General features: G+C 46.6%; 4 protein-coding genes across 6 annotated transcripts; 2 read left to right on the top strand and 2 right to left on the bottom strand.

Moving 5' to 3' along the window:
• The first annotated feature begins 7,961 nt into the window (after positions 1-7,961).
• On the top strand, positions 7,962-17,907 carry OSGIN1 (oxidative stress induced growth inhibitor 1). The gene is made up of 6 exons (XM_048958541.1): positions 7,962-8,091; positions 11,997-12,099; positions 13,846-13,982; positions 14,297-14,488; positions 14,815-14,906; positions 15,570-17,907. The coding sequence occupies exons 2-6, from the start codon at positions 12,015-12,017 to the stop codon at positions 16,558-16,560; spliced, it is 1,497 nt and encodes a 498-aa protein (XP_048814498.1). The 5' UTR covers positions 7,962-8,091; positions 11,997-12,014; the 3' UTR covers positions 16,561-17,907.
• Positions 17,908-34,481: 16,574 nt separating this feature from the next.
• On the top strand, positions 34,482-87,857 carry NECAB2 (N-terminal EF-hand calcium binding protein 2). 2 transcript variants are annotated; one of them, XM_048958549.1, is made up of 13 exons: positions 34,482-34,712; positions 40,596-40,620; positions 61,602-61,710; positions 75,937-76,034; positions 82,339-82,409; positions 84,388-84,524; positions 85,364-85,482; positions 85,582-85,661; positions 86,238-86,294; positions 86,399-86,511; positions 86,679-86,756; positions 87,067-87,158; positions 87,277-87,857. In XM_048958549.1, exons 1-13 carry the CDS (start codon positions 34,518-34,520, stop codon positions 87,303-87,305), a joined length of 1,203 nt encoding a protein of 400 aa, XP_048814506.1. In that variant the 5' UTR covers positions 34,482-34,517; the 3' UTR covers positions 87,306-87,857. The 2 variants fall into 2 exon arrangements, with proteins under 2 accessions (XP_048814506.1, XP_048814507.1); XM_048958550.1 differs by lacking the exon at positions 82,339-82,409 and adding an exon at positions 73,853-73,878.
• Positions 87,858-87,935: 78 nt separating this feature from the next.
• On the bottom strand, positions 87,936-91,495 carry SLC38A8 (solute carrier family 38 member 8). The gene is made up of 10 exons (XM_048959057.1): positions 91,319-91,495; positions 90,608-90,806; positions 90,395-90,539; positions 90,182-90,286; positions 89,957-90,014; positions 89,718-89,832; positions 89,428-89,575; positions 89,146-89,345; positions 88,990-89,041; positions 87,936-88,032 (listed from the first exon to the last, which is right to left on the bottom strand). Exons 1-10 carry the CDS (start codon positions 91,493-91,495, stop codon positions 87,936-87,938), a joined length of 1,296 nt encoding a protein of 431 aa, XP_048815014.1.
• Positions 91,496-92,673: 1,178 nt separating this feature from the next.
• On the bottom strand, positions 92,674-117,714 carry MBTPS1 (membrane bound transcription factor peptidase, site 1). Of its 2 annotated transcripts, none has more exons than XM_048958505.1 (23): positions 117,635-117,714; positions 116,210-116,699; positions 114,617-114,874; positions 113,994-114,197; positions 113,562-113,672; positions 112,220-112,329; positions 111,724-111,840; positions 110,688-110,755; positions 109,974-110,076; positions 109,064-109,215; positions 108,040-108,201; positions 107,330-107,474; positions 106,148-106,336; positions 105,355-105,527; positions 104,324-104,439; positions 102,577-102,733; positions 101,605-101,729; positions 100,171-100,248; positions 97,486-97,626; positions 95,683-95,814; positions 95,061-95,187; positions 94,254-94,384; positions 92,674-93,489 (listed from the first exon to the last, which is right to left on the bottom strand). In XM_048958505.1, the coding sequence occupies exons 2-23, from the start codon at positions 116,394-116,396 to the stop codon at positions 93,293-93,295; spliced, it is 3,183 nt and encodes a 1,060-aa protein (XP_048814462.1). In that variant the 5' UTR covers positions 116,397-116,699; positions 117,635-117,714; the 3' UTR covers positions 92,674-93,292. The 2 variants fall into 2 exon arrangements, with proteins under 2 accessions (XP_048814462.1, XP_048814463.1); XM_048958506.1 differs by having other exon boundaries at positions 117,576-117,645.
• Between the last annotated feature and the right edge of the window lie 1,443 nt (positions 117,715-119,157).

Here is a 119,157-nt window from a genome sequence, read left to right as displayed (position 1 = left end):
TCCTCCTTGATGTACAAGGTGAGAACACATTTCCTCCCACACACTAGCCCTTCAATTTTACTGAAGTTTCTTTGTGAACAAGAAGCATTCAGAAAGTCTCCAAGGCTTTCCAGTCAGCTTTTTTTCAGGCACGTGGGTGACTGCATTGGTCTGAAAAACAAACTGTGCAGTGCTTCTGCATTATCACATAAGTTCACGCTTTTGCCCAATTCCTGCATGTTGTCTCACACTGTGGCACAAGTCCAGATGAGGAAGCTTAGCCAGAGCCAGCTTGAACTTGAATCTGAGGTCATCTGCGATAGCCCTGTTAAAGCATCAGCTCAGTGCTTGGTAACAGCAAAGAAAACCCAGTGCTACGAAAGGATGGGAGCCAAACCAGAAGGCTGCTGCACAACCCCATAGCTCATCTGTGCATAGAGAACACTATGCTACACTCCTTCTCTCATGCCAGGATATGAAAAAAGGGAGAGGTCTAGAGGTTGATGGAAGGTACAGAACAGTTTACGTCTTGGGAATAAGTCAGAATAGGGCAATATATTACAAACATAAGTATATTTACAATTTTGTGTATTGTAAATATATTATAAATAAGTACATTGCTTGCAGATTTTCAAATGGAATGTATAGAGTTGCAATCAGACATTCAACTCAAAGAAAAATGTGACCATGTCTCCCTACTAGACTTCCATAAGACCAATCTTACCAGAGAGAAACATGCTTTGTTTCACAATCCAGCCTTATTTGCACCATCGCTTTTGGGCAGTATGTACATTTGTGAACAACTCTTTTCAAGGATGAAGCACAGAAAGAGAAAAATTGGATCAATAATGAGCACCTTGAGAACTCACCAGGAATTGCAACCACTTCCATCAAACCAGACTGATGCATTATTTTAACAAAAACATCAAATATCCCACTAGCTTTGTGTTCATGTTGCCTTCTTTTTTTATGTTTTAATTTAAAGGGAAAAAAGTGTTATTATTTATTTGTGTTTATTATATATTTTATATGCAGCCCAAGACAACAACTCTGCATTCAGTGTGGCCCAGGTATTCCAAAGGTTGGATACCCATGCAGTCATCAAGCTCTTTTGGTGGAGGTTTTACTCGACGATTGCAATTTATCATTTTCAATCCAGACAAGTACTGACTTCTGAGAATCAGAAGTATGTCCTCCTTCTCGTGCCTGCAGTTTCTCTATAGACAAGCAGAAAAATTGGGGCATGCTGCAGTCAGTCTGACAGCTGCCGAAAATGCGAGTGATTCATAAATATGTTCCTTCTGTGTGATGATTGTTGGTAAGGGTGTAGGACTAATCCGGAGCCTCTCGTCACTAGCCCAGAAATAGCTGTTTGGTTTATAAAGGCAAGACCCGCAAAAAGCAGACCAAGAGCAAAAAACTGCATGTGAAGCAGGAACAGCAAATTTTAGTGAAATAGCTTTGGAGGAGAACACCTTTGTTGACATTCCTAAGAAAACGATTTAAATGAGATTTTCAGGGCATCATGGCTCTTATTCTGCTCGATGCTGAATGGATAATTCTCACCACAGCAGCACTGCATTATTCCTTTTCATTGACCTATGCTCAGTTTTGAGCTCTGCTGTGAGTGAAAATGGACAACATATAAATGTGGAATTGCACAGACCAATTTCTGACACAAATACATTCATTACTGAATAGCTTTATTCTTGTGCAGTCATCCTGCCTTTTTACTGCAAATTCACTGTGCCAATTCAGAGTTCATAGAAAATATTTCACATCCAACGTGACTCCAGATTACATGTGCTATCTTACAGCAGAGGGCAGCTCCTTTCATGTTCCAGCCTCCTTAAACTAGTTTAGGTGACAGTTACAGACGGGAAGCCTTGACCTATGAAATATTTTTGTTATACTTTAATGCATTACTGTTATACTGTGACTAAGTGATAAGATTTTCTCTGGAAAAGATACCGGTTTGCCCAGGTTTATGCAGAGCAGTTCCAATGGACTTTAACTTTCACACCTAGCAGTCAACACTGCTGCCGGTAGTGCTGTCGTGAGAGGGAAATTGGGCCCTAAGAAACTTATTTTGGAAGTATTACTTGAGCTGATCTTTCAGTTTGCTTTGAGCCCTGTTTAAAGGAAGGGACTTGCTGCTAAAATCTCGTAGAACTTCCTACAAATTTCTAAAGTTACAGGAGAAATAAAACGCTGCAATCAGGTACATCAGAATTAGTGAACTGGATTTGAGCAGCATCCACCTCTCACAGACAGTATCAGCTGCTTTGAGGATGATGAATGTCAGCCCTGCAGCTAAGAAATTCGTGGGTTAACTAGCACAGTCCTTTGCTCATCCCCCACAGACAAAACCGGTGTGTTCTGCTGCAGAAATGCTTGTTTTTCCTTGAGGAAGTCTACCATGTTGTCTATTTCAGCTCCTTGTACTGCTTACTCATTTTCCATTTTAGAACTGTCTGTGTTTGATATTCATTGTTTTTGCCTTGAGAGAAAACGTACAGAAAATACATCCAGTGCTCAGAGGCTCTTGTTTCAAGGGTTCTTTGTCAGTTCTTCTTGTTAGGAAAGCAGGAATGTCACCCTCTGTGGGGTGTTTTGTGCTTTGGGTGTATGCTTTCTAGGCTGCTCAGTCTGGCACATCATAATGTAATGCAGCAGCAATTATACTCCACTATTTATTGCCAAGTACCAGTATAGGTAGAGAGCACATGGCTGAACACTGACTATAGCACAGCAGAAATTAAAAGCCCATTCTCTCATCCTGCACTCTTGTAAATGTTTATGAATATATTGACATTAAGATAAGAGGAAAATTTCCTACCAGCTTCATTTGCAGTTTAATCTTTGACCAGGTCATAGCTGCTGTTTGTTTGGAGTGAAAGTGCATGTGTTTACCTTTTCCCTAAACCTCATCCATCTTGAGATCATCAGAATTCTGAGTGCAGCGCATGGGAGCTGAGCTCTCCTCTGCTTGTTGTACTGAGGAACAGAAGCCTGGTCCCAGCAAGCATGGAAGGCCACATCCCTTAAGCCAAAGCACTGTGCCTCTTCACAGCCTACATTTTTTGAAAGGAAGCCTATGTGCTGGGAGGTCCCAGCATACTGGATTTGGTTGTTGTCACCATACACTGTGATCTGGGGAAAGGACAGTGGCCCTGGCCTCTCTCTAAAGCTTGGCTAGGGGAAACACATGAGTAGCCATCCAGCACATTGCTTCTGTACACGGACTCATTGTATTTCTGTGAACTACTCACTGCTATTTCACAGCACAGTGGGCCACTTTGCATGGGCTAGGAACATCTTCTTCAGGGAGTTTGCACAGTGTAGCTAGATCTCTGCTAACGTTCTCTATTACTGCTTCATTAGTTAGCTTGGGTAAAGAAGGTTGCCTTCAGCAAGCACTAGAGTGCCCAAACAAGGTTTGACTGCAGTTGCTGAAGGTACAGCTGCGTGAATGCAGGCAGTGAAGCTCCGTCGCCCTTCCGGGTGGTTTGATCGATTCTCACTTCCCCAAGTTTATTTCTTAACAGATGTTTCCAAGAGGCATTGGTGGAAGTGGTAGATGCCTCTGGACAGTGAAGACTGGCTTGCCCCCATGGTTTGAGGAAGACCACCCTCTGAGAACAGACATGGAGATAATGACTTCAAGCTGAGGGCGGGGGAAAAAAACATAAAAGTCATTATTTTTAGAACAGTTCCAGCAAAATACAAGGTTTTGATCTTTATTTTCCTCAAACAATTTTCAAGGGCACTAGACAGAACCATGGCAATCCTTTATCTGACTGGGAGGTCAGTGTCCTTTTGAATAACAGGTGAATAGGGTGAACTTTTATTTCTCTCCTCTTGGACTCAGCTGCATAAATACTGCAAAAAAAGCATATATACAGGACAGATACGGCCTTGGCAGGGGCACAGGAAAGTAGGGCACAAGCTCCGGGTCAAATTTTTCTTTAGAGAATGCCACGTGAATGCACAAACACGTGTAGGAAGTCACAAGAAGAACTGGGTCTCCCCTTGCAAAGTTTCCTAAGCTGCTGGTTGTTGTTTTTTTTTTGTCAATCCCAGCAATCCTCTGTCTTCCCCATGGCTTCCTTACCCAAGTCATCCAGCAAAACAGCGCACTTCAGGGATCCAGCTGTTGTCAGAGACGGTATGGCCACAGCCTACCCCTTCTGATAGACTGCCAGGACATCTTCAGGGAACATTCTGCTGGATTATTTTTTTTCCTTGCAAAATGAGGTCCAGATTGTGTTGCTGGTATCAAATGTGGGTTTAGTTTGGCTGAATCTAAAAAAAAAAGGTAAAACGTTTGAGTGTCAATGTGACACCATTTATCATCATTAAATATGTAGGTTTTAGTTTTGGTAATTTAACATAGAGTTTTGTAGGTGAAAACTTTCCACTGTAAAAGTGGAGATCATTTTGGCAGCAGGAGTTAAGCTGGATTTCAGATACTGCCTGGAGATCACAAAGAACTGAAACAATTGGTCAAATGTTGGTCAATTTGTGCAAGGCTTTGCCTCATCTGCAGTGGGGAGGCTGGTGGGAAGTACTGAAGCGCTTAGAAATTCCCCCTAAACAGAAGACATGCAGAATTTAATGTTTTTTTTTTTTTTGCTGTAATTTAGAGAAACACTAAAACATCAAAGCACTGCTGTGACCCAGAGGATCACACTGGGAGTGTTCCTGTGATTATTGAAAACCAGCAGAACATGAAGTTCTAATGTGCAAAACAATGTAGTGTGCTGTGATAATCTGGCACCTTACATCTGGCCAGAGGAGAGGGTGGTGCGAGAGGTTCTGAGACGCATCCTGCCACTAGCTGTCAGGATCAGAGGGACGAGCAACACATTCTGACACTGGGGAAGCATTGTTCCTTCTGCTCCCCCAAAGCAGAAGGCAGCAGAAACAGGGCCATCTGACAGGTTTCACCTGTAGGCTATGGGTGGACACAGCTTCTTGGTGACATGAGATGTTAAGTCACTTGATAACAAGGAAATCCTTTGCAACAGGCGCAAAAAGAACAGCGTTACAGGTCTGCTCATGCTTTTTGGCATGTTCTTTGCATTTTACCTTGGTCTAAGGTGATACTGACTTCTTCTGGGAACTGTATCAAGGCTGCTCAAAAGGAAAACAAACAGACCTTGGCAACAAATGCACCCAGGATTGGCAGTGCTGTGAACTGTATGTATGACTTGAAGGTGAAGTGAGCAGCTCCCAGTGAAAGCTGTCCCTGTGCCAGCAGCCCCAAACCTTCTTTGGCCAGGACCAAAGTGTGATGCAGTGTGTTTTTAATTCCCCTTTGCACAGTGATGACGAATCGTTTGCCTCACTACTGTTGCAATATGTGGAAGGCTTGCTGATGTGGAAGCCAGTGTAGCCCTCTACCTCCATGTTTCTGACTGTACAAATGAAGGTAGAATTGATTCTTTATGTTATCTGAAGGCAGTTTGTAATGCTATGGGTCTTCATTTCAAAAAAAAAACAACTTTCATTTAAGAAACTTTTCACAAACTGTAACATAAACATTATATTGCTTTGGTCAGATCATTTCATGTTTTAATCTGGATTAGTATTTTTTCTGGATTGCTTGTTAGAGGCTACAAGTTACTGTATTATTTTTGGAAGAGGGAGAACAAGAAGCCCATACAAAATCAGCTTTGATCTTCTATTTGCCGGATGTCTACTTGTCCCACATGACACGAAGATGTGGAGTCCTCGGCGCTGAGCCGAGCGCAGTGCCAGGTGCCTCAGTGCAGGCATCTATGGACTGCTGGAAGGCTTTTTTCCTAGAAAAATCTGAAGCCCTCTAAAGAGGCTGCATAGTGTGTTTGTCAGTTTGTGCACAGAAGGGAGCTGGACTGCTTGTTGAATGCATGCTCATAGACAGCTATGAACAGAGGTAATGCAAAGTCATGCTGGAGACCTACGTACGAGCTTACTTCCTGGGCATGTATTAATCTGAATGATACTGCTTGCAATGAGTAAGGAAGAAAATGCAGCATACCTTTGTAGATCAAAGGCTGGCTGCCAGCAGAAGTGCAGATTACACAGACTGACTTTGGAAAGACATCCTGGTCTTTCTAGCAGATGTAATGTTAAAGAGATTGTAGTTTTCGTAAACCTAGTGGGAAACGAAGAGAGCATCTCATCTTGCATGCAGAGGTCAATTTTTATTTCTACAGATGTGCACACATAAGTATTCCTGATTTTACTGCTTATAAAACCTGTCAAGCCATTGAATGGTTTCCTGTTGCATCTATGCTTTGAGCAAGTACTGACTAGAACACGTTTGTTCTGAAACTTTTGACATGCAATACGGCAATATATTGAAGATACCTTTTGAAAACATTAATAACAAGACAGTTGTTAAGTCACCTATCCTAACAAATGCCTTCGTTTCTCTGGCAATTTAATTTGTCTGGACCGATACTGATCACGTTTGTTATCTGCCAGTAAACATATGCCTGGATTGTGTGCATGAAAGCCTTTGCTCATGTAAAAAAATATCAGTACAATGTATTAAGTATATTACTTAATGGTTCTGTGCAAGTGCTACCTTGGGCAAAGGCCCAGACAACTTGAAAGAGACCTTAAGGAAAAAGAAACAAACAAAATCCCCTCAGTTCAGCATACTTATTTATGGAGTTGGATTATGAGTGGAGTCAGCGTTAGCTAAAATTGATGTGGAACAATGGCTTTGTATTTGTCAAAAACGTGATTCTGGTATAATCAAAATATGTTACACAGCATCACACTTTGATCTGGGTCTTAAGAGCGTAGAATTTGCTCAAGACTTGTTTTCATTTTTTATACAACATTGTTGAAAGAAAAAATCTTTGAAGTAAGGAGTTTAATTCAAATGATTACATCAGAAATAAAAACTCAGATCAGGGATCTCTGCATAGAAGAGGTCTAGGAGATGCTCTTCTGTTGAATAAGCTCTCGTATTCTGTACTTGATTAGTACCAAGCTCAATATGTGTTGAATGCAGACTGAATTTTGAATTCAGCAAAGGGATACAGACTTAATACTGTGTAGAGCTAAGCAGTGACTCCTGATTTAAGAGCCACTGATGAGCAGCTGTCTTTCTTCCTCTTGTGGAATTCAGTACAAAAATATAAGACCAACAGCCCTGTGGGAGACTGATGGTTGGCTGGAAACTGATAGTGTCTGGTTTCCCAGAGATGCTAATGAAGATACCTTGGTTGAATACAGGATACTTCCGCCAAAATCTTACAGGGAGGATGGCTGCTACTTAAGAACTGTCTGACAGAGGAAGTGTATTAAAACATTATTACAACGTTAAATACTGGAGGAAAATGGGAAAGTAGAAGAAATAGAGCAAGGCATTTGAATACTGTGTGATTTACTCCTCTTGAACTTGACTCATATGAGTTGGTATTGGTGGCTCTGGGTGACTTCACACTTCCCACATACAGCAGGATCCTGTCTGACAGTGCACTCTGCAGTTCTTGTACACATCTCCATGTGTATGAACTGCTTCTGAACGGAAGGTGAAACTGAAACCACAAATACTGTCCAAAGTAGGGAGAAAGTCATCAAAAGTTCCCTTGCCATTTGTGGCCAAAAAGATCAGCAGTTCTAAAGCATACAATGCTATCCTATAACTCTAATTCCTACAGTTAGCCTTTTTTTTTTTTTTTAATGTTCTTTTTGATACAGAGGAAAAATCTCGTTCTGCCACAAGAAGCATCACATTGTATTAGAATGTCAGATTTTAATTTGCCCTGAGGGTTAAAAATGAGCAGATTTCTGCCATACATGGCTCCTATAAACCTGCCTTTGCTGAGGTCATAGTCAGCTGAACATCACTAAAGAAAGGAAAGTTACTAGAACCATTCATTCACAATCTGGGAAGGGCAATATTCCTGCTGACTCATGCTTATAAGTATTTTCCTCGCTCCTCCTCCATTCATTGCAGCTCCACCTCTCATTTAGTGCCGGTAGCCTACTATATTTAAACAGCTGTCTTAGAGCAGAGGCAGTGTTAAGGCTTGTACTTTGGTTGGCTTTCTAGCTCTACAGGCATTTCCACCTAGAGCTTGCTTCTCACTAGACCTGCAAGTAAAGGTAAGAAGGCTGTAAGTGCCCTGCCTGTTGTACTGCTGCTTTCTGACTGTCACAGGGGTGTTTCTGGGAAAACATGCTATTTTTGTGTGCTATGAATTTGATTCTTTCCAAGGGCTTCCGTTATGTTTGTGAGCTAACTAGCCTTCTGTGCAAGAGTGAGAGTGCAAGTGAGGGAAAGAGCTCCTAAAAGTTGTGGGGAAGTGTATAACTTAAAAGTTACCAGGAAAGTACAAAATGCAAAAAGCAATGGATTTCTGTTTCTTAAAAGCACTGAAGAAGCTTAGACAGCTGTTGATGAAATGCATGAGTTGATGAAGAAATCAAGGTAAAGGAAGCTGTTGTATTTCTTTGGTAGCATTCTTGTTTCAACCTGAGTATCACAGCAGCATTTCTAGTCTCTTCCATTGTTTATATACTGATTGCACTGTTCTTTTAAGCTTTCCCTGTGTTGTATAGGCCATGCTTCATGGTCCTTACTTGAGCAAAAGTCCCACGGATACTCTAAGGAGAACTGCTTGCAGCTGACTGATTTAACTTGACCTTTTATTTCTGCTACAGAGGGCTTAGTTCCATTGCCTTTGCTTTTTCTTTTCCTCACTTATAATCTGTTTCAGTTGTACAGCCTGAGAGCTGCCCTGGAGCTACCAGGGGCTCCACTCAGAGTTCCAGTCCCTGTAGGCTCAAGTCTGTGTCAGGAAGGTATGCAGAATTTGGTCCAGGATGAGCTGGACGCTTTCCCAAGACTGAACAATTATGTAACATCACATCAACGCTGGAATGCGTTGGAAGCAGCAAGGAGATGAACTGTGGAGCTTGCAGCATTCTCCCAAATGGAGAGGAGGAAAAACACTCCTTTAAAGTAAGAAGCCTGCAGCAGGAGCCTGAGTAGTGATGGGTGTCACTAAACTGACTGAGTCTCCCGTGCAGCTCAAGCGTGCATTCAGTTAACTAGCTTTATAGAGTTCACATGAACTTCAGTGTCCTACGTGCTTTCCAATAGTCTCTGCAAGAACAGCTTTTCATCTGTTGCACTGCTGAGGTGGATATGCAGTCCCCTAGCTATGAAATTGTGCATAAAATAATTTAAAAAAAAAAAAAAAGACATTTAACTTTCCATGCCATTACAAGTAACATTTGAACAAAAAACGTCTGTGATACTCTGGGCAGTTTTGCCCCCCAAAGTCAACCACGTAGCCTGTAGGATGAGAGTAGCTGCCAAAAGGTTCAGCGTTTTGCATTAAACAGGAGATTTATTGACTATAAATTATAGAAATAGTAGCTTTAGGATGTGGATGAGACATGTCTAGATGGTAGGATAAACAGAAGCAAATCTGATAGTTAATCCTGTGCTGCTAGAATTGTCCAGCCTAAAAACTTCAGGCAACAGAAGATGTCACACTACAACGGTCACAATAGGGTTTTGTGAACCCTAACAAAGATTTACATCTTGAATAAAACTACAGTTGAAAATGGTCATGCATGTGGGTCGATCTAGGAATTTCATCAGAATAGTAATTGTGCTCATTTAGCCATTAAGGTTTAGTTTGATTCCAGCAAATGCTTCTTTTTCATGTGCCCAAAAGATAGGGAACAGAAGAGGAGGGTGACGTGAGGAGTTATCACCAAGCCCGAGGCTGCTGGCTTCGTGCTGCATTTGGGGTGCGATAGAGTGGCATGGAGCAGTGGCTGGGAGCCAAACAACTTTCCCATACAGCAAACAAGGCTGCCAGACTGACGTCCTGTGCCTTTTTTGTCCTGTTCAGGCTCTCTCTGAAAAGCTCTGGCACAGAGCAGCATGACAAGCTATCGGGCTCCTTCCAGCTCCTGTTGGCACCACTGCTATGCAGTGAGCTGGGTTGGTTCAGCAGCCTTGCTTCCAGCAAATATCTCACAGATGTTGCTGGATTACCACTGGGTGCAGAGTGCACGCAGTCTTCCCATGTGTGCTGCTGTAGACTGCTGAGCAGCAGAAGCCTTCCAGAGCTCTTGCTTCCCACTTTCAGATTCCCAGCAGTTTCACAGAGAGAAGAGATGTTAGGAAAAAATAAGAACTTGTCTTATTTAGTGCAGCCACAGAGAGGTAGTTAGTTCTTACCATGGAGAAGAAACAAACCTCTGCCAGATAAGTGCTGTGATTTAGACTGATTTAAGTGAGCATCTTACTGGCTGCACCACTGTCCTTGTCCTTTGATTCCTCAGGTCATCATGAGGGCTGGCTTCTCCTAGTTTTGACTTTGGAGCTTTGTGGTAGAGAATTATCTGGTGGTGTATTCACAGGTTTTGGTTCATGTGACAAGCACTACCCAAAAGTTTGGGGAAATGCTGGGCCAGTGAGGTGTGCTGCTGGGGTGGGATTAGGTGTGCCTCAGGGGGTGGATGCACCCCATATGGACGCAACATATGGGAAAATTCATCTTCTGTAGTATATACATCTACCTATGGGTCACAGCTAAGCTGAGAACTGGAGTTTCCTACTTTCTTTAAAGCTAGGAATTACTTGAAGGCATGGCTATTATGTCTTTTAAATGGTTCAGACAAAATGCCTAAGAATGTCTTAAATTAATAGTGAGGCAGTAGTAGGCAGTAAGCAGGTGTTATTAAACTGTGATGCTAAACTTTGGACAAAGCTGCTAGTTCTACATTCTTCTCTATACTTGGATGAAGCCAATCCTCTTGCAATAGTTCTCGCTCTCGCCCAGGGATGGTCCTGCTGCTTGCCAGAACTGTCACATCCTTGCAGGTGCATGCACTCGTCTTTTCCTAAAGCCTGGGATTCTTCAAATCCTAAACTTAGCAGTGGCTTCCTGGCTGCTCATTCAGTCACTGGGGCCTTACTGCATTCAAGTAGTTGCTGGTGACGTAAATCTTGGGCTTAAAGGGGAGCATGGCGCTTGTAGGATGGCATCTGCTGCAGTGCTTATGTCAAAGGCAGTGATGTGCCAGACCTTATGGGAGCATGCAGTACACTTGCCAGAAATCTTGCTGTGCTTGGAAAGGGTGTGGAGAGCATACCTGCTGAACAGAGTCCTACCATTCAGTGGATTTTGTCTTAACTTTCCAAATGAGAGTAACGTTTTTAAAGGCTACCCTCTGGAGGATAACACAAAAGCTTTTGCTGAACTTCGAAAGTCTCCATTTTACTGTGGTAAAAGTAACTTCTGTCTTTCCTGGACTAGAGACAGTGTAGTCTAAAAATGGGAAGGAAAAAAAAAAAAAAAAAAAAAAAAAAGGTATGAAAACAAACCTTTGATTCCCTACCCAGTGAGTACTTTCATAACAAAATCAGATGCTTTGCACATTCCACTCTCATGACAACTTAGCCTCCAATATTGCTGCATATTTTGTTTAAACTTCTCAACTTTCTCAAACCTGAAACTCTCCTGGAAAATCAATTAAGAGGGCATCCACAGGTTCAGGAACCAAGTTAGCACTTCTCAGAGAGTTCTCTCTCAATGGAGCAGCTCATGTTTGAAACTGCAGCCAAGGGACTTCCTAGTAAATGCTTGTGCAGCTGTAAGAAGTGAAAAGCACTGGTGATGAATGAGGATCGTGATAATAGTCCTTTTCCACGTAGTAGAATCAGAACTGAAGTTTTCATTGACAGGCTGCAACATGTCAGGTACTGCACTCAGAGCATTACTGACGTTGCCAGCTGTCCTGAAGGAACTGAAAGCCATGTGGGAGAGAGAGATAAGAGTCCTCTCCTCTCTCTAGATATAATCTAGGAATCATCCTTTCCTTTCTAAGAAGGGGAAAAGATAAGCAGGCCTGTCCTGAGAGTGGAAGTGTAGTGCGAGGGTGTGCAGTGCAAGGATAACACTTTGCATCAGCTCTCTGCCATGGTCTAGAGACAGTCACAGTTTTTTGTCAAGCAGAAATGTTTCAGAACTCCTCTTTTTTAACAGGTTGGTTCCTGGGCCTAAATGCTTCCAGACAGGGAGATGTATTCAGCATTGGGCAGGCACCAAAACAAGAGTGGGTCCAAGCCGATTCCTGTGGTGATCATAGGTAAGCTTTCTCTTACGTTCTCCAGTGCCATTACTGCTTTGAACTTGTCTTCAGCTTTTGTTCCGTGTACTGGTTACTCAAACCAGAAATCCCTGGCCATCATTTCTGGCTCTCTTCTCCGACAGCCAAGCTTCCTGCAGAACCAAATCTTAGTGGTAAGAAGTAGGGAACCAGGTATTCAATAGCACTTCTTTATTATTATTTTCCTATAACAAATCTGATAAACTTTTGGACTTGTGTTTATTTTGGCGTGCTGTTCTGTTTGTTAGGTGTTTAGGAGGGTGTGGAACCCTGTTCTACCTGACCCACCGTTAGGTAATTACTTCACAAAAAGTTGATTAGTAGTGCTTGGTTTAGGGGTTGAGTGGGTGGTTTGTATATATGCATATTTTCTTTTTATTTTGTTTCCCATTATTTGTTTAGGAAGTGCTACAAACGCTGTTTTTTTATTATTATTTTTTTTATTATTATTATTATTTATTTTTATATTTATTTTTTATTTATTATTATTATTTTTTAATGCATGATGAATCTCTTGGGATGCATACTGATTTTATACAAAATTCAACAGAATGGTAAAAAGCTGCTGTTTGTCATCAGTTTTTAAAAACAGGCTATGTAGTAACTGTATTGCACCCCTTGTGAGAGGGAAGGTGTGTAGTGCAAGGTGGGCAAGCATAAGTGGTGACACGGACACCTTTTCCTGTGTGAGACACCATGAGCTGTGCTCCAGCACAGGCACTGGGCCCCAAGCTGTGCTTATGACCGTCTATATCCCACTTAGCTATGTTTCAGAGATTAAATTCTAGACGTGCATACTCAAGTGTTGTGTACTTGAGTGCTTAAATTTGTCTCAGGGGCCTCCTAAAGCAAAGGACCAAGCTGAAATGTGTAATGCTTTATCATAGCTGCAGTTTAGTTTGCTTCTAATTTCTGGATAACTTTCCTGGGAGTGGAATATTCCAAACATTGACCTGCAGCAGACTTTGGCCCCAGTTATGGCGGGCATAGCTCTTTGCACAGCTCAGCTTGCTGTTAGCATGAGCCTCCCCATCTTTGGTGCCTGGAGAAGTGGCCTTTGCTCAAGTGGTTCACATGCACAGCGCGGGCGCTGTGTCAACATGACCTGCTGCAGGCTGCTGTGTCACTTCAGCTCCCCTCGCCTCCATCATCAGTGCATTATGTAATGCTGGTTAGTCACTTTGTAGTGAGCAGCTGTGAGCCAGAGAGGCTGACAGCTTGTCATGCAGGCACTGTGAAATATTAAACATGCTGGAGAATGGCCATGTGAAAAGTTTCCACAGGCTGCTCTTGCTGGGCTCTGCAGTTGCAGACTTTCCACTGTCTGCAGGAGGAGGTCAGCTATCCAGCAGTCAGAAGTGCTATATTCTGAGGCATTCTTGGCACGGCAGACTTTTTTCCTTAACACACTGCCTGCAGCACAGACTGGGGCTGATTCCAGTGAGTGACCAGTTTCCAGATCTTTAAAGCTGATGAGCAGTGACTGAGTTTGTCAGCAGGCCAGAGACTTCAAGATTCAGATGGTGCTGGGGAGCAGAAGGGGGTACATGGGGGCAGAAAGACTTCTCAGCCGTGTCCGATAGGTTATTGGTAGCTTGAAAATACCAAGTCTTCTGTGTCTAAAGTGTGTATCTTAACCTTTGGTTTGGTTAAGATACTTCAAGCATTTCTTAAAGGGCTGTACTGTCTGCAGGAGTAAAAAAAATCTCCTTTGTGTCCCATCAGGGAATGGACCTTCTGGAATCTGTCTCTCGTATTTGCTGTCGGGCTACACCCCTTACTTCAAAAGACACTCTCTTCATCCTCATCCCATTCTTCAGAGCAAACTACAGGAGGCAGCGGATGTGTCCATTTTGGACCAGGTTTGTGTAATGACAAATTACTTTCTTAGCAGAAGCCGTTAGTTTATCAACATAATGAAGCGCTCTGGGGGTTTGTTATAAGTGATGAATTCATCTGAATTTTCAGAGTGTGTAGAAAGCACTCGGAATGAGTCTTAAGCAAAGCATTCTAGTTGTCCAAATTTCCCCTGCATGAAGTGCCAGTGCTGCTAAAATCCTTGAGAAAATTCTTGGACAGAAACAGGGGCTGTGTACAGCCTGGGAGTACAGCAGCTATCAACAGCCTGCTGTCTGGCAGGACACGCATTCTGAGCATCTGATCTATCTCTCTTTAGGATTTGGAGTATCTGTCTGAAGGTTTAGAGGGAAGATCCAATAGCCCTGTGGCTCTTCTGTTTGATACCCTTCTGCGACCTGATACAGACTTCGGTGTGAGTGCAGAATCTGTGCTCGCTTGGAGACACGAGGCTGACAGAGCCATCCCCCACCTGGTCCTTGGCAAGAATCTTCCAGGAGGTGCCTGGCATGTATGTGAAGCAAAGCCTAACTGCTTAGATCTGTATGTTATAGAATAGCCAATTGCATTGACTGGAAAGTTGAAGGTGCTCCAATATGCTGCTCACCCATGCTTGATTTTGCATGTACAAAGAAGTGAAAGAGCTTAAAAGGGGTGAACAGGACTGGCATTTATCTTTTCAGTTAATTGCTATTTTTGGAAATGGATGGTTTCATCCATGCCAATGCATCAAATGAATTCATTGGCTTCTCATCTTGTGAGATATACTGAAACTTGAGTTACACTTCACTTCTTACATTAAATAACTGAAAGCCCTTTATTTGTTTCTTGTTCTAGTCTATTGAGGGCTCTATGATTACCCTGAGCAGAGGGGAATGGATGGGACTTCCAGATCTCCTGTTCAAAGACTGGCTAAAGCAAAAGAAAAGGTAAGATACTTGTGGTCTGATTATTATTATTATTTTTTTTTTTTGCAAGCATCCAGAGGCTATTTGGGAACCTGAAGTGGGCTGGACTTCTTGAATGCAGCTGCCTAACTGTAATGGATGATTCTTCTGAGAGAAAGGTCACTGTCCCCATCAAAAGTCCATCCTGCATTAAGTGATTCCAGTTGAAGCTGGAGTGCTGGTTGCAGTATGGCCTTCTAAATACTCACTGGGGCAATATTCAGAGTATGAATTCTTCTGAACCATCTGACTTCTATGGCTACTGCTACTGAGCTTAATAATGAATATAATCATCTGAGCTACTCCACAGTATCTCACATCTCAGATTCTTCTACTCTGTAGCAGTTGAAGCCTTAGAGTCTAGTAATTGAAAGTGGGATAGCAGTGAGATATATCAAAGAAATGCATGAATGAGTAACATGATCTTAGGTCTGGGATTTATATTAAAAATTTTCCATTGCCCAACAGCCTCCAAATCTGATTACTAGCCCTATATAATAGGAATAACTTAGCTGAAGTCAGGGAAAATAGATAAGCCTCCTGTGGTAGTGACAGATTAGATGGCTCTAGGATACATTCAGTGGAAGAAGTGAGAAATTCCAGGCTCTTACTTAATTGCTGCTTGACCTTTGTAATATATTGCAGGGGCCTCAGAAACCATAGAGCCACAGCAGAAGACATTGCTCAATACTACCAACATTATGTGATGAAGAAAGGGCTGCAGAAGAACTTTAGATGTGGGACTGTTGTAACCTCTGTGAGGAAAGTGAGTGCAAAGAGCATCTCCAACCATGCACAAGAAGATCTACAGAAGAGTGACTTGCTCTGGAACTTCAGTGAGGGGAGTATGGAGGTCTTTCAGGTGGATGGATTTGTCAAAACTGTCAGAGGTGACAAGGAGCCCTTCACTGTCTATGCAGAGAATGTAGTCTTAGCTACAGGAACGTATGATAGTCCCACTTGGCTCAGGGTCAAAGGAGAGAACCTTTCCTATGTCCATCACCAGCTCTCTGCCCTAGAGGAAGCAGTGAAAAACAACAGTATTGGTATCACATCAGATCCAGTTTTGATTGTGGGTGCCGGTTTGACAGCCGCTGATGCGATCCTTTTTGCTCACCACTGCAGTATTCCAGTAATTCATGTTTTTCGGAGACGAGTCAGTGATCCAGGTCTTATTTTTAACCAGCTACCCAAAATGATGTACCCCGAATACCACAAAGTCCATCAGATGATGAAAGAACAGTCAGCTGCTTGCGCTGGGCCCTATGAGTGCTATGTTAGCCTACCTGAGCACAATGTACTATCTTTTGGCAAGGACAAGAAGTGTATCCTTCAAGACAAGAATGGCTGCCAGAAAGCTTATAAAATTTCCATGGCTCTTGTTCTAACCGGTTCTAATCCCAACCTCTCCTTTCTGCCAAATAACGGAATTGACTTGGCCATGGACAGTGACCAACCAGTCAGTCCCAAGAGGAATCCCATAGATGTTGACCTGTTCACTTATGAATGTTCTCAGGAGAAAGGGCTTTATGCTCTGGGGCCTCTAGCTGGAGATAACTTTGTACGCTTTGTGCAGGGTGGGGCCCTGGCTGCTGCCAGCTCTCTCTTAAGGAAAGCAAACAAAAATCCTCCATAACAAAAAAGGCCACCTATGCTAACAACATCTGAACGGGTTGCTGCCATTTTCAGAGAATTTGATATGTACGTCCTTAAATGAGAAGCCCACTCTTGCCGTTCTCCAGGATTATGCAGAGTTGCTAAGTTCTTGCTGAGTTATTTGGAAAGGTTACATCACCAAACAGCGTGAGTTTCATTCATGGCAGCAACTTTATTCCCAGGATATTCTGCTCCTTTTCTACATAGCTGTGTATGAGGGCAGCAGGGGCATTGAACCTTCCTCTTGCACAAGTGGAGGGTGAGGTAGCGATCGCTCTTCTGTGTTAACACCTCCCAGGTTTCTGAAAACTGAATTGTGGAAGAATTGATGTCAGTTACTTCCAGACAGCAGGCTGACAACTCTGTGTCTGTCAGTCTTCCAGTGTTTGTGATGAAGCAAAATAAGCCATGGTGGTTTTGATTGCTCCTGTGGGTCAGCTATATGTTCTTATTAGATGAAAACTCACCGGAAGAAGTGCAAATAGACTGGCATAGAAGTACAGCCAAAAATGTATCATCTCAGTGATGACGCCAGCAACATGTAATATATTGTATCTTTTTATTCAAAAGTTCTGTAATGTTTTTTCTTCTTCTGGGAAGTGGTGACACTGATTTTGCAAACATCCGGTTTGCCACTGGCAGCTTTCTGCTAACTCTGCCATGGCCAAGTTCTTGACAGCCGCTGCAGAGACAGCAGAACAAAATGGGAGCTGCTGGTCTGCCTTGAAGCTCTGCCCAGGCACTGAGTGGGGCTTCTGCTGCAGGTGCTTCAGAGAAAAGCAATATGTCATGTACTGTAGTGTGAATTTCTAATGTAACATCATTTAATAATAATATGTATTAAGGGGAAATGGCGCCGTCACATTTTGATTGTTTATGGTAAATATTTTGATTTTTTTTTTATACTGCATTTCTTAAGAAAGTTCTTTTTTAATTGACAAAGCATTTTGCTACATGCTTTCAACCAGAGTTTTGAATGAGCTGGGATGGATGGGAATGATGCCTTGTGTTACCAGCAGCATTCCCAACAGCCCTGCAAGGCCTTCTGTAGCTCTCTTAGGAAAAAAATGAGAGTTATAGCTAATGTAATTAAAACAAAGGCACTCTGCCCCCTGTGCTGTAATGATGCTCACTGATACAGCAGGATGCTTCACAAAGCACTGGAAACCTGTATGCATGGAGACAGTGGCTGCTCTGAAGGGAATGAGCCTCCAGTTGTGCAGGGAGATGTGTAAGGAGCCTGCCTGCAGTGTTACTGTATCACACCTGGGTGCCTTTGCCACTGACTTCTATGGAATATTTTTTCAGTAAAGTTATTTCAGACTTATTCTCTGTTTGTCTGCTTTTAACTCTGACTTTAAATCTCTGACCAAGTGAAGATGATCAGCTTCCTGGGAAAAACTGGGATGTGATTTGATGTGCATGTTGAACCCTGCCTCTGTAGCAGCACAGCACCAGATTTTTCTGTGTGTTTGCATACATTTCACTAAAATACCCTCTTCCTTCTGTGCGGCTGAGCCACAGTACAAAACCAACCATTTGCCAAGCCCTTTGTTCTTGCCTAGGAGGTGTTTGATTTCTCCCCAGCTACCTGCTGTTTCCTCTTATCCAGAGAAATTCCAAATCATGCTGTAAGTTGTAAGATTGTTTATGTTGGAAAGGACACTTAGGGCTCTGTTCCTACCCCACAAAAAGTGTGAAGTTTGAAGCATTGGGCATGTTGGGAATATGGAAGGTAGGAGTGGTGTGGAAGGAAAAGCTGCCCTTCCCATCACTGGAGTCAAAGTCACAGCATTTGCTCTGATCAATTCCTCTATCCCATATCATGTCACCGTGGTCTACTTTGCCCTGCACCAAGAAACTCCTATCTAGGGCAGCTGTCTGCGTCAGGGGATTGTGCTGCAAATAGCCGACTCCTCTGCCCAGGAGGGGTGAGCCAATTGCCTGCCCCGTTCAGGGCTGCAGAGGGGTTTTCATGGCCGGTGCTTCGGAAATACCTGCATTCTGCCCCAAGGGATGTCAGATGGCCTGAGGAGCAAAGCAGTGTTTTGCTCATCAGCAGAGAGAAGCCCTCCGCAGGGCCGCATGGCGCTGACCCAGGCCTCGCTCAGCCCTTTGTATCCAGGGAGACAAATACGAAGTCTTGTTCCAAAACAGCAGCCATGAGGTCAGTAGATGGCTGCTTTGTTACCTGTGGGACTCACCCCACCGTACATGTGACAGCCGCAGGGACAAGGACAGTCCCTCCTGGGCCTCCTGCACACCACACCGCCATGCTGAGATTCTTGGCATTACCCAGGAGCACTGGAAACAGCCACCGCCTATAGGACGACAAGGAGTTAAAGTTCAACATGGTAAGAAAGAGAACCATGTGTTGTTATTTTTGTTTTTTCTTGTGCTGATGAGTCTTGGTAGTCAGGGCTGATGTGTTTTAAACAAACTCGGGTGTGGCTTAATGACTGTACAAGTCTGGACTCAGGTACCTCACCTTGTGCAATTTACTTTGTGCTCACAAACGTGCTGCCTCTGCTTTTGGCTTTGCTGAAGGTCTCAGGGGATGTTGGAGCTTGTTCATGGTGCCCTTCAATTCTTAGGGGAGCGTCCTTCTCGTTGAAAATAAGATATCATCTCATTTCAGTAGGTCTGGGGACACCTTTGATTGCTCAGCACGCGCATTTTGGCCATATATCTGTTTCTTTTAGAGCTCGGGGCTAAATCCAACCCAGCCCTGGCCAGACAGCTCTGCCCATAAGGCCCACAGAGCATCCTGATACATTGCAAGTTCCACACAGCCACCTATTCTCCATGGCTGGCTCTGAGACCTGCTAATATTCCCATTTACAGAGGCACAACATAGGCAGCTTTCCTGAACCTTCCGCAAATGAAGCAGCCTGAACTTCATTTTCCAGCCGAATTTCTGCTGGTTGCATTCATTTCTTGGAAGTGCAGCTGATGGCTCTGGTGTTAGGACCACGGTGTAGCAGGATGTCAAGGAGAGAATTTCACACCAGCATCGCCACCAGCTGGAAATCCCTGCCTGGCAGGCAGCAGCACTGTTCATTGAAGGTTTACCCCACAGGGTAAGGTGAATTTCCACATCACAGACTTGCTGGAAGCAAAAGGGCTGGGGAAATGACTGCAGGAATTGGGATACAGGTGGGGTGTTTGATTGCAGCCTGGGCATGGGTAAACAGAGCTGGTTTGCGTTTGGCTGCTATCAGAGCAAAGCCAGGCTGGGGAATCAGTGGCTGGGACAGTGGTTAAATGTGAGCTGGGTTTTGCAAGGAGATGCAGCAGGGCTGGAAAGTGGTTGTGAGTGAGTAAAGAAACTGCTGGTGATGAACTGGGGATTTGGGAGTGTTAGAATAGTATCTCCAAATCTGAGCCACACTCTGACAGCCTGCTGAACATTTTATCAGGGAGGAAAACAACCAGAGGACAAACAAAGGGCAGGATGAGATCATTCCCTTAATGGCAACGAAATAGAAAACTGGTGAACAAGGAGAGCTCTGCTTTTTTACGAGACCACAGACACAATTTTGAGCCTGAAACAGTCATTTTTGTTTGAGAGCTGGCCCAACAAAGCAAACCTCATTTGCAGCTTGGCACTAACATCCAAGCTATCCAGTATTACTGTAACTTGGAGTCAACAGAGGTCTCAGAGGAGGGATCACTTTCAGAGCTCAGAAAGTGACCGGTTTATCTTTCAAATGAGAACTAGGAACTTGTATGTAAATATACATATATAATAAAATATAATAATTTTTTTTTTAAAGGGTGTTTTTCTGGGGTAAGAAATGGACTTTACAACTTAAACATATGAGGAGCCTGTCCCTCCCAGCACTGCAGCCATCTCCACTCAGCCTCTGTCTCTTGGATTGCTTGGTTTGGTACGCCCTGAATTGTAAAATCTATTTCTCACCCCAGAAAGACACATTAGCAGGTGGTACATTAGCATTCTTGCAGGACCATCCTGTCTGGAGAGCAAAAGGGATGCATGGGCTAGGTTTTGTCATTAAGCAAGGAGAAGGAGGCAAGAAAAGATGCAGGATGGTCATCACAAGAGTGCAAAGAGAAGTAATGGAAAGGGAGAAAGGTTTGTCCTCCCATGCTGCTGTGACATTTGGCTGTGCCGTGCAGTAAGGCTCAGCTCGTGCTGCATTGCAACCTTTGGAAATAGGGGGAAAAGGCAAATGCAGCAGCTGCCCTCCTGCTTTGGAGCTGGCAGCCTTCAGGGCAAAGACTGCCAAAAGGCCTCACGGGTGCCAGGCAGCTGTCATGCTCCTTTGGGCCGCAAAACTCTGGGCTGTGCTCCAGGAATGCAGCAGGGGCAGCATTTCTATGGTGGTCACTGCTCATGCCCAAGAGGTGGCTCTGTGCCGCTCTGTGGGCACTGCCCATCCCAGTGCCACCCCTTTGCGGCTGACCTTGCACAGCCACCGCAGAACTCAGTGTTTCTGCACAGCCTTCAGCATGAGGTTGCTTAGAAATACCCTATCTCTTCATGCTTCTCCCCACTGCAAGCCCAAATGTTGCAATCAAAATTTTCCTTGAGCCCTTTCCAGCACCTGTTTGCAAAACTCCTTTTCATGGGTTTCCTGTAAGCATTGCCCTCAGCACAGCACAGCTGGCAGCTGCCCAGGGAATGAAGGCAGTGAACAAGCCGTGGGGCACAGGAGCTGGGGGAGCTGGTTGGTATGAATGGATTACACGTGATTCATACCATCCCGAGTGACCTGGGTGCAAAACAAGCAAAGTTTGAGCAAAAGGGAATTCTGAGGAGAGAGAACAACTTGGCAGCACTTTACCAGCTGGAACACATCTGAGCTGGTTCAGGTTGCTGAATGAAAGCAGCACATTTAAGCAGTGCAGCGATCCGATCAAGCGCACTACAGAGAGAAGTGCAGCTCAGGGCTTTCCTTCCCAGAAAATGCCAGCTTCAGAATTTTCCTGCTGTCACACACTGAGGTGGAAGTAAGAACTCTCAGAAATTTTCTGTTAGAAGCAGAGGCAGAAAGTAAGGCCTAGAGATTTATGCTGGGGACTCAGACACAGCGCTCTGATGTTGTGGGAAATGCCAAGACTTCTGGGATTTTTTAGTGGATTTTTGGTTCCCTTTCCCAGCCAGCATTTCCCCTTCCAGATTTGCATTCCACCAGAATCGGCTTCTTGCCCTGCACAGTTCTGGTTTGGATGATCCCATGCTCTTGTGAAGCAGAGGAAGTCCCCTGGCAGCAGCACTGAGTGCTGACCCGTGTCCCTCCAGGGGCATGCAGGGCACTGGGCGGCCATGAGAGTGGCAGAGCTGTCATGGGGCTGCTGCCCCTTTAAGCAGATCCATTTCCCCTTTCTCAATACACTTTTCAGAAAACAGTTTTTGGTTACCTTCACAGCCCAGCATCAGAATAAGAAATGAAACAGCTGGGCAAACTTCCCAAGGTCTGGCTGGCATCGTTCCCATGGCAAAGCTGAAGTCCCAAAGTTGTTTGGGTCACTCCAAAATCAATGCCTTCTATTTTTTTCAGTGGAAGCTACAACAGATACAAAACACACAATAGCACTGTTTGATAGAGCAAATTCTCAGCTACAAAATGAAAACCTGTCTTTCAGTGTAGTAGTCACCATTATCTGTGCATTTATTCTGTCAATGAAGAAGAGCCTGCATGCTGCACTTGTAACAGTCTGTACTAGTGGAGACCAGAGTGGTCCAGAAATGCAGATAGCTGCGTGGGCCTGCAGCACTCCTCACGTGTGCTCATCTCAGCCAGAGTCCCCAGCAGGCACGCAGAGGAGCTCTGGCAGACATGCAGTGGAGTGGCTGGGCTGATCAGTGTCCAGAAGTATGATCCTGTTCCTGAAAATATAAATATTTACATGAATGTTTTTCGGGAAGATGGAGAAGCAAGTGTCTAAGATAAGCCCTATAAACAAATGCTGTCTGATGTAATTCTTCAAGCATCTCCTCTGCTGAGCAATGTGGATGTGACATCACTGCAGAGCTGGATGTGAGCCGGCCGCTTGAATAGTTCTCACCCCAAAACAAAGGGAGCAGACCCGAGGCCCCATGGAAACAGCTCATTCCCAGGCTGCCGTGCCCTTGTCACCTTCCTCACTCTGCTACATCCATTTCCAACAAGAAGCTTTTTTCCTCTTGCCTTTAAACAATGCAGTGGATTCCCCTCCATCAAGCGTTGCACATGTGGCAAAGAAAGGCCTCAGATCTGCAGGGCAGCTCCTGCTGCAATCTTGGGGCAGAGCCAAGGGGCTCTGGGAGGAGGCCCACAGCTGGATCAGAACATTTTTACTCTGGTTGAATATGATAAGGGATGAACTGTCTTTCCCCTATCATTTTGTGAATAGTCCCAGTGTTGTCAGAGCCTGAAATTATCTTTCCAGGATTAGAAGGAGGCTTTTGCCTGAAAGAACAAATATTAAGTGTTTACAATGCAGAAATACCATTCCCATCTTCCTCTGATCCCCTAACACTCAGTTTGATAGTTCATGAATTATTGACTTCTTTGGGGTTTATATCAGGCAGAAAAAATAAGCAAGAATGATGGTGACTAGAGGTGTGTACCCAAGTAAACGCATGGAAGAGGTGAATGGGAATACCTCTGCCGAGATGGAAGTTTTCTATTACTTGAGGTAGAAAATGTATTTCATTTTTTTTTAACCTCTAATGTATCACTTGTACATTTAGGGCTCCTTGCTCTACAAACATGCTTCTGATTCCAAAGGCACAGCCTGAAGTCCCCACAAGCCAGAACTGGTTACAGACAGCATATGATGTGGACTCTGTATCAGGGCATCTAGAGATAGGGCAAGGGGGAATGGTTTTAAACTAAAAAAGGGGAGTTTTAGGTTAAATGTTTGGAGAAAAATCTCCACTCAAGAGGGCAGTTGAGGCCCTGGCACAGATTGCCCAGGGAAGCTGTGAATGTCCCATCCCTGGAGATGCTGAAGGCCAGGATGGATGGAGCTCTGGGCAGCCTCATCTGGTGGGGGTCAACCAGCCACAGGAGGTGGGGCTCGGAGAGGCTGTAAGCTCCCTTCCAACCCAAAGCTTTCTCTGATTCTTTGACTCTCTGATCGGATGGGTCTTGCAAATCACGTGATGAGATAGCTTCAGTTTCTTGCAGATGGAAATTCAATATCATTTTGGTTTGAGATCAGAACATAGCTATTCGTGCACAGAGCTGTGGTTTACTGGCTTTGGTTACCTCATGCTGACAGCCTCTAATTTAATAAATCCGAACCAGGCTGCCCAAGCAGATAACAGTGGTGACTCAGTCATAGAATCATAGAGCAGCTTGGGTTGGAAGGGAGCTCAAGGATGATCAGATTCCAACTCCACTCCAGCAGGCAGGGTTGCCAACTGCTAGATCATGTACCAGACCAGGCTGCCCACAGCCCCATCCTACCTGGCCTTGAACATCTCCAGGGACGGAGCATCCATACATCTTTGGGCAGCCTGTTCCAGCACCTCACCACTCGTTTCCCCCAGACATCCAATCTTCCCTCCTTTAGTTTAAAACCATTTCCCCTTGTCTTATCACTATCTACCCATGTAAAAAGTGGGTTTCCCTCCTGTTTATACTCTCCCTTTAAATACTGGAAGCTTATAATGAGGTCTCCCTGCAGCTTTCTCTCCCCCAGGCTGAACAAGCCCAGCTCCTTTAACAGGATCACTTTCTCAGTGCCATTTTTCAGCTTGAATCCTTTTCTTTCTCACCCACTCCCACAGAGAACTGGGCTATTGTCCTCCGCTGTGGCCTGTAACATTTTTCAGTCTGAATCAAGTAATTCCCCTTACTATCTCCCAGGTAGCTGAGTTCTCCTGAAGCATTTGATCACATCCTGAAACCATCATCTGAAGGTGATTTCTTTTTTCTCCTCTCCTCTCCTCTCCTCTCCTCTCCTCTCCTCTCCTCTCCTCTCCTCTCCTCTCCTCTCCTCTCCTCTCCTCTCCTCTCCTCTCCTCTCCTCTCCTCTCCTCTCCTCTCCTCTCCTCTCCTCTCCTCTCCTCTTTGCTTTTTTTGTACTCTGATTTCTCTTAAAATAACAAATGGGAATTACATTTTCAATAAACAGTCCACCCTTGAGAATCTGACTTCCGGCTGGGATTTGCTCTGACATGCAGTGGCAGGAAGCAGCAGCCACCCCACCTGGTGACAAGGAGCTAAGCAACATCTCCACAAACAGAAGGCTCCTGAAAGGGCAGCTAAAGGATGGTCTTTGGCGCAGCAGCACAAGTGGGAAAGGCCCAAAGAAGACAAGCCTGGACCAAATGAGCTGTGAAATGGCTTTGCTTTTTGTTGAAAATCACAGAATCACAGAATGGCCCAGGTTGGAAGGGACCTCAAGGATCATGAATCTCCAACCCCTTGCCACATGCAGGGCCACCAACCTCCACATTTAATGCTACACCAGGCTGCCCAGGGCCCCATCCAACCTGGCCTTGAACACCTCCAGGGATGGACGGAGCATCACAGCCTCTCTGGGCAGTTGTTCCAGCACCTCACCACTCTCATACTAAAGAACTTCCCCCTGACATCCAACCTAAATCTCCCCTCCTTCATCTTCAAACCATTTCCCTTTGTCCTGCTGTTATCTACCCTTTAAAAGAGTTGATTCCCCTCCTGTTTGTAGGCTCCCTTTAGGTACTGCAGGCTGCAATGAGGTCACCCTGCAGCCTTCTTCTCTCCAGGCTGAACAAGCCCAGCTCCCTCAGCCTGTCTTCATAGTGGGGGTGCTGCAGACTTCTGATCATCTTTGGGTCTCTCCTCTGGACGCTCTCCAGCAGCTCCCTGTCTTTCTTGTACTGGGGCCCCCAGACCTGCACACAGTGCTGCAGATGGGGCCTCACAAGAGGAGAGCAGAGGGGACAATCATCTCCCTGTCCCTGCTGGCCACCCCTCTGCAGATGTAGTCCAGGATCCCATTTGCCTTCTGAGCTGCATGGGCATACTGCTGGCTCATGTTAAGTTTTTCATCCATCAAGTCCCCCAGGTCCTTCTCCGCAGGGCTCCTGCAGGCTTATTTCTGTGGCATAAACATAAACAAACAAACAAAAAAAAACTTCCTGATGCAAGCTCATGCTTTTATTTCAATATAAATTAAGGGAAACCACTGTTTATGTGTTGAAGGAACTGCCCAAATACACCCTCCTGGCAGCGCCTATCTGGCTGTAATAGCAGAGGGCACTGCCCACACTTCTAGAAACGTTGCTGCTGGTGCTGCGCCAGAGCATTACCTAAGTGCATTGAAATGGGAGAGGTGTGTATAACGATGGCATGTGAACCTTCACAAAGATCAAGCACAGGTAGACAAACTTTCAAAGGGAGGATAGCTGCATAAGGATGTTACATCTATAACCCCAAAGCTCACCGGGAAAGCCTTCGCTTGTCAGGTGGACCCAGAAACACATTGGGCTATTCTGTTAGCCAAAGCTTTTGTATTTTGTTCGAACACCCAGCACTTCCTGCAGCCTATTGGAGTGTTGGCAGCTTTGGCGTGGCAGTAGGAGGAAGTTTTGCTCTCAGAGATGTTGTGATTGCCTGCGTGGAGCTCGCGAGCACCACAGAGCAGGAATAAGAGCCATAAATAAGGGCTGGAAGTGAGGGTGCTTCAGTAAGACAAGCACCACCCCACCACCCCTGAAGCAGGAAACAAAAAAAAAAAAAAAAGGAAGAAAGATAGATTAGGCTCACCATAATCCTAGATACAAAGATGGAATATCATCTCTTTTGTTGCTCAGAGAGCATACCTGGAAGAAATACAACTTCAAACACTGGGTATTTTTTCTGGAAGCAGCAGGGGAGGTGTTGGGAGCCTCCCATTAAAATTCCCCAGGAATGAAGGGAATCCAAATAACTCTCCAAAATGACCAACGGATGAAGTCTGTAAGCAGTGTTTTCCCACCACTGTGGAAAATTGAACGTTCACAACGAGGATGTTTATCCACCTGTGATTTAAGATAGATGTGGGTGTGGGCTTTATGCTGCTATTTGCCAGAACCACCCTCTGCAAACCTGAAGTGACACTTGAAAAAAAGTGCTGGTGGGTTGTCAGCTGGAGCCCTGCACAGCCCATCACGAGACATGGGAAAGGAATCAGAAAGGAGCTTCTTTTCAGATTGCTGCAATGAGTTCAGACAATCTGGGTTGCACAGGATCCCTTCAGGGTTTTAAGAGTAGCGATGTTTCATGTCATAGATCAATTCCTGCCATTTTGATGGGAAAAGCCATGTAAACAATTAGCTTTGCATTTTTGCCCATATGCATCACACTGTTTTGCCTCCTACTGAAATCTATCCAGCATCAGATGCAACCAAAAAAAAAAAAAGCATTATCAGAAAGGTATCACAATAAGGTTTTCATGGTTGGTTTTGAGTCTTTTTCCATGATCTGCCAGAAGCTTTGCTACATTGATGGTCCCATTTAGAGTCCCCGCAGCTGAAGATGCATGCAGTGTTTGTGTGGAGGTGATGGGAAGATCTCCATCAGGCTTTTTGGACACCGAGTGATGCAGTTACCTGGGCCCAGACTGCTCAGACATGCCTTCAGGGAGATTATTTGCTGTCTTGCAAAAACCAAGGCACCAATCTAGACTTGAACAGGGTGGTGAAGCTGTTGGGACAGGTTTTTGCTGGGAAAGAGTTTGGGTCTTTTGAGGACATGATTCAGGCCCTAATTAAAAGCAAAAACCTGTGTGTATGGGGTGGGATACAGCTGGCAATGGGAAGGTCAGAATGGGATCATGCTTTTTGGCCATTGGCAGTGGCAGCAATAGGATGGGGCAGGTGACAGTGCAGAAAGTGATTTTGGGGAAGCCCGAAGTTATTCATAAACTTATAACTATTTTGTCAGTACATACTAATGAGTGTCCAAAAAGAAAGGGAAAGACAACTTTTAAAATATCAATGCATTTAAATTAAAGCCTCCTTAAATCGACATTTTATTTTGGAAAGATGAGTGTTTAAAATACTTTTTTAACAAGCATTTTGCCTTTTTCTTTTGAAAAACCACACCTGCCCTCAGCTAGAAACCCAAGGCATGTTAAAAGCAGACCTAATTTGCAAAGAGAAACAAAGCTTTTGGCTGTAAGAACTGAAAGCACTGGGCGACCCCAACCCCCACCTGCACATTTTCGTCTTGTTTCTCCTCCCAGCCAAACCTTTTGTTGTCGATGCTGGTTTCAACCCCTCCCCAAGCCACAGAGTAGGTTCTTGGCCCTGGAACAAGTAGGTTCTTGGCTACCTGGAGCCGCAGAGCTTTGTTGCTGTGCATCGGAGGAGCCCAGCACAGTGCGTTCCATCCATGCGTCTGTCTGGCACTGCAGGGCACAGACACACAGCTCTGTGGGAGCGCAGCTCCCTCTCATGACTGCACCACACTTCAGCACCCAGGTGAGCATTTTATTAAAATCCAGTGAGCCGGGCTCACTGATGTACACACATGCCAATTGCTGGCGCTCTTTTTATCCACGAGACAGTTTTGAATTCTTTATTGCACGCTTTCCCCAGCGGCAAATGTTCCAGATTGTCCTCCGGAACAATTTATTTCTCAGGATTAGAGAAGCCCTGCTTGCCTTTTCCAAACAGAGAGCCAGGATGGCAGCCGGCTGAGGTCAGGTTCTCCATCCTCAGAAGGCACCGTCAGCTGCTGCTCCGTCTGTGTTGGGCATTAGGCTGATCCCCAGACAGCTTCAGGGTGGGAAAGGAACATAAGAGCTGTGGGTGGATGAAGACACAAATCCCCCATTGGCACCCACCTGTGGCATTGCCCCATGAGCTGAGCCGACGCCTGGATGGGAGAACAGCAAGAACTGCCCCGACGGGTCCTTTTGTTTCTGCATGCAGTTAAACCATAATAAAAAGATGCTTTGCTGTAACTCGGTGTGTCTGTGCCACATCAGCATTAGGCACTAGATGTCCTTATGGTGCTGCACACTGACAGGGCAGAGAGATTTCCTAACAGGAAACGAGGCTTACAGAATGGGGATACCAGTGAGTATCTAAAGATCGGCCCTTTGGGGTGGGATGTCCATAGCTGCTTCACAGGCCTGCTGATATCTTGGCAAAATTTAAAAATACAAAAAATACATTAATTTGATCCCAAAGCAGCAAATGCAGCAATGTTTTAAACACCCTGGAAACCCAGGTCTGGAGAAATGGAATCCCATAAACACACAGAGGAGAGGCGTGGGGAATTAATGCTGTAGGGCACAAGCAATGTGTGAAATGCCCATTCCTGCATCTCGCCTTCTGCCACAAAGCAGCCTGTTACATCTGATTTCAGCATACTTGCAGGCCCATTCTGCACATTAAAGCAGTGTATGCAGCGTTATCTAGCATTTAGGGAGGGATGGAGAACTCATGAGGTCAGTTATAAAGACGTAACCATTTTTTTGGGCACAGTAGCTTAACTGGTTGTTAAAGTGGTGTTCATGCCCATAACGGGCTTATGTAAATGTATAGATGTGAAAGTCCAGGTCTCCTCATTATTCTGGTTTTCAGACTTCTGTTTACTGTCCCATATGAGGTATAGGAATGCAGGCATGAGAAGCAGAGAGTGATACTGAAAGATAAACTGATTCACTTTTTCCAGGGATTCTCAATTGTTCTGAACTAAATCATATATTAGGGAGAAAATGCATTGATCTGCTTTATGTGAATGCTTTTGTAGGTACTAAACTTGCAAGAATAATGTCGAATATTTGTTTCCTGTAACTACAAAATTACAAATTCTAGCAAGTAAATGGCCTGCAACTCTATGCAAGGGCAATTAGATTTGCTAATTATCTCAACTGCCAGAAAAACAAGGCTGTGTAATGCTCCCTTAATATTCAAACAAAGCGGTCAAAAATAAAATAAAATAATACAAAAAAAAACGAAATTCCATTTCTTTCACACCCCCCTGCAGAAGGGCTGTTCCCAGCACTCAGTCCCAGGCTTTTTGCCTTCCTGCTAGAAAATCTTCTTATTTCTCCTCATCTCTGCACCTAAGAATAACAAAAATTACAATTTCAAAATATAATATAAAAATGTATCTGAAACACAAACAAAATAGTGACTTTTTCATGTATTGGGCTATGAGGATACTGTGGAGATTTTATTCAGCAGTTCAGTCCATGTGATTTCTGTTATATAAGTTTTATACAACTTCTGAAGCTTCCCATATGTGTGTGGTTTGCCCCTAGGAATGGCCTCAGGCACAAGCTGAGCTCCCACCTGCAGCAGCCCGGCCTTTGGTGGGCTGAGACATTCTCAAACAAACCCTCCTTGGGATTACCCAGCTCCTGGGTGACCTGGTTGTTTTCTGTCCCCGCAATTGCACTGACCCTGTTACAGGGAGGACTGAGTGCTTTGGGAGGGTTTGTTTGGTAGTTTGGTTGTAGCTGTCATACAGAATCCAGAAAGCAATCTCTCTAACTCCAGTGTGGTCTTAGAAAGTGGCATTCCTTTATTCCTCACCATACATACCAGGAAACTTGACAAACTAATGCACTCTGAGTTAAGTTCTGCATTTAAACAGTTAAGACATGCATATGCAGTACATTGGCATGCATACTCATTCTTGTCCAAGAACTCATTAATGTATGCTAATGTCCCTCTGTGCATACATGGTTGCAGATAAGGCAGTCCTACGACCACTCACTTTCTCCCCATTTTTCCACCATCAGCCTAATCACAGAGACTTCTGGCTGACCTCTAGCTGTTTTTCCCCAGTTTGACAAACTTTCATTGCTCTGAATAAGAAAGTGGGCAGGCGAGGTAGGAAACCGGCATGGCTCAGCAAGGACCTGCTGAGAGAACTGAGGGCGAAGAAAGGGGTGTACAAGCTCTGGAAACAAGGCTGTGTCACCTGGGAAGAGTACAGGAATGCCGTCCGGACTTGCAGACGCGGGATCAGGGAAGCCAAGGCGCAGGCAGAACTGAACTTGGCAAGGGACGTGAAAAACAATAAGAAAACCTTCTACAGGTACATTGCCCAGAAGAGACAGGCCAAAACGGGCGTACCTACTTTGGTAAATTTAAAAGGAGAACTGGCTTCAACAGATGAAGAGAAAGCTGAGGTGCTGAATGAGTTCTTCACCTCGGTCTTCACTGGTGGCCAGGATTCTAGTCTTTTTCACGTCCCTGAACCCTGCATCCCCAAACCTCTATGTGGGGACCAAGGAGGTAAATCCCTCCCCACTGTAAGGGCAGAGCAAGTCCGAGAGTGCCTCCTTAGACTGAATGAATACAAGTCTATGGGGCCGGATGGCGTGCATCCCAGGGTCCTGAAGGAGCTGGCTGAGGTGGTTGCCGAGCCGCTCTCCATCATATTTGAGAAGTCGTGGCTGTCAGGTGAGGTCCCGGACGACTGGAGGAAGGGTCACGTCACTCCCATATACAAGAAGGGGAGCAGGGAGGACCCGGGGAACTACAGGCTGGTGAGTCTCACCTCCGTGCCTGGGAAGATTATGGAACAGATCCTCCTGGACAACATGCTTGGTCACATAAAGAATGAGCATGTGATCCGAGACAGCCAGCACGGCTTCACCAAAGGAAGGTCATGCCTAACTAATCTTGTGGCCTTCTATGATGGAGTGACGGCATTGGTGGACGAAGGGAAGGCGACCGATGTCATTTACCTGGACCTGAGCAAGGCCTTTGACATGGTCCCCCACCACATCCTCATCTCCAAATTGGAGGGAAGTGGATTTGATGGGTGGACGACCCGATGGATAAACAATTGGTTGAAAGGCCGCAGACAGAGGGTGGTGGTCAATGGCTCTATGTCCAGGTGGAGGCCGGTAACAAGTGGTGTCCCCCAAGGGTCTGTCTTGGGACCGGTGCTCTTTAACATCTTTATTAATGACATTGATGAGGGAATTGAGTGCACCCTCAGCAAGTTTGCTGACGACACCAAGCTGAGTGGTGCGGTTGATACGGTGGAAGGAAGGGATGCCATTCAGAGGGACCTCGACAGGCTGGAGGGCTGGGCTCGGGTGAACCTGATGAGGTTCAACATGGCAAAGTGCAGGGTTTTGCATTTGGGCCGGAAGAACCCCAGGCACCTGTACAGGCTGGGAGGAGTGGTCCTTGAGAGCAGCTCGGCAGAGAAGGACCTGGGGGTCCTGATGGACGAGAGACTGAATATGAGCCAGCAGTGCGCTCTGGCAGCTCGAAAGGCAAATGGGATCCTCATCAGGAGAGGGGTGGCCAGCAGGGACAGGGAGGTGATTGTCCCTCTCTACTCGGCTCTTGTGAGGCCCCATCTGGAGTACTGTGTCCAGGTGTGGGGCCCTCAGTACAAGAAAGACATTGAGATTTTGGAAAGGGTCCAGAGGAGGGCGACTAAGATGATCAGGGGGCTGGAGCACCTCCCCTAAGAGGACAGGCTGAGGGAGTTGGGCTTGTTCAGCCTGGAGAAGAGAAGGCTGCGGGGTGACCTCATTGCAGCCTATCAATACCTGAAGGGAACCTACACCCAGGAGGGGAGTAAACTCTTCAAAAGGGCTGACAACAGCAGGACTAGGGGAAATGGATCCAAGTTGAAGGAGGGAAGATTTAGGTTGGATGTTAGGGGGAAGTTCTTTACTAGGAGAGTGGTTAGGCCCTGGAACGGGCTGCCCAGGGAGGTTGTGGATGCCCCGTCCTTGGACGTGTTTAAGGCCAGGTTGGACGGGGTCCTGGGCAACCTGATCTGAATGTGTATGTTTGGTGGCCCTGCTAGGCAGGGGGGTTGGAACTACATGATCCTTGGGGTCCCTTCCAACCCGGGTGATTCTGTGATTCTGTGATTCTGTGATTATGACAATTTCCAAAATAATATACGTGACATTGGAGGAAAAAGTCCATGCACCTGATGGATGCAAAGATAAATGTAGTCCATTATTACTCCAGCGCTGCTTGTGAAGCAGAATTATTGGGAAAACAAGGCTGTTCACATACTGAGCAAAATTGAAATGGAACTTTTTAGAAATAGCACTCATTGATGCCTTTTGCTAAACTAATACTTTGGTCCTTAAATTAATACACTGAACCTATTACTAAACAAACTAGCTTGTGTCACAGTGTAATTTGGGAAAGGCTCGCCTTTCCACAGCAGGACAGTCCTGATGTTGCAGGGGCTAACAGGGCTCTGCAGGGTCCAGCTGTGCTCCTGCACCTGTGTAGGGTGTCAGTTCTGCTCTACCGGACTCCCCTCTTTGTGGGGTCACTGATTCCTCCTCCCAGCCCTGAGCAGCTAGATCAATCCCAGCAGCAATTAGCAAGCATCAGCAAGCATCAGCAAGCCTCAGCTGATGTTTTGCTGGAAGGTTTTCATTAGCTCAGACCCACATTGTGCAGAGAGGGCAGAGCATGCACAGGTGCTGCCTTCTGTTCTGCCTTGGCTGTGGCAGGAGCCTGGAGACCTCCGGCACTACACCTGGAGCTGAGCCTGCATCTTCCTGTCCCAGCTCATCATTAACATTTGCTGCTTCCATTTCGAGTGGCTGAAATTTTTTCCAGTCTTGATTCACTAAGGAAGAAAAATGAGTATTTAAATGTGGTAAAGCTGGTTTTGACATTAACAGGAAAAGATTTGGACAAAAGAAGATAAATAGCCCCAGACTTCCAAACAGAGCAATGAATCTTAAGAGCAAAGGGAAAGAAAGGAAAATCTAAAGAACTTTGCTTATGAAATTATGCAGCAAAGAGCATACAGCAGTGCCAAGCTGGCTGTGATTAGCACAGCCTAACTGACCCATTTAGCAGAGAGATGCCTAAAGGAGAAAGAAGCTGCACTTTGACACTAAGCCTGTTCCCCACAAAAGGGATATTTCCCCACAAAAGGCACTGGATAAAAAATGGGTATTGCAAAAACATGAAAAGGCTGCTGTCACATGGGGCATGAAGATTATGGACAGAGCAGCAGCAGTAGCTGGTGCTTGGACATGCCGGGGCGTGCTGTGCCTTGGAGTATATTTCCTCAGAGATGTGAAGCAGGTCTGAATGGTGCCAGCATTTTGTTGTTCCTTTTGTGGGGAGCAGGCTTAGTGTCAAAGTGCAGCGCTCACAAGGGCTGGGCTGGCACCAAGTCCCCATGAGTCCCTGGGGACCCCAGTGAGGGTTCCAAGCTCCCCACCCCAGTGCACCCCCTGTGTCTGAGCTCACATAGAGGCACCTTGCTCTCTCCAGCCCTTGAAAGGAGGTTGTGGTGGGGTGGAGTTCAGCTTTTGCTTCTGGATAACAGCAATAGGATGAGAGGTGATGGCCTCAAGTTCTGCCAGAGCAGGTTTGAGTTGGATATCAGAAACAATTCCTTCTCCCACAGAGCAGTGATGCAGGTGGCTCAGCTGCCCAAGGACGGGGGGAGTCCCTGGGCGTATCCCAGCGCCGTGGGGATGTGGCACTGAGGGACGTGGGCAGTGGGCACAGTGGGGTTGGGCTAAGGTAGGACTTGGGGATGTGGGAGGTCTTCTCCAACATTAATGACTCCTATTCTATGATTCTGTGATCTTAGGTGTGCAGGGCTTATCCATAGGAAGATCAAGGCTTGTGCAGGTGAAACAAGTGTACCAGCAGTGAACATCTTTGTGAAACAGAAGGATGGGATTGGGAATCTTCGGCTGAGCACCACTCTTAGCTCTGCAGCCACAGATGCAGCATTTCCCCAACTGACATCCCTGGCTGTTCGTCGTAGGGGCTTTTTGGGCTGTGGGATCAGAACCAAGTTTTATTTACTAGCAAGAATCTGAAGAGCTGCTCTGGGAGGGAGATGAGAACTGCGCTGGGACCCCCACCCCAAAATCTGACAGCAGGACAGAGCGAGGAAGTAGGAACCCGCCCCTGGCCGCGATGCGGAGGAGGAGGGCGAGAAGGAGGAGGAGGGGGAAGAAGGAGGAGGAGGAGGAGGAGGAAGAGGAGGAGGGAGCCCCGGCACCGGCACGAGGCCGGGCGGAGCGATGTGCGAGCAGGCGGCGCGGTACTGCCGGGCCGGCGTGCACAGGCTGCTGCGGAAGCCAGCGCCGGCGCTGCGCGGGCTGGACGGGCTGCTGCGCTGGGTCGGGGCCAGGATGAGCGACAAGGGCGTCGCCGACAGGGAGCTGCTCACCTCGGGAGCCTCCGCGCAGAGGAAGGGCACCTCCGTCATCCTCGATGTGAGTGACCCCGAGGTCCCTCGGCTCGGGGTCGGGCATCCCCTTAGCGCGGGTCCTACAAGCCCACGGGAGTGCACAGGGATTCCTGCAGCCCTCCTGCTGCATCCCGCACCCCCCGACCGGCGTGGCATCGGGGTTATTTCCTGGTCCTGCATTCCCTTACATGGGTCCTGCATCCGCGACTGGCTGCGGATGGGTGCAGCCCGGTTCCTGCCCTGTCCGCCCCGAGGCAGATAGGAATAAGGTGCAGCTTGATCCTGCATCTCCCGGACCCTATGAGCGTAGGGTATATGAGCCCAGACCCTGCATCCCCTTGCCTGGGCTCTGCACCCCTATTCTGGCTGGATGTGGGGTCCTGCACACTGGGAGCAATTTAAGATTTGGATTATATCCTGGGTCCTGGGTCTTACCCCATGGGCTCGCTGGGGGTGCGGATGCAGCTCAAATGCCCTTTCTGCTCATCCCCCAGGCTGGCTGGGCTCCTGGTCTGAGCATGGGAGTACACCCTGGGTCCTGCATCCCCTTTCCCATGTCCTGCAGCCCCCAGACCACCCATCACCTGAGTATGGGAATGCACTGTGAGTCCTTAATCCTGGCATCAGCTCAACCTGATGGGGATGCAAGACTCCAAGTGACACAAATCACTTGCAGGAGGGTCCCCATCACTCCCTAAGTTTTGGAGTGCACCCTGACTCCTGCACCCCAATACCTGACAGGATGGCAGTGTGGTACTGCCTGCCTGTGGGTGCATCAAATCCAGGGCTCACTTACCAGGGTCTGGGGAACACACAGTGCTGTGCCTGGTGCCTCCACTTGGGTATTTATAGGCTTCCTGATTAGGGGGATGGTGAGGTTATTTGTGCTTAAATGAATTGGGAGAATGGGATGAAATAACTGGTGTGCAAATGGTGTAATTACACAGATTTTCTGGCTGCAGCATCTAATTATTAAATGTGTGCATCCTCAGCTCTGCTATATGCTAGCTTTAAAAATAAAATGTTGTGAGTGCAAAAATAAGCTCCAGAGGCGCTGGCAGTCATGAAGGATAACTCATGCTCTCTTGGCCCCTTCAGCGTCAGGCAGCCAGAGCTCTTCCAGGCAAGCCCTTGTGTTTTCTAAGCCATTTGTAAGTGCTGGTATGGGCTGGTGAGTGTAACTCATCCAGTATGTGAGCACCACGGGTGGCTAGGCATTCCAGTTCCCTGGATGAAACAACTCAACTGTGTCTATTGGGCAGCCAAAAGCAGAGGAGAGAGCAGAATGCTGATGGCTGGTCATGCCTGGAGAAATCAAAATGAGAAATGAAATACCCTTATGATTTTTTATGTTAAATTTTTCTCTTTTTTTTTTTTCCTGCCCTGCTGAAATCTTACAGCAGTGTGGGCTTGGGAGCGTAACGGGGAGGGGGGCAATTAATTGGATACCTAGAGATTCTGAGATTTTTGAGCTAGGGCTGTGTTCCCAGAAAAAACAGTGCCTTATCTGTTCAACTTCACTTTCTTTAAATGGATTTTTTACTCTACTTTGAGCTGAGAAAATGAGCCCTCAGTTTTTAGAATGGTTCAGCCATTGGGAACTAGGACAGTGCTGAACATGCGGGTCCTCAGCCCATTTCTCCTTCATAATGGGACTGGAGCCCTTTCTTACCTGCTGAAAAGAGAAATGGGTTCTGGAAATGTAAAGTTTGAGGGTTTGTGGTGTTTTTTGTTTTTTCTTTTCTCCTTCTTTAGAACACACTTCTCACTTTTCTCCAGCTACAATAGAAACTTCTGTGTAAGTTGTGGGTTTACTATAACTGGCTCTTCGAGGGCATTGAGAAAGCCAGCCTTAACAACTGGGAAAATCTGCATTTGGGTTAGTGTTCACAAGGCAGCAAAAGGTAACAATGATTCCATAGTAATCCTTAGGTATTTCCAATTAGCTCATGCAGCTTCCGTGCTTTGTGTGCGTATGGGAAGAGCAGTTCCAGCTCCAAGCACTGTGGCTCCTCAGGGCATACAGGAAGAGCCCTGGCAGATTCTGTGTTTAAATAACATCCTCACGAGTTGAGGTGAGGGCTAAGCTTGCTTTGGTTATGAATTGCTTAAAGTGGCTCTGATGCTAATGACATGGCAGTCACTTCTCCTTATCTGTTCTGGATTTCTTCAGACTCAACATCATCAAAGTGTTTGTTCTGACTCTTCTGGGCCAAGAGGGTGGTAATGGGTCAGTGAGAACTTTCCTGCTCCCTTTGCATCCAAGAAACAAAACCAGGATGTTGTGGGGTGAAAGCAAGGGCTGAGGAAGGAGGTCCAAGGGGAGCAGATGTCTTCTGCCACCAGCCTGGCTGCTGTTGCTTCAGGGATAAATCATAACTTAGGGATGTCTCCAGAATTTCCCTTTATTTTTCTTGTGTCTTTCTAGGTAAAAGTTGAATAATATTGAATAATAGTTCAGCTCAAACTGCTAAAACTGTGGAATGGTGAAAACCTGGTAATGGACTAATGAGGAAGAGATTTAAGTCCTTAGCATTTCTTGAAGCTGCAGCAATGAAACCAATGAAACCACCTGTGGTCACAGTGATATTTCTGGTTCAGAGATGATCCACAAGTATCGTAAGACTTATAAAAGGGAAAATAGGAGTGGGGTTTTGGAAAAAACTGTATCAGGTGGTATTTGCTGTGTGTGACTAAGTATACGTGCAATACAGAGCTGGGATTATAGGCTCCTCAGATGTGGGAAATGTCTAGACAGGTATTACTCTGTCTGGGAGTACTTCAGTTCTTAGTTACAGACTGCTCTTACTCATGCCCTCACTGTCCATACCACCTCTGATCATGCAAGTGGGAAACACATTGGATGGAAGTGCCGAGGACCAGCAGCCATGCTGCCCCATTGGCTCCTTTTGGGGTGAAGCTGCTGGGAGGGGCACAGCCCCTGGCTTGGCCAACAGTGGCCGCGTGCCTCATGGCTACTCTTTTTGGCCCTAGTTTGAAAACCCCTGAGGAAAGCAATGCCCTCGCCTTCATGTCAGATTAAGCTTTTAGTTTGACCTGCTCTGTGTTTTGCTGAGGACTAACTTATCTCTGCCATCCTTGATGGAGCTGTACCCAAGGCTGGCGCTCACAGAACTACCAGCACTTTACACAGAACAGCATCAACTGCAACCCCTGCCACTCTCTTTCAGCCTTGATTTCTGAGAGCGAGGCAGTAAAAAGCAGAGCAGTAAGAGGAGAGGTGAAAGGCGAGGGCATGGTGTCGGCTGCTCCTCTCTGGGAGGACGTGCTGTGAACCCCGCAGCTCTGCAGCTTTGTAGGGGCACAACGACTGGGACCGCGCTTCCATGCCAACATTGTATTTCCTACTGAAACACCCAGCCAGGCCCTTGCCCTGCGTGGGGAAAGACCATTGCAGGACGGCCTGTAATGATGTAGTCCAAAGCAGTAATATTTCGAGTCATTATTTTCTGTCATTAGCACCAGAAAGAATAACAGAGGTCGTTGGAGAGGAATTTCCTTATGGGAGTTCGTAAAGCCTTGTCTCAGCTCCAGATGAGGACAAACTCCAGATGAGGAGAGCAACAGCACAGGGATGAGGGAACACCGTGAGCAGATCCGCCTGCACTTTGTGTCTCCCTGGATGGTGTTCTGTCACCCGCAGGCTCTCCTCACCCAGGAGGACAGATCTTGTTTGTCCTCGATTCTGCACTGAGATCAGCAGGAACACAGAATTCTGGCCCAGCTGCACTCTATTTTAAATCAACATCGTGCTAACCTGCTGAAAGAATAATGAACTCTACAAACCCTGCAATAATTCCTGGGCTTGTTAGGGGAGTGATTGTGTCAATTTAATGAAATTGCCAAGAAAACCTCCCTCAAGTAGCCTCCAGTGTAGCTCTTTCTCATCCAAGAGCTCTGAGAAATCAGAGCTGACTGTTTAAATTTGAAACCATCAATTTTACTTAAAGTTTATTGTTACCACCAACGTTTTGAATTGCTTTCTTCTGTCAAATAATTGCAGTAGCTATTTGAAAGCACCACAGAAAATGTACATTTTAGAGAAAGCCATTGGAACTCTTGAAAGATGTTGCTGGCTCAAGGTACAATAGTGATTATGTGCATCTAACCACCTGGCAAATGGAGCAAGACAGGATGAGACGTAACGGCCTCAAGTTGCTTCAGAGGAGGTTCAATTTGGGTATTAGGAAGAACTTCTCTAAAAGAGTGGACAGGCAGTAGCACAGCTGCCCAGGGAGGTGGAAGAGTCCCCATCCCTGGAAGTGTTCAGGAGCCATGGGGATGTGGCACAAACTGTGGTTTGAGGGCAGTATTGGAAATAGGTGGAATGTTGGACATGATGATATTAGAAATCCTTTCCAACCTTAATGATTCTAAGTATGCTGCAGCCAGGGAACTGCATGTACTTCAAGAGTACATCCCATAACACAGGTTAATCTGGCCCATGCTGTGGGAATCCTCACTGTACAGTTTAGCTTGTGCTTCAGAAGTTTCCCTGATAGCTTTGTAACACAACTGATGAGGAGAAGCTCAGTGCAGTACATTGTGGGCTAGATAATTTCTTTTTACCAGCTGTGAAAATAGCACCCACCCAGGTGGCTGGTGCAGTTTGCTTTAGTTTTACAGTTTAGTGTAAATCCTTATTCCTTGCAGGAGCAACATTTTAGGCAGCACTGGCAAGCCATCACAGAGCAAATCACATCTCCATCAGCCTCCTGATGTTCATTCATGCCATGGTCCGGTCTGCCCATGCTAACAGGTGGCTGTATCTTGAATAGCTTTCTTTTCTGGTGTCCTGTTTTATCATTTTCCTAGGCAAAATTGTAGCAATCCAATTAAGAACTTGCTCACCCACAGCAATGCTAAGCAGCTTGGCCCTGTAAGATAAATCAAGGACATGGGTCGTCCAAGTCAGGAATACAGTCATTTCCATGAGCGTGGTGCTCATGGCTGAGTGATGTGTGCAGAAATCCTGGGGCTGCCTGATGTCCCACTGGCCCACTAATTCTTCCATCCCATGGAAAACAATGCCTGCTCCTTCAAAACCCATATCCTCATGGTCCATGAGCCTGCAGACGTAGGATTTCCCTCCACACTTCTGGTTGTTCTCAGAAATGGTCAGCCCAAGAAGTGTGGTGGCAAGCTCTAAATCTTGCAGGGCTTCTATGGCTCCTGAAGGTTGGGATGTGGCTGTTTGCACCATTCGTATGAAGCAGAAAGTGCTTGCTTCTGCCCAAGAAAGAGCCCAAGAAAGAGCAGCTTCGACTTAGCCCTGAGCAGCCTAGGAAGCAGTTCCAGCAGAATGATTAATGTTGCTTAATTAAACTGTATGCATTTAAATAGCATTATTCTGCAATGCAATTTGTCTCTTGGGTTTCTTGTGTGCAGCAGTTTCTTCTCTGACTTTTTTTTTTCCCTGTAATGATTTTATGACCCAGAAAAGATTGCATTTTTCTGGCTCTCTGATCTGTCCTGGTGCTTTTATTCCCTCTGCAGGGAAATGCCTTTGAACAGCCAAAATCTCTGCTCTGGCTCAAATTAATAGAGTCAGATATGAAGAGGTGATGATAATGTTGTCTCTTTTTCTGTCCAGTTTATGAGCATCTTAATTTTTCAGTAATTTATGGCCAAACCTGTGCTAACAGCCATTCCTGGCAGCAGCCTGTAAGATTTCAGCCCTTGCACAAGGGTTCTGCTATTAATTGCAGTGTGCTAAAAGACTCTTCCTTTGGTTACTTCCAAAGCCAAAGCACTGATGCTTCCCAGGGAATACTTGCCCTTTGCACTGGAGCAGGAGCTGGGATTGGGTGGGGGAAGCATATGGATGTTTGGGGGGTGCAACCAAACTCCTGAGTAATCCTTCTTTCTCTCTCTCTTTCAATTCCAGATTTTTAGAAGAGCTGACAAAAATGGTAAGTCTGGACATTCATGTCTCACCATTTAGTCACTGAACTTTTGTTGTTCTTTTTCCCAGATGGTAACTGTTTAAATGCCATCCGTCTTGCTGGGACTGACACTGGTGGTGTTTAAGCGTTGGAATAGGTTTTGTCGTTTCTTTGGCTGAGGTATTCTTAGGGCAGATGTGATACCCGTATGCAAGTCTGCACCGCAATACCTGCCAAATTTGGGGCAATTTTAAAAGTCTCAAAATAACAAGCATATTTTTGTTAACCTCAGTCAAGTAATAAATGAAGGACCAGTTCTTTGTCATCTTGGAACAGCTTTGCAAAATAAATCTGCACTGTGAATATCTGTAGCCTGGTTCTGGATGGACCGGGCACACACATCAGAGAAAAGACCACTAAGACCGTCAAGCCCAACCCCAGCCCAGCCCCACCGTGCCCACATCCCTCAGTGCCACATCCCCACAGCTCTGGACACCTCCAGGGACAGTGACTTCCTTATCTGTCTGGGCAGCTGTGCCACAGCCTCACTGCTCTTTGAGAGAAGAATTTTCTCCTAATATCCAATGTGAACATGTCCAGCACCACAGTGCTCCCCTGGGTGCTCTCTGACCATCAGATAGGGGTGTTTGCATGGCTTAGAAGTAGAGAGTCTAGGTCACAAAGTATTAAATTATTGTGAATCTCCTGTGACATATTTGCCATAGAGTCCCTGCAAAAATTTGGAAAAAAAATTACAAATCTGGGTGCAGGTTGCTGTGGTGTTGTCATGTTTGCAGAGCCCTGTCCTGCTGGTGCACATCTGTGTTCCCAGCAGACTTGGGTGCTCAGTTGTGCTGCTGAGTTGATTTCTACCTGTTTCCAACTTGCTAAATGACTGAGTCTCCAGCTGAAATTGTCATATGCAAGTTCCCATGCTACTCCTTCCACTATATGCTTAAAGAGGTGTCCTATTTAAAGTGCAAATCCCTACAGCCAAGAGTTGTTACATGTGGAATTCTTTCCAGCATATTGATTGCTTCCAGCCCCATAAAGCAGTGTGTGTGGTGTGAACACAGCACGCCCAGTTCAGGTGTAGTAACTGCAGAGCATGGCCATGGGGATTGCAGAGCTTCTCCCTCTCCTTTCTTCCAAAGCTCCTCACATTAAATTATTAATTCATGTACAATAGAATTAGATGCCATAGCATGTTATCCTAGAAACATTTGAGTGTCTAGGGACTCTTGCAGGCCATCCAGACCAACTCCCCTGTAGAAAGGGGTTTCTACATTTCCTACCATGCTGAGGTTCCTGCCTGCAGGTGATTCCGCTCAGTGCCTAAGCTGTGTGCTAAGGTGCTTAAGGTAAAGTAACGGAGCAGCTCTTACTCATCGAAGGATGCCTTGGTCTCTGTGACCAGTTTGAGTTGCCCCCAGCCTCTTCCGTATTGACAACAGCTACATTTATGACCATCTATATGAGCAACAGACTGGTAGCACATCTTGATGTGACGAATGCGTTGGAGATGTCTGGAGAAACTGGTAAATAGTCTGAGAAAAAGGCAAAGGGCTGGGCCGTGACCTGACAGTGAATAATTCAGAGGGGCATGGCTGTCAGTCACTCAGAATGATCTTTTCCTTCCATGTAGGAGTGTTTTTCCTTCTTTGCTAATAAACCCACCTACTGCCATGTAATTCCTCCGGCCCTGGAAAACAATACTTAATAATTTAATTGGCGCGTGGAAGGAAAATGGAGGCATCTTGCTGTGGGCTCACGGAGCAGAGCTGTTCATCATCTGGGTTATCTAACACGTACTTTGCTACTCTTCCAAAAGCTGTTAATCAATGACAAGATAAATAGCCCAGCATTCAAATTAATGGCAGCATTCAGATTAAGATGCTTTGATTTTAATAGAACAGCCTAATTTCAACGATTAGTTATAAAAATGTTGCTTGATGGAAACAGAACAAGTATTTCAAAATCTCCAGTCCCTGCAGCCAGGGTCTCCCATGGCTGGGCATCTTGATAGCACCGTGCTATCAATGCAAGATGCTGCCATTAGCTGCTGCAATGTGAGCAGCTGGCCGGAGAGCTGACCGGGCACTTTGCTGCAAATAACACCAGGCTGTGTCACCTTCAGCAAATAAATCCTGCCCCCAGGATCTCAGGGAAGCGTCTTTTCCTCAGAGTATGCAATCAGTTCTGCTCAGAGCATATTCTGCGTGTAATTTGGTAAAGCTGACGCAATGAATCACCAAGTCATTTTCTAAAGGACATCCTTCCCTGTTTTGTATCTGTTTTCTTTATAATTATCTGTAACACTGTCTTGGAGAATGGCTCAGATACTGACCCTGCTAAGGGATAGGGCAGCACGAGTGTGGCTGAAAATGACAGTGGCATTCTAGGGACACAACTGTATCACTCCATTAATTCACTGCAGTGACAGGAAAGGTTTCTGTCTGCTCTTGGTTGTAGACATGATAAGAAATGATCCACTGGAGTGCACTCAAATGTGTGCTTGAAGACATGGATGGGAACAAAGCCATTCAGTGTGTGCTCTCTTGAACATCTTCAACTGTTCTTGGAGATGAAATACAAAGAAATTTGAATGTAAAATTTTAAAAAAATTCATCGGTTGTACTTAGAGGAAGGTGTCAGACTTCTGTTGACCTGACCTTCAGCTCAGAGCCTGCTGAGGATGTAGCAGAGCTGTAAAGAAAGAGCTGGAGCACAGCAGCAGCAGGTGGATGGAAAAGGTTCCTTGATTAAGAACCTCTGAGGGTGGCAGAGTGATGCCCATTCCCATCCCAGGAGACTCATTCTTTTAATAGTTGCCCACAGCTATCTGCTAGAGGCACTTAGGAGCTCCTTAAAGGAGATTTATGCCTTTAATACCTTTATTTATAAAGCATATCCCAGTGTGGCGAGTTTGTGCTACAAATGGGATAGTTGGGCATGTTTGGGCATGTCTGCTGCTCACAAACAGGGAACATAAACAGCTTTGGACACCTGAGTGACCATGGAGCCCTGTCAGCTTGCAGCGGGATGGTGCCAGCTCCTCTTAGAGCTCCTCCTCCCACCTGTAACCAGCAGCACTGCTCTGATAATGGCTTCCTAATGTGCCAGTAATGCCCCATGCCAATGCTGTCCCCTGGATCCGTAGAACTGAGATATGTCAATGTCACCTTAGAGGAGGGATTCTGGGTTAGGAGAATAGGACGAACTTAGCACTGCACTTCCCCTGCCCAATCACTGCGTGTGCCAAGTACCCCATACCGTTTGCTTGATGCCCTGCAGCGGGTGCAGTTGTTCTTTAGTCCTTTCTTTATTCTGGAAACCTAAGAGGCTTGCTCACCCTGCATGGACCTATCTCTTTTCATGGCATCTCACTTCTGGGCAAAAATGTTTTTTCTGGAGTTGTTTGGAGTTTAAAAATAGCAGGCATCAATTATTAATTCCCTTCTTAATTTATTGAAACATTTTTAGAAGGCAACTTAGTTGGAATTTGGCATGGTAATTTTCCTCATAGTTATTAAAGGACTTGGAGTACTTGTCGTGAGGTAGCAACACGACATAGGGTTCTTGTGCCAGGAATATTGCTTTATTGCTGTGATGATCATGATCATGGTGTGTATCCGTCTCTGCGCTTATTCTTCTAAGCAAGCCTTTTAATATTCTAACACACGTATTCAGTAAATTTCCACTGATCCATTGTCTAGAAAGCAAGCAAATTCCATAACAAGTCTTAAAATCAGCAGAGAGTTTATCTTATGCCTAGGTACAGAACACCCCTGTTTATTCAGACCTTCTGTCTCCTTTCCAGAGCCTCATTATCAGTGAGTTGACATTCGATGAGGTTGAGCTGACCTCTCCATCTCCCACAAGTACTTATCTCCCCATCCTCCCCATCAACTTGAGACTCTTTTAGGGAATGCATTTATGCAGAATTGGAATGGTGGTGACCAGCTGGGATCTCAATAATACAACACTGAACACCTCGTGGCTTTGACTTTGGTTGCTTTTATCACATCTTAAGAAGATTCCAGGCCAGAGCTGCAACACTCCATATTACATATCAGGATAGAAGACCATCTGCAGCTAATAACCCTCCAAATGCACACAGCTCTTCTTGCACAGCCACAACTGTGTGCCTGTTTTGCAATCTGTGCTCTTACTATGAGCTCTCAGAGCACTGTGGTCCCTGCTCCTAATGAGTTACTCATCAAAAACCACTTAGCTTCCAGGTCAGGGTAATTACCTGCTGCTTGACTACTGCTCCTCACGCCCAGGGAAAACCTTGAGCTATTCATATCTCACTGGTGCATCCAAATTAATTCATTAGTTCTAAGTAAGAATATTTATAATTCTTGCATAATAAAAAACAGTATTAGCAGCCACCCACTTTCAAGTGGAAAAATGCAGTGATGAATTAAGTTTTTAAAGTATGGCTAAAACTGTTGGGTACTTCCATGACCTGGCAACCAGCCTGAATTTATTTTTCTTGCTTAAAAACAAATCATAACAATCAACATCTTGCATTTTGATTGTCAAAATTTCATGTTGCAAACAAGAAGCACCTTGTAAAACTACATAACGATGTTTTTTTGCAAGGGGAAGTTTTGATCTGCTTTCAGTTATTCAGACTTCTGTGTAAAGTATAAGTTTCCTAGCTCTCTCCGTTGTACATTTAGTTATCCTTCCAAGTCCTTGCTGAGTTCATCACATGTGGCTTTGAAGAGATGACATCTGTTTAAATCAGGACATGCTGTTCCCAAAGTGATAAACAAACCTATCAACCAGATGAATTTTGAGCTAATGCAGAAATTATGAAAGCTGTTTTCTGGCCTTCCCTACAAGCTGTCACTAGATGTGTCCTGTACTTCTGCCCACCCTTTAAGCCCTTGAAATTGGTGTACTGAATCAGGATTTAATTTCTGCCATTGACCAGCCTCGTGATGGTAACTTCCCAACATTTGCGCCACCAAGCCCTTCCAGGGATGCTTTTTTCTTTCAGCACAGCTATGAGGATATTTAGTGCCCACTGTGTTGCAGCAGTAAAGAGCTGAAGTAATTTTTGGACTCATTTGTCTTTTCTCATCATTAGCAGATGTATATTAGAATCAAGGTTTTTTTACTTTTTGAGCTGGGCCACCTTCATTCTGCCAGGTGGACGGCCCTTACCCTGGGTACGTAGGGTCAGGACTACAGGCTGCATTAAGCACTGCATCTCCCTGCACTGTGTGCTGACACTTACACACCAGTTTAGCTTTTACCAGGGCCCGTGTGTCATTTATCTGGTGCAAGGTTGGATGCAGCCCAGAAAGTCTCCTATGAGTTCAAGCCACAGGTATGTCAGCATATGGGATTAATTTCCACAACTGTTCATTTCCTGCCTATTTCTGCATAGCAAAGTTTTACTGCCCATCTCTCCCTAAAATTGTTACTCCTGACCTGCACCTAAAGCTTATCCCTGCCAAGATGAAAACAGAAAGTACCATGAAAGCTTGTGAAGCAAACATTGCTCTATTTGAGTAGGGCGCCTGGCCTTCCAGGCACTGTCTTGTTGACACTTCGGTTAATACCTGACAGCCTGAGTGCCCAATTGGTGCCATGCAGAATGCCCATCCTCATTACTCAAGTTATGAATCAGCTGAGAGCAGTGGATGCGTGCTGCTAATTCCCAGGCAGGCTTAATGGGAGATTGCTAAGAGAATTTGGCAGTGGCTTCTTCTGAACTTTCACCCACTGAGCACATCTTTTAAGGAACGAGCCTCACGATGAAGCCCACTTCCCCAGACACCCCTAAGCACACCTGTAAAATGGGGATGGAGGGGTCTGGCCTGGCTTCTGTTTAGGAGCATTCCATCAGTGCCCAAGCACCAACCCAGCCTCCTTTGATGCTTCTAACGCACAAAAACACACAAATGGAGACCAACAGCAGCACTTGGGTCAAAGGCATCGAGGACACGGAGCAGGGGTTGCTGCTTCTGCCTGGCCTATTTTGGATTATTTGATCCAGTCTGCTTTCAGGCACTCCAATTAAGGTTTGAAACCCAGGGACAACAATCTTTATTCTCTTCTCTCCTTGTGCTGGGAGATGTGGGCTTTCTTCTGTTACCCTCATTATATACCTCAGGCTGAAAAGAAAATGGTTCTACGATTTACTGGCTGTGTTACAGATTGTGAAGGGTGGGGATGAGGGATCGTGGTTTCACAAGGAGGCTTTGAAAAGCTGTTCAATTAGTCAGGGGGACTTTCAAAAGAAAATTTTTTTCTGGAGCCAAAATTGAGAAATTTAATTGGACACCGCATAGCAAATGTGTCTACTCAGCGTGATGACAGCCAGCAAAGGGCACTGTGAGACATTTACAGAGCTCCTTGAGATCTCTGGCCAAAAAAAGCATGGGCTCTGTCATCAAAAGTGGTGGGTTTTGCACTGGTTTTGGTGGATCACGGACATCCCTGGATGCTCCCAGCTGGCCTGGAGACCTGCAGCTGCAGCTGTCCTAATGTTTGCTATATTCATGCATTTCCCTTGCAAATAGGTCTGCATCTATGCACAACTGTCCTGACATCTCTCCCCATTGGGTTGGTGATATGAGCCCCTCCCTGCTGCAGGAGGAGAGCATCCACATGGGAATCTCCTCTACTTGGAAATGGCAGCAGAGGCAGGGTGAGGGCTGTGATGGACGTTGGCAGCTCAGACATCTTGGGCACTGTTCCATCCATCTCATTACTGTCTCACGTTGCTGTATCAGAAAACTTTCAAGGTAGATCTAACAAATCAATATCCCTCCTGCTAAATTTCTCATAAGTTTTTTTTGTTTGTTTTGTTTTTTAGATTTTTTTTTTGGTTGGTTGGTTTTAGCAGGGATGAAATTTTAAAATGCATGGAAAAGACTTTTCTAACATGGATGGCTATAGTGTTTGGGCAAATGGGGGGTCTGGGTGACTCAACTGATACATTGGCATGCCCAGCACACGCTGCCAAGGAGGGGCTGGATGGCTCTCAGGGCTGAGCTACAAGGGTACATTTGTATTTGTTGTGATTCAGCCAAATGCTGCCAAGCCTGGGGCCACTGGGTAATTTAGAATCACAGAATCATAGAATTGTTAAGGTTGGAAAAGGCATCTAAGATCGTTTTGTCCAAGCGTGCACCTATCACCATTGTTGCCCACTCAACCATGATCCTTAGTGCCACATCTCATGCCCTCTGCTCACGTCCCTCAGTGCCACATCCCCACGGCTCTGGAACACCTCCAGGGATGGGGACTTCCCCCTCCCCCCCCCCCCCCCCTTCCCCTGGGCAGGTGTGCCACTGCATCACTGCTCTGTGGGAGAAGAAATGGTTCCTCATGTCCAACCTGAACCTCTCCTGGAGAAACTTGAAGCCATCACTTCTTGTCCCATCACTGTTACCTGGGAGCAGAGGCTGACCCTCCTCCCCCTCCCCCCCCACCACAACCTCCTGTCTGGAATTGCTGAGCCGTGAGTTCTCCTCTGATCTCTCTTCTACAGACTAACCCACCCCATTCCTTCAGCTGTTCCTATCGGACTGTTCTCAGACTCCTCATATCTTTGCTGCCCTTCTCTGGACATGCTCCAGGGCCAAGCAGTGTGCTTATCTGTCATGCGGGAGAGCCATAGAGCTTGCTGCCTTCTCCTGCTTCACGGTTCAAGTTAGTCATTTTTTAGGTTCTTTATTAAATCTTCGTGGCATCCAGTTTCACTGCTTGACGTTGGTCTGAACGACCTCAGCGAGCGATGGATTTCCCTTGGGACTGCTGAGCAGATGGAGTGCTTCTTCCTTCTCCTGGCAGTGGGGCTCTCCTCTGCCTTTCAGCTCGAGCCCTGGGTGAAGAAAAATCACTGTGCTGCACTCCCACTGCCCGCCCCACTGCCATGCAGAGCGGGGGCTCTGCCTTTGCCGCTAATTATGTTCGGCTGCAACCCGCTGCCTTTATTGAAGGTGGTTCATTAGAGCTGTTAAATAAGGCAAAAATTGAAACCAGAACTGCTGCAAATAATCCTTCTAATTCCCTAGCAATTTTTTGCCAGACAATTGTGGAAAATATGTTCTGGCCGCCTACGTTTGGGCAGCTGGCCAGGAGCAGCTATAAATCACGGGATATCTTTCTTCCTATTATCTCCCTCACTCTTTTTTCCCAGATAATACAGACCGCAGAGAGAGGAATAACTGATCTTATGGGCACACGGTGGGGAGGGAGACGCTGCCCTTTGTCACACAGCCACAGCTTGGCACCCGGTGGGCCAGCAGACATACTCTGAAAATAAGTATTTTCCTTTCTAAAGGGTTTTCTATTCATCACAAGATGTTTCCTTTTCAGCTGACTGCTTTGCTGGCTCTCAAGCATGTCACACTCCATTAAGCAAGGCTGATTTTCCTTCCTTTTTAGGCTGAATTTGTATCAGCAAACAGCCCTGGATTAGCCAAAATCAGAGTATTCACCCTCACAGGCCCTGTTTTGCTGCACACCGGACAGCTGTTGGGAATTAATAGCTGATAGCATTCTGTGCTTTGTTCACAGAGATAGGGATCAGGACCTGGAGATGTGGCTGTGCTGGGTTCTTTGTTCAGAGCAAACCTAGCACCTTGCAAAAGGGTCTGTCTTATACTTTTGTAGCTGGAGTGATAGCAGCTTTAATTAATGTGCTTGGTACATGTTAAGCAGTGGGGGGAAGGTGCGTGCTGTAGTAGGAAGAGCTCACTTGCACAAGACTGAAACCAAGATGAAATATCGATGGCATGCAGAGGGAGGAGCCAGGTTTGTAGGTTTGTTAGCTGCATCCTCTAACCCAGTACCTGCGAAACTGGAAAAAGGAATTTCTAAGAAAACCAGAGGGGGAAGCACTATGGTAGCAATTAACTTAAGGAAGGGTGAAGTGCAAGAAGTTATAAGTGCAGGACTGTGCATAGCAGGGATAAAAAAAAACATTTACAGTGAGGACTGAGGGCCAGTGAGGGGATCCAGCCCACTCCAGCTGAGTCATCATAGAATCACAGAATGGCTTGGGTTGCAAAGGACCATAATGCTCATCCATTTCCAACCCCGTGCTGTGTGCAGGTCACCAACCAGCAGACCAGCCCAGAGCCACATCCAGCCTGGCCTTGAATGCCTGCAGGGATGGGGCATCCACAGCCTCCTTGGGCAACCTGTTCCAGTGCCTCACCACCCTCTGGGTGAAAAACTTCCTCCTAATATCTAACCCAAATCTCCTGTCTCAGTTTAAAACCATTTCCCCTTGAAGTCCTCCCTTGTCCACAGACTGGGGCTCTTTGCTGCAGGAATCATGTGAGCAAAGAGATCTGCCTTGTTTTAGAAATCATGAACCAGAATTCTGGATCCTAGAGCTGATCTCTTCCTTCCTGTGTGCTTTCTCTGAGCCTCTCACTGAACCAAGCAAATGTATTCATGCAGCGAGCGGCTGAATAACCGCGGCAACATGAAAGCAAGCAGCTTTCTTACATCATAAATCACTACAGAACAGCACTGGTCCCTCGTGGCATCGTATAAGCAGGGTTTTTTCCCTTTTGCCTCCCACCTTCTACAGTTTTAATATTCCAGTTTCAAGCCCACAGTGTGTTTTTTTTGCTCTGATACATGAAGGTTGGATGGCTGAACCTTTGAATTACCAACCCGCTGAGCATTTTGATCCTTTTATGGAGGAATGGGGATTAAATGCTCCTCGCAGTCCGGCACAGTGCTTGGTGCAGGGGCTGGCAGGCAGGAAACTGGGGCTGGGTGAGCTCCTTTCTGCAGAAGTATGCCAATGTGCTCCAGGAGAAGACCTTCTCTTTAATTAGGGTGTAAATACATTATCTCCTGAGGCAAAATCAGTGCCCTCCATCAGAGGTTTTCTATGAAGGGTGGTACCAAGCCCTAAGCCCCCAGCACTCCACCTGCTGGGATGTTTGCTGGGATTTCCCCAGAAGGGAACAGCATCACAAAGCATCCTGAGACGTGCTCAGTGGGGTCTTGCTGGGACGAAGCAAGCAGGGGAGTGCCCAAAGTCCCCTTGGCCACTGATATCTCTACGTGCTTCAGGTCTTGCAGGAGATCTGTACAGTACTGAGACCCTCTGCAGCAACATTGTTTTTGTAGAGATTGCACTGTATTTGCCATACCCCATATCATCCTTGGGTCCTTTTCTTTGTAGATGAAAAAGACAGGTGTGTACAGCCAGGTGGCAGAGCAGCTCACCAGTTCTGCTAAGGTCACCCACCCCTCTGTGCACTGAGCCAGTCTGGAGGCGCAGTGTTTGATGAGAGTGTGGAAACACAGGAAGGTTCAGAGTGTATCCACAGAGCACAACATGGGCACATTGGTGTGCCCCGGCACTGCAAACTTTAAGGAAGGAGAAGAAGGCTCAAAGGAGTTCATGTAGTTCATGTAGTAAGCTCTGGAGCATCACAGTGCTGAGCAGTGGGTTCAGGAGAACCTCATGAGGTTCAGCAATGACACGTGCAAGTTCTGTACCTGGGGCATAGTAGCCCTCACTACCATTTCATGTTGGAGGATTTAAGGATGGAGCACAGCCCCCCTGAAAAGGACCTGGGGGCACTGGTGGGTGGCAGCTGGACATGAGGCAGCAGTGTGCCCTCACACCCACACAGCCAACCGTACCCTGGGCTGCATCCAAAGCAGTGCAGCCAGCAGGGCAGGGAGGGGATGTGCCCCTCTGCTCTGTGCTGTGAGACCTCGCCTGGAGCACTGCGTCCAGATGGGAGTGCTCAGTACAGAAAGACACGGACCTGTTGGAGAGCATCCAGAGGAGGGCCACAGAAATGACCTGAGGGATGGAGCACCTCCCTACAGGGACAGGCTGAGAGCTGGGGCTGTGCAGCATGCAGAAAGGAAAGGCTGCAGGGAGAGCTGAGAGCAGCCTTCAGCATCTAAAGGGGCTGTAAGAAAGAGGGAGATGACTGTTCAGCAGTAAAGGAACAAGGGGAAATGGTAAAGGAGGAAGAAGGGAAGGGAGCAGCATTCCCTGTGTCCAGCCTGATGACAGAGCTGTGCTGGGAGGGGAGGGCAAGGCACGTGGAAGTGCTGCTCTGTGGAAAAAGCATGGATTCAGCAAAAGCTGAGTAGCACAGGACATTAAAAATTCACAAAGACTGCACTGAAACCCGCTCTCCAATAGGATAATTTTAACAAGCAGTGGCAGAGATGAATATTCCAAAGAGCAGGGCAGAAGGGAGCCTGCAATAGAGCAATTGCGTTGGATACTTGGGGGTTTATGTATCCGTGGTTCTCGATTTGCTGTGAGAAATCACAGGAGGTGGATTTCTGTGGGATTGTTTTTGCATTTTCCTTGCAGTTGGCAGTGCCGAGCTGTGGGGATCTGGGCTCTTCTGGTGCAGTTTGGTGCTGCAGAGGCTCCTGCTCCTCACCATGGGATGCTGTTTTATGTGTAATTGGGGAAAATGCATTGAAACATCCTTCCGCTTGCTTAAAGCTGGAAAGCCTGATAACGGTCCTGTTTATTTTTTTTCCCTAATTTGAAATGATCCACTGGTAAAAAAATAAACAGAGAAGATATGATTGCTGTACTTTTGTTAAAAGGAAGTTGAGAAAGAATGTGATTAAAGATGTTCTTGTTAAATTTGCTGGAGCAGGAATTAATATTTGTTTTGTTTTGTTTCTCTTTGCAATCTTTCCAGAGCAGATGTGCCTTCCCTGCAGGGATGCTCTACTTCTGTGGTGCTCAGCTGCTTTGCAAAGCAAACAGATGAAAGCGCCTGGAAAGGTCTGCACACTGCTGGCTTAGAGACATTAAATACCTCTGGCAGAGCTGGGGCTCCTATTCCAGCCAGGCTGAGTCGCAGGGGATGCTAAGCACAGGGCTGGAGCTGAGCGTAGGGCTGGAGCTTGGCACAGAGCTGATGATGAGCATAGGTCTGGCACTGAGAATAGCACTGATGCCTACCACAGATAGGGCTGGTGCTGGAATTCAGCATAGGGCTGGGGCTGGGCATTGGGCAGATGTTTGGCTGTGAGAATATCTGAGAGGGTGAGAAGGTTTATTAAGGGAGAGCATAAATTTAGGAGCAAGTGCCCTACAAATCCATGGGATCCAGAGGCTCTGCTGAGTCATGGAGTAAAGGAAACCTCCAAACTGATGTGCCTGGAGGAGGTTTGGCCATGGACAAAGGAACCAATGGGAGAGGGACCGTTGGACAGGAGCAGCAGTTTGTTTTAGAGCCTGTAATAGGGATTTGGGGACCATTAGCTTTCAAGAGCTCGAGGAGCTGGATGTCCTGTCTGCTGCAGATGGCACTGCACAAGGCTAACTCCTGCTTTCTGAGAATGCAAATGGAGATCTGCTTTCCAGATAAGTTTAATTGACTGCCTTCATCCCTGCACAGCTTGTTAGCTGGGTGGAAAATCAGCGGTGCTGCCAGTGCAATCTGGTTATTCCTCCATGGGGCTGCAGAAAGCAAGGAGTTTGTAGCTCCATAATCCTCTGTAATTTCCTGCTAATTTGTCTACAGCCAAAAGCTCTAGTGCTTCATCTGCACATTTGGGAAGGAAAAGAGCAGCAGTTAATGAGAAGGGTAATGGTTTGTTAATGCATGAAAATGAACTATTTGTTGAACAGGTAGCGAACAACTATGGTACTTCATATTCTGATATACCTGTTCAAGTATTAGATTTTCTCCTGCTATTGACTTTTAGCATATTTCCCATGGCTAGTGAATTCTCCCTGCAGAACAGTTAGCTTTAAGGCGCTGCAGGAGATGAGTTCTGTTTTTTTAAGCAAGGTTTTCTTGGGAGAACGTTACCTAAAATGGAAGCAGGGAGATTTGAGGTCAGAATATACAGCTGCTGGGATTTCTGCAGCAGGGTCAGTTACCAACAGGCCTGAGCTACTTCATCTCCTGTTTTTCTGCAGCACAATGATGGGTTAAGGCAGCTCTGTAGGCTACTACTGTACTAAGCAGCAATTGCACTGTGACCAGGCTGTTTGTACACTGGCAAAGGCTGATCCTAGCATTTAAATAATGAAAGAATGGGGATTTATGTAGATTGTGTTTGGAAGAGCAATGGTGTGATATCCAAAGCCAGGATATGGAGTGAGAGCGGGAAAAAAAAGCACATTTAAATCAGCTCGTTACAGCAGGGTAAGGGTTATCTGGAAAATCAGAAGCAGTAAAACCTTAACAAAAGGCAGCAGGAGACCGTGTGCTCCATCCCTCTTGCATGTCTCCTGCCTACCAGCCTACATTTGATTTCTATCTATAGCTCCCATTAAAACTAATTTCAAAATTACTTCTAATTCCAGGACGACAAAAGGCTTGATTTGAAGATAAAGGCTGAACAGCTTGGTGACTGTGCTGGCATGCTAATGGGCACTGCTGGGTGCCTGGCATTGCTGGTGAATGAGGTCCAGCTGTCTGACTATAAGGAAGTCTGCATTTTACCCAGGCCGTGTCCCAAAGGGAAGATTGCTAGCCACGCTGCTGCGTGTGCAAGGGAAGGAAGTAAGCCAGCTTCAGACTTTGAGGATACAGACCACAGAAACATTAAGACAAGGGAAACTGGACCCTCGTTCTTCTCACAGCAGAAAGGAGTAGTCTGCCCTTGGCCCAAAGTGCCCCTGAGCAACAAGTATAGGACTCTGGATATGGAAAGAGGACAGGATGAGGATAATGTATCAGACCTAGGAACAAGCAGCCACTTTAAATTGGTCCAAGCAAGGACTCAAAGAAAGGAGAAGGATGTTAGTGACTGGGGGCTCCTCTGCAAGGCACTGAGGCTCCTGTTTGCTGCTTGGATAATCTCTCCAGAGAGTTTTGCTGCCTGTCGGGGGCCGCATTTTTGACTTCAAGAAGAGGTGACTGGGTATGACAAAGTGAGGGGACTGCTGTCCGCTGCTTCTGCTCATTCAGATTGGGTCACAGGAGGCTGCAACGAGGAAATTACAAAATATTAAAAGAGACCTTATGTCCCATGATAGAGTGTTGAAGGGTTTGGGAATACAGGAATTTCTCTTCCATCCTACTGGTTGGTCACTGGGCAGGAGGAGGAAAACAGGCCAGATGAGTGAGTGGCTGTGAGGATGGTGTCATGCTTGGGGTTTTGGGTACTATAACCTCGGACAAGTTTCAATCCTTTGATAGCCCTGTAATGTTGACATCAGATCAGACACAACTGACCAGGAGGGGCAAGAATGTTCTGAGCAGCAAGCCGGCTGGGCTCATCACCAGAGCTGTAAACTAGATTTGATGCAGGAAGGGAATGGACTTTTAAGTAACAGAGAAGGATTGAGGAACACTGTCACTTCTGGAAGTAGCAGGGGAGCACCTCAGATTTGTCCCAAAGGAACGTGGGAGAACTCCTCCAAGAAGGTAACACAGCTGATAGCCCAGCTGAAACGCCTCTGCACCAGTCATACAGCGTGGGAAATAAGGAGGGGAATGGGAAGCCACAGTGCAATTAGGAAGCTATGGTCTAATTGCTATCACAGAAATGTGGTGTAGCAAATCATACAGCTGGAACACTGCAATCAAGAGCAACAGAGGAGAGAGGGACGGGAGGAGAGATGGAGGGGAGGAGGGTGGGGGAGTTGCCCTCTGTGTTAAGAAGTGGATAGACTGTGAAGAGCCAAAAAACTGTCACCAACAGGTTGAGAGTTTGTGAGTTAAAACTAGGGACCAGACCAAGAAAGTTCAACTGTTTGTTGGGGCCACCTGGTCAAGGGGAGCCAGTTGATGCGGCCTTCATGCTTCAGCTACAACAGGCATTGCACTCACAGGCTCTCATCCTGATGGGAATTTCAACCATTTGTATGTCTGCTGGGAAAATAACACAGTGATCTGCAAGCCATCTAGGAGACTCCTGGAGTCTTGACGATAACTTTCTGACCCAGGTATTGGACAGACCAACCAGAGAAGCATTACTACATCTGTACTCACCAACAAAGAGGTCATTAAAGAGGTTAAGACTTTTTACATGGTCTGATAGTGATAGGACATGAAGGATTTAGATTTAAATTAGGTATTAGAAGAATTTTTTTTTTTACTCAGTGGGCAGTGGGACCCAAGGCCATGGATGGAGCTCTGGGCAGCCTGGTGGGGGCACCCAGCCCACAGCAGGGGGGTTGGAACTATAGTTTTCAAGGTCCCATCCAACTCAAGCCATCCCATAATTCTGTGATTCTATGTTTCTACGATCTGCTGCAGAGCAGAAAGCAAAAGAACAAAACTGACTAAATAGGTTTTGTAATGAAATTTGTTTTGATGTGAAGTACCTTAAGTTTCTGAAGGGGAGCTGATCTTCGTTGCTGGGGTAAATAACTCGAGACGGAAAGGGCTGTCTGTCTGGGGGATGTCCTCTGCTATTTTGTGAGTTCTGTCTCTCTATGGAATGCTCTGAGTGCAGAGAGAGAAGAAACGGGAGGTAAAAATCTCCAGATGTGAGAGCATTGTATGGGAACAACTCCTATCAGCAGCCACAGTCAGCATTAGGAAACATACAGAAGTGCTTCAAACAGAACTCGGTGGTGGTGGGAACACCAGTCTGGCCCCAGGACATCTATGCATCACTCAGCCTGGTGTCATCCCTTGGCAAAGCATCTGGGCTGGGTGTTAGCTAACTGCCATGAGCAAAAAGGTGATTTTGGAGTCATTTAGAGCATTCTTTTCACTAGGAAATTACCATAATCCTAGCAATTTACTTCTTCCTCCCGCTGACCTCAGGTGGATGAAGGGTCCCATTCTGAAGGCAGGCCATGTGCTTGCTGGCCTCTGTACCTACACATAACTCAGAGGAAGAAAAGAAAAAAGAGCAGTTGTTTTTGTTCACAGGTCACAATAATCTGATTTTCTTACCCATAGTTCTGTTGGAGTTTGAGTAGTAAGCAGGACTGAAGCATTTTAGTGACCATACAGTAATAAAAATAAGGTACAAAATGTATTTCTAATATTTCTAGGTAATATATGAGCAGTTCCAACTGGACTTAGCAAACAGAATCTTGCTTTGTAGTTGCTTTAAGCTCTTTGTATCTCCGAGTGAATTTCCAAATACTCAGCCAACACTTTTGCTGTATTTTGGATGATTTATGACGCTGGCTTCATTTCCCCCCATTTCATCAGTGGGTGGGAACAGCCTGACTGCATGGTTAGAAAGCAGCAAAGCTGCTCCCAGCCTCGTCAGGTTGTTACAATGACAAATGGAGCAATGGTAAAACCCCCGCAAGGCAGCCCGATGATCTCCATCACACCCTCCTCTCCCTAGTTAGTTTTAACTTTGATGGCTCTGTGTGGCTGGAAATTCGCTTTGGCCTTCACCTGTGATTGAATTATGTTGAGAAGCTGGAGTGTGAAGAAGATGTTGTACTGCAGAAGGAATGATTGCAGAGCAGCTGCTGCCCAATTATCTCTTTCCTCAGTCGCTCAGTGCCTGCGCACACAATTTCTGGCTGATGACATTCGCCCTTGCTGACAGAATCACAGAATCACACAGAATCACAGAATCACCCGGGTTGGAAGGGACCCCAAGGATCATGTAGTTCCAACCCCCCTGCCTAGCAGGGCCACCAAACATACACATTCAGATCAGGTTGCCCAGGACCCCGTCCAACCTGGCCTTAAACACGTCCAAGGACGGGGCATCCACAACCTCCCTGGGCAGCCCGTTCCAGGGCCTAACCACTCTCCTAGTAAAGAACTTCCCCCTAACATCCAACCTAAATCTTCCCTCCTTCAACTTGGATCCATTTCCCCTAGTCCTGCTGTTGTCAGCCCTTTTGAAGAGTTTACTCCCCTCCTGGGTGTAGGTTCCCTTCAGGTATTGATAGGCTGCAATGAGGTCACCCCGCAGCCTTCTCTTCTCCAGGCTGAACAAGCCCAACTCCCTCAGCCTGTCCTCTTAGGGGAGGTGCTCCAGCCCCCTGATCATCTTAGTCGCCCTCCTCTGGACCCTTTCCAAAATCTCAATGTCTTTCTTGTACTGAGGGCCCCACACCTGGACACAGTACTCCAGATGGGGCCTCACAAGAGCCGAGTAGAGAGGGACAATCACCTCCCTGTCCCTGCTGGCCACCCCTCTCCTGATGAGGATCCCATTTGCCTTTCGAGCTGCCAGAGCGCACTGCTGGCTCATGTTCAGTCTCTCGTCCATCAGGACCCCCAGGTCCCTCTCTGCCGAGCTGCTCTCAAGGACCACTCCTCCCAGCCTGTACAGGTGCCTGGGGTTCCTCCGGCCCAAATGCAAAACCTTGCACTTTGCCGTGTTGAACCTCATTAGGTTCACCCGAGCCCAGCCCTCCAGCCTGTCGAGGTCCCTCTGAATGGCATCCCTTCCTTCCACCGTATCAACCGCACCACTCAGCTTGGTGTCGTCAGCAAACTTGCTGAGGGTGCACTCAATTCCCTCATCGATGTCATTAATAAAGATGTTAAAGAGCACCGGTCCCAAGACAGACCCTTGGGGGACACCACTTGTTACCGGCCTCCACCTGGACATAGAGCCATTGACAGCTCAGGTACTGACCCACAGGACTGGGATTCGTCCCTTGAAGGTGCAGTGAACAGGTAGAGTGGGTTGCCTGCCTTTAGTAGGCTCATCTGCATGAAAAAGTGGCTCTGGTTTCTCTGGGTCTTACAGATACTTACTTTGTTTAATGAGATTGGTGCAGAGTCTCAATTTTTCTATTACCCTTCTTACCCAAAGCAGAAATGCATTCTAAAGGCTGAAATGCTTCCATGGGAGCTCCTGCAGGTAGGCTGCGTGGAAACGCTTGGAAAGACGTTCATCCAACTGGAGAGTTCCTATCTCATGCACAACAGCTTTCAGGAAAAGCAGGTTCCAGAGACGTATCCACCCTCAGTGAGAGCAGACACTGCTGCTGTCAGGACAATCTTGCTTTGCTGTGGCTGTTGATAAGACCGCTCCTGGAGCACAGCATCTCCTTTGGCTCTTATCGCAGATGTGAGTCCATGGTGTTGTGGCCACCATCCTCCCTGCACAGGATATTCCACCACTTCAATCTGGCCTCCTACAACCCATCCCCTCTGCTTCCTCTTATCACTCGTGCTCCCCGAAACTGTCCCTGTCTGCTGTCTCCAGCATCATGCTGCTCCCAGTCGGTGTTGCAATTATAGATAGGCAGCCCTGGGATGACCTCGTTACTCTGCCTTGCTTTTATCTTCTAGGTTTGCAGGCAGGTATTTAAGCTGCACTAAAGAACAATCGGCTTTAAGCTGGCTGCTGCTGGTGGTGTTATCTAGTGGGGAATGAATGTCTCCAGTGCTGTTTGCCAGTCAAAATTACACATTTCCCTATTCACATTCTTTGGGGTCTCAAAAAACAAATGAAATTTACTGTTATCTCCTTTTTCTCCTAGATCCCTCACTCACCCATCAGGGCTCTGTGTGCTTAAACGCCATGGGGCCATTTCCACACTGGTGCTGCAACAAGCCTTCAGCACACAGATCTGTGCTGTGTTTCTGTTGCAGTGCGTCACTGTGATGTTGCCATCCTGTGCTGCCAGAGCTGCAGGCTGCTGTGGGGCTGCTGCTCACTAACTGACTCTTGCAACCAGATAAATAAACCTGGGAAAAGCTAAGGAGGAGTAAAATGAAATAGACGAGTTATAAGAAAGAAACTAGGTAAAGGAAAATGCTTTTTCCTGAATCTTTCCAGCACCTTTCACTTTTTGGAGGCGAATGAGCTGTAAACTCAGATTAAAGCATTTTACTGAAAAAAGTTGCCTGACTTTACAGTTTCTCTTTCTCAGCAAGTCGACATAAAGAATTTCCTGGGAGATTAACTCTGTCTGCCCTTCATGAAGAAGCATAGCTTTGAGGTGAGCAAGTGCTGATTTCAGGTTTGCAGCAAAAGCACAGAGCAGTTCAGATCTCCTGGAACAGAAAAATACTATCCTTTTGAGCTTGGTGCTAGTCGTTGCCAGTCAGGGTCAGTCAGCCCTTATTCCTGGTGAGGACATCAAATCGGAGCACCGTGGTGGCACTGCTCCTCCTGTGTGCGGAGGTGGATGTGTCTCATGGGAATGGGCCATTGCCCTGGGTGCAGCCTCTAAATGCAAAAGAGCATCACCACTGAGTTGGCATTCAAGTACCACTGCCTGCTTCAGCTGGGATATTCTGAGTAATAAGCACTTGCTTAAATATCTCCCCCCACCACATGGTTTGGTTTCTGCCTTCATATATCTGCTATCATTAATCAAAGTACTTTTTTCCAGACGCTCTCAAGTTTGAGTCTTTTCCCTGACAATGGGCATCTGTCCCAAAGCTGGAATGAAGCCCACAGTGCCTGAGTACCCAGTGCTCTGGGACAAAACTTCATTGGGCAGTGAGCCCTGATCCCGTGGAATGTATGAGGGGATGGTGCACCATCATTCTGCAACCTCTCTGCAGAAATGCATTCATGTTTTGGGGAAGGAACGCAGCTGAGGGCACTCTGCAGACACTGTTCTGCTCAGAAAATTACACCCTTTTCACCCGTGGTTGTTTGAGATTTTTTTCTCCTGCTGTGTTCCTTTTGTAATTGCCAATTAAACAGATATCTGAGAATCAATTCATCATCACTCTAACTTCATCTGTGTCAGGCAGGCGAAACCGGGTTAGCATTTGGCAATGCAAATTTGTTTTAGGAGCAGCAGACTTATTTAGTTCAGAGAAGAATTATTGAGGTGTATGTGGTAAGTTGGCTAATTTTGTCTTTGAGCATCGTTTCCTGAAAAAGCAGCAACAGGGTTTATAGCTGATTCGATTAAATAATAAATGTTATCTTCTCCTGCTGCAAAGTTGTCGACATTTCCAGTCTACAACCTTCTGAGGCTGTGAATGGCCAAACTCCTGGCAGTAGCTGACACGTGGCCAGACCTTTACAGCTGGAGGTTATTTTTTGATCTGAGCTGGGAGCAGAGTGCCTTTCCCACAGACAGCAGCTACCTTCATCTTCAGGGCCACCCCACAAGTCTGGAGGTGAGGATGGTAAAGTACCCCAGTACACATGGCTGGAGGGGGCATCAACACAAACCTGTGAGAAGGAGTTTGCCAGCGAGCTTGCTGCTTGCTGCTCCAGCTCTTGGTGCCAGGAGAGCACAGCTAAACCTCCACCTTGTGACTCCTTCAGTAGGACCGGAGCTGATGGCTTTAAGTTGCACCAGAGGACTTTCAGGTTGGATATTAGGGGAAAAAATCTCATTCTTCCAATACCTGGTGAGACACTGGCGCAGCTGCCCAGAGAGAAGGTGGAGTCACCATCCCTGGATTGTTCAAGAAATGTGGAGATGTCACATTGAGTGACGTGGCTCAGTGGTATGGTGGGGATGTGTTGGTGTTTGGACTTGGTGATCTTAGTGGTCTTTCCAACCTTAATGATTCTGTAATTCCACGATTCCTTTGTGTGCTGCAGCTTTGCTAAGCAGGCACTGTGAGCTGTCCCGTATGGCCAGGCAGATGGATCCTGTACGTCACCACCTCCCTGCCAAAGCAAAGGCACAACATTAAGGTTACACAGCCCTTATGTGTTTAAACAGTTGGCAGCTAAAGCAAAATGTGCCATGCTATGTTTGTTAGCTACTATTTTGTATTTCTGTCCGGTCTGGTGTTGGAGAAGATGGAATGGAGGTGGTACTGCAGGGTCTGTCACTAAGCCCAGCACGGGCGCATTCTGTGTGTGTTAAACATCCCTTAGTGAGCATCCTGAACATATGGCAAGCAAAATGCTCCTCCATTTATGTAATTAAGTTTTAGAATGCAGGTTGCAGGCTCTTTCTCTTTGGGCTTGCTTTGGGTTAATTAACCCAATTAGTTGCTAACAGCCAGTGTCTCTGCACCAGGGGCAATCAGCTGTCCCTGCTGCTGCTGGAGACCCCAAAAGTCCCCATGCAGTGGATTGGCTCTGCCTGCAGGGCAGTCCTGCAGAACCACCGGGAGACCCTCTGAGATCCCATGTGGGAACAGCTCTTGGTTTCACATCACTTTGCCCCTTCTCACCCTGTGTGTTGCTGTTTGCAGATGATGGGAAGCTGTCCCTGGAGGAGTTCCAGGCCTTTTTTTCCGACGGGACGCTCAATGAGGAGGAACTTGAGAAGCTGTTCCACACCATCGACTCAGACAACACGAAGTAAGTTCCCCCCATCCCACAGAGCAGGGCACACGGTGTTTGGGTGCCGCAGAGGGGATGCAGGCATGCAGTCCCTTTTGCCAAACATTGCAAAGTCTCCATTTCTGCTGGGTCTGTGTCTCTTTGTGGTGGCTCCTTTTCTCTTTGTGGTTTTTTTTTTTTTTTTTTTTTTTTTTTTGTGTGTGTGTGTGTGTGTGTTTGTTTTTGTTTTCCAGGCTGTTTTCTTTCATGCAGTTTGATCTCTGTGATATCTGAAGTGATGCTTGGTATTAGATGTGAGGACATTTAAGTGGCCCTTTTGCTTTTCCACTCCATTTAAAAGCTTTGCTGCACTGTAAAAGGTAACAGTGTGAATGTGTGAGCTCCACCCTGCCCAGCTGTCTTGCCCACAGCAAACAGAGAAGGTTTAGGACCAACTGCTTTCTTTGCGTCCCAGCCCTGCAGCCCTCACTGTGGGCACCTTGCCCTGTTCTGTCCCTATGTGGCCATACTTCTGTCTGCACAGAGCCCAGGCATGGGATGAATGCCACAGCAATAAAGTACTTACTGTCCCACAGGGATGTGATTGGGTGGGGGGCAGCAAAGTGTGCTTTGGTTTTACAGTGCGCCAAAGATGAGGCTCAGTGAGGCACCTGGCTGCTCCCACTGTGCACAGAGATGCAGCCTGCTGGGTTATTTCTCCTTCCAAGAGGAATCATACTTCAAAAGCCTGCATGGATGAGTCTGCTCAGAAACCCAAATGAAAGCCAATACTGAGTCATATTCCGGAGAGACTGATATTCCTCCAGAGAGAAAAAATCCATCCAAAGAAAAGAAGATGAAAAGAGTAATCTTATTTCAAATGAGTGCCTTATTTCAAATGAGAGCCTTCAGCTAGCAGGTGAATGAAGCCTCTAGACCCTGCCTTACCTACGTGTGTAGTGGCCACCAAGCTCAGCAGTGCCCGACACCAGTGTGATACATACTACTCAACAGCTAATTAATTTGAGAAATTTCAGGGGCTTCAGTCTGCTTCCTCTGCAGCTGATGCTGTGAGAGCAGCCAAGTGCCTTGGATTTTAGTGTAAAAAAATAACACTTGAGCCATGAGATTTGGAAGTGAGGGCCATTAATAACTTTATCATAAAGGTGAATGAGGCATGCTGCCTCCTTCTTTGTGTGCCTGTTTATCCAGGCGATATCCATAGCATCACCTGGGCATGCCAGTTTGCATTTGGCTTAGAAAGAATGTGGGATCCTAAGCTGAGGCATGTGAGGACAATATGAAGTTTATCTTTCCAAAAGGCCATTTGAATTTGAATTATTTGTTATTTGAAAGAGGAATTCAATTCATCTTTAACACTGTTTTTTAACTTCCCCCATCTCATACTTCTCATTGAATTTGCTTGGTGTACAAAGCAAAGTTTGCCATCAAAACTACATTACAGCTAGAGTGGAAAATGAAGAAAATTGTGTTCCTACTGATTGTTACTAATTGCTATCGCCACCTGAATTGCAAAATGTGGATTTGATTTCCTGGATCAGTTTTAGGAGCAGGGGACCTGTGTGGACGAAGTGCATATCTGTGCTGGTGTCTTTAGTTGGTTTGGTTGGGAAGGACATGGACAGGAGAATAGTTGGGCAGGTGGATGGGAGATGAGGTTGGCCTATAATGCAGGAGCAGCCATGGCTCAGAGCAAAATAGCTCTTTTGGGAACACAGCACCCAGCATGCCTGTTGTCAACAGGGTGCAGTTAGGAGAAGGCAGAACCAAAATGAGACACCCAAAAGCAGCCAAGGGATTAGTGGGACTTAATTCTTCCTGATGGCCTTGGAAAAGTCTCCAGGAGATCAGTGATGTGGCTGGATGGGCCTGAGTGAGGAGCATGGCTTTGTGCAGATGCAGCTAGGGGATGGCACCGTGTTCCATGATCCTATTCCAGGGTCAGTTCTTGGCTCAAAACACATCAGTATTGCTATTGCACTCTTGGTGCGTAGTGTTGGCAGAGGTAGAAAAATTCCCTATCTGCAGCAGAGCCCTCCTGCTGTCCTCATCCATGCTGGTTATTGCATCTGGCAGTAGGAACAGCAAAATCTGTCACGTATTTCAATTGCTTTTGGCAACTTATATTCAGAATCCTGCTGTTGCTGAAAAGAGATGATCAAGTGGTGTTTTCCTCTCCATGGTGAACACTCCCTTCCACCTTCCTTCTTCCCATTCAAAGCAGGAGGCAAAGCAAGAGCTGCCAGGGATTGATTTGTCACTTGTGGTCTTGGCTGCTCACCCAGGCTTTGGCAGTCCTTTATGGGGAACTGCCTGAAAACTAACAGGGTGGTAATGATGCATTACTGCTGATGTCAGTGCCACCAGAAATGCACAAATTATGTGTATAATGCACAAGCACATATGCACACACATTTAAATATATATATATTCATATAGGTCTATGATTTAGCCGCAGAACAAGGCTTTAGAAATCATTCTCACTTGGGAAATGCTGCTCTATTGGCAGTTGTTTACTCCCTGCGCTGTGGGGCAGCTGTAAGGCACAGCCTCCAGAACTACAGTGTGCCCATGTGCATTGCACACCCCAGGAAAGCAGCAGCCTCTTACCAACATGGGGCTGGGGACAGCTGTGCAAGCCAGGCAGGTGCCCAGGGACTGGGACTGAGTTCATGCAGCACAGAGCTCCTCTGATATCAGATCTTCTGAACATACCACCATACCCCTTGTTACCAGGAGAGTTACCAGGAGTTACCAGTTACCAGGAGAGTTACCTTGTAACTCTCCTGGCCCCCACTGCCCCACTGCAGCCCTGTGGTGGAACCCAAGGATCAGACTCTATTAGTACCTCACTGCTCCAGGCGAGGTCTCACAGCACAGAGCAGAGGGGCACATCCCCTCCCTGCCCTGCTGGCTGCACTGCTTTGGATGCAGCCCAGGGTACGGTTGGCTGTGTGGGTGTGAGGGCACACTGCTGCCTCATGTCCAGCTGCCACCCACCAGTACCCCCAGGTCTTTTTCAGCAGGGCTGTGCTCTATCCTTACATCATCCTTCAGCTTGTACAGATAGTGGGGGTTGCCGCAACCCAGGTGTAGACCTTGCACTTGGCTTTGTTGAACCTCATGAGGTTTTCCTGGGCCCACTCTCAAGCTTGTCTATGTCTGGATGATGTCCTGTCTGGATGGCAGGATGGCATCCTGTCTCTCAGGTTATCAACTGCACCACACAGCTTGGTGTTGTCCTTGAACATGCTAAGGGTGCACTTGACCTCACTGTCAATGTGACTGCTGAAGATATTAAAGGGCATCACTCCCCTGAGGGACACCTAATCCTGTCCTAATACTGAGTGTCTCATTGTATTTGTATGTACCCTGGGGCTTTTCCTTGCCATAAAACCATTCCTGGAAGTAGGAAGGAGGGAGATGTGGGGGCCTGGCTCAGAGGTGGGTTAGCAATGCTCCATGGGCTTCCATCAGCAGGGCTGCTTCCCCACAGTGATGCTCATCCCTCATGGCAGAAGAGGAGAGGTCAGGTGTGCCTGTTAACCAAACTAATTTAGCCCTAGCAGGGGATTTTAACAACTCCTTTTGTACCATATACATTTTTCATAGCTGCAGAGGAGAATCTTTGGGAAGAGATGCGTGCACTGGAGCAGGACTCCTCTGATGAGCTGCACACGTCCATTCACAGGGAGCCAGAACACAGCATTAGCATTCTGCTGCACTACCATTCATTACCTCCTAGCTAGGCTTACAGCTATTCTTTTAATTGCTTTATCTCTTCACCCTCTCTAAATGAGCTCTTCTCTCCAGTGGCAAACACTAGAAAAGCTGGGAGCGTGCACGCAGTATAATTAACAGAAGCAGTATCACTTCTCAGAAGCCTTCAGCAGCTTCCCCAGTCTTCCACTTTTTCTGGAAGACTGTGACAAATGCAAGAACAACAGTGCTTGGGCTTTGCCTACACTGAATCCTGCAGCATGTAGCCTTGGTGCAGGGCTGTGCCAAAGCCCGCTTGGATGTGCCCAGATCTATTGGGCACAGCAGCTCCACAGCTGCTTGCAGGCTACTTGAGGCAGAGCAAACACGATGGGACACATCTGTATTTTGCATGCTCTAAATTGTGCAGAAGCTGTAAGGATGGTGTTATTGCTAATGAGCACAAGTGAGATGCCATGTGTGGCTGTGACGTGGAGTTAATTGCTGTGGCTGTGTGCAGCCAGAAGCTCCCAGACCAGAATAATTGCTTGTGTGGATGAATTCTGCTTCCTTGATAGTTTGATTGCACGGATAACAAAAGAACCAAACAGTTTTAAGTTGGAGTCAGTACAAGCACATAGGACTGTGAAGCTTAGTGTTCTACAATAATCCAAGAAGACAGGGAGGGGTAAGATGCTGCTGGGAATCTGAGCTGCTGCTGGTCTCCAGGAGAAGGCTGTCCAAAAACTCCCATTTGGGGATGCATATGAGAAATAAGGCATCTGGTGAGAATGGAGATGAAGGCAAAGGATGTTCAAAACATGTTCTGAATATTTGTCACAGAACAGCTTGCAAAGAAGTTTGTTGTGTTCAAACTGAAGCTGTGCTTTTTGGTTCTACTGGGGGATAACCCAGGCAGAACTGGAGCTTGGCATCATCTCAAGGGCCATCCTCTCAAGAACATGAGGCTCCTTACAGACTGGAAGGAGCAGTCCTTGAGAGCAGCCCTGCAGAGAAAGACCTGGGGGGTCCTGGTGGATGAAAAATTCAACCTGAGCCAGCAGTGTGTTGCAGCTCAGAAAGCAAATAGGATCCTGGGCTCCATCAGCAGAGGGGTGGCCAGCAGGGACAGGGAGATGATTGTCCCCTCTGCTCTCCTCTTGTGAGGCCCCATCTGCAGCACTGTGTGCAGGTCTGGGGGCCCCAGTACAAGAAAGACAGGGAGCTGTTGGAGAGGGTCCAGAGGAGAGACACAAAGATGATCAGAAGTCTGCAGCACCTCCACTATGAAGACAGGCTGAAGGAGCTGGGCTTGTTCAGCCTGGAGAGAAGAAGGCTGCAGGGTGACCTCATTGCAGCCTGCAGTACCTAAAGGGAGCCTACAAACAGGAGGGGAGGCAACTCTGTGAAAAGAGAGATGACAGCAGGACAAGGGAAGATGGTTTGAAGTTGAGGGAGGGAAGATTTTGGCTGGATATCAGGGGGAAGTTCTTTAGTATGAGAGTGGTGAGGTGCTGGAACAGCTGCCCAGAGAGGCTGTGATGCCCCGTCCATCCCTGGAGGTGTTCAAGGCCAGGTTGGATGGGGCCCTAGGTATTAAGTGTGGAGATTGGTGGTCCTGCATGTGGCGGGGGGTTGGAGTTTCATGATCCTTGAGGTCCCTCCCAACCCAACCCATTCTGTGATTCTGTGATTCTGTGCCTGACAAGCACACAGTCTGGCCAGCACCTGGACAGCCCTGGTACCTCTCATTCCGCAGCAGCCAGGGTTTCTCAGGCTCCTGGCATTGTGTTTCTTGGTTCTGTTACCACTCACATTTTGCCTTCCCCAGATTTGCTTGAGGTCTGCATCCATCTGATGAGGGGGCACTGAGGCAGAGAGGGGCCAAGCTGTCCTCCCAGATCTGAACAGAAAGCCTTTCTGCTTTGGGGGCAAGGAATGTTCATTATAATTGAGTGTTTTTTCCTGTTTCTCCTTCCCTAGTCTTGTCTGTTTGCATTGCAAGCCTGATTCAGTGTAGTGCTGGTTTTGTCTGGAAGCTAAAGCCCACATTTGCAGAGATGGATGTACTCATTGAAACCAACTTAATTTCTGTATATTGAATGTTCTCAATTAGCTCGCTGGGAAAGAAACTACAGCTCACATAATCAGCTAAGATTTTGATTAACCTATTCAAGAGACAGTTCCAGTCCCTTCGGAAAGGGACAAAATGATTGCATGAAAATTATATGTCTGGATCTGATTTCTGGCTCTCAGCAGCCTGGGCACTTGGTGGGCTTTGTAGAAGATGTTTCTGAGCTCTAGGCCGTTCTCTGTGACTGCAACTTTCTTGCATAGTCCGCACTGTGCTGAACTTCTCCTTGGAGTGAAGGAATGCTTGGTGCCAACATTGGTGCTCAGCTCACTGGGAATGTCCTCAGGAGGGACATGAAGCTGTAAAAACAGCACAGGAGGTCATCTGAGAAGACATTTGAGTGTATGTTGCTATCTCTAATGCTGCCTCCAGGCATTCCCAAGCGGCCTCTGTATGGCAGAGCCCAGCTAACACAGCAGCAGCATGAGGACTGTGGGAAGTCTTTGCTGTGCTGACATCACAAGCAGTGTCACCAACCAGTTTCCCAGCTGGAACTGGAGCTTGACTTCATATTTTTCATATTTTGTGGGGCTGCTCTGCATCAGATGTTTCTTTTTCCAGATAACAGAAAAACACCATGGTCTTGCCTTAAAAACAGAAGTGACTAAGATATCTGGTTCTAACCAGCTGCTTGTGTTTGAGTCATGCAGGCATTCAGAGAGATTGCAGCTTTTTGGTTCAAACTCCAGTGCTGTGTATTATCCATGTGCTTTCTCTGAAGAAGTGAGGGCATCTGGCTGCTGCTGGGGGGAGCACCAGCTGCCCAGAAGCTGAACCAGGAGAGAACATCATCTTTTTTAGTGGCAGGAGAAGCACATGAGAAACAAAGGTATGGGTTAAAAAGCCAGGAGGGTGTTCTTTGCTCTCCAGCTGGCTCCCTGCAGGCTGTATGCAGTGGATCCCAACCTTCATCTCTGCTACTCAGAGTCCGTCCTCTATTCCTTGCAGCCATGGTTTTGAGAATGTAAGAAAACATTTGAAAAAGCAAGAAAAAATGCATTGTATTGCCAGCATAAGACTGCAGACAGCTGAGATGAGAAGGCCGAGTGCAGAGGATTGCACTGCTGGCATGTGGTGGGTGGCACTGCATTAGTTAATGAGAGCTGTTCATCTCATGAAATCACATCCGGTGAGTACAGACTGATGTATCAAGCAGAAACAGGCAGAGTGTTACACATTTCCCTTTGTATTTGGTACTGGTGAGGCCACATCTCGAGTGCTATGTTCAATTTTGGGCCCCTTACTACAGGAAACACATGGAGGTCGTGGATTGTGTCCAGGGAAGGGAGCAGAGCTGTGAGGGGTCTGAGCACAGCGCTGTGGGAGTGAATGGGGTGGGTCAGCGTGGAGAAGAGGAGCTCAGGGCAGAGCTCTGCAGCCCTGACAGGAGGCTGTGGGAGGGGATGTCAGCCTCTGCTCCCAGGTAACGGTGACAGGGTGAGAGTGATGGCCTCACGTTGAGGGTCAGGTTGGGTATTGGGAACAATTCCTTCTCTCCAAGAGCAGTGACACAGTGGCACAGTTGCCCAAAGATGGGGGGAGTCACCGTCCCTGGGGGTGTCCCAGAGCTGTAGGGATGTGGCACTGAGGGATGTGGGCAGTGGGCACGATGGGGGTGGGCTGGGGTTGGACTTGGGGACGTGAGAGGTCTTCTCCAACCTCAGCGATTCTGTGATTCTGTTTCTTCATCCCAAAAGAGATTGGTGACTGGTACCACTACCAGTTTGTGCAAAATCAGAGAACCCCTCTGCCCAAAAATAGGGAGAGTGTTTCGTTGGTTTTCATTTAATGCTTTGGTTTAAACACTGAGCTAAAAAAAATATAAGTTGAAGATAAAAACATGGATAAGCAACCTCTCACTTGATCAGATGGGTACGCACAGCCCTTCTCTGTCCTCCACAGCTGGAAGCTGAGCAGTCATATCAGGCAGGGGACACGCAGCCTGTATTCAGTGTGGGCACCCCTCCTGAAAGGTGTTCCCTGCAGTACACAGGAAAATAATCTGAGGTTTAATCAATGTCAAAGTGTCATCCCTCCTCCTGGGAGTTACCTGTAGGTTGCAATTAAACCTGCCTTCTCTTGGTTCAGCTGTGCGCAGTGATGTTTTCAAGATCAAATCATCTGTCAAAAAAAAAAAAAAAAAGAAAAAGGAGGATTTACATGCAATTTATTAGAGGTTTGGCACACACCAAGACTTCAGAAAGTTTAGTGTCTGTTTTCTTTAAGGTGACGGCTTTTCTTAGGATCAGGCTCAGTAAATCAGCATGTAGCATCAATCTGTTTTTCCAGGCCGTCACTTGCACTGTAAGCAGGCATTTTATTTTGTTCCTTCCTCATGCTCAGAGTTTTTATGACTGTCCTGAGAGTTTTAATTTTGCAAGAAGGAGGTTGGAGGTCCTGGCTGTCTGTGTCCAAGTAGAGGCAGAAGTTGTTGTTCACTGTGTGGAAAACGTGGTTGTCCCAAGATTTAAAGGGGCAGACAGAATGCATTGGGAATAAGTGGTGGCTTTGTCTTCTGCTTCCAAGGATGGGAGGAAGGTAGTTGGGGTCCTGACCACCCTATTTCTGACACAGATTGGCTGTTTTGGGTAAGGAATCGTGTTCTGTGGCTGGGAGGTGTGTGAGGCATGCACAGAGCAGGCTGGCACTAGGGCATTAGTATATCCCTTGGTGGATGTGTGTGGCTATGTAGCAGTCAGTGTGCTGAGGGAGCCAGGAACTGACCTGGCCCTAAAATGCAGCAGCAGGAAGAACTCTTTAAGCAAACAGTGTTCTTTATGTTTTGTCAGTTATTCCCTAAAAGGAAAAGGAAACTCAACACTTTGTGCTGTTGGATGAGCATGATTGAAACAGTACGGTGATTAATCCTCCCCACCCTGAAACATTGCCCAGGTTTGTTTTATCATCATCTGGAGAGGCAGTATTGCTGCCAGAACACAGTGTCTGCATTGCGCCCTGGCCTTGTGCTCAGCCCTCACTTCTGGCCATGGAAGGGACATGGGGGCAGGAGCTGTGTGGATGGAGCATGGAGCCTCCAAGGAGACATGAGCAATCCTTGTAAAAGAATTTTTGCTTTTCCAGACCCAGGGAGTTCCACTCTGCATTCATCTGTGATGATTTTGAACATTAGAGATTCTCTTCAGCAAGTTTTATAGACTCTCCAGTTCATTTTTATGAGGTTTATTACTTCTGCAAGCCAAATGCAGTTGCATTGCAGGTCATTGCCTAGGGAAGAGATTTCCCCTGACATCCATAATCACGGATGTGGGAGCTGCCCTGTGACACGGCTGGTGTCTGGGCTAGGTCCAGGCTTTGGCATCTGCTGCTCTGCAAATTATGCCTCCCAGCTTTGCAAAGTTGAAATAGTTCTGGTAACACACACGTCCTACTTACTGTTGAGGAATGTCTGGTGATCCAAGCTGAACTCAGCATCTCCCAGCAGAAAGGATGCAGCAAGCAGCTTTGCTCATAGAACCCAACCTGGGCTGCACAGTAGCTCGATGGCTGGGTGGCACTTTGAATCATGGAATCATAGAATCATTAAGGCTGGAAGAGACTTCTCAGATCCCTTAGTCCAACCCCAATCCATCCCACCGTGCCCGCTGCCCATGTCCCTCAGTGCTACATCCCCACGGCTCTGGGACACCTCCAGGGACAGCAATTCCCCCACCTCCCTGGGCAGCTGTGCCACTGCATCGCTGCTCTTCTGGAGCAGAAATTGTTCAAAATGTCCAACATGAACCTCCTCTGAACATGAGACCACCACCAATCACCCTGTTGCCGTTACCTGGGAGCAGAGGCTGACATCCCCTCCCACAGCCTCCTGTCAGGGCTGCAGAGCCACTTCTCCCCTGAGCTCCTCTTCTCCACGCTGACCTACCCTGTTCCCTCAGCCATAGGGCTGTGCTCCAGTCCCTTCACATTTCTGTTGCTTTTCTTTGGACACACTCCAGGGCCTCCACGTCTTTCCTGTAGTGTGGAGGTGAGCATCTCCAGAAAGCCAACAGTAACACCCACAGCAGTTTGCCCATGGTCAACCTCTGACCCATTACAAGGCATCTTGGGTGTATATTTTTCTTTTCTGAGGTGTGGAGACTGCCGAGTGCTGTTCCTGCTGGGACTGGAGGTGCACTGTCAAACTAGCAGTGCTTTTCAACTGCACATGTTGTTGTTTGCAGGTGGTTAACACTACAGGATAATTTTGTTCCGTGCTCGTTTGAAGCCCTGTAGAAACCCAAAGCTGTGAATTGGAGGAGGAAATGAAAGCAGCCCATTATTTCAGAAAATCTCAGTTTTCAGTGCTGCTGAACAACCAAGCCATGCAGCTGCTGACGCAAACCCTTTCATCTGCCCCAGAAAAGGGATTTTTGTCTGCAGCAGAAGCGACTCAGGTGTTGAGTGATGTTTGAGCAGCCCATCCGGCAGCTATTTGCATGAGAAATGCGTTGTGGAGACAAAACTTTGATGTATTTACAACTTCTGAACACCCATTATGTTTCTGGTTGTGCTGCCTGAGATCTCTGTTGGCTGAGGTGAAACCAAGGAAGGCAGGGTATCACAACTTGGTGACTTTCCTATTTTATTTTTTTTTTTGAATGGATATAAATCAACAGGGAAAACTATTTCCTTGTTGCCAATACATTTATCTGTTCGAATTATCACAGCATGTTTTTGACTGACAGTGAGCCATAAAGGGTGAGCAATAAACACCCCCTTTGATGACCAAACGAGTTCACCATGGCTTGGATTGCTCAGCAGAGAAGCTGGAGGCTGTGAGCTGAGCTCTCACATTTGGCTCCTAATTAGGTCCCAGGCACACAAACGTTCTCCCAGGTACAGCTTTGCTTTTACGGGCAGGCATCCCATCCCGGTAAGCTTGGTGGTGCAAGGCCATTCTGCCCCCGGGGCAGCCTCACCGACTGGAAAACAGAGAGAAATGCCTGAAACAAAAAAGACTTAGATTTTCCTGATTTTCTGTTTCAATTAAAGAAAAAGTTTTGTTTTGCAAAGTATCCAGATAGAGTTGGCCTCCAGTACAGGGACAAAGCCCATGTCTGACTTCCACCCAGACACAGAGCTGTTGGCAACAGCCCTTGGCTGCAGCCCTCCAACCAATTCCTTATCCACTGAATAGCCCAGCCTTCAAACCCATATCACTCCAATTTAGAGATAAGGATGTGGTGTGGAACCATGCCGCATGTCTTGCAGAAGTCCAGATAGCCCCGTTCATTACTGAGGCAGTGACCTGCAGGAGCACCCTGTAAACCATTCTGGAGCTGTGCATCTGTGCAGGGCTGATGCTGGTGACCTGGCGAGGATGCAGCAGCCCTGGTATGTGTGCTCCTGTGGGATGGGAACGTCCTGGGAAACTCCATGAGCCATCCTTGTGTATGATTTGATTTCTCCTTCATCTGAGCTTATTTTTTTTTTAAGTCTGAATATGACTTCAGTAATTTCTTTAATTAGGCTTCTTCTTAATGCAAGATTGCTTAAAATTATAAGCAGCTTCTCGACCAACTTAAAATTCAAGCACAATTAAGTTAAATAATATGATAGCAGGAGGCAAGGAAGTAAATGATCATTTTTGGAAGCAAGAGATAATTATTGCAATGCAAAACCCCAGGGATAGAATGATGGGTTTTTCTAAGTAATGAACTCCAGTTTTGGGATGCACTGTTTGTTTGTTAGAGAACTTAAGCCCATGGAAGGTGGGAAGAGCCCGGACACATTGCTCCAGGAGGATCTGGGGAGGCTGCTGCCATCAGGAGTGGGATTTAGAGCATCTCTTTCCATAACCCTCTTACATTAACAGATCAGAGCTGGGCTGAGTTAAGGAGCTGACTTCCAGAACATTAATGGATTGATAAAATATAATTCTATTATGAGATCGTTCCAGGCACCTCTCCAGCTTGAACTGTGTACATAATTGTGTGGGGATCAGAGGTGAGAAGAGCTTGCTGCTAATCCTTATTTCCCAGGGCTGTCTGCTGGGATGTCATTAGGTAAACCAAATGTTCAGATGTTAAGAAACTGCATAATTTCATTTGGAGGAGGAACTTGATGGGTGCCGGGTAGAGCCAGGAGAGGTGATCATTTAGAAAAGTAAAATTAGAAAACTTTAATTTGAAGCAAATGGGACCACAGGAGGAGTTCTGCTACTAATGGCTTTGGTTTCAGCAGGCAGTTCCTGGGGCCAGGATACGCTGATCCATTTCTGTGCTCACCCCAAGAGAATCCTGAGCGTATCTCTCGCCTCCTGTACATTCAATTATTTTTTCTCTCTCTTTTTTTCCTTCTCCCTTCCCTGGCTGTCCTCCCCTCTTCCAGCAATGTGGACACGAAGGAGCTGTGTGGTGAGTATAGCCCTACACACAACGCTTTGGAAGGGTGCATGAAAACTCCTAAAAGCCAACATCAGCTCCTGCTGTAGAGTCATTGAGATTGGAAAGATCATCTAGTCCAACCAGACCCATCACTGCCATACCACTAGACATCACTCAGTGTGCCATCTACCCTTTTCCTGACCATCTCCAGGAATGCTGACTCCACCATATCCCTGGACAGCCTGTGCCAGTTCCCTCTTAGACAGGAGCAAAACAAGAGTGTGGTGTATAATAGCAATAATGTGTTTATCCTTGGGCAAGACTCTGTGTCTCATAGCAGGCTGACCAAGAGCTTCTTGGTGCACATCCCTTGAATCACAAATTAAAGACCAAAAAGAACCCCATTGTCATGTTCATCCCACACCTTTGCAGGAAACGAAGCTGCCAGGAAAGGAGGGAGATGAACCATTAGCTCCTTTGGGAAGCAGGGGGAAGGTTCAAGGTCCAGCCTATATGCATTATCTGCTGCATACCTACCACTGCCCACCACTTCTGGTGTACTTGATGCTCTTCCAAGAATTATTTTAAATATAAGGCCTCAGTCTGGCCACAATGGAAGCTGTAATGTCTGTCAGGGTTGGTGGCAGGTTGGGCAACTTGTGGAGCTCCCTGACCCGAGAGTGCTTCCAGTGACAGGGCAGCTTGCATAGCTGAGCACACCTTGAACTCAAAGGTAAAATCACCCAATTGCATATGCACCTACAATTTAAATAAAATAACACTGATATTGCAACAGCAAACAGACCAGCAACACAAGTCGTGCTCTGTGCATGGAGATGTACATCATCCCATGGTGGGCAGTGTACACTGCAACAGCATCCCATCGTCTCCCACAGATGTGGGACCGGGAGCAGTGCTGTGCAGGGCAGAAGGAGCTGCCCCTGGGTGTTCCGTGAGTGAATGAAGCCAAGGCTATGGAAGTGCATAGCTGGAAGCTGCAAAAGGCAACACTACTCTCCTCCCACATCGTTTGTGCTCTCAAGAGCCATGCTGTGCCCACAGGAGCTCATCTGCCCTGAAAAGCACTTTTTATTTCAGGATTTATAAGAAGAGTTTTCCTTTGCCTTTAAAAATGTACGCTCTTTCTTTTTTATTTTTCCCCAAGTAAACTAATAATAAGAGGAACAACAAAAAAAAGCACGCTGCAGTGAGAACATGCTGCTTGGCTCAGAGCAGAGCAGCAAACAGCTGCTGTCAATTATGCTGTGACATTCCTGTCTCTGCCAAAATCTTCTTCCCCTTGGATGTGTTGAGGGCTGTAAACAGCTATAGGCACTGCTAATTAAGCCAAGAGAACCTAATTAGTGGGATCGCTTCCTGGAATGTATTTCGTGTTGCATTCAGTGGAGGTGTCACCGCAGTGTGAATCCTCAGTCTGAGCGCTGGGGAGCAGTGTTGGCGGTGCCAAGGAACAGCTTTCAGCTGCCACATGTGTCAGTTGTACCCAAAGGCTTCATTGGGTCCTGTGCCGCCCCACGCTGTTGTCACTGCAAACATTGGCCTTAGGGACTCTGTAGCTCACAAACGAAGCCACACTGCAGTTAGTGGTGGCAGAGTCCTTGGCTTGGTGGGGACACGCTGTGTAACTTTTTTTTAACCTCCAATCTAACCTCCGTGTAACTGTGATGTGGGCTGTGAATGGGATGGGAATGCAGGGGGAGGATGCTGGCCAGGTCCTCACCGGGACAAATCTGTTTGTCATTTGGATGCTTTGGCTGTCAGGGGAATTTCTCTTGAGATGTCTCTCTCTCTGTTGGAAACAAGAGGAAGTGTCCAAATGCAGAAGTGGGAAAAGAAGTAAAGTGCCATTTTTGATGGCAGCTGCTCTGTGTTACAGCTCTGTTTTACCATAACCCAACCCTTCTCATCCTCTCAGGGCAAGTTGTGTCTTAGGATCAGGGCCTAGGGAGTGAAAACACCCAGAATCACCCTCTGATTTTCCTTTCCTTCAATAAATAGACATTGCTGTGTCGTGTGGTCGTGGATTTAAGATACATCCACTCTTCCCATCATGTCCTTTTTCCCCAGACTATTTTGCCGATCACATGGGAGACTACGAAGACGTCCTGGCCTCACTGGAGACTCTGAACCTCTCCATCCTGAAGGCAATGGACTACACCAAACGCGTGAGTGCCCAGCTCTGCCCTGCTCCTCGGCAGGGCAGCGTTCACATACGGCCATGCACCAACAACCTGGGTTAGCAGCTCTGTGCGTTTGAAGGGTCGGAGGTTAAAAAAAGAGGACTGCACAAAATCAGAGATATTGTGATGCATTTTGGATGTGCTTTGTACACTCCAAAGACCGTGTCTTCACAAAAATTGCACTTTCCCATTTAGAGTGAAGAGCCTGATTTCCTTGCTCTATTGTAATCCATCCCTTTGGATGATTGTGAGGAAAGTCACATGGGAAGTGCAGATCCACATTTCACTCATTACTATCCTTCTATAATAAAAGGAAGGCAAACACTTTTGACCAGACACTGATCTGTCTGAAATGTCTGTGAATTTTTACCAGACATCATGAGAGGAAGAGAAACAAAACAAACAAAAAAAACTGCAGTAGTTCATTTTTTTTCCTAATTGAGTTGCTAACTCTACTCACGCTTCATTTATATTCATTATGAGTAAATTTTCTGGCAGTCAGATCTGCCAACAATGTTTTGAATGTGTGTTACCACGCTAATAGAAATCTCAGTAAAGCACTCCAACTTTCTGTTGGTATTGCCTTCCACCACTGCTTCACATACACATGACTAATACTTTCCTGCACGTTGAGAGAGGAGGATGTCTCATGCCCTGCCTTTATATTAGAAATGTGAGCGTAACAGTACCAACTTGCACAAGAGTTCTGTTACAGAACCTTATTCATAGTCCCAGCTCGCTGCCTTCACCAGAGCACTGTTCTCCCCCTTGATTCAGTAACCTGGGGCAGGATTCACCTGCCCTAATTGCAAAGTCTGAAGGTTATCTGCCTAATCCTGAGATGTCACGCACCGAGAGATCGGTGGGAAGGGGCTGGGGGATGCAGAGCACCATGCACAGGGGCTCTGACCCACCAGAGGCCACGAGGCCCCTTGGGTGCAGATGGACAGATGGACAGATGTCTACAGTCAGGTGGGAGGAGGGCAGCCCCAGCACTTCACTGTTACCTTTTGTCAACCAAGCAGTGCTGCTGCTCACTGCTTTGGGAAGGCAAGCAAGGAGCTGGCAAATTAGGATTTCATGAAAAACACCAGCCCCTGCAGTGATTTTGTGAACAAAGTGATACAAACCTGATCAATGAATTATTCAAAAAACAGGCACTTTGTTTAAGGAAGGAACAGGGGAAAAAAATAAAGACAGCGAGAAAAGACAGAAAATAAGCTGGTTTAGGTGGGAGAGAAACTCATCTTCAGTACTTAGATAGCAGAGGCATCCTGGCAACTTTAATTACATGCAGCAATGCCTTAATTCTGGACATGTTTTCATAGAAACGTTCAGGATTGCAGAGACTTTGTGACATTCACCCTGTACAACCCTTTGGCTGCAGGTTTGTTAGAGCCACGCAGACTGACAGCACACACAGCAGTGCACTGCAGCTGCACCCAGGGAGGTGCTGGTGCCCAATGGGAGCAGTTGGAAATGTTCCTAATTCTCTCCCTCTCTCCCCAGTTCTTAACAGTACTCTGCAAACAATACACAAAGCCTGTCTTCCTTATTGCCACACTCCTGTTGAGAAGTGCCTTGCGCTCTCAGAGGGGCCAATAACCGTGGCATTTAATTGCTGTTTGTATTTCTCACCTTAAAAGACAACTGATTATTTCTTGTTCGTAAGAAGAGAAAGCAGCAATTATCTTGAGCTGGAGGAGCTCATAAAGTATCAGCAGTAATTAGATTCGGCGGTGGAAGGTCTCATACAGCAAAACAAGACCTGTTATTGTAATTATTATGCGATATGGAGATGACCATGCTGCGCTCAGCGACTGCCAATGACTGTGCAAAATGCAAAGTTAAATTGGAAAGAATGGAAATGAACTTCTGAGATCTAAAAAAAGCCAACAGCAGAATATGTTCTCGTACAACCCTCAGAGGATGCTTCATGGCACGGTGGGCAAATAGCAGAGCCAAAGTGGCCTTGCATGGGGCAGGGACCCATGATCCATGAGATTCATGATCCTTGTGCTCCCTTCAAACCCTGGACATTCTGTGGTTCTGTGCTGGTCACTGGAAAGCCCAAGGTTTGGTACGTTACACACCTCTCCTGCACCCAAACCTCCTACAAGAATCCTTGTTCAGATAAGAGAACTTGCAGATCATAAAGGTCTGCTTTCTCTAAGTGGACAACAGCTGATCCATCAACAACTTATGGACACACAGATAGACTGGCCAACAGAAATTAGATATGTCATGTTAATTTATGCAGATGCCATGCATTCCAGTGCCCAGTTGCTGTCATGTATCCTTTCCATTGTTGAGGAAATGACTGTGTGCCTGATTTCCCTGGGGTCTGTGAGCAGGATGCTCTCTTGCAGCTCTCACCCAGCACAGCAGCCGATTTCACTCCTCCAACACCCACCTCCAAAGCCAGCAGGTTCGGAGCCCAATTATGCCTCCTCATGCCTTGCAATTAACATCTAGAAATAAAGCAGCACTAGGCACGTTTGTGGATTACCCATCACCTTCTCCGGCAGCAGTGCCTGCAGAGGAGCAGGCAACACCGTGCACCATCTGCTGCTGTACTCTGCTAAAAAAGAGGGATGTGGCATTTGTTTCATTTCGTTGCACAGTCCAGAGCAGCAATATATAGTGCTCTTGTTTGCATTCTTACCTGCCAGAATTAAGTTTCCCAGATATTATGTCCTTTTTTTAAGTCACTCCCATTCTGCTTTCAGAAGAGGGTTTCACCTAATACAGTTTCTCAGGCACTGCTGTACGTTAACTAAAACCTGCTTTCCCTTTCTATGTGAGACGTGGGCTGACAGTGACACCTGGAAAATGGGTTGGTGAGAGCCAATGACCTGTAATCCGAATGAAATGCTTTTGTTCAGAAATGCTGAATGATTTCAGTCTTGTATAGCAAGATAACTAAACGATGTGGATTTCTGTAAAAGTTGTGCAGCTGTATTTTCCAGGAATAATCTAAGAGGAAACAAGGCATTAATTCAGCCTCCCAGAAAGCATTTCCAAAGGGAATTTCCAAACAGATTTCATCAGAAATCCTAGCAGAAGGGGGTATTTCACTTCTGCAGGAACTGAATCTTCCCCAGCTTTCCTGCTTGGGCTCCAGAGCAGAAAGCAATTCTCCATGCAGTGCCATCCAGAGCACACTCCTTGCCAGACCATGGGACCACATGCCACTTCCAGCCAGGCTGCCAAGCTCAGCAGGGAGAATGCAGCTTGAGAAGGACTCTCCTGGAGCTTGTTTTTAAACTAATATGTTTATTCACTGCTCCTCTGCCTCTCTGTCACTGCAAAATTCATGTTCCCTTCTCACTGCAAGAGAGAAGAACACGTGCTCTGGAGATCCTGCTGACCGTGCCCCTGTAGACTTCCTGTAGAGTAGGGTCTTCCCTCAGCAAGTTTGCAGATGACACCAAGCTGAGTAGTGCACTTGACTTGTAGAAAGAAGAGATGCCAGAGGGAACTGTACCAGCTCAGAAGTGGGTGCATGAGAGCCTAAAGAGGTTCAACAAGGTGTTGCACTTGTCAGGGCAATCCCAGATAGGAGTACAGACAGGGAGAAGAACCCTGATGAGAAGGATATGGGCATCCTGGAAGATGAAAAGCTGGACATGAGCCAGCAGTGTGTGCTTGCAACCCAGAAGGCCAACAACATCTGGGGCTGCATCAACAGAGGGGTGGCAGCAGGACAAGGGAGGGGGTTGTCCTCCTTTACTCTGCCCTTGAATGGCTCCACCTGGAGAACTGTGTCCAGGCCTGGGACCTCCAGTACAGGAGGGACAGAGCTGTTGGAGTGGAGGAGGACGTGATGATGGTCAGAGGGCTGGAGCATCTCTCCTATGAATAAAGGTTGAGAGAGGTAGTCTTGTTCAGTCTGGAGTAGAAAAGGCTCTGGGAGGACTTTGATCACATTGTGATCTTTCAGTACTTGAAGGGAGCTTATAAACAGGGAGAAAACCATCATTTTACTTGGGTGTACAGTGATAGGACAAGAGGAAATTACTTGCATTTAAAATAGGGGAAATCTAGGTTTTGGTAAAAAATTATTTGTTCGGAGGGTGGTGAGGCCCTGGCACAGCTGTCCAGAGAGCCGTGGGTGCCCCATCTCTGGGGGTGCTCAGGGACAGGCTGGATGGGGCTCTGGGCAGACTGAGCTGGGGGGCACCCAGCCACAGGGCTCGAACTAGAAGATCTTTAGGGTCACCTCCAAACCAAAGCTGTTCTATGGTTCTATGATTTCCCTTCCTCCCCTCCCACCTGAAGGCTATTGCTTGTGAAGTCAGCTAAGTTGTGTGGTCAGAGGGCAACTACATGGACGAGGTGTAAAAACGCCTTTCTGTGGCATCCTGTAGATCAAGGTGTGCATTCTGCATATGGGAAGTTCCTCTGATAACAAGGAGAAAGACATTCTGCAGCAAATTGCTCAGAAGGGCCCTGCAGGAGGTGACAGATGTCAAGAGGAGTGACACTGAGCTGTACTCATTGGGTCCTGCCTTCCCCTGGGGACAACCCCCTGCCCCCAGCCCTGGCCTCAAAATACAGCTGGAGAAACCTATGCAGTCTGAAGGAGGTCTTCAATGGCACAGTGTGATGGGATTTATAAGGGAGGAATTTATAATCGTTATTTTTTAAATCCATGCAGTGCCATAGTTCCTTTTATCTGAACAGTTGTCTCATTTGTTTTCCCCCTGTTTCAGGAAGGCTGAGGGTCTTTCATATGGTAATGTTCTCATTTATCAAATATTTCAGTGTCTGTTCTCCTCAGGTTTCTGCTACTGATTATGTGCCAGGCAATCAGCTCTCAGCCCCCACTTCTGGAGGGAGTTAAGAGCGCGGAGCGGGGAAGGAGCAAGAGGAAGGCCTGGGTGTTATTCTAATTACAAGACAAAATCTCTTGGAAGAAAGCAGGCAATTATGAGTGAGGAATTAGAATCGCTGTTCTGAGGCAGCATTGCTCTACATGCCTGATTTGTGAAGTGTTGGGTGGTGGGAGATAACCCTGCAAACACCCAGGAAGAGGTGGGTAGAGCTGCTTCGTGGCCATGCCAATAGGTTTTCCCATAGGTTGGTTTGGATTTATTTTTTTTTTAAGAAACAATTAAAGGAATATAATTGACTTTGGTTTTGCTTGAGCAGCCTCATCGGCTCAGAGCCTTGGCTCTATTGGTGTGCTTCATCTGGGGTCAGTGTTCTTAGCAACTGGAGAGACTGCCAGGTCTCCGAGCTCAGCAAATGTCACCCAGTTTGGCCTCTGTCACCCAAAGGCAGTGCTGGGAATGCTGGTGCTCAGTGCTGAGGCTCTGTAAGGCAAAGAGCTGCAATGGGCCTTTCAGTGCATGAGCATCATTTATATTTCACGTCCTGGAGTCTTAATGAGATGAATGATGACCTTTAGAAATGCCAGCGAGAGGCTTTGAGATGCTCAACAACATTGACAATGTCCTTTTTCAGCCATTTGATACCCACAGGAACATGGTTACTGGAGCCCTATTTTGGGGACCAGTTTGTGACACCAGTGAGGGAGGTTTGTCTGCAGTGTCAGCAGGTCCAAGAGCTCATGGCACCAAAATTACAGCCTGGGTTTCCACAGGCAGATGGTGGCAAGGTGCTTTATTTCATCTGTGCCAGAATTTCAAGCTGCAGAGAAGATGTTCTCTTATGGTGAATCTCAGGAGAGATGGAAGCCCAGCACAGTGTAAAGCGAGGTTCAGCATCTCCTGTCAGACTTCTGCCTCTGCAATTCACTTCTTTAATACAAATGAGGATCTGCTGCTAATTAGCACCATCAGACCAAGCTTGCTAATACAATGCTGTGTGGCAGGGCAGCATCTCTGGTACCAAAGTCTTTCTAGTGTTGAATTAATGAACCAGTTAGATGAAAAAGAGAAGCTTTCTGAGATACACCCCTCCAGGATCTCCTGTCACAAAGCAATTATTTTATTATCCCCATAAATATTTTAACTTCCTGGGCAAAAGAAGTAAGAGATATCTCTTCGGGGTGGAATTAATAAGACCAAACCTCATTACATCTCCCTGCGACAGGCTAACGAATGTTTTAATAAGACCATGGGAAGGATTCCTCTGGAGTTGGTCGTCTTAATGACTTGTTTTTACAATGCCAAAGGGGACATTTACTCCAGCAGAGCTGGAGGGATTGCCAAGGAGCTCAGAGCACACTCCTGAGTGCAGATGTCACAGCTGGGCTGGCAGATGGCCACAGTTATTCGTTAAATGAGGGGAAAAGAGAAAAAATCATTGATTTTCATTTCAGAGCTGTTGGTCTCGGACCCACGTGGAACTCCTGTCATATCTGGCCTCACAAGCACCGAGGTATTAGTGGAGGTAAAGAACTGCTTTTTGGGAGGAAACAGGGGTGGCTTTGGGGAACAACCTGGATTCATCCTTGTGGCTGTGAGGGAGCGCTCCCCGGATGTTCTGAGCCCCTCGGCCCATTCCCTGCACCCAGAGCTCTATAGCTGATCAGGTTTTGAAAAGCACAGTTCAAGAAAATCCTCCTGAAATCACTTTTAACGCAATGGGATTTTAATAGCTCTGCAATCATCTGTTTACCTCAGCAACAAGCAGCTGCTTTTTAAGCTCCCGCGTTTCTCACCCGATGGCTGACCTGTACCCACAAAGACACAGTGCTTCCAGTTCTTCCCATGGAGACAGCAGGATCACGGGGCTGTGGGTTTTCATTGACCACCATATCAAACCAGTGAATACAGGAGAGGGCAGGAACAAGCTTCTTAGGATGAACACTTCTATAGGAGAAACCTGTGGAAACACCGCAGGGAGATTTGTGGCTCATTAAGAACTGAGCATTACTTTTATACTTCGTTAGGCAATAGGTCATCTGGTTTCCCAGGGCAGGGAACACCAACACAAAGCCACACCTTCTTAAAACCTTTTATTTTCCAAAAGGAACAGGCTCGTGTGCCTGACTTGATGAGAAATTGTGCAGTGGTGCTGGTAGGATGCAAGCAATGGAGTCCTGGAGGGCAGCAGGAAACTGGGGGCAAATTGAAGCACAGCTCCTGGTTTATTCGATCAATTCATTTCCAGCTTCGTAACAGAGACTGTGCGCAGCTCAGCCTTTGCCCCAGCAGCTGCAATCAGAGCAGGGCTGGTTGCTGGGGCTTAATCAAAACTCATCTGTAATTATAGCTGAGCCTGCTCAAGAGCCTGATTAATGTATTTATGCCTCGGTTTTGCACAGGCTCCTGTGTGCAAGGCCCCAGGGAGGAATCAGTGGTGAGGGGAAAATGCTGAAGAAATGGGTTCAGATCTCAAATGCAATTATGTGTTTTTGCCAAATATGACAAATCTCATATTTGTCAGTTTAATACCCTTCCTTAGCATGAGTGTGAATGCTGGGAGATTGTTCAGGAATTCAGGAGTATTTGAGAATGCATCTATCCTTTCCCCCACCCGAATGCTTAGCAAATGTTCCCGCACCATGTCCTTGCAGACTGGGGCCTCCCACTGAAAACCATTTAATTCACCCCATTGAAGCCCTCTTTGGGAACACCTGCTCCTTTTCACAGCAGAGCAAACGAACAACGGGGATTCTTCTGGATGTTTTTGCTGCTGTCATGAAATAGGCAGCCTGAGCTGACTCGGGGTTTTGCCATTGCTCTTCCTGTCCTACCCACTTGCACCAGGTGGGCATCATCGCTATGGCCCCAGCAGCCCACCCTGCCTTTCTTTTCTACTGACAATTATTTATCAGACATTGTAACACCATGCAGTGTGCCTGCTTGGGCTGATGTTGGCCCAGATAGGCTGGGGTGAGACCAGTTGGACTGGTGTTTGTTGGGCTGGTTAGGGTGGTGCTGGGACAGCGTTGGACCAGTTGGGCTGGTGTCAATCTGGTTGGGTTTGTGTCAGTCTGGTTGAGTTGGCATTGGTAGAGCTGTGCTGGTGTTGATCTGGTTGTTCTGGTGTCAGTCCAGTTGTGCCAGTGGCCCATGGGAGGAGCATGTGGCAGAGCAGCAGAAGGGCTGTGCTGGTGAAGAGACTCCAAGTGCTTTAAAAAAATCAGTGTGCCATTGATTATTGCTCCTCTCTAGAGGGCTTGGATTACTGTGGGAGCCTCTATCACACAAGAGTAAAAAAAAAAAAAGAAAAAGAAATTTGCTCAATTCAAAGCAATTGGGACAAATCCATTTGAAAACCACTTTGAGGCTGAACAAGGTGAGATGGAACTCTGTTTGGAGCAGGGCTGAAGCAAGGTTAGTTTCATTACCTCACATGTGTTAGTTTATCAGTGATTCCCACCAGACCCAGCTGAACATCACTGCGCTGTTCCTGCACACAGGTGTATGAAAGCGGCAGCAATGTGGACCAGTTTGTCACCCGCTTCCTGCTGAAGGAGACGGCCAACCAGACCCAGTCACTGCTGAGCTCGGTGGAGAGCGCCGTGGATGCCATTGATGAGCAGACCAACCCCTCCAGGTCAGCCACTGCCTCTCCCCTCCGCCCATGCTTCTCAGCTGGTCTCATTATGAGGGACTTTTACAGGGGCTCATGGCCCTGTAAGAGGAACTGGTGGAGCAGCTGTCTTTCCCAGCTTCCCCAGGAGCTCTCGGGACTTTCCTCTGAGCAAAGCCACCCTTGGGACCTGGTGGCTGTGTCTGGGATGTGCTGGGACAGCCCACGATGTCTCCATCTCCATCTCCATCCCACCCCATTCCCACTCCCCCATCACATCACTATTCATCCCCATCACTGTTCCCCATCCTCAGGGGAAAGCCTGAGGAAGGTGGAGGAGATTGCTTCAAGATTCATCTCAGCCAGGGCTGAAATACCAACGGGTTCCTGCAGGATTGCCCAAACAGCCCCACCTGGGGGCGCTATGGGATGCTGACCGAGCGGCTCTGACATACACAAACTGAGAGGGCCACGGGTGCTGTGGTGCTGTGGTGTCCCCGGACTGTACTGGGAGGAGTGCTCTGAGCGTCTGTTGGCTTCATCTCCCATTGTGGAAGGCTCAGCAAGGCGTGGTGCAGAGCAGATGGGAATAGCACGGGCTGGTGGGGAGAAGGAAGTGACAAACAGAGCTGCTGAAAGTCCCCACTGTCCGTTGTTTTTTGCTGGTGTGTGGACCTTGCTCATCATGAAGGGCATTGGAGCTTTTTTCTCATGGTGAAAATCACTGGGGGAGGGAGGGGGGGAGGAACCACAAAAAAACTGATCTCTTGCATCAGGGGTGGCCTAAAAAGCAGAGAATCAGAGGGCTGTGAAACATCTACCCATCGGTGCCTGGCCCATCTCCAGCACCCACTTCCTTGCAGGCAGTGCCCTGGCCCAGCCGGCCTGACGCTGACGGAGGCCTGGCATGGCAGTCCTGTGCCCAGCTACGCAGCCCCCGGCCGCATCGTGCCCCAGGGCCCCGGGAAGAGCAGCCAGAGCGGTGAGTGGACAGAGCTGCTGCTGCCCCAGCAGCCCGCGGCAGCACATTGCAGGTGCTGGGTGCATGCCCACGGGCGCCTTTTACTCTGTGTTCCCGCAGGTGCTCCCGAGCCCAGGCAGGACGGGCTGGAGGGGCAGATCGGCAGGCTGGCCGCACTCATTGGCAGGCTGGAGGACAAGGTAGGGACTGCGCTTGCCCAGCATCACCCTGGCCACCTCCACCATTGGCAAGAGTGCTTTGCTTAAACTTCATGTTCCTATAGATGAAGGAGTTGAAGCCTCTCACAGAGGCAGCGTTACTCCATCTAGGGACAGGCAGAGGGAATACTGAGGTGCCGGAGGAGTTTCCAAAACCCTTGACGTTTGCCAAACGCTTTCAAGGCAGAAGAGTGTGGAACAATGATTTCTCTTGGGAGAAATGCAGTGTTGGCAGTTTGGGGCCATTCTAGGGCAGATGGAGTGATGTGGGGTCATGTGCCAAGTCCCTGGCCTATGCTTCACCAAGGTCTCCATTATGCCATGCGTCCCCAGATATCAGCTCACATCTGGTGCTTCCCATGGGCACAGGCTGGGCTTCTTCAAGCTTCCAGTGTATCCAGGGCAGGAGGTGACTCCATTCCCCTCCCCCCTTATGGGGCACCGCTGCCCCCAGACCACTGCAACGCTCCTCCTTCACCAGGGCTCTCTCAGTGGCTGTCCCCAAGCACTGGACACCCAGAGGGACACGCTGCCCCATCCTCCCTTTCCCCTTTGCAGACTCTCTGGTTTGACCTGCACCAGCGGCTTTCGGACAGCGAGAGCACAGCTTGCACGGTGAGCATGTGGCTCTGCCACCATCATCACCCCGTGGTGCCCCGCACGATGTCCCTGGATGGGATGTTGCACACATCAGGTCTCACATGCTGCTCTCACCCCAGTACCTGCTCCTGGTGCGGGATGAGATGACGGTGTCACACAAGCACTTGGGCGAGTTCTGCAGCTCCCTGAAGCAGTACCTGAAGAGCGTGGCTGGGGAGCGGGACTGCTTCCAGTGCGTACCGGGGGGGCACAGGGGATGGAGTCAGCGGGAGGTTGGGGTGCTGGGAACTGGGGGCACCCTCAGTGGCTGCAAGGACAACAACTGGGGGTGCCCCCATGGGGAAGGCCGTGGGGCCCAGGGATGCCCACAACGGCTCATTCTCACCCCACCACTGCCAGTGTCACTGCAGTCAAGCTGCCCGACGGAGTCACCTTCATCGTCTATGAGTTTTGGGAGACCGAGGAGGACTGGAAGAGGTAGAGTGGGATGGGTAGGAAGCTGCCAGCTGGGGGGATTGGAGAAGCTTGGTGGGGTGAGAGCAGGGCTTGGCTGAGCTGTTGCCTCGGACATGTGGGGAGGGTCTGCTGTCCCCTTTCTGGTGGCAGGAGTGGGGGTCCCTTGTGTCTGCAGGGTTCAGGCAGGCTGGATGGACAAGTGGGGTTGGGTGGTGAAGGGATGGGGGGCATGGGGGAGGGCACAGGGAGCAGAGATCTGGCTTCTTTCCCTCAGAGTGTGGGATGATTTGGGGCAGACAGGATGGTGATTCTGGGCTGTAACACACCGCAGGCACCTGCAGAGTGCCACCTGCAAGGGCTTCCAGCATGTCAAGGTGGATGCGCTGAGCCAGCCTGAGACCATCTCCACTGTGGCTGTGCCAGGTAGGACCCGGGGTGGGGGCACAAGCAACCCCTCGGCAGTGGGAGCACAGTGAGTGGTGGAGCTGAAGGGATGTGTGCTGGGGTGACACTGGGTGACTCCAAGTGATTTCCCCTGCAGCTGCCTGGTGCACCCTGAGCCAAGATTGACCGTGCAGGGACCTGGCTGCGCCCCCCACCCCCTGCCAGGCACTGTCCCCCGCATTGTGTTGGCCAGAGGGGAGTGTGATTGTCACCTGTCTGCAGCAAAGGAACTCCCCTTGTCCCCCATCAGCAGCACCTCACCCTGAGCTGCCCCACTCCTGGGGCACCTCTCCCTACATGGGGTTGGCTCTTTGTGGCCTGGGAGGGGGTGGTGATGAGGTGGATATGGTGGGAGCAGACCCCTCAGTATGCAGGAGGTGTGTACTGGGGTCTCTGATGGGTAGATCCAGCACAAGGGAGGGAAGAGGGATGGAGATCTGCAGGGCACTTGGGGCCCCAGTGGGGTGGAGGTAGGTGCCTCGCAGGCCCGAGGGTGGCTGATCCCCCAGTCCCAGGGTCTGTAAGTCTGTGTGTGCCTGTCTGTCTGTCTGTGCACACTCTGCCCCATCTTGCCCAGCCCCATGGGGGAATGACAGGGCCTCACAAGGTGTCCTCCCCTCTACCCAAGTGTTTATTAATGATAGAACAACAGAATTGATAATACTGAATAAACCATGATGGGAGCCAGCTGCAGTGTGGCTGTGTCTGGGATAGGATGGTGGGGGAATGTGGGAGGACATGGGGCTACACATCCCCTCAATGCAGCAGCCCCATCACAGCCAGGGCAGCGCTCTGCCCGCACACGAAGGTGCCCCCCAGCACAGAGACGACACCCCAGGTGATGAGCACAGCCCTGCAGAGACACGAGTTGAGATGTGGGACACAGCCCCCGCTTCAGCAGGGATCAGTCTTCGCAGGGTCCCATGCTGCTCCAGCTCCTGTGCGGTGACACATAATGCCTGGTCAGAAGCCTGGCTGCCACCCCATGGGATGTGCCCTCACTACACTGCCACCAGGGCAGACTCAGTGGCTACTGGTGCCACCCTGAGCACCCCAGGAGTGACACTTACCCCCAGGTTGCGCTGCTGCTCCATCATGAGGTCACCAGCACCAGGTGGGCAAGGAGCACAGAACGGGGTGGGTGGGGGTCATCTCCCCAAACTGCCCCAAGCACAGCGATGGGGGCACAGTGCCCAGCGAGTACCGAAGGGCCACCCTTCATTAAGCACCAAGTCCCTCTGGCCCCCAGCATCTCCAACCCAAACCCTGGGGCTGTGGGGTCCCAGCTCCATGGGCCCACCTTCCCTCCCAGTCACCCCTGCAGGCACATCCCTGGCACATGGGACATCCCCTGATAAGATGAGCACATCCCTGAAACCACAACACATCCCTGATGTATGGACACATCCGTGATTAGTGGACACCTTCTCAGTGTATGAGCACAGCTCTGACACCTGGATACATCCCTGATACCTGAGCCCATCTCTACTGTGCTTGCATCTCTCCAAGTCCTGGGCGTATCCCTGGTACACTGGCAACTCTGACACCCAGGCACACCCACGATGCCCGTGCATAACCCTTACACCTGAGCACACCCTCAATGCCCTCCTTATACCTGGGCAATGCCCTCACACCAACTCCTCCAACCCATCACAGCCCCCACGTCCCACATTAAGTGCTGCCCCAAATTCCCCTCCCTCCTTCCCCATAGGGTTCCCACCCCATCACCTATATTCCCATGGGGTCCCTGTACCCCAACCATCAACCAGGGAGACCCTGTGCCCTGTCCCACCCCCAAGCCTGCACTCACTTTTTGGGTGCCCCAATGGCTTGTGTCCCCGTCATGCACACCAGGCACAGCCCTGCCACCAGCACAGGTGCTCAGCTCCAACCTTGTGGGTACAGAGCCAGCAGCAAGACCAAAAAGGCCCCACAGCCTCCCATCCCTCCCCCTCCCTGTGCCTGCCTGGGAAGATGAAGATGAAGAAAGCACTGATGCCGCCGATGAGCTCGATGACCTTGCCGATGTCAGGGACAAACAAGGCAATGGCGAGTGTGGCAGCCATCCATGAGATGGTCAGTGCCACCCTGCTCTGCCGCTCGTGCCTCTCAGACACAAGCGTAGCCCTGAGCTTGGGGTGTGCCCACAGGTCCTGCACCACCGACCTGAGTGGTGGGGACAGCTTAGGGAGCGGGGAGACGTGGGAGGGACCGAGGGGATAGGGATGGCCCAGTAATGCCCACTCACCGTCCCAGCAGCACCACAATGGGGTAGATGGTGACGATGGAGACACCAAAGAGCAGGCGGGCAACGATGACAACAGGGTCGTTCCCGGGGTAGGACATCAAGACGTCGGGGGCCACGTCCTCGCCAAAGGTCAGGTAGCCATAGAGCCCTGCGGGCAGGGAGGTGGCCATGGACTGTCATCAGGGTGGGGATAACAGTGCCCCGTGCCACCAGCAGGAGTGGGGCACAGCAGCAGGAAGGAGAGCGGATCCACAGACCCCCAGGAAAGGAAGCGGCGGTGCTGGGGTTACCAGTGAGGGAGTAGATGAGGAGGCAGATGAGCATGGAGAGCGTGGAGATGGCCACCCAGTGGGAGAAGCTCTGGTTGCGCATGCTGCTGTAGATGGCCACGCAGGCCTCGTGGCACTGCAGGGGGACAGCATGGCCACCTCCCCTCCTGCTGCAGCCCACAGCGGTGCTCCCAGGGACACCTGCCTGCAGGTCCCCAGAGGGAACCCATCCCAACTGCACCCTACGGGTGGGGACATACCTGGAACCCAAAGCAGATGGTGGGGATGACGCTGAACATGGAGGCCCAGGAGGAGGCCCTGCAACACGATGGGAAGGAAGAGCAAAGAACACCAGGTGCCGGCAGCAGAGGGGACCTCGGTAGTATCAGCCATCCCTCTGCAGAACCTCCCACCTGCCAGCTTGGGAGGGCTGGGGGCTGCTGCCACCGCTGGGGTGGGTCAGGGGGACTATGGCGCTGCCTTACCTGGGGGGTCGGGCAGCCTGCGGGAGTCCCAGACTCCCACCCTGCAGGTGGTACTTAAGGACGATGACCAGCGTGAGGTAGCAGGCGGCCAGCGTGCCCAGGATGCTGCGGGGACGGAGAGATGGGGGGCGGGCACGGAACAGGGCCCCGGGGGACCCGCGGGCTGCCACCCCAGCACGGGGCGGCTGCAGGCACGGGGCAACGCGGCCGTACCTGGAGTACTTCTGGAAGCCAATTTCCCTGGGCACGGACAGCGGGAAGATGACCAGGGCACAGAGCGCCGGGAGGGTGAAGCGCTGATCCACGAACCACGGGGAGCCCTCGCTCAGCGCGCCGGGCGGGTACAGCGAGTCGCACACTGCGGGGACACAGCTGCACCCAGCGCCGCGGGCGGCGCCTGCCTGCCCTCAGCCCCCAGCAGCTCACGTTTCTCCAGCTGGTCGCCCACCACCCTCAGCAGAGCCACGGCGATCATGAAGAGGTTGAGAAGGAAGCAGAGCTCGCAGAGTCTCCCCGCCGCCGGGCCGCACACCGCCCGCACCACGCCTTGGTAGGTGGGCTGGGCGCTGAGCGCCGCCGCGTAGCCCAGCACCGCCAGCCCGCTCACCAGGAACACCAGCGAGCCCTGCGGGACACAGCGGGAGCACCCGGCCCCTCGTGGGGACACGCAGGGGGGTTCGGGTCAGCCCCAGTGCCGACCCATCCTCTTGGCAGCGGCCTCAGAGAGAAGGGGGAAGGCGGGGAAGAAACGGTTCTGTGTGGTCCTTGGGGGTTGGATTGAGGTTTTCAGGATACACAGGGGACCAACGACGAAATTGTGCTTTAGGTTGAGGCACAAATTGACTTTGGTGTAAGAGGTGCAAAGGGTGGCAGCAGTTTCCTTTGTCCTGGCGTGGGTTCTGCACACCTTGCAGCAGGAAGGGTCCCAGAGCTCCAGTGACAAACGTGGTGTGAAAAGCTGAACCTCTGTTTTAGCCTGATCCCACTTCTGCCACAACCTCAGCTTCCTTTCGGGCACCAACATCCCAGCAGACACAAACAGGCTCTGCCAGCACTGCAGTGTCCCTGTCCTCATCCCCACCCTTCTCCCCCATCCTTGTCCATCCCCATCCCCGAGGGCAGCCCCCATTCTCTTACCAGCTCCACCAGGATGGCAGGCACGGCACCCCCAGCCTTGCTGAATGCCCAGGGGAAGCTGAGCAGCCCGGCACCCAGCGCAGACTTGAGCATGATGAAGACGGCACCAGCAGAGGAGAGCCCAGTGCTGCCCGTGTTCCGCAGCCCCAGCAGTGGTTGGCCCTCATCCCCCTCCATCTCCCAACGGCCTAGGAGGGGACTGGGCTGGGGCTGGGCCAGAGAAGTGTGTTCCACTCCGTCCCCCTCCAGCGGTCCCTGTAGGGGCGGGAGTGGGGCTCTGACCCCCGCCTCCACGGGGCTGGCAGGGAGGTACCATGAAGGGACTCCCCCAAGACCACCCAAGTAAACGGGCATCGCCTCCAGGCTGGGGACCCTGGGACAAGGGGCCTGTCCCCCCTGAAGGGGGTGGACACGCCGTGGCTTGGTGCAAACGCTCCCGCAAGATCGAAACGTGGCACCAGCTACAGGCTCCAAGCGCAGGGTCCCCAGCACCAGCTGACAGCCCCTAATGCATTTTTGATTTCCCAAGTATGTGGCCTTCTGATCTCGGTAAGATGGATAAAGAGACTTTAATCAGCTGCTAGGAGGAATTATAGATGGCTAATTGTGCCTGCCACCTCCATTACATCTCAGCTGCCTACAGGGCTTAGAACCATTTGAAAGGGTCTTCCAGACCTTCATTAGTTGCACACCAAAGGCTTCGGGAATAATTGGCCTCTATGATCTAGAAATTGGCCACTGGGCTGTAAAATACCAGCCACTGGGAAAGGCTCTTAATTTGGACTGGGGCTTTGATGCAACTTGACTCTGGTCTCAAGGCTGCGCAGGGGCTGTAATCTCTCATTAGCGCTGCGATGAGAGGAGCGAGCCTCCTCATTAGTGCCAAAGCAGAGGCACCAAAGCTTTCCAGGCTCCCTCCTCCTGGCAAATCAAAGAGATTCACAGCCCACCTCCCACACTAGCACAGCAGCCCCGTGTGGGGTTCCTGCAGGCCTTGGTGCTCCCTAGCTGGCATTCTTTCCCCCTTCTCCCACTTCCTGCGGCACCTCAGCCCCCAGGCTGAGCCACATGCTGGGCTGGCAGCTTCACCCACTGCTGGGCCTCTTTGCAGGTGCCCTCCTCTCCATCTATGATAGCAAAGCTGTCTTTTGCACAGTTACCTTTGTCTAACTGCCATCAGAGGTACAAAGGTGTGAATAAACCTTGTTTCAGACTGTCAAAGTCCCCAGCACCCTGGTGCATATTCGTTTTAAGGACAAAGACAGAGGGGACAGAAGGGAAGGAGTGAAAATTTTCACTATTCAACGATCTGCTCTCTGACAGGCAGCAGGAAGACAGCCGTGCAGCACTCTGTCTGAGCTTCATAGAGATAACGTATTTATTGAAAATCTGCTTCACCAACAATGGTGAAATCATGACCAAAAATTACAAAACATCATAGTAGTTGGCTTTATAAAAATAGACTGCAGAACTATGTCAAACTGATTTGTACTAGTCTCTCCTGCCCCCTCCCTCTTTCGATGAAGTAAGTTACACTCTTCAGCGTTAAACCATTCTAGAAAATTGCATCCTATCCAAAAAATGCACTTGTGTTTCCTTAGCAGAGGTCCTTAAAGTGACTTTCCCCCCCGCCCTCCCCAACAATAAATATAGAAAATAGCCTCTAAACAAATAAATTTTAGTTTGGTCAGCTTACAAAAAAAGGTCCATTTTCCCCCTCGTGGGATATGCAGTGACGAAGCAGCCTGTTCAACAGCGTTTGAGTCTTTGGTGGGCATGGCTGCTTAAACTGCAGTTTATGTACAGATGATCAGCTGAGGTCCTTTTTTTCTCTCCAGAAGCCAAAGAGTGTGAGATGATGTCAGATGTACATCGCCAGTATGATCACCACGTTTGCTGCACCTGTGCCGGGAGCCATCAACCATCCAGGAAAGCAACCAGTGACAGGAGGTCATCTTTGGCAGGCGAGAGCTTTCACACCGAAGGCGTCTTTGGTGGATGGACCTGCTGCATGAGCTGCGGCCGCTTCACTCGCGGCTTCCGCCTCTTTGGCCTGCTTTTCGCTTTGTTGATCTGCACCACAAAGAACGCCAGAACCACCATGGCCCCAAGAAAAGCAAAGACTGGAATAGTCTGTCCCACGTCCTGGTTGTACCGCCCGGGCATTATACCTGGAGAGGCAAGGAGGTTTGTGGCCACACGAGCCACAATCAGATTACATTTCAGACAGGAAGATTAACAACTGCAGACCAATTAGCAGAAGTAAGACAGGATGCTAACTAACTTCACAGAAAAGTACCAGCATTTCCACCTTGACCTACTTGCGAACATGCAAACATAACCCAGATTTCCCTTATAACAAGAACCTTCTGTTCCTCATGCTGCAAGAGAAGTGATTCTGCTGCTGCTCTGGAGATCGCGCTAGCACATGGTGAGGACAAACTACACAAGCCCTCCTGTTTAAAGGCATCATTTGGACTTGCTGCTCAGACTGAGAAAAGAACGTGTGTGAAGCTTTAAGAGGCTTCCAGCGGGACACAGCACCAAGCTTGTAAGGAGCTGCTCCAAGTGCTCTACGCTGTCGGTGCAACACCTTCCCCAAAGCACTGCTCTAGTTCTCTTGGACTCTGCTTTTACATCGGTGTGCTCACACGAGGAATTCTTATCAGCAGGAGTTATCATCACACCTCCCAAGGACAGGAACTGCTGCTGCCTACTACTGGTGTCAAAACAAACCTGGGCTGGCCAAAGACCACTTATCAGAATCTTCCCCTCTGTATGCACACATGGCCCCTTTCAAAAATATTTCTCTCAGACTTCATCAGTCAGTCTTATACAACACAACCATGCTGACATTTGCATTTTTTCCACAGCTGAAAGGAAATACATCTTCCCTTGACCTAAAATACTACCTTTCAAACCTTTCAGTACATACCTCCAGGAATGTCCCATGCTCCACTTTCTCCAGGGGACAGTGGTCTCACCTGGGGTCGGTTCTGTCGAAAACTGGGCAGAGCCACTTTATCAAGGTCAATTGACAGTAACTTTTGATGTTTCCAAAGGTTGCTAGAAGAAATGTAAAGATGGAGATGTCCGCCCACTTAATTCAGTAACGCAAGGAATTTTGCAGAAACATGCATAGAAAGTGACAGCTGAAACCTACCAGCTACTCATAACTTGGACCTGAATGATAATCCCATACGCTTTTTGGGTTTTGCAGCTTACAGGCCTCCCAAGTTCCATTCAGATGTCACAGGGATGCAACTAGATCACACTTATTAGCAACTGCCTTCCGTGCATGCAGACTAGCAAACATTACCACTAGGAGCTCTGCAGACAAGCATGGGCTATGTGCTGGTGCATTTACCTGCTAGTGACTGACAAATTATACACTGGAAGGCAGAGTTAAGAGAGCTGTCCCAGGAAGTGCTTCAGTAAACTATTTCAAAGGCATGATGGATTTAAGCCAGCCCTTGAACTTTAAGTTGGAATCACTCAATCATAAAAAGGCATTGACTTGTGAAGCTATTTTTAAAATCTGTTGCACAAAATACAGCATAACTATCAGGTGAGTCAGAATTATTCACTGAAGTGGCATTAATCACTATTTCCTCTTTACAATCTCGTCTTTCTCTAGGAAAGGAATTCCAGCTGTCCTTTTCAAAAGCAGATGAAACAAATAATTTTCAAGCTGAACTTGGAAGCCAGACTTCTTGTAGAATTTTAAGAGATGCACACTAACCTGGGAGCAGTTTCATTCAGGGGCTGCGGTTTGGCCCAGGAGAGATGAGGACAAGCAGGAAGGGAACGGGGTTTCGGGTCTCCCAAGTGAGCCTCGAGCACCTTTGAGTATCGATGGAGATGGTTACCTGCGATCCACAGCAGACACACTGCGTCAGAAACACAGTTCCCAACATTTGCCTCCAGCTAAATGGAGCTGCTGTAACATCAGGAGCCATTCACAGTAATGACTCACAGCTGAATCTGAGTTAGAACCGTTAGTTCTTATTAAGGGTATTACCGTACAAATTATTAACCGTACAAAACAGTAAAGACTCTGCCCCTACAATAAGCCAAGTTTTGCTGGCCAACACCTGAGACCAGATTTTATGCACAGCCTGTAGCCAGTACCTAGAATACCTCCCAGCAGCACGGAGGCACCGAGAATAGTTCTGCGAGCATAACATTTTCTTTAGTCAAATGATAGTATCATCACAGATCCCTAGAGTTTGAAGGTGCTCTCTTCTAGTAAAACACCAGAGCTCATCCCAAGCTAACCTTACTGTCAAAGCCTGCGTGGGTCTTTCTAACTTCCACTCAGACCCCCATCGGCTGCAGGCTCTGCTCACGAGTAAGGCTCTCACCTTCCATCCGCTCCGGGAGAGAACTGCCCTCTCCTGACGGCGGCCGCTGTCGGTTTTCAGAATGGCTGAGACTCGGAGGCGTCACGCCGTAGGAAGTGTACTGCAGGAGGGAATCCAGGAGCCAAAAGCAATCTGTGGGTTTCATAGACCCGAGCCCCAGAACAGAATGTGCATTGTTACATTTCAGACGGCTCATCTTACTGGTAAGAAGTGTATCGTCACATTCAGAAGCACAAGTAGTTTCTCATTCTTGTTATTCTCCTTCTGAAGTTCTAAGCCTAATTCCAGCAAGATGCAACCGCCAACCACTCCTCCTCCATCAATACAAAGACACAAAAATAATCTATTCACTCTTAAAATACCTTCTTGTCTTCTGTACCAAATGAGGCTTTTTGGGGAACAGGTCATCAAATGGCAGGTTTCAAATGCAGGAATTCTAGTTTGGGCAAGGCCATCCAAACCCCTGAAAAAATTAGGGGGTTTTCCACTGTGGAAACACAGGGAAGCTGAGAGCTTCTGTTACCTTTTGTTATCATTTTTATGATGGAAAAAGAGAAGCAACCCTTTAAGAGGATAAAATAATACCTTGCAAAGAAAATTAAGAACTAGGCAGTGTTTTCAGTGGAAAGTTATAACTCCTTTGCTTTCTCAAGCTTAGTATGAAAAAATAAACTAAAAAAGAAAAGATTCTGACTACATCTCAGCTAAAGGAAAAGCAGCTATGGGATAGACCAGTCTGGGAACCAACATCACAGTATACTTCATCATGGTTTTCCTTTGCATTTCAATGGCATTTGCTCCAGAAAAACTACTGCCTTCCATCCAGAGCCACCCCCGCTGAGCAAGCACTCCACCTGGTTAACCTCACAATTGCCTGCAATTTCCATTTCAGAAGTGGAATGACATCTTACCACCTATTTCCACTGCCGCAAACAACTTTCCTCAGATCCTCTCCTGCCAGGGAATACTTGGCTGGGAACAAGAATTAATCTTCATAATCCTGGTGTCCCTCCCCTTTGATTCTTAAAGAGGTCAATCAGATTTTAAGGATTTAGATTCACAAATGTGAGGAATTTACTTCAGTTAAAGCAACCGATGTCTCTACAGGAGACATAGCTGGTTCACAACTTAAAGCCAACTTTGAAGGATTTGAAAGCCTTCCCCTTTTTCCTGTACCACAGCTCACACTGAATTTAACAGCATTAGGAAAGTCACAAAGCACCATTCTCTACTAAAGCTCCACATCTTCACTAATGCTAAATGCTCTCAATAAACCACAGCACGCAGAGGAGGCACTGCTATGGTGTTACAGAAGGGGACACTGCAAAGGGATGAGAAATTGCAAAAGAAAACTCATAGTGGTATGTAACATTCTGAAATGCAACAGGGAAAAAAAGCAAAGAGGTCTCCTAATGTCCCTTCACAACTTCAAGCATGCATTCACACTTCCTGGAAACAAAAACACTGCAAAGAAGGAAAAAAAACCAAACACAAAACCAACCAATCAAACAGAAAACATTAAAATCAACACATAGGTCATCTGTAATGGAAAAACAGGCCTGAGGTGTATAGGGGGAAAACGCTCCCACTCCTCAGAAGCCATTTAACATGCAGCATTCTTTTGTTCCAGCTGCAGTTACACCATTTTCAGCAGAGCTCTGCAGAAACAAGATTAATAACCAAGCAGGAATTGTTTAGAGATTCCCTAGAAAAGAGCTATTTCTGGTGGGAGCTGTTACTAGCCCTCAGGACACTTGCCTGCTTAAGAAAAGTATTCCCTCCTGTGTGTCAAAGCATACACACCTTTCTGTCGATGGCTGTCATCCAGGCAGTTCGAGTCACCGTACAGAACGATCCTGCCACCACCTTCGGAAGGAACTTGGTAAAGTCCCAAAATAGGAACATTTTCAATGACAGCAGTCTCCTGTTTTAAAACTTCAAGACCTGAAGCAAAGCACACACAAATCTCACTGCCTGAAAAGAAACACCAGTTAGTCTACACCGCAAACTTACGAATGCCATCATGCCACTCTTCACGCCACGCACTTATGAGAAGTGTGCTTTAAAAAAGCTATGTTACAATAAAAAAGAAGCTGCTCCAAGACCCTGATCATGAAGCTTTCTGCTGATACTGATGTTTTCTTACTTCTGTGGAGAACTGAAAACAGAACTCTCATGGATCATCTTCAATGTTCTTGAATAAAAAAATCCTAATATTTTCACAAACGAGTTTTAAACCGAAGCGATCTGCCTTAAAAACCCTTTTACGTTGTTTTAGCCCTTCTATAGAAAGCTACACGCAATATCTTAAAAATCAGCCATCACAGTGCACACTGCTCTTTGCTGACTTATTTGCTGTCATGTCTATCTACTGCTACAAGAAAATCTACTACACAACAAGAAAAGAGAATAGAGACATTCCATGAACTATGACACCTGTCTGCTAACAGCAGCTGTGAGATGAGGGCTCTGACTGAACTTGTTTACAGAAGCAATTCAGAGGAAGCCTGCCTTAAAGCCTGCTGGGATTGCATTTCAGCAACTCTGCAGCACTGCCTTGCCTTGCACTTTGTCTGTTCTCCTTTCAATTTATGAACAAAGAAAGGTATGGTCTAGTAAGGATACATATTCCCAATGAACAAAAGAAACATGGATTTTCCACTGCTCGTCCCCACTTGGGCCAATTGCAGCTGCCCCCTAACCCCAGGCACTCTTGCAACCAGCAGGTAGAGCCCTGCCCTGCTCCCCAGATCGGCCTCTTCTGAAACACTTGCACCACTGTCACAGACAGCAATTTTTGAAGTATCATTTACAAGTCTGCCTCTGAAAGTATGGCAAATAACCGAATAATAAACTGGCAGCTTAAAACGTGTTTGTGAAACATTTACTGCGGTAACTCAGACGATCAGCGAATGGAAAAGATGGGAAAAAAAAGCAACCAAAGGAAGGCCTCTCGGTATGGATTTGTGATTGCAGCAAAACCCAGAGGGCACAGCTGTAAGCTCCCTTTGTATCTCACAGGTATTGTATCTCCAGTGAACTGAAGGCTGCCATGAACAGCGAGAACCATTTAGTTTTCTCATGAAATGAAAGCCATTTTCAGATTAAAAGTTTCCCATCTCTGTCACCCGCTTCAAAATCCAAATTAAGATGACCAGCTTCAAATGCTAAGTATTTAGGTTGCCTTTACTTTTTACACTGTCTTCGAAGAGCAGAACCAAAACACAGAGCTCTTTTCTTTCATGAACTGGAACGAAAAGGATTCAACAGAGAAAGCAGGTGCAGCAGGCTACCTGTCAAACACACTGCCTCTCTTCTCCCATTCTAAGACAACCGCGTCATCGCCATACAGCATTTCAGGGATACCGCCTGCTCTCCCAAAGATTCACATGAGTGAGTTCCTTACTGTTCCAGAAAATGTCTCCATTAGCCCTTAAAACATTATTTTTCTGTACATCGCCTGCTGCCATTACAGCTCTGAATCACTACCCCATAAATAAGATGCTACAATAAAGCTAAAGAGAAAGGACAAGCACAGAGAACTCCTCCGGTCTGAAAGCACAGCCTTCCTATGAGCCTAAAACATTTCCCTGGGCAGATACCAGTAGGAGACACTTTGTCTAACAAAATCCTCCTTACCTCTATCTTTAGATCATCATGGCTACCCAAACACTCATACCAAATTTGGCAGTGATTGGATTAATTCTGCGTATGGACATAGCTCAATATCATTTACAATTTGTGAGAGACATGGACAAGAACAATCCTTTCCCCCTGGAGACACATACAACACACACACAGGCAGATGTGTTTACATACAGCAAATATAACAAAAGACTGCATATGTAGATTTTGATATTGCTGTAATGTATGTAAAAAATATATGCTGCCACATTGCAGCTTCCTGTTAGCCAGCTAGATGAAACAAAAAAATACCTATAACAGAATCACAGAATGACACAGAAGGGACCTTCAAGCCCATCCAGTTCCAAGTCCCTGCCATGGCACAGGGCCTCTCCCCAGCTCAGGCTGCCCAGAGCTCCATCCAGCCTGGCCTCATGCACCTTGAGAGGTGGGACACGCACATGTTCTACGGGCAGCAGTGCCAGGGCCTCACCATCCCCTTAGTAAAAAAATTCCTCCTAACACCTAACCTAAATTTCCCTTCATTTAGTTTAAAGCCATTCCTCCAAGTCATACCACGTAAAAGGCCAGTCTCTCTCCCGTTTACGAGCTCCTTTCAAGCACTGGAGGGCTGCAATGAGGTCCCCCTGGAGTTGTGCATTGTCCAGGCTGAACAAGCCTAGCTCCCCCAGCCTGTCTTTGTGGAAGATGTACTCCAGGCCTCCTTCAGTACATTCTCAATCCAGCCCTATCCTTTCAATGCATTTTTCACTCCACAGTTCTTACACCTTTAGATTTTGTAACTTTGCTTTTCAACTACAAAATACAACTTAAAACACGGAGAAAAGAGAAGGAAATGCATACCTTGATCCTTAAAAGTCTGTGCAATTACGATGCCATCTTCTGGAAACTTGGCAATACTGCATCCTGATGCATAATTCACTGAAAGACAACACAAAATTGCCTTTGCAGACAAAAAAATGACATCTTCCCACCATAACTCAGTCAGCTGTCAAAACAGGCACAGAAAAAACTCCAGGACATTTTCTCTGGATCTGTGTATTTTGAACATGTATTCACACACAAGGCATTCCTAAGCACAGGTTCACCTCGCTTTCAAACCTTTCTGTTTAGTACATTTTTTGAACTGAAAAGCTTCACCAACCACAAAAAGAAATACAGTAGTTCACACTAACATTCACCATTCATAGAGAGAACCTGTCTCCTTCAATCAATACTGGAGAGTGCACAGAGCCCTCAGTTCTGGTGCCTTCTCTGTTCACATACACATTCCAATGAACTGGTCAGAAGATTTAGAAACAAAGCATGAAAACATCGAGTGACTTGGTCAGAAAAAAAAAGGACACTGGCTAGACCTAGAAAGCCTGAAAACAATTAGGTCATGGGGCCTGTGCCCTGTGAACTTGAAAACAGTAAAGCATACTAACTTCAGGATACTGCAGTGCAAAAGATGACAAGAATAGGAATTCATGAAGCATCTCAGGCTGCTGAGACACGTCTAAATTGGAATATTCCAAGGAAAGTCTCCCCACTGATTTTCTTCCTCCACCATTTCAAATTTTTACTAACCACAAAAGTAAAACCACAATGAAGCTGAAGGCCTCGTCCTGGCAACTAGTTTGTAGTACATACAGACAATACCTCAAGAATATAATTCAATGAACTGCACCTGGAATTTGACCGTGAAGAAAGGTTGACGGAACTGGGCTTATTTAGCTTGGAGAAGAGGAGGCTCTGGGGAGACCTTACCGTGGCCTTCCAGTGCTTGAAGGGAGTTTGTAAACAGGAGGGGGACAAGCTGTTTGTGAAGGTGGGTAGTGATAGGACAAGAGGAATAGTTTTAAAGTGAGACAGGGGAGGTTTAGGTTGGATATCAGGAGGAAGTTTTTCCCCCAGAGGGTGGTGAGGCACTGGAACAGGTTGCCCAAGGAGGCTGTGGATGCCCCATCCCTGCAGGCATTCGAGGCCAGGCTGGATGTGGCTCTGGGCAGCCTGGGCTGCTGGTTGTCGACCTGCACATAGCAGGGGGTTGGAACTGGATGAGCACTGTGCTCCTTTTCAACCCTGGCCATTCTACGATTTTATATACATTTGTTATCTCATCTGAAAATGAATCAGTATAGGAAGTAATCATTTAAGCACGCTTATTAAACTCTTTTCACTCACTCTCAAAGCAGCTCCCTTGACTCTCATTCAAGCTGATCCTCACAGAAACAACAGAATTCTCCAAACAAGGTCCTGCTCAAAGGCTGCACAGACAATGACTCCAGTACTCACTTTCATGACTTGCCATGGTAAAATCGCCTTCATACAGCCCATCGCTGAAGGCCATGTTCCAGACAGAAAGCAGATCATTTAGAGCTGGTATATTAGCACCTCCAGTATCAGGCATCCACCACTGCCTATAAACAGAGAGGGTAACAGAGTTTATTAGTACACAGAATGTACTCCTAGAGCTTGTAATACAAAAAATCCTTTACATCCAGATTTTTTCCGAGTCCCTTAAATAATGAACTGTATCTCAAAGCCTCACTTAACTACAGGAGCACACAAGCAGCTCTTCCTCTTTGACACCTATGCTTCTGAACAGAAGTAAAAATAATGGTGCAAAGTTCTCAGTACATTCCAGTTTCCTACATAAATTTGCTAGGAAAAAAAAAAAAAAAATCAGTCCTAGCTTATCTATTCAACAATGATGAAGCAAAACTCACAGTCGTGTCACTTGCTTCTAGCATTTCTTCTGAAGCAAAGTGTTACTTGCTCCCAAGCTGCAGATCTTTCAAGCTTACCATGAAACACATGGCAACTACATTAATTAGGAGGGTCTTTTTCACCACTGTTGATATTAGTTTATTTCCCCTTACATATCATACTGGAGTTCTTCCAGCATCGGGTGCACAGTCCAGTAATACAGTTTGCAAGCTGCATGTGCTTTTTATTCTGTTCTCCAAAGTAAAAACACACCCATTTTTCTTTGCTAGTCTCCAATCTCTTACTTCTTACTATTGTAAATGTTTTTCTGAATTTAAATGATTACATTACCAAGAGAGGGGCTCACAACAATGATAGTATTCTCCTTCAACTTTGCAGCTTAAGGTCAGTGCTACTTGAGGCATTTCTTAGAGGCATCGTAAGAAGCAGTGCAAGCGATTAAATACAATTACCACATGCAGAATCTTTAGGACAGAACATCCACAAAATAGCAATTTTATGACATTTATTTTGCAGAGAAATGAAAGAAACAGATACCTTGTGTTCTCATCATAAAACTTGACTTTTCTCATTACAGATGTGTTGTACCAGTCACTGAACACGATAAGTGAAAGTCCATTATCAACATCCCTCCTCAGCTTGGTGATCTCTTCAGGAAAATACTCTTCCTCACTGTCCACCATCAGTAAAGTCCCTGCATACAAAAGCAAAAATAGTGCTCGTGCTAACGTGATTGCTATTACTGCAACCCATGCAGAAGTTAACACAAATGAACGTTTTGCACTTTTTCTGCACGACTGGAAAGAACAAACAAACAAGTAGCTTACTCCTAAATATCAAGCCATTTCACTTCTTCCCTACCTGATTGCCTAGAGAGGTGGTGGAATTTCCATTCTCAGGGATAATGTAAATCTTGGCTAGTTAAGGATCTGGATGATGGGGCTGGAACAAGATGACTGTTAAGGCCCCTTCCAACCTGAGCCATTCTGTGAGAAGCCAGAGGAGCTGGACTTAAGAGACAATAATCTCTGCTACCTTAACTGTAGTGTCATTGTATACCAACTACAGTCTGAAGACAAAATCATTCATGTTTCAGAGGTGCCAGCAAACACCAGGATCACAGGAATGTCCTGCTACCTGTTCTACTTGCAAAGCCTCATTCTGCACCGTTCGTAAGATTGGAAGAAATTTCCCTGCTTCGTTAAATCTATTCCCATGAAAGTACAACTCTGAAGTAATTCTATTTATAAACATATTAAGAATTACATTATTTGCCCCCAGCTGCTTCTTTACCATGGTTTTACCAGAGTTGTGATTAGAAGCCTTCTATTCAAGTTTTTTCTTCATTTCATTTAACAAATTTGTTCCAACTTCCACCTGCATTCCTATTCTCTTCCCTCCTTCACCTCTACCTACTCACACTCTTCAGAGACAGAAAGCACTCATATCCCAGATCAGTCTATTCTAGCAATCCAAAAGCCAAGTCTTCTAGTCTCCTAGTTTCTCCATTCTCCTAAGCAGAAATGTGAGTTGTGGTTGACAAAACTACCCATGCAGAGCAGGCTTGTCCTTGTGGTGCCCTTTCAACAATCTAGGAGTCTCAGGACAGAAACTACTCCATTATGCTTTTACAGGCTACCTTTGGCTGTCTTCAGTTGTGCATCTGCTAACTCAGAAAGCAACCGTACGACATTTATCAAAGAAAAAAGAAAGCCTACTACTGACATTTACAGAACTAAAAACCTGTCAGGAAACTGCACCCTCACTTCACAATCTATTGAAAAACATCTTAGCCCAGAAGAGAAGATGGTCCTTTTGGAGTCAGGGCCAACTAGAGGATCACCTGGGAGCAGAAAAGATCTCAGACAGCTCAGTTTGCTCCCTGCCTGGCAATTCTACCACATCTCCAAACCAAACACAGAAGAAATAAACCACACTGGTCTGCTAGCATATCAGTAGGAATGCAGTAATTCCCCACTATTTTATCTATCCACAAATACCCATGTTTCAAAATAGCACTGCTGAGGAAAAAAACAAACAAACAACCAACCAAAAAACAGAACGGACATTCTCAATTCTAGTCTACAATTCACCCATGCTTCATTTTAACTTGCAAAAATCTTTTGCAAGTTAAAATCTCCACAGAACTGAAAACAGAGGGCTTCTCTCCTCATTTTTTCAAGATAACCACAGAGATCTGTACTCATTCACCAGAGTCCCAAGTAAGCCTCTGCAGCAGCACTTTACACTACTTAACATTAGCACATAAATAACACACGCTTACCATACTGACTTGCATCAAAACATGTAAATGGGGAACCAAGAACCTCAACAAAGTAACCCATGCTTCTTAGGTGCTGATACATGTCCCTGAAGTTTGTGTGGATATGGTCACCATTCCTTAGGAAAAGACAGAAGAAAAATGTTGAAGACATTCAAATTTGGCATGCAGAAACCTGATTTAAATCCTCTAATTACAGATTATTTCCTAGACCTTTTTCTAAAAGGACTTTTTTTTTGGTCAAGGGATAGTCTGTGGTTTCCAAGCACCATCTCCTCTTGCAATTTTTTTCCTAACAGTAGTTCCAAGTGCTACAGAAGCAATACAGTCAAAGTTAGAGAGTGAGAATGTCCCTTAAAAAGCACAGCTCTGTAAGCTTGCACCACATCACATAGGAACACTGCTGTATTACAATGAGCTAGGACTTTCACAGGACTTCCTCCTTGCTGAGGAGTCCGTAAGAACAGCTTTAACTATCAGCTGGAGGGAGCACACAGGATGACCTGCAATTGCTGGAACTCAGAAGGGAATTTCCCCTCTACTTGTCCTATCTCCATGTTCCGAGCAGATTCACAAAAGCAAGTCTCATTCACTGATCCAATTAATCTACATTTATACATTTTCTATATGTTTGGATGCCTTCCCTTTCCATCCACGAAGAACTACAGGTCAGCCACTCTTTATTTTGGTAAGTGAATGCCAAAGTGGCTAATTAAATGTTCCCCTCAATTCCCTGGGAGAGATCAGGGCAAAAAGGAAAAAATTTACACCACGAAAGCAAAACAACTGCATCCTAAATGTTTAAAAAGCTTTTCATTTTAAATGAATCAAAACCACAGAGAGCAATAATAATAATTAAAAAAAATGCACAGAGAAAAAGCATGCAGAAGCTAAGAGTTTTCATGGATTTATTGTAAAAGAAACTTCCACACCACACTGAATAAGGTCAGGGTTCTCTGGCACTCAGTGACATTATTAGACATCATTAACACGCAGTCAAGAAGTACTGATTTAATAGAACCTGAGATAAATACCAATCTAGCGGATCATTCTTCATCCTCAAATTATCCCTGGGGAAGTAGCCTGGTGGATAACGGAGATTATGATACTGATCCCAAAGGACTCGCTTACTGCGAGGCGGAGTAGGAATAATCTTCACTTTTATTGGCAGCTTCACCGTCGAGGTCTGCTCCGCACCGCTCTTAGACTGAAGGACAGAACGAACCACGTGAAATGATTTCCCCCTACAGAAATGTTCACCAACTGCGGACTGTAAGGGACTGGAAAAACAGAGGTACCTGCTGTATTGTTACTCACCAGTACTGCCAACTAAGGAGAACAAGAGACGACTTCTGCCTTAAATCACCTTACTCCGTTTCCTACACTCAACTGCTTTTATTTCCACTCGGAACATAGAACACTCTAAATATGCTACAACTGTAATTTGGTTCAACTGTTCAAAACCTTAAAGTCTTCTCAGGAATAGTTAACCAGGGATCTGGCAAAACAACATTTAAGTCATCTCTTTTTCAAACCCATTACTCAGAGTTCATAATAAATAAATGCAAATCTCACAGACATGCTTTCTAAAAACACTAAAGCATATTCAATTCAAAGGTTAATCCTGCTCTCAGTTTTAAGGATTATTAATTGTACTTTTCAGTACTCTGATCACTATCTAACTTATGCTTCACATTACAGGACCAGAGACGCCCCTTACAAACAAGGGTTTGTAGCGAAGGAATTTTAATTAAAACTACCACCATCATCCCTCCTCCCTTTCACCTCAAACCCCTCATCCCCTCAAAAAACCAAACCAGAACTAACCTTATTTTCTGCAGGGGATGACACTGTGATCATAACATGCCCTTGAGCAACGCCTTCCCAAGATGCTGCTTTCTTTGCTACAGAGATAGAAATTGCCAAGTATCCGGACCAAGGCCATAACACAGGGGAATAGGAGAAAGCCACTTCAATGTTATCCCCATTTTGTGGGAGATAGGGTTGCCAGTCTGGCTGTTAAAGAAGAAAACTGAACATTGGTAAAACAGTCTTTGCAGTCAGAATCATCAAATCTCATTCTTCTGAAGATTATGCCAAATTTCAAAATGTACATAAACCCAAAAGATCCGTGCTGTGACAGTGCATCAACCCAACCACACCCAGAGTGTAGACTTCCCAGAGGAAGGACTCCAGGAAGATCTATGAAAAGCACACTAAGTGCACCCAGTTTAACATTTTGCCATCCTGTACAAAAAAAAAAACATTGGCAAAGACATGAAATTTCCATTCTATAACAAAAATGGTTATGGCTGTAAGAGACTCAGGCTGATTACAATGGCTGTCTTTAAGCACGACCATCAGCTAGTCGTAAGAGCTCCTATGCTCTTAAGCATAAGTTTAAATCTAAAACAGACCAACAGACCTCAGGATTCACAGTAAGATGTTGAAATGAAGCTCATTTACACTGGCTAGAGTCTTGGATAGGAGATTTTCCCAGTTCATGGATCTCTTTTATGTTTACTCTTAAAAAAAAAAAAAATTCTCCCTAGTCAATCAACAAATTCAACACTACTGGCATAAAGCAACAGATTTTGCAGCGGGCCTTGAGATGTCAACACATTCGGGTCATTCTGACCCCAGTCAAGAGTCATAATTTGTAACATCAGGATCCTTTTCAGAGATTTCTTATGCTCACACGAAAGATCCAGAAGATCTTACATGCTAGCAAAGAATATAAAGAAATCTCTAAGTACCTGTCATTCAAAACTGGTTTTACAGAGACAAAACACTACACGCCCCTGAAACCAGTGCATTGCTGGAACCTGCAGATAGCTCATGGGGACAAATCCAGCTCGGGTCACCCCTTAAAACAAATGCTCTGCGTCTCCTGCTCTCACCACACTTGGTGAGAATGCTTGTATGTTCCACCAAATTCATGAGCTGAAGTAGTCCTTCCTAGGAAGCTTTATGAATATAGTCGGGTCTTGGAAGAACATCCAGTCTTACCTTGTCTATAATTCTCCCAGTGACTCCCATACCATTAAGAATAGTAACATTCACAATGGTTGGCATGCCTCCATAATATATGGGCTGTGAACAGTAAGGCCACATGTAGGGACATTCCGTCAAGTCAATATAGCTTGGACTCAAACTGCAGGAAGGACAGAGGAGGCAAAATTTAACAAAAAAAAGAGCAAACAACAAGTAGAAGTACAAGCCACTACACAAAACTGACATATGAAAAAATTACTGACAAAGCATGCTAGTCACAGCTCATCTCCCTTCTCAAATGCGTCCTAAAATCTTCCCTTCCCCTTTTTTTTCTTTAAGATTTGAGAGTGTTTTGTTTTGTGATTTTTTTTTTTTTCCTACAAAGGAAAAGAAACTTCAGCACGGCGAAAATGTTCTTCCGGAAAACTAAGATGTAATTACTGCTCCATTTTGTTCTAGGTTGCATTATGAATAATGCCAGAGAGTTAAACTGAGCCTAGAAAGAAAGTAAATTTAGCTCTGAGACTTCAAGCTCTAACATGGGTAGAAAACACAGTGATTTTTCATTGCCTCTCCTGTCAAAATTCACACTTCCTGATCTATTCAAGTTCACTTTGTTGCACAAGCATAGATTGCCCAACCGTATTACATGCACATCATCTGCTCTCTTGAAGAAATATAGCAGATTATAGTGTACTGTTGATTAATTGAGGATTAAAATTAACCTGGCCTGTGGTTTATAGCTGTTGAGGATCTGATAAGCTCTCAGAAGATCCAACTTGCCATGTCCTTGTTCAAACATGTTGACTCCAGGAAGTCTACGTGCTGATGCAATAAGTGCCTGCTTCATGCTTGCTGGATTCACCATTTCACGCTTCTGAACTGTGCTGAAATGGGAAACAATGGGTCACTTCAGGTGGCCTTCATTACAGTTTCTAGCTAGCCTTGTTTACATTTTGCCTCAAGGTTCTGTTGTTTCATTTAAAGAAAATGCCAGTAAAATTAGGTGGCTGCATACAACATCTACTTGATTTCTCCTTGCAACAGTTGAAGATGGAAACAAGAGTGACAACTTTATGACACGTCTCTTGAAAACATTGTATCAATTTTTCTCCTTACAGCACTGCCCCATGACCAGTAGTCACTATATTTGCTAAGTGAAAGATTCTGAAAATCCAAGGCCTTGTAAGGCCATCTTCTGTTGCATAGCTCATTTGAGGTTGTGGACAGATTTTTTCAAATAAAGTTTCTTATCCCTGAGTAGCAACAGTGACAAACACAAAGCAGAAACTTGTAACTCCTACCTTCCTTTCAAACTCTTCCGTGTGCAGTAGGTGAGTTACACAACTGGGTTAGTTATGGTTACACAACCATAAAAGCCCTACATACTATAGAACAAGTGTTAGTTATCAGCTACAGGTGCCTACTTTGAACACGCATTCTTTTACAACAGGAAAAACAAAAGCAACTAAATATCACCAAACATTTAACAAAATTACTTTGTAAAACTGTTCTCCCTAGCTATATTTTCAAATACCTAACTATTCAAAACAATCCTCAGGTTTTTCCCAGGAAAGTTAGAGCCAGTCAGACATGATCATGTCTCAGGTAGAACAACACCAATTCCATCCCTCGAGTTTGTTTTCCTACATGTAAATGCAATCTATTTTCATTTGGTGGATCCTCTTAAGAGTTTCTTATTGGCCTCCTGCATCTGCATCTTCTAAGGGGCTGTGACTAAAGGCTTACCTTACTAACAATGTGACAGCACCTGCCACTACAGGAGATGCTACACTTGTCCCAGAAAGAGAGCGGCATCCACCTTTCATACCAGAACCTCTCACTCCAGAGCCGTAGGTAACAATATCAGGCTTTACTCTACCGTAACCTCCAGGCAGCTCCTGTGAAAGAAAATGGATGGATCAGTGTCCTGATACATAATGAACTGGCTGTTTCATTTAATTACTTAAATGAACTAATGCAAATAATTCAGAAGTAAAATTATCACTGAATCAGCTGTGGTTCAGCATCACAGATATCATGGAACACCTAAAGGCGGACTGAAGCCATTTACTGCAACTCCTCAGTGTGTTGACCCGGGAAAGGTATGTCAACAAACCCTCCACTAAGTTAAGCATGAAACTACTGACAAAACAATCACCCCTCTGCTGCCAGCTAATGAGAAGCAGCACAAAGGAAAGAAGTACATCAGTCTTCAATCAAGATCACAACGCAAACTCATATGAAATCGCATGTGCAGTACATGAACCTCAGTTCAACAGTCAGCTGCAAACAGAAAGGATATCAAATATGCACAGTGTTACATATGGCATCTGGAAAGGCTAAGAGTTTTCTATTAAACAAAGGACAAGAGCAGAGATCTGCCCATACAGGGCACTGTAATTCAAACGATACTTGGCATTTTACAAGTATAACTAGAATGTCAAAAGTGGTCAACATGCATGATAAATGATGAGTATTAAGCTTCTTGCTTCAGGTCTTTCATCAATCTCTTACGATTCTGATATTCCATGTAAATTTTTACCACTGTTTATGCCACAAACATCAGCTGCATGACATTATCTCTCTGAAAAAGGCTCCCTTCTTAAAATCTTTATTCTAGCTACAGAAGCAGCTGGCCGCTGTGCGAGCATCTTACCCAAGTGGTCATTCCCCTAGATGAAAAGCGAGCTATGTTATCTTCAAAGTCAATGCCACCTACTCCAATCACATCCATCTGGTCAGCAGGGTTATTGAGAGTCCTACAACAAGTTGAGAGTTAGCAAGACAATAATTATTAAAAAAAAACTAAGACCACCATTAAAGCCATAAATTTATACTGAAAACAGAAACACTGCCATCAAATTTTTGTCAGCCATTCGTTCTAATCCACACAGAAACAAATTTTGGTCCTCTCTGATATCGTTATGTTCTACGACTAAAAGCAACTTTTCAAGCACTTGGTAACTCCAAAACTTACACTACCAAACCACTTTTCTTCCAGACCCAACAAAATCTGATTTTAGGCATTTATTTTAGAAATACACTGTTAAGCATTCTGGCTCGAGCATTCTGTGTTCTTTAAGCCTTATGTGTACTCAAAGATGTCTGCTCATACTAGTGCACCAGTACCAGTCGGAGTTCTGTCATTCCTTTCCTAACTTTTCACTGCCTGAATAAAAAATAGTCACTTAATTCAACAATGTACTCTAAGGCAAATGATGAGACAGAGGAGGATGTCTAACTTAGGTCACTTTCTATAAATACAATATAGCAAGAAGGAGAAGAAAATACCCTCCAGTCCAAACACAACTGCTTTCAAAAACATAAAACATCACACCTGCTCTTCTTTAAGGTGATCTCTGAAACTTACCCATACAGTGGGCCATCATTGCCAATAGCAGAGACCATGATCACGTTGTTGGCTGTCAGTTCCCATACCTACAAAAAAATTAACATTTTTAATAATGTTCTTCTGCCGAAGAAGGGACTTTGAGAACAAACGCAGACTCCGTGGGGCATGATGTAAGCAACTGATTAGCCTACCTCTCTTTCTTACCGAGACTTACAAAACACACATATCTCACTGGTATATTCAGTGCTAAGTGCAAGCAATTCTTGAGATTACACGATCAATAACGGCCATCACAGCTTCACTGCTAACTGCACTTACTCAGGTTGCATCAAAGGAAAAACTGCCTGTAAGAAAACACTCCAGAAGCACAAATCAATTCCCTCCAAAAATTGCTCAGGAGTGAGTACTAAAGTCACTGTCAAACCAAATTTCAATGCAGATTGTCATTAAAAAAAAAAAAAAAAAGAACTTTTTAAGCACCCTTATTACCTTTTTCAGAGAAAGATTTTGTCCTTTTAACATAATTCACTTACTAATTTTCAAGTACATATCAACAAGTCAGGGAACCATGACAATGACAAATCCCTAATTCCATCTTAGCCTGAAACAAGTCTACAATTACAAAGCTGAATCGACTACCTGTACTTTTTACTTATTCGTTTTTAACGACTTTTTCATTTCTAGCATGAGATAAATCAATTATGCAGAGATTTGAAAAAGCAGGGCTGGATTTCAGTTAAGTTTCTTCCAGTAGGGCTCTAGTTAGTTGCCTGCTTGTCAGTCATGCCTCCTGGCAGTACGTGCAGTGTTTTGTAACAGGTCACATTTCTCCAGCTCTGTGAATACTTGTGAGCTCGTGCTGGTTTCTTTTTCACCCATTCCCTAAAGATACACCTAAGAGCCTGTATAACTGCACAGAATTTCTCTCATGCAAAAGAAACTCCTCAGAACTGACTGTGGAACCAGAACTTAACAGGAGCAGTGGCAAACAAGCAGCTCTGCAAGTCCAGGGATACAAACACGGCCATGGGAGCTTTTCCTTCCTCATACCAACCTTGTCAACAAATGGATGATCCATGAAGTCTGGTCCACCAATACTTAGATTCAACACATCTATCTTCTTTAGAATTGCATAATTGAAGGCATCCAGAAACCAAGATGTGTATGAGACCTACATAAGAAAGTAAAAACTACCATTGGAAAATCCAGCAATTCCATGACAGTACAGGCTTCAGAGAGAGACATGAAACAACACAAAAATAAAGCACAAAACTAACACTGGTCTACTAGGATTTATAGTGCTCAGTATATTTATGAGACTGTTTTAACACTACGCAGATGAGACTTCCACACACATAGTTTCTGAAGAATATACCAGATTTGGTAAGAAATCTGGTAGTAACCTTTTAAATAGAATAAACAGTATCTGTATCACACATATAAAAGAAAATATATCAACATTTACAAGCACTTGCAGCATTCCCCGAGAAAAGGGTTGGAGCAGTATTTATCTGGAAAGACATACATTAAAACACCTTTAAAACAGCTACCTGGTTATTGGTGAACACTCTAAAAATGTGCAGTTCTGCATTTGGAGCAAACCCCTGGCATTCTCTCATGCTGGCTATCACACCTGCTACAAAAGTTCCGTGGCCTAAACCTATGACAGACAGAAGGTAATAAAATGAGATGTTAGAAGGCAAACCATTTCATTTTCACTCATTTTCAGTGTTAATCAATGCCTGTAATAAAATCACATCAATCCAGCAGACTTTAGAACAAACTGCAAACACTTGGTTCAATCCTCATCTTTTTGAAACAAACTTTGGTACTGAGTTTAGAGAGGCCAGAACTACCAGCACTATCTACCTAGACAACCAGCTGATGAAACCCAGAGTGACACACTCCTAATTGCTGCCAATGACATCAAGACTCACACAAGACAATAATTAGAGAACAAGATTATTTTGGCAAATGTAAGATACAAGGCCAATACAGGTTTATGTAAACTTCTTAGAATTTTGTTTTTTATCTGGATTCTGCAACAATCACACTTTGTTAAGGGTGAAAAATTAGACAAGAAAGCATATTTTTCACTCTCCTCAAAAAATAACACTCTTTTTGCTTTCTGGAACTGCCTGCACTATACTTACACGCTCAAAATCTGCCTGCCCAGTAACAGTCTGGGCACAGGTCCTACTAGAAAGTGCAAACAAAAGAATGCAATCACAGCCACAATGCACAGAAACACCATGCGTGATGTAACTATGGAGATGCACTAAAGGCCAAGCAAGATATGCATATACACTGAACTCTAAATGCATTAAATTGCCAGCTTACTCACTGACCAAGACCATATGAAATCAATATCTGTGAAAGCATATGGTCATTACAGCTGACACGTGAAAAACAAACACAAACATGCTGCAGAAAATCAAAGGGTTTTCTGAATCTTGATTGGCATAAACCAGCACAGCATCTGTTGATGAGAACTATATAAATTAGAAAAAACAGTACAGCAAACTCCCAACACTCAAATTAGCTTAAGACTGCACAGTGAAGAAGGAAAATATTCTCTCTTCTAAGTATGGAAACACATACACAGTGAGAAACAGCAAAATGCATTTTTTCTTCCCCTGACATTCTTCAAAAGCTACTGCGAAATGCCATATGTGATTCAAGGGAGACACAAGCAACATCCTCCTGGAGTCTTTGTATTATTTGTTGAATTTGATAAAGAGTACAAATCTTTCGTGATACTGCAAAATTAAGCTTAAAATCTCAAGATACACAGCTTCAATAAATGTTAGCACCCCATCAGCAACAGTAGTTTTACAACACGAAACAGCACACTGTCAGGAACTCTCTCACCAACAGCACACAGTAACTCACCGTCATCCAAGGTTCTCTCGTTAGTCCAGTTCGTTCTCTCCTTTACATTTTTGAAATGTGGATGTTTCTCACTCAGTCCAGTGTCAAACACTGCTACTCTTACACCAGCACCTGTGACAGTAAAGGATTGATTTTTCTGATTCAGCTTCACAACTAACGTGTTCAGTCAAGTGAATGAGAACTTTTATGCTCAATGTACTACACGCTTCGCAGACTTACTAACTTGTGGCTCTAAAGCAAACTTCCTGTTCCATTGCAGAAATTCAACCAAAGATTACACAGAACTACTTCCTCTTCAGAACAGTATGCACACACACACACACACACAAAGAGCACTCTGTAACAGCGCACTGAAAACAAAGCATTGCTCAACCTTTACGGCATCGGCATCCAATGAGATCAATACATGTAAGCCAACAAACAACAGCATACCTGTGTAACCCATCTGCCAGAGGACATCTGCCTGCAAAGTCTGAGCAACTTGGCGAGGGATAGCCCTCAACAAACGCCTGCTTGAATGTCGACCTGTTGCATGCCAGAAGCCAGAACCTAGGGAAAGACTTGCCCTTCTCAAGGGACGAGACGACTGCCATTTTTGAGTCCATCTGGTTTCATTGCAGTGCAACACAGGATCAGCTACACAGAATTAAAATTAAGGAGAGAAAAAAAAAAAAAACTATGAGGAAAAACACATAAAATTTTTGTTTATGCAAGTATCCACATCACAACTGTTACAGCAAAGATGTTAGACAAGTAACCATTTTTTCCAGATGTATTAATGCCTTCAATAACAGCGAAAGCTTCATTTTTTCCTACAATACAGGCCAATAAGCTCTGTTAACTGACTATTGCAGAAGAAATGTCTCTATACTGTGGATGGACTCATCACCACGCTTTTAGAAAGGTACAGCAAGATACCTAGATAATTTCAAAGGCAAAGGAACAGAATACTGCAAGTTAAAGAAAAACTGCAGGGCACTTTTCATTTGTGTAATGCTAAGCTAGAATTTAACTCTCCAAAGCAGATCTCATGCAAACTCATAAAAATTACTTACAGTCCGAATATTTGAGCGATCGGAACACCTTCCGCTGAGGAGTCACTCGCTTGATATTTGGATGATCTTCCAGTGTCAGCACGCCATCCTTCTGTTTCTCGTTGATCTGAATCACCTCAAAATCACTCGGATAGTCGCTGGCTGGGTTGTTGCGAGGTACAATCCTCCAGTTCTCAATATCACTGCTTTTTAGTGCACTTGAAATAAACTTACTTCTAGCTTTAGCTGTGAAGTATCCATTAAAAGCCACAATATACTCTGGAACAAGAGTACAGTTTATCAGAACCAATGTTCAAAGCAGCCTAGTCATGCACTCAAGTTACTGAATATTTCTTTCTCTTTATTCAAAGCAAATAGGCACAATTTGAGGCACTTTTTTGTTTTTTGCTTTACAGGTCTGATATTTATTTCTGTACTACGTAAAGTTTGTGCATGATGAAGCGCTTAAAATATGAGAAAGGTCCCCAAAATGAAGGCAGAATTGTGATAGCACGGAAAAGTGAGCGGGGTAAACACAGGAGAGGGAACGACGTATTGAGTTTTAGGGAAATTACTGACACCAGCTTCGACATGCACAGAGGACAACGCTGGTCCCAAGAGTCCCTCGATCCGGGTAACTTGTGGGTGGAACAGAGACCCATCATGCAGTGCCACAATCACCTCAACAAGCCCTCTGTTAGCTAATGGACAACATGCCATTACCAACATTGCGTGTGAATGCTCAGGCACACACACAGCTCCACTATGGGAACAGATCTATTACCTATGACCATGACAAACTGAAGACAGTTTAGACACTGACTTCTGATAGAGTAAAATTTGTTTGTTTGTTACGTGAAACTACAGGCTCAAACACAGCAGAGACGTTGTCAAAAATGGCATCTGTGCATTCTATAAGAACCACAGATGTTAAGTGCTGATTGTTCATCCTTCTTCCACAATGCTTAGCCATTCATACAGCACACCTACATTACATTTATCCCACAGTTCTACACGTACACAGCTGCCACACCAACACAGATTGCACTCTATACAATGGCATCCGTCCTCCTTTGACATTCTGTTCAGCATTGCAGACCATATTCAATTCAGCACCCATTTTATTTGCTCCTCTCTACAGTTATCCTTTGCCCTCTCAGGTTTGATACTAGCCTCAGCTTGCCTTTCATTTGCTCTCTCTGCACTTACTTTGCTACTTTTCCACAAACGTATTATTGCTTTCAAACATTTTTCACAGAAAAAAACCCAAAACCACACATACTTCCCCTCGTCTTTCTCATTCCACTGAGTGTGTAAAACAAAAAGCTACGAAACCACAGCTAAGTAACCATGCTGGCTCACCTGAACCTCCACGCTCTATTTCCACTTTTAACATACTCCTTACTAACCCCCCTCTTCCTTTTCCTTGTTCTTCATATTCTGTGTCCAGTTAAACCATGAACCTTCATAAAATTCTTTCTCAGTCTGAATGCAGATAATTTAGATGTTCCACCTGTGCCTCTGAATATTACCATTGCACAAATGCTACGATTCATTAACACTAACTTCAGCATCACATGGATTTATTTATTTTTAACTGCTCAACTCTATTACCATGCTCCACGACTGTCGAAGAGAACTCCACTTTCAAAGTCAGGCGAGAACATCCAGGACATATTTGAGCCTCATGAGAGGAATTCCCTAGTCTGGTACTGAAGTGTTTTTTGCCACAGAGTAAAATAACAACCAGAACAAACCAGATGTTTGCAAACTTCATGGTCATAGAAGAAAATGGTTTCATTCCAAGAATTCCATATATTCAATTCACACTCTTCTTTATAAACTAGTTCATTTTTGTTTCAGAAAACGTTGATTTCACTGTGCCGTTCAACTGGATATTCTTAAAGCTGTGTCTGAAGCAAGTACAGATTTCATTGTCTTTTGAGGTAAAGCCTAATAAACAGGCTCATTTCTTTCTACGTTTCTTCTCCATTTTGTATTAAATGATTCGGTCACTCACGATATGGTAGCTGAGTCCTGTACTCCATTTCAGAGAGCAAAGTTAACTCCCTAGAAGAATTAGCTAAGTGGTTTACAAGCTGACCTGCAAGGCAACACAGCAAATAGTTAGATCCACATTTATGTAAAATGCAGAGCCTGAAAAAGCCCAAAAGGCAGATTCCTTCAGCAGTTAGCCTTAGAAAGAATAAGGAAACAGTTTCATTTAATAACTTTTCAAGAACACTTGAGTCTCTTCCTGGTTCACACCAGGTATCTCTGAGATACTCAAGTATTAACTTGGCAGTAGAGCAGATAACAGGGACAACTGAACTCTACTGCCCTTCACAAAAGCGGAATAAAAACGACTGACATGCAAGGCATATGCAAGGAAAAAATAAAAGCAAAATGAAGCATGATAGAAACTGTCCATGGGTGCTTCAGGAAGCATGGTGGTGGGTTGTCTCTACTCAGGAACACAGACTGTGTAGATAATGCTCTGGCATGTAATTTGACACAAAGAGCAGCAGGCTGAACGTCTATTCCTGCAGCTGGCAAGGACAAGAAATACCATCACAGCAAGCAAATTTTTAGTTCCTAGGCTTGAAAGAGATTATTGTTATGAAAGGAGGCTTTCAGGCTTTCCTGAGCAGGACCATGGCTAACACAACAGGGCACCTGAGAAAACGGGCTGGGTTTGCGTAACAGTGAGAAATTAAAGAACAATGTGGAAAATGTTTTTCACGTGGAGGAGCAGCCTCTTCCTGTCCTGTTCCAAGGTGGAATTCAAGAAACACTGCGATGCAATCCTGAACCAGCAACATACAGTGGAAAGGCCGTGAGAAGATAAAGGAAGAAGAACCATTCTGCCCGGGCTGCCCCACAGCCCGATGCACTGCCCAGCACTCCCGCAGGTCGCAATGCCCAGCACGGGCGGTCACACCGCAAGCCCCTACCGCGACCGGGGCTGTTATCGCCTCACCGGGCACGAAGCAGCGCCGGGGCCGCCGTCCCACCCGCTCTCCCGCCCGCTGCGCTCACCGTGCCGCAGCCGCCTCCGGGCCCGCCGCCGCCATTTTGTGCAATGTTTACCTCAGCGCTCTCGCGAGAGTCCCGGCGCTGCGTGAGGGGCGGGCGCATGCGCACTGCGCCGCTGGGTGTGGGGCGTAGGGTTGCGTGCTGGCGGTGTGTTTTACCGACTAACGGAAGGTTGTGTTCTTCTGCGTACTGAAAATAATTATAAAATCAAAGAATTGTTTGTTATCATGTTTGAGGACATGACTGAATAGGGTTTAATGCCTCTGAGGGAATGTTAGGGTATGTTGTTGGTGGATGGGAGTGACAAACAAGCCCCACTAGGAATACAGCAATAGCTTCATAACGCCATTTAAGTCTTACATTAAAAAAAAATAAGGAATTTTTCACTTGGCCCTCCTTAAGTCCCATTTTCAAGTACACGTACGTCATTGCAGATGTACTACGCACTGCTAACACCATAAGTTGAAACAAACAGCTGAGAGTGTGGTCAGTTGTGGGCAGCACGAGCAGACATGGCCCGAGCCCACTTCCCTGTCAGCCCGACTCCCTCCTTCCCCCAAAAAGCGGAGTGCTCGGCTGCAAGAATGCGCTACGAACAAGTGGTAAAGAATCACAGAACCATTAAGATTGGCAAAAACCTCTCACATCCCCAGGTCCAACCCCAGCTGTCTCTCAGTGCCACATCCCCACGGCTCTGGGGCACTCCAGGGATGGCGACTCCTCCACTCCCTGGGCAGCTGTGCCACTGCATCACTCTTGTGGAGAAGGAATTGTTCCTAATATCCAACCTGACCCTCCCCTGGTGCAACGTGAGGCCACCACCTCTCGCCCTGTCGCCGTTACCTGGGAGCAGAGGCTGACATCCCCTCCCACAGCCTCCTGTCAGGGCTGCAGAACTCTGCCCTGAGCTCCTCTTCTCCACGATGACCCACCCCGTTCCCTCAGCCGCTCCCACAGCACTGTGCTCAGACCCCTCACAGCTCCACTCCCTTCCCTGGGCACACTCCAGGACCTCCACATCTTTCCTGCACCCAGGGGCCCAGCGCTCAGCACAGCACTGAGGCGTGCCCCCAGCAGTGCCGTACAGACTGAAACGATCAGAAATGAGTTCATCCCACTCGAAGATCAGAAGATCTGAGCCTCAGTAGAGCAGCTTATTTGTCTTCCCAGGCTGGCTTGCAGGTTCACCTGCAGTGTGCTGAGCCCAGCATCCAGGCAGTGCTGCTGGAGTTCAGGCGCAGATGTGGGCTGCCTACTCCATGCTATTTGCCTGAACACAATCAGAGCTGCTCCAAAAGTAATGCCATCTGCCCCATAACATCAGAGGCAGATGCTGATGGTATGGCAATGGAAGTCAAATCTTCCCACCAATATCCCATTACATGTTGTTGCCACATGACATATGGCAGCAGAAGGGCAGTCTGACGGAATGGTGCCTGACATGGAAGTGCAGATGAGGCGTAGGGATGCGACTGAATTCCTCCATGTGAAAAAAAAAAATGGCACTAATATTCACTGATGTTTGT

The sequence above is a fragment of the Lagopus muta genome, chromosome 12 (genome assembly GCF_023343835.1).
Source record: "Lagopus muta isolate bLagMut1 chromosome 12, bLagMut1 primary, whole genome shotgun sequence".
Classification (NCBI taxonomy): domain Eukaryota; kingdom Metazoa; phylum Chordata; class Aves; order Galliformes; family Phasianidae; genus Lagopus; species Lagopus muta.
Note: the sequence above shows the minus strand (reverse complement) of the source record. Positions and strands in the feature narration are given on the sequence as shown.

What these genes read in the sequence shown, in the direction of transcription:
- OSGIN1 (XM_048958541.1), top strand. Translation starts at nt 12,015, where the DNA reads ATGCTTCCAGACAGGGAGATGTATTCAGCATTGGGCAGGCACCAAAAC. An exon ending in GATTCCTGTGGTGATCATAG is followed by an intron (nt 12,100 to 13,845) that starts GTAAGCTTTCTC and finishes GTGTCCCATCAG; the next exon opens with GGAATGGACCTTCTGGAATC. An exon ending in TGGCTAAAGCAAAAGAAAAG is followed by an intron (nt 14,907 to 15,569) that starts GTAAGATACTTG and finishes AATATATTGCAG; the next exon opens with GGGCCTCAGAAACCATAGAG.
- NECAB2 (XM_048958549.1), top strand. Translation starts at nt 34,518, where the DNA reads ATGTGCGAGCAGGCGGCGCGGTACTGCCGGGCCGGCGTGCACAGGCTG. An exon ending in GGGGAGCGGGACTGCTTCCA is followed by an intron (nt 86,512 to 86,678) that starts GTGCGTACCGGG and finishes CACCACTGCCAG; the next exon opens with TGTCACTGCAGTCAAGCTGC. An exon ending in ACCGAGGAGGACTGGAAGAG is followed by an intron (nt 86,757 to 87,066) that starts GTAGAGTGGGAT and finishes AACACACCGCAG; the next exon opens with GCACCTGCAGAGTGCCACCT.
- SLC38A8 (XM_048959057.1), bottom strand. Translation starts at nt 91,495, where the DNA reads ATGGAGGGGGATGAGGGCCAACCACTGCTGGGGCTGCGGAACACGGGC. An exon ending in GGCTTCCAGAAGTACTCCAG is followed by an intron (nt 90,287 to 90,394) that starts GTACGGCCGCGT and finishes CCGTCCCCGCAG; the next exon opens with CATCCTGGGCACGCTGGCCG. An exon ending in CCATCTGCTTTGGGTTCCAG is followed by an intron (nt 89,833 to 89,956) that starts GTATGTCCCCAC and finishes GTCCCCCTGCAG; the next exon opens with TGCCACGAGGCCTGCGTGGC.
- MBTPS1 (XM_048958505.1), bottom strand. Translation starts at nt 116,396, where the DNA reads ATGAAACCATTTTCTTCTATGACCATGAAGTTTGCAAACATCTGGTTT. An exon ending in TACCATGGCAAGTCATGAAA is followed by an intron (nt 100,249 to 101,604) that starts GTGAGTACTGGA and finishes GTTGTCTTTCAG; the next exon opens with TGAATTATGCATCAGGATGC. An exon ending in AGCATGGGACATTCCTGGAG is followed by an intron (nt 93,490 to 94,253) that starts GTATGTACTGAA and finishes TTGCCTCTCCAG; the next exon opens with GTATAATGCCCGGGCGGTAC.